At 38.3% G+C, this 144,179-nt stretch overlaps 3 protein-coding genes and 1 long non-coding RNA gene across 4 annotated transcripts in view; 2 read left to right on the top strand and 2 right to left on the bottom strand.

Moving 5' to 3' along the window:
- The window catches only part of LOC123316954 (putative nuclease HARBI1), a 1,136-nt gene extending 1,058 nt beyond the window's left edge, over nucleotides 1-78 (top strand). Inside the window, exon 2 of the mRNA XM_044903278.1 lies at nucleotides 1-78. This exon is cut by the window's left edge and continues 751 nt beyond it. Coding sequence (XP_044759213.1) covers nucleotides 1-78 — 78 coding nt within the window.
- A 111-nt stretch (nucleotides 79-189) lies between these two features.
- On the bottom strand, nucleotides 190-1,132 carry LOC123317917. The gene is made up of 3 exons (XR_006538217.1): nucleotides 734-1,132; nucleotides 452-677; nucleotides 190-398 (listed from the first exon to the last, which is right to left on the bottom strand). It is a non-coding gene; the product is annotated as an uncharacterized LOC123317917 (long non-coding RNA).
- Nucleotides 1,133-1,179: 47 nt separating this feature from the next.
- Nucleotides 1,180-1,602, bottom strand: LOC123316952 (myb/SANT-like DNA-binding domain-containing protein 4). Its single transcript, XM_044903274.1, has 2 exons — nucleotides 1,388-1,602; nucleotides 1,180-1,332 (listed from the first exon to the last, which is right to left on the bottom strand). Exons 1-2 carry the CDS (start codon nucleotides 1,529-1,531, stop codon nucleotides 1,180-1,182), a joined length of 297 nt encoding a protein of 98 aa, XP_044759209.1. The 5' UTR covers nucleotides 1,532-1,602.
- Nucleotides 1,603-32,748: 31,146 nt separating this feature from the next.
- LOC123317101 (protein yellow) lies at nucleotides 32,749-131,713 on the top strand. Its single transcript, XM_044903474.1, has 5 exons — nucleotides 32,749-32,916; nucleotides 73,944-74,114; nucleotides 83,521-83,961; nucleotides 111,771-112,047; nucleotides 130,938-131,713. Exons 2-5 carry the CDS (start codon nucleotides 73,997-73,999, stop codon nucleotides 131,608-131,610), a joined length of 1,509 nt encoding a protein of 502 aa, XP_044759409.1. The 5' UTR covers nucleotides 32,749-32,916; nucleotides 73,944-73,996; the 3' UTR covers nucleotides 131,611-131,713.
- The last annotated feature ends 12,466 nt before the right edge of the window (nucleotides 131,714-144,179 follow it).

The following is a 144,179-nucleotide window of genomic DNA, read 5'->3' as shown; positions in this document are numbered from 1 at the left end:
GAAGAGGAGTTGGAAGATAATCCACAGCTTTTTGCAAATGCAGTTAATGGGGAATATGTGAGAAATTTACTCATTTGACAGCATTTTGCTAGATTATAATATTAAAATAAATAATAAATGTTGAATAAAAATAAACTGTTCAAAGATTAGCTTTATTTAATTCTTTTTTTTTTTATTTCAATATCCAAATCTAATGCAATTAACTTGCGCCGATGTTCTTCTTTTGCCCTTTCCTCTGCCTCGATGAGAAGTTCCAACTTTTTATTGTAATATTTTTCCCGAGCACTCTCCTCATTCCTGTTAGGGTTAATCTTACCTTTCTTTAATTTTGATCAGGTTTTCGCTCTCAAATTTTTCGGTGTATATGAAGTCCAGTTTCTTCCTTCTGGCTCATTCAACTTGTAGAAAAAAATTTGTTAGGTATGCATAAAATCAAGAATATTCAGCTTACCACTATATCGGGAGAAGGGGATTTATAGGTGGCATTACTTGTGTTTTCTGTTATTTGTTCATCCTGAAAATATCATGCATATTTGTTACTTCAATATTACATACTTACAACTCATTATCCCTCATAGACGTGGTGATATATATTTTCAGGCCCATGTTATCCTTACATGTGAGGAAGCATGCTTAATGCATACATCGCTTAGAATTTTGATTTCCTCTGTATGGTTCTGAAATAACATGTGAATATATAAAGCAGGAATTATTGAAGTTATGTACAAATTACTATGTCTTTTGAATCCAGCAATTGATTCTCCTCCTTATCTGAAATTGGTATCTGAAATGTAAATTATATAGAAATTAAAATTTTGAACTGAGTGCCACTCTAATGCCCAACGGATTCTTCCATATTGATCAAAAATGGCCTCAAATGATTGAGTTGGACTCATTGATGAAGAATTTGTGGTCAAATTTAATCCTGTCCATAACATATGTACCTATACAAGTAATGAAAATAAAAACATTTGTGTAAGATTTTGAAAGTTATGATGATCTGAAATTCTGCGAACAAAGCAAGTAATGGCATTACAAATAAGTAATGTCATTATTAAGGGATGCTTTACCCATATTGGATCGCATATTGCTGCGTCACTGTCTGTTAGGGCTGGAAAGCCCACAACAGTTTTGAAATTAATTATATCTAATATAATTTCCGTTATAGGGTCTACAACTTTAACAGAAGGGCCTCCACCAGTCCCATATAAATAGCTCTTTTGCTGAGCCACCTGTTTTCAAATTGTCGAATTTGGCCTTCAACTGCTGTAAACTTCTGTAGTGGAAATTTTTAGCATTGAAGCCATCTTCGACTTTCTTCCATGCTTCTTCCTGAAAGAAAAATTATTGCTCAAATTCGATTTTATATAGGATATTTAATTCTTACTTTTTCAACGTTCGAAGTTTTATTTATTGTCTTGCATTCGATTATATTTTTGTACTTGAGCACTTCATTTGCCAGCAAGAGTTCCTCTTCTTTAGAAAAATTTGAAGAGCGAACTCTTTTACCATTTTGATTTATTTCCATCATCTTCAATTTTTCAAAATAGGAGAATAGTTATAACTGAGACACTTATAACGTAAACACAAACAATGTCGGAAGGAAAATAGAGGTTAAATATGGCGCTACTAAGATGTCTAAAACTCTGGTGTATTTACTGATTCGATATTGTTTTTAATTTCGTGGGGATATCGGACCAGTTTCGTTTTTCCCACTGTAGGTAGCGCTGTTTAGTAAATACTCCTTTGAACCCTTATTCGGTAGTGTTGAAATGTTGACAAATTTGTTTTTACAACGAAAATTGAACTGTAAATCACAAATATTCCTTAACAGCTGACAAAATGGGCCAGTTCATATTTTGCACTCGTTGATCGATATTCGATATCAACGCAAAACAAAATAAAACGAGAGAGTATCTTGGACTTCCTTTGATAGAACAAGGATAAAACGAAGCAATTGACATGGTGGCGCCGCCACGAAACTGATCCCATATCCCCGATTTTCTGAAATGTTGATGCTTGCAAAAAGTGACAAGTGCACACACCAGTGTTTTAGACATCTTAGGCGCTACTCTCAATTTTAGGTCAAATGAATCACATTCAGTAATACCAACATACAACATTTTGCCTAAAGACAGCTTTAAGTTTCATTATGAAATTGACTAGTTTTTTAAAGTAGACTTTAGCTTAAAGAGTACTTCAACTAAAGAGCACTTTAGTGGTTTATTATGAAACCGGCCATTAACCCCGAAAATTTCATGAGTTAACTAAGAGTTACCTGGACATAGAATTTTTGTCGCGTAGGCTGTTCTGCATAGATAACATATTTTGAGTTCTGTCAGAGACAATTCGGCATTTCTTCGAGATTACTGGTTAGGAAGAACTAGAAGAACTAGACTGAATCTTATTTATAGTTATTATGCAAATATGTTGAATTACAGTGATGAAATTTGAATTTTTGAAATAGGTCAAAGCATTTCAATTCAAACTCAAATAATCAATAAAAATAGGCTTTTGAAGAAGAGGAAGATACCTCATAGATAGATATAAATTATTTAAGGAACTTAAAGTTATAAATGCAAAACTCGATTTTGTTTGAATTTTTCAATAAAGTAATAATTTCTATTGGTCCAGCACAGTTGCACAGTTTCTCCTTATTTCGCACAAGAAAAAACGAACGCTTCAGCTTCACTTAAATCAAAATCCAGATGAAAAATAACCTGTAGGCAATTATGAAACTCAAATCGGCTCAGAACATCAAACATTCGTTCGGTACTCATACGTTTGATTCGTTTTCTGTAATATTCATAACAATTTCTATATTCTAAAGTTATTGTTTCACAGAAATACGAAATGTCAGTAATAAATAAGCCAAAAGTAGATCTATTGTACACGAAAAACATTACCGACCCTCAGAAAAAAATTTTAACCGATGGTCAAATAACCATCACTCATTTTTTTTTGTGAAACGAGCAGCTTTTAAAACCTTGGGTTAACTCACAGGTAGTGGTTAACAAACCACCACTGGTTATCAATGATTGTGAAACCGGACCTAAAAGAACTATTTTATCGATAGCACATAGAGTATTTGACCCCATTGGTTTTACTTGTTCCGTAACTGTTTACCCCAAATTGTTGTTACAGCTCACATGGAAAAAGAAAATTGGTTGGGATGATGAGTTGGATGGATCAATCAAGAGTGAATTTCTGAAGTGGTTCGAAGGAATATCATATTTGTCTTCAATAAGAATCCCTCGATACTTTTCAGCTTACAAGAATAGCAGATGGTTGAAACTAGAAATTCATACATTTTGTGATGCATCTCAATCTTCTTATGCTGCAGTTTCCTTTTTGCGAATTCAGACGGAATCGGGCGTTTTTGTTCAGTTGCTTCAAGCTAAGTCCAAAGTTGCTCCTTTGAAAAAGATATCTATACCGCGTTTAGAACTCATTGCGGCTACGATTGGATCGCGTCTAGTTAGAAATTTATATGAATCGAATGTTTTCCATGATGCTGAATATTATTTTTGGACAGATTCTTCTACAGTATTGGGTTGGACCAACAGTGGGCTATATTCGTTCGAAACAGAGTCGATGAAATTCTGAAAGTTTCTTCAAAGGAACAATGGAGATTTGTTCCAGGGTCTATGAATCCTGCTGACCTACCTTCCAGAGGATGCACAGCTAAAAAATTGTTAGATTCTGCATGGTGGGAGGGACCTGAATGGTTGAGATATTCAGCAAGTTATTGGCCAACAGATAGTTTCTACTATGACGAGGATTTAGTAGCACGAGAGAAGAAAAAGTTTACCATTTCTTGCGTTGTTAATAGCAATACTGATGAGTGGTATAATAAATATTTTTCAGTATTCCACAAAACAGTCTACATGTTGGGGTGGATTAGACGATTCCTTCATAATTGTTAGTACCCTAACGATAAACATTGTGGATCTTTGTTAGTTGAAGAGAAAAAGGATGCAGAATAAGGTATTTTTAGATTGATTCAGCACGATTCATTTAGTAGGTTGAATGATTCTATTAAGAGTTTGTTTCCTTTCAAGGAAGAATCGGGTGTTTTGAGAATAAGAAGAAGTCGGTAAATCTTGAAGATAGTTTTGACTATCCAATTGTTCTTCCCAAGCATCCCTTAGTAGTGAGATTGATACGTGAAGAACATGAAAGAGCTTGCCACGTAGGTGTTCAAGGATTGTTGGGTCGGCTGAGAGATTATTGGTGGACCTAAAACGGTGAGATCGGTTATTTCCAAATGTATGATATGTAAAAGGTTTATGAGTAAAAGATTGGTGATCGGAATTGATCTAACTGGACCTGTCCATTTGAGAGACGGCCGGAAAGCTTGGATTGCTGTTTTCACCTGTGCCGTATATCGAGCAATTCACCTGGAATTGTTAACATCTCTTTCGACCGAAATATTCATACAATCTCTTCGTCGTTTTATTGCTAGAAGGGGTCGTCCAAAAATTATTTATTCTGACAATGGGACTAATATGTTCAAGAGTTTGGATTGGTCCATTGTGACAATATTTTGATCTTTGAAGAGGATCATATGGAAGTTCAATCCTCCAGCTGCTCCTTGGTGGGGTGGATTTTGGGAAAGGTTGATTCGTATATCGAAAAATTTATTACGTAGAACTCTAGGAAAGGCTTCTTTGAACTTCGGAGAAATGTTTACAGTATTGTGTGATTGTGAAGCAGTAATTAATAGTAGACCTATAACTTTTTTGTCTGATTCTGTTGACGATTTATGTCTTTAGGCTCCAGCTATGTTCATTCAAGATATAAAGGAAATTGGTGTTAACGATTGCGATGTTGTCGAGTGTAGCAAATTGACCAGACGTGCAAAATACAGGCAAAAGTTAGGTGAACAACTGAGGAAAAGATTTCGAATCGAGTATCTTGGTCAATTGAAACATCGTTTCAAAACAGAAACCGTGAGACAGTTGAAAGTTGGAGAGGTTGTATTGGTTGGCAATGATAATTCCAAAAGAGGAGATTGGCCATTAGCTTGTGTTACGGAATTATTTCCTGATAGAGATGGTTCGGCAAGATTGGTACATTTACGTACAGGTGCAGGAGAAATTCTTAGGTCAGTTCAAAGAATTTTTCCATTAGAATTAGACTCGTATGAGAAAGAAACAGAAATATCCAATACCAAAGATAAAGATCATGAAACTCAGGTATCAGAAAAAGTAGATAACATTTTGAGTCGAATATTCAGAACTCGAAAAGCTTGTCAAAGAGTCAAAAAATGTTCGGGTTAACTTTGTCATTTGCAGTTTTTAATTGTTCAAACGAATGTTGCTATTTCATGAAAGTTTATAAAATAACAAGGTGGGAGAATGTTCCGTTTTCTAATGCGAGATCAAAGTATCAAGAGTTCAGTTGCTATAGATATAATAAAAAAAAAGATTGATGACAAGATTTGTCTAGAGGAGTACAAAAATTGTAGAGCTACGAATAATAAACGTTCTGCTTATAAAATTGAAATAGTCTTTATTACTTGAAACTGTACATCTACTTTGGAGAGGGTGGACTTCTTTCTTCTTTTTCTCCTGGACTTTTTGAGGAATCGTGCTCTGCTGAGCCCTTCTTTTTGATTACACTACAATGCAGAGATTGTAGGGGCGTCTTATTTCGAAAATCTCCTTTCTCTGAGTTTTGACCAGGTATAAGGGTATAAGCTTTTTGGTTTTATTGGATGTTATTCTGGACACCTCGGCGTCATGGATTCCTTGGACCTTTAGATCATTTTTGATTATATCTAGGTAAGCATCTATTGGGAAATGCTCTTCCCCCATCTGGTAGGTGAAGTACTCCTTACCAATCTGGTCGAAATATTTCGTAATAATGAAGAATAATAACGCCAACACGGCAATGAATAAAATAATAAGGATAAATTCAGATGCATACCACCCGACTATATGAATATCGACAAGTGTTACGATCTGAATTGAGCTAGCCAATTTGCCATCGTCAAGGCCCCAAATGGAGTACGCTCCACCGAAGAAAAGCAGATGCTGACCATGGTTTCGGCCTCATTTGGCCTCATCAGAGCAACATAGCATTTTTCCACGGTGGAGAACGTTTGGAATTGATGGAACTTTATTCAATGTTGGCGTGTTCTACTGGGTAATATTTACCTAGAGCGCCACCCAACATGAAACGGTGTCCGATTCAATCCCCTCCAGATAGAAACCAAGACGAAGACAATAGCATATGTCCCATATTTTTCCTAATTCAGTACGCCGATTCGCTTTGCGAACGTCAGACGCATGATGAATTGAGAAGTCTGGGACGCGCTCAGATCACGGCAGAAAATGATGCCAGCGGTACAATAATGAAGAATGATAACGCCTAAACGGCAATGAATAAAATAATAAGGATAAATTCAGATGCATACCACCCGACGATATGAATATCGACGAATGTCGAACGTTCCCCACCGTGGAAAAATGCTATGTTGCTCTGATGAGGCCAAATGAGGCCGAAACCATGGTCAGCATCTGCTTTTCTTCGGTGGAGCGTACTCCATTTGGGGCCTTGACGATGGCAAATTGGCTAGCTCAATTCAGATCGTAACACTTGTCGATATTCATATCGTTCGGGTGGTATGCATCTGAATTTATCCTCAATATTTCGTAATGTTCCTGTAGTCGTCCACAGTCGAGGCTACGATCCTGATTCCGTATTTTACGACGGTTGCTTTTTTTTGTGGTGTAGCAGGGGGAAAATCTGCAAATCAGACGAACAAACCTCTCCTGAGAGGGAACAAGTGTGGGGTTTCTCACTCTCCTGAGCTCGAGACCCACTAAAAACCCTTAACTGCTTCTTGAATTTCGGTTCCGGCCATTTGCCTATAAACCGTTCATCTCTTAGTCGGTTTTTTTCTCGCACACTATAGTGCTGGGATTTATGGGTTTATCCTCTATTGGGTTAACATTTTATTGAATTTTTCAATAAGTTTCTGTTGTTATTTTGATCTCTTTTTAATTGATCTCTTGGTCTCCTTCGGTAAAATCGCATTCTCCTCTTGTCTTCCTCTGAGTCGTAGTCCACTAGTCTCCTGAGTTCTTGATTCGGATGGTTTTTCGCTGTTTCGAATAATTTCTCAGCTTTTCTGTTCATGAATTCCGTTATGGTTTCTCATTTTAGGTCCCTATAAATCTGTCTATTCCTGACAAACCAAGGTGCATCTATTGCGCATCGTAGCAGCTTGTTTTCAGTGTCCTGAATTCTTTTGATGTGGCTCTTTGCCGCGAAGCCCCAGGCAACTGATCCATAAGTCAGTTGAGGCCTAGCAACGGCTTTGAATATCTTCAATTTTGTCTGTTTCGACATGTGGCTTCTTCTTCCTATCAGAGTATAACGTTTTAATTCTCGCGGTAAATTTAGGGATTTTAACGTCACAGTTCGAGCGCATTCAATATTGCGCCGTATGCGTTGAATTTTTTGTTGATTCTCCTTTCCATACGTTTCTTAAACCGGAATCAATCTGAATTTGGTGACTGAGAGAGAAGTATTGTAGCGAACCGTCAAGGGATTTTAAATTTCTACTCTCATAATTAATCAAGCTGTTTTTCGTTGTATAACTTGATTAAAACTCTTTAAAAGAGATTTTTTCAGTCATCCAAATATATCAAACCCCGCTAAGATCAAGGGTAAGTTAATGTTCTTTAGAAAGGGGAGTCGACAAGAATTTCTATTGTTATAGGGTTTATTTTTTGTATGCTTATCACTGCATCATTGTAAAACGCCGGTTGGATATTATTGGCTCACAGTGGATGGATAAATACTCCCAACTAATTGGAGTGGATAAGTACCCCAAGTGGGATAATTTTGTATATACACTTTGTAAATTGTGCAGAATCTAATTGCTACAAAAACGTTTCAATTTAAGATTTGGCCTTAGAGATGAGTTAGAGGTTAGGAAGTTTAACATAGGAGTAAGTGATAAATAAATTTAGCAGATAGGTTGTAAATATTAAATTTAGTAATATAGGGTTAGTCAATTTTTCTATTTCAATTCAATTCCCTTCTTGGTTCACATCTTCAAAATAAAAGAAAGAAGCCCACTATCGTTTGGTAATTTCATAAATTTTTAGGTGATCAGGCATTTAAATTACCTGGCGCCCCTTCATTTCATTTCAGATTATATTTAAATGGAGGGTGAAGAACCTACCCCCTTGTGAGCTAGCTGGTCACACTTTTGTCAACGGGCAATATTTTTTTCTCTTCTCATTCTTAATATACCCGTTACAAGAGGGTAGAGTCTATTCTTCGCTGCTTTCGTTTTGTCGATTGCTTGTTTGATATGACTTTTTCAAGTAAGTCCTTTGTCAAGCGTTATTCCTAAATATTAAGCTTCATTTTTCCAGTCGATTTCATCGCCGTCAACTTCTAGATTCGTTGTGGGTCGCAGTCTTCTTTTCTGTAATAATATTGCTTGGCTCTTTTGTCCATTGAGCTTGATTATCCACTTAAAGCACCAGTCATTTGTTTCGTCAATCGTTTCTTGTAGAACTCGTTCTATTATTTCTGGGTTTCGGTGTCGAGTTGCTATGTCTGTGTCGTCAGCATATAACGTAAGCATGGTTGTTGGATTCTTCGAAATATCGTGAATGTATATGTTATATAGAAGTGGCCCAAGCACTGACCCTTGGGTTACTCCAGCCTCTAAATCTCTTGTTGTGGAGCATTCTCCTTCCACTTTCACGTAAAATCTTCTATTTTTGAGATAATTCCAGATCAACTTGCATATTTTGATCGAATATCCAGCACTTCTCATCTTATATATTAATCCTTCATGCCATACTATGTCGAAAGCTCTTGCGACGTCTAGTAAAACAAGGCCTGTGGCTTGTTCATTTTGGAATTCCTCTGTAATGTGCTCTGTGAGCCTTAATAATTGTTGCTCTGTTGAATGCTCTCTGCTGAATCCAAACTGTTCTGGTGGTATCAGTTTCAGATTTTCGGTTTCCTCATTTAGCCTCGTGGCGATAATCCTTTCTACTACTTTTCCTAACGCCGACAGTAGACTTATCGGTCTGTAGTTTTGTGGGAACTTCTTCTCTTTGAATGGTTTATTGAATACTATGACTTCCGCTGTTTTCCATTTTTCTGGGTAGTGTTCTGTCCTCATGATTCCATTCGCGATATTTGTTAGAGCGGCTATACCTTTTCTAGGTAATTTCTTTAACCTAACATTCGTTATTTTATCGCTTACGGGAGCTTTCCTCTTCTTCAAACTTCTAATTATATCCCTGATTTCATTTGGCGATGTTGGCTTGTCTATTTCAGCAGCCGCTGGTAATTCATCTATCTCTTCGTCATTTTCTTCAACCAGTTCTTCCAAATCTTCATTATCGTCGTCTATCCTGTAATTCATTCTCGATTCTCCCTCGATCGAGTCCGCCAATGCATCTGCCTAATCAGTATTAGTATACGACGGTTAGTATACGACGGTTGCTCTGTTTTAGCTGAATTTCTTCATGTAGAGAGTTTTTGAGATCTCTACCCAATCGGCTGTAACCATCCTCGGGATGGGTGGAATTTTATCTTTTTTAGGCAACTCCGTAGCTTTTTTTGCGGTCTCTTGGTCTGAAGATGAACTTTCTTCACGCGCGCGTTTTGTGGGCGGCGCGTTCTGGGTTTTGGCAACTTGAGTTGCAAAATTTTTCTTCATTCCTGGTTCTGGAGCTACAACCTGTTTGGAGGTATTTTTGGGGACCGCTACCGGCTTTGCAATTTCTGCAAATGTGGGGGATTTCTGTGCCGCAATTTGATTTGTAATTTCAGCAAAACTAGGGGATTGAAGGGCTTTGTTTTTATTGATTTCCTCTCTCAAGAAGCGTATTTCCCCGACCAACTGAGCCACGGTTTCAGTTAGTTTATTTATTGAGTCTTCAACTGCCCATTCTCTTCTTTGAGCTTTACAAGCTCCTCTGCTTCTCCATCGCTGAATTTTTCGGTGTCCGTAGCTTCCATGTAGGAGCTCTCATTGTCTGAGACCTCCGACGTTGCTTTTTGTGCGTATTGAACTATATGAGGTATTTCTGAATAATAATGAAATATTGGAAATCCTCACTACTATGTTACTATTAAGGTTTGTGGCTAAGTTAAATATTTTCTATACTATCAGAAAAATAAATCGACTCACTAGTGATATCCGTGGAACCATCGATCAATGATCTGGACTCAAGACACTGAATACACTGAATTTGAACGAATTTCCGCTCTATAACACATACACTTATAGAACTTACAAAGAACTTTGGAAGTTTCATAGACGGAATCAAAAATTCCGTAGCTTCGCTAGTGTACACTTTCACTTCGACTTTCTCTTCCACTTTCACTTTTATAGCACTCTGAAAAGCGTCTGAACTGGTCGAGGTCTCACTCGAAACTAACACCTCAACTATGGTTAAACGATCATTGATATTGCACGATACACTCTCGACCTAGGCTCCATCCTAGAAAGTCTGCTCTGAATATCGACAAGTGTTACGATCTGAATTGAGCTAGCCAATTTGCCATCGTCAAGGCCCCAAATGGAGTACGCTCCACCGAAGAAAAGCAGATGCTGACCATGGTTTCGGCCCCATTTGGCCTCATCAGAGCAACATAGCATTTTTCCACGGTGGAGAACGTTTGGAATTGATGGAACTTTATTCAATGTTGGCGTGTTCTACTGGGTAATATTTACCTAGAGCGCCACCCAACATGAAACGGTGTCCGATTCAATCCCCTCCAGATAGAAACCAAGACGAAGACAATAGCATATGTCCCATATTTTTCCTAATTCAGTACGCCGATTCGCTTTGCGTACGTCAGACGCATGATGAATTGAGAAGTCTGGGACGCGCTCAGATCACGGCAGAAAATGATGCCAGCGGTACAATAATGAAGAATGATAACGCCTAAACGGCAATGAATAAAATAATAAGGATAAATTCAGATGCATACCACCCGACGATATGAATATCGACGAATGTCGAACGTTCCCCACCGTGGAAAAATGCTATGTTGCTCTGATGAGGCCAAATGAGGCCGAAACCATGGTCAGCATCTGCTTTTCTTCGGTGGAGCGTACTCCATTTGGGGCCTTGACGATGGCAAATTGGCTAGCTCAATTCAGATCGTAACACTTGTCGATATTCATATCGTTCGGGTGGTATGCATCTGAATTTATCCTCAATATTTCGTAATGTTCCTGTAGTCGTCCACAGTCGAGGCTACGATCCTGATTCCGTATTTTACGACGGTTGCTTTTTTTTGTGGTGTAGCAGGGGGAAAATCTGCAAATCAGACGAACAAACCTCTCCTGAGGGGAACAAGTGTGGGGTTTCTCACTCTCGAGAAAATGCTACCATAGAACTTCTCGGATTCTCGGATGCTTCTCAACTTACCATGGCAGCAGTCCTCTATCTCGTCGTCCGCTCACCGTTCATAGGATCCAAAGTCACATTGCTCTGCTCGAAAACCAAAGTAACGCCTTTGAAACACCTCACAATCCCGCCACTTGAACTCTCAGCATCTCTCATCCTGGCCAGGTTAACTAATTATGCTCATCGTGTTTTAGATACACAGATACACTCAACGACTTTGTGGACGGAATCAACAGTCTCCCTCTCGTGGATCACATCTCACCCATCACGCTGGAAGGACTTTGTTCGAAACAGGGTAGAGCTCATCCAAGACCTAACTCCAACGCAATGGATATACGTTTCCGGCAAGGAAAATCCAGCGGACTGTGCTTCCCGTTGTCTCTCGTCATCTCAAATACTGAACAGCACTCTATGGTGGACGGGACCACCATGGATTTCCAAGTCACCAGATTCCTGGCCCAATCGTCAGCCGGCAACGACAATTGACCCCGAATCTGAAGCAAGACCCACCAAGAACCTCCTCACGGCCGAAACTCAAGACTACTCGTGGGATCTTATATACAGGTATTCTCATCTCAATAAACTGTTAAGAATCACTTCTCTTTGTTTAAGAGTCCTCGCCCGACACAGACAATCCTCAAGTCTGAACTTGTCATCCCCGCTCACCTCAACTGAAAAATCAAGGATCTATTGGATCAAGGCAACTCAAAAAGTGTATTTTCCTCAAGAACTCAAGGCTCTTCAAAATGGTACTGCTCAGTCATACTAACATGTGTTCAGTAGACTCACTGCGTTCATCGATCATGAAGGTGTTATTGGTGTAGGCGGACGAATCATCAACGCTCTCTTAGACCTAGATAGCAAGCATTCTGCAATAATTCCTCGAGCTTCTCAATTGACTTCTCTAATTATGGATTCAGCTCACAAACGAACACTGCAAGGAGGTACAAAACTCGCACTGTCCACCATCCGACAACAATATTGGATCATTGGAAGAAGAGCCCCAGTGAAATCCTACATCCTGAACTGTGTTATATGTGCAAGGAAATGAGATATAAGAGCTCAACAACTCATGGACAATTAACAGAACAACGTGTCAGACCATATTGTCACTTTATCATCACTGACGAGCGATTACCTCCATGTAAGTGGCCATTAGGGCGAGTAATGGCAATGCACCCAGGGTTAGACGACCTTGTTCGAGTCGTTACCCTCAAGACCTCCACGTCCACTCTAACCCGACCAATCTCGAAGAAAGCAATTTTACTAGTCAACTCTTCAGACGAAGCAACCAAGGAAGAATTTCAACTTCTCTAGTCATCTCGATAACTAACGCTGTTAGTTATGGCCGGCGGAATGTTAAAAAATGAGCGAAGTCCCCTCCGACCTCTCTCTACTCGACGCTCCTGACCAGCTCCGGTGGCCACGTATGGTACCCGGATTGTGCGTTGCGCTGGTTGAACGACGCAGCGGCCCCAGTATTTTTCAGAAGCGAAAAACTATACATCACACATTTTCTTGAAGATTCTCTCTGTTAACACCGTAGAATTCACTTCTCGCTGTAATCATTTCGAGTTGTAGCACCTCGCTTTAGTTCACCTCTTCCAGTGTAATTTCATTTTCAAGTCTTCTCGCTCAATCCTGGTGGTAAATTGTTTTTCTCATAAAGTAAAGTACACTCAGACTTCTCAAAGTTATTAATTTCACCATTTTCATGATAATTTCATTCTGATGGAATGAGTCCATGAGCAAGATATTTCAGAATCTTGAACCAGATTCATAATCCTTACTAGCACCGCTCAACTGACACGTCCACTCAAGACAAATCGATCAATTGCCTTCTCAGAAATATATATTCTATTATATTTCATAATTTATATAGATTTTCAGAATTCTCTAGATCTTCTCACATGAAAATGAGTTTATAGCACCAGGATTGAAACTTCTCAAGTCCTTCTCAATATTAATGAATACTGATTTATTGTCTGCTCATGGTATTCCTTTTTATTAGAATCAGTTTACTTTTTTTCAAGACAACTCTTATGATCACATCTATGTACATATAACTAATTACTGTTGTTGAGTTTCAGATGAATGCATCCTCATATTCTCCAGGGTGGACCCTAGATTTAGTAGTTTTCCTCAGAACATGATGTGAACACCTCAACTATGGTTAAACGATCACTGATATTGCACGATACACTCTCGACCTAGGCTCCACCCTGGAAAGTCTGCTCGAGTACTCGTGTACACTCATTTGGTATGATCCACTCTTTATAATTTGTACTCTCATTGAATCTTTTCCATATTCATTCATCGACCTCAACATACATGTTAGTTTTCTCAGCCTTCAGCACATCTCAAACATCAACGATTAGTGATTTTTTATAACTCAGTACTCTCTTGTCCTTCTCTTAATTTATCAATCGTTTCTTCTGTTTTTCTGATGAACGTTCTAATCGTGCTTGCTTGAAAGCAGTTCGTCTCTGTAAATGTTGAATTCAATGATAAATTTTTGCACTCTTCAAGACCAACTCAATGTATATGAATTATAATACATGTATGTTCTTCTCAGATTAATTATGATTGTTCTTTTCATTTACTTAATTATTATTGAGCTTCTCATTCAATTAGAATTTATTGCCTCTTTCATATTATTTTCAATATTCTAGTGCTTCTCAAATTCATTAATTTTGTGCTTCTCATTTATCTTGTGCGACTCTTGTTCTGCTCATCATCATTTTTCGTTGATGATCAGACTTAGACATTGCAGTTTCACCTCTGGCCTATTTCTCTATGCTCTCGCGTCTTCTCCTTAAAATACAGTATTCTAACCTTCGCTAACCTAACCTAACCTAACCTTTTTTTTTTTCGCCCACGAGGTAGGGGGAAACCGATACCGGCTTCTCCGCAGCGGGCTGTGCAATACTGCATACTGCGGATTCGTGTGGGGCTCTCACCCACCAAAACCCCCTCCTCAACAACAAAGTCGAGGTCTCAGGGACACTGACCTGTACGACTAAGTTGTTGCGCACTAGGGCAAGAACCGTTTCCACCAAGGCGATTGGTATTTACGGTATCTTCCCTGCGTGGAATGCCACTCCCTCCTTACCCCTCTTGGACGTCTGGGAGGAGAGGAGGAGTTAGGACCCCGTCTCACGGATCTCACAGTCAAATGACTGGCTTGAAACGTTCCGTAGTATCCCCCTGACTCTGATTACGGAACTCGAGCTGTCCGGGGTAGATCCTCGGAAGGTCTTGACCCGACTCACCTATAGAATCTTTTTTTTTTTTTTTTTGGTGTAGCAAAGGTGTGTAGTTCCTCATTTGGATGTTGTTTGGCTTTGTCGAATATCCTTTCCGTCTTTCTCTTCATAAATTCTGTAACTGGTTCCCATTCCAAGTCCTTATAGATTTGTTTGTTCCTAACAAACCAGGGTACGTCCATCGCCATTCTAAGGAGTTTATTCTCAGTGGCCTGTATTTTCTTGATGTGGGTCTTGGCTGCGAAGCCCCATGCCGCCGATCCATATGTGAGTTGTGGTCGCGCAATTGTTTTAATCATCGTCAACTTGATGTTCTTATTCATATGACTTCTTCTGCCTATGAGTGGATAAAGTTTACTCATTGCGGATTTTGTTTTATCAACTGCACATTTGATGTGGTTTTTCCATGTAAGTCCTCTGTCAAGCGTCACTCCTAGGTATGTTGCTTCATTTTTCCATTCAACCTCTTCTCCATCAACTTCCAGGTTTTCTTCCATCCTCAATCTTCTCTTTTGCAGTAATATTGCTTGAGTCTTTCTTCCATTGATTGGTATTTTTCATTTGATGCACCATTTGAGTAATTCATCTATGGCTTCCTGCAGTCTCCGGTGTATGATCTCTGGGCGTCGATGTCTGAACGCTATTCCTGTGTCATCTGCGTACAAGGTGAGCATATTTCTAGCATTCTTCGGGATATCATAGACGTATATTACGTAAAGCAGAGGTCCAAGTACCGATCCTTGAGGCACTCCCGCTTCCAATTGTCTGGTTTGAGAGGTTGCTCCATCTATTTTCACATGAAAGTTTCTATTCCTCAGATAGTTCCTCATAATCTTGCATAGCTTGGTCGAATATCCTGCTTTTTTCATCTTGTAGATTAGGCCTTCGTGCCATACTGTATCAAAAGCTCTCTCGATATCCATCAGAACTAATCCTGTGGCCTGTTTGGTCTGCATTCCTTCGGTGACGTATTCTATGAGCCGTAGTAATTGGAGTTCAGTCGAATGTTCTCGTCGAAATCCAAATTGTTCGGGTGGAATTATCTTCAACATTTCTGTTTCCTCATTCAGCCTTTTAGCGATAACCCTCTCGACGATTTTTCCTAGTGCTGATAGTAGGCTGATTGGTCTATAATTTTGAGGAAATTTCCGTTCCTTTCCAGGCTTGTTGAAAACTATCATTTCTGCAGTTTTCCATCTCTTTGGGTAGTATTCGGTCCTCATCACTCCGTTTGTTATATTCGTCAAGGCTGCTATTCCTTTTCTAGTCAATTTCTTCAACATATAATTCGTTATTCTATCTTCTCCCGGCGCTTTCCTGTTTTTCAATTTCATTATGATCTCTTTGATTTCTGTTGGTGAAGCCGGTTTTGGAATGATTTCGGTTTCCGGTGGTTCCATCATCAGTTCTTCGTTTGCCTCCACTTCTTCTTCTAGATCTTCATTGTCATCATCATTTCTGTAATTTATTCTGGCTTCTCTCTCAATTGAGTCGGCAAGTGCTTCGGCTTTTTCAAGTCTCGTATATACCATTCCGTTTGCTCCATGCAGTGGAGGTATAACTGTCTGTTCTCGTCGTAAGCGTTTTTGCATTTTCCAAGCCGAGTGATCTATTGTATTCAGTTCCCTTAATCTCTGGTGCCATCTGTTATTACGCAGTTCTGTTGAAGCATTTTTCAATATCTGACTATGCTTATTCAGTTTCTTCTTGTCTTCTTCTCTTTTTGTTGTTCTGTAGATTTTCCTGAGTCTTCTGTTCTTTTTTATAAGTTCCTTTATATCCCTTGGCGTATCTCCATGTGAATGTTTCGGAATTGGTTTCCTTATTCTCTTGGTGCTTTCTTCATAGGCTTCCTTTATTTGATTTTCCAATTTTTCAACTGCTTCATCTAATTCATCCCGGGTGTTTATTTGGGGAATTTCCGTGATTTTCTCCTGAAGTAAATTCTTATATTTCTCCCAGTCTGTGCGATCCTTGGTTTGTGTCTCTTCTTCGTTTCTTGGGCCATGTCCCACTATGAGTTCTATGGGATTGTGGTCTGAAGTTCCGTCTTCTATTGTATCAATGCTGATTTCTTCAGTGATGTCTTTCATTACGACAATGTCCAGTATACGGGTAGTCCATTTACTCTTGGTATGTAGGTTGATATATCAGGTCCTATTACAACTGCATCAAGTTTTTCAGCATGAATCTTCAGTCTTCTCCCGTTGGTATTTTCCACTCTACTATTCCATTCCTGCGATTTGCAGTTAAGATCACCAATTATGATTTTCGGGTGTCTTCCTTCTAGTAGCATTTTTAGATCCTCTTCCAGCATGTCCTTATTCGGTGATTTATAAGTCAAAATAATCTTCACTTGTCCTCGATTGGTATTCACAATAATCGATATTGCTTCTACTTCTTGACCATTGAATATTTGGTCGAAATGGTGATCCATATTCCTTCTAGCCAGTATAGCAACGCCACCTGTGCTGTTAGGTCTATCATTTCTGTAGATATCGTAATTGGGAAATGCTATCCGAACGTTGGGGTTAAGTCTTGTTTCTTGGAGAGCTATGACATCCGGTCTCTTCTCGTCAATCAGTTCTTCGAATTCTGATCTGCGGGCTCTCAATCCTTCGACGTTCCAAGAAACGATTATGAGATTGTTCTTTATCGTCGTATCAGCCATTAAATATTCTTAATAATTTTCTGCATTTTCTTCTCAATCTCTTTCTCCAGATTCTGCATCATCGTGCTGAGAAGGTTTTTCGTGAACTTATCCAGTTCCTCAGTGATTCCAGAAATTCCTTTTCTGGTTTCGGTTTTTTTGACGGTTTTTGCCTTTTTCGTCTTTTTCTCTGGTTTCTTCGTCTCTTTGGCTGCTTTGGTTGCAGTTTCCTGGGGTTTCTTCACTTCCGAAGAGTTTTGGGCTGGCTTCGGAGTATTTTGTGTTGGCCTCGAGCTGGTTTGGTTTGATCTTGGCGATCTCTTGGCCTTTTTAGTGACCAATTTCCATTCGCTACATCCCTTGTAGCTGGCTGGATGTCCTTGCTCTCCACAGAGAACACAAGAGGCATTTCGCTCCTCGTTCTCCCTGGTAAGCGTACACTCCTTGGAGCTGTGATTACCGGAGCATTTCACGCACCTCCATGGAAAAGTGCACTTACTTTGGGCATGTCCATATCGCTGACAGCGATAACATTGTCCAGGCCCGGTCGTCCTTCTCTAAGGTTCAACAACACAGTTCATGTTGTAGAGCCTTCTCACCTCGAAGATACCCTTATTCTGGGTTTTAACCAGCAATAAGGGCATCGGCTTTTTTGTTATATTTGAGATCATCCTTATGACCTCAGCATCGACGATCCCTTGATCCTTGAGGTCGTCAAGGATCGTCGGGATATCTGCATCCAGCGGTAGGTATCTCACTACCGCGTAAATTTTCTTTTCCTCCTCTCGTTGGAGAGTGTAAAACTCTCTGTTGATTTTGTGGAGGAATTCAGTCATCCTTCGATGATCTTGTGGGGTTTGTGGGACGACCCTAATTCCGTCCTTCACAATAGTCGCTCTGCTGTAATTAATGCCGTTTCGCATTAACGCGTTGGAAATTGACGTATATTCGGACGTACCCCTCAGGGTAACTGGGGGGATTTTCTCTTTTCTCTCCACTGGAGTGGTTTTCTCTTGGGCTGGGGTTTCCAAGACTCTTTTTTTGTTTGAGTCTCCATTGGACGAGGAACTATCCTTCCTCACTCTTTTGGCGGGTGGAGAAATTTCGTTTTGAGGGGTTTTGACCACCTCCATCTTCTGTTTTTGAACCGGTAAGGTAACTTGTTGGACATTTTTCAAAATAATATTCTTTTTGAGTGCTTTGGAGTAAGGACTTTCCTTATTTCCCTCCTGCAACTCGAGCCTCTCTCTGAGATTTTTAATCTCAGCAACTAAGCTAGATACGCATCTATCTAGCTCATTCACCCTCGCTTTCAAACTTGCGTTCTCCTCTCTCAAAATATCGTGTTCGGACACGACATTAGCGATTTCTGGCGCGTCTTCTTCCATTACGGAATCGCAGTCCGAATGGTCAGACATTTTAAAATCTAATTAATAATTACTTTGCTGCTACTCAAAGAAATTGGAAATAAAATTTTTTCAAGACATAAAAGAAAAATGTATCTCATGCATAAAAACAAAACGACTCATCAAAAATTCTCTACGCTATGAGAAAAATCAGAAGGAAAAATACGAAAAATAAGCTCACCTGATGTTTTCTGCAGTACCAACGAGAAAAAAAAACTCTCTGGACACTTAGGATGAACACCAACTTTGAAAATTTTAACGAATTAAAATTCCGATATTAAATATAGAACCTACACAAACTTCACCGACGGAATCAAATATTCCGTAGCTTTGTTAGTGGGCACTTTCACCTCCGCTTTCACTTTTACGGCACTGTGACTTTCTCGTCCGCTTTCTCTTTTATAGCACTAGGAGCACTGTAGCACGTCTTCTCCTGTCAAGCGAATGACTCGGAATAGAATCGCAATTCTGTGACCTATTTATAGTGAGCCGTTGGCCCTGGTCCCTCGGAGATTGCGAACAGAGGTTGCGGTATCTGTCAGACAATAACGGTACTCCTTGGGTCTCCTCCGGATCCGGAGATGCTGGGGGCCAAGCGAGTCATAGTTTCTCCGACGTATCACCACGAACTATGTCCACCCGGTGGTAACCTAATCTAACCTAACCTAACATTAGCGATTTCTGATGGAATAAAGCCCTCGCAATCAATTTTCAATTGATTGCTCTCTATACTGTGTAACCATTGTGTTAATATCGAATTTATTGAACTCCACAACGTCTAAGTCTGACATCAAGTCTCATTTGAACTGCTCTGGACGATCTCTTGTTTTTAGTTGAATATATATATATATATATTCTTTTGATATAGAGCATTACAATCTTGAAAAGCAAACAATAATTATAGCATGTGTATGAGTTACAGTTTTAGCAGTTTTACCATACAAATTGGTGTATGATACAGGAGCTTAGGGAAAAACCTCAGTAAAAAAACCCTTTCTCCCCGTGAGTGTAGTTGAATAATGTCTCTCTAAGTCTACAGATGTTAATATTAGTTTGCTTTTACTGTATTAGCTTCATGCAGGTGGCATATTCAGTTCATGATTGTGAACGATATTCAATAAATGTTTTTATACCATCTCCAACTCAATTATCTTTTCATACAGTCCACTACTCTTTAATTACAAAATCATAACAACCTCGATTTTGAACAGCCCTCTATCAAACTGGGGTGAATTAATAGGTGTTTCTTTCAATATGCAGTTAAAAGATGACGCTAACATGGCGTAGAAAGACTTCTCAAAACGGTGTGTAACTTGGACGCGAAAAGCGCAGCTGAAGCAGCCTTACCGGTTTTCGCACTGCGGTGTAGAAAGGAAACGGAACTCCTACTTCACTATACTACTTCCAAATCATCCAAATGACTAGTACAAACAGAACCACGGCCCTCAGTCCGGGGCACCCCTTAGGTGGGGAGAGGGTGCTAAGAATCCCCCCGTCAAACATGATCAAACACCAAATATATAACAAAACAACACGAATTGCCACGTGGAGTGTGCGCAGTTCATACATGACCGGAAAACTTGCCAACGTCGATGCAGAGATGAATAGACTTCAAATCAGAATATTAGCGAAGTCCGATGGCCCGGCTCAGTAAAACAAAAAACCAAACATGGTGTCATATATTATTCTGGAAGTAATGATCCTGAACACCGTTACGGGGTGGCCATCATGATCACGTCCGGATTGGAGAAATCTGTTGTGGATTTCATCCCGTTGGGAGAACGAGTCATGCTACTAAAGCTAAAAACCTCTCACCATGTTCTGAATATCATACAGGCATATGCACCAACCAATGATAAAACTGATGACATGGTTGAAGACTTTTACGCCGAACTCTAAGAAGCCTTGAAATTAACAAAAAATGGTGAGATAACAATAATTCTTGGAGATTTTAATGCAAAGATTGGATCAGGAAATGATGATGGAGATTATGTCGGAGAGTATGGTCTGGGGGAATGGAATTAGAGAGGCGATCGACTTGCACAGTTTTGCTCAGAACAACGACTAAGCATTGCCAACACTTTTTTCAAGCTCCACAAAAGACGTTTGTATACTTGGCGTTCACCTGCTGATCGAGACGGACATATTGTAAGAAATCAAATAGATTACATTCTCGTAAGACACGAATATAAAAAGTTTATCAAATCAGTCAAAACATACCCTGGCCTGGAGCAGACATCAACAGCGACCACAACCCAGTTGTGATGGACATTAAAATACGCCGCTTTGTTAAATCTAAACTGTCCCCACGACAGAAACGTATTGATATAAGGAAACTCGAGAATCTTGCAGAAAGAACACAAATCGGTCAAAAACTCGAGAACAAGTTGAAAGAAGTTGAGAGATCTATAAACAACGAAACAGATGAAGACATTGAGTCTTCATGGGAAACTCTGAAGAAAGCGTTAACTACGACCCAGGAGACCGATATTGGATTTACAAATAACATCAAAAAACAGAGGTGGATGACTGATGAAATCCTCACACTTATGAATTAACGAAGAGAACAAAAACACAAATATACAGATAAATAGGATGAAATTAACAGGCTCATCCGTGCGAAATGCAGACAAGCCAAAGAATCATGGCTGGCGAACAAATGCACGGAAATAGAAAAACTTCAGAAGAAGCCCGATCTCTTTAACTTACACAAGAATATCAAAGAGCTTACAGGCAGGCAGCAGGGAGTTCATAGTGAAATATTAAGAGGATCCAACAATGAAATTCTTATAGGAGTAGATGAGAAATTAAAAAAGTGGAAAGAATATACCGAAAATCTCTTTAATGACATGAGACCAGACTCACCCCAAGATATATACGAAATCAACGAAAGGGCTCCTGAAATTACAAAAGAAGAGGTCAAAAATTAAACTACAAAAGAACAGAAGAGCAGTTGGTCCTGGCAACGTGCATGCGGAAACCTTTAAACTTGCAGCTGCCGAGGACGGGGTTGGTCTAAATCTCATTACTACTGTATTTAACCGAATGTACAGAGTCGGAAAAATACCCACAGACTGGCTCCAGTCCTTTCACCTTTGTTACCTTGCCAAAGAAGAACAAGGCATCACAATGTGACGAATACCGCAAGATCGGTTTGATGTCCCACGCCTTGGAGATATTCTTGCGGATCATTCATACACGTAAATATAAAAAGTGTGAGTCCGTAATTGATCGCTCGCAATTTGGCTTTAGGAATGGAACGGGTACCCGAGAAGCTCTTTTCTCCTTGAATGTGCTGACTCAGAGATGTAGGGACATGAATTTCGATGTATTCGCATGCTTCATTGATTATAAAAAAGCTCTTGATTGTGTGTCACATCATAACATGATCAACATCCTAAAATCAACCGGGATCGATGCTCAAGATCTAAAGATCATTACTGAACTTTATTGGCACCAAACAGCAACAGTCAAGATCGAAGGGTCCACATCGGTAGAGATAGCAATAAGAAGAGGCGTGCGACAAGGATGTGTACTATCCCCACTATTGTTTAATCTCTACTCTGAGGCTATATTCATCGAGGCTCTCGAAAATTCAACTGCAGTTATAAAGATCAATGGAATCAATAGAGGGTCTTTCACGAGGAACCTCACCCATATTTATACGGAAAACTACTGAACGTATTTTCATGAAATTCAGCACTTATAAGTATTTCACGATGCTGATGAAATCTAAAATATTTTCAAGGCATGAGCCATGGGCGCCCGCAGAAATTTTTCTCAGGGGGGGCAAAATATCATCTACGATTAGTTTTACTGAAAGAAAAATTTCTCTAACGGTGTCTATCAGAATCTCAGGGGGGGCCGTGGCCCCCCCTGCCCCCCCCTCAGCAGGCGCCCATGGCATGAGCACCTCCGGTTTTTCCGGAAATGACGTCAACTTCCGTTTTTCAAATTAGAACACCATTTTTTTATTGCAGAAATAGATTCCTTAGAAAATTTCAAGTTATTTTGATGTAACATTTTTCAGTTTTGGTTAGAAAATTCTCTCTGAGCGGGAAAATTCGAAAAAAAATCGAAAATAGAGCTCCGCTGAAACAAGAATAACTTCGAGGTTTTTGGATGGAAAATTTTCATTTTTGGGATTTTTTAAGATGTAAGATTGATGTATCCACTTTAAAAATCGAAATCGCGATTCATGATACAGGGGGTGAAAAAATAGCTTTCAAAGTTAGGGATGACAAGAAGGGGTGAAAAATCTACAGCATGGTTCAAATAACAGTTCCTGAAAATTTCATCTTTTTCGCGTGAAGGGAAAAGAAATAGCTGAAAATTCAAGACGAAAAACAGTTTTTTGTGAATAACTCAGAAAATATCCACTTTAGGGCAAGGGTGTGATGCATACACTCACATTATTTTTTAACGTAGATTCAATACCTGCCATGAAAAAATAGGGTTCTAATTTGAAAAAATTGATTTTTCACGATTTTGTCATCCCTAACTTTGAAAGCGATTTTTTCACCCCCTGTATCATGAATCGAATTTTCCCGCTCAGAGAGAATTTTCCAACCAAAACTGAAAAATGTTACATCAAAATAACTTGAAATTTTCTAAGGAATCTATTTCTGCAATAAAAAAATAGTGTTCTAATTTGAAAAACGGAAGTTGACGTCATTTCCGGAAAACCGGAGGTGCTCATGCCTCGAAAATATTTTATATTTCATCAGCATCGTGAAAAACTTATAAGTGCTGAAATTTATGAAAATACGTTTAGTAGTTTCCCGTATAAATATGGGTGAGGTTCCTCGTGAAAGACTCTGTATAAGTAACCGTCGTGATAGCCAGCAGTATAACAGAACTTCAATCCCTTATGTACTTTATTGTGGAGTATAGTGAGAAATTTGGGCTTTATATGAATACATCCAAGACCAAACTGCTGGTATTCTCAAAATCACCAAGACCCGTTACTCTAGTGATCAACGGAGAGAACATTACACAAGTGCCATCTATAAAATACTTAGGTATACTTCATTCAAATTTATTTTAGCAGTCGGTTGGCCATGAAATAATTTTCTCAAGTTTTTGTAACTAGAACGAAGTTAGGTTGGCACTCATGAAATGTCGTTCATGTCATAACGCCGTTGCCACAACTAATATCAATTTTTATTACGAAAATGCCGAAAGTGATTGAAAAAAGAGACAGGGTATCAGGAAGTGCTATTTAGAATCCAGGTCCGCTCATTCGAATAGTTATACCCTGATATTCTAAAATCCACAATACGTCAGACGGTAGCGAACATATTCAATGTAAGAGAATTTATATAATGTTTCATCTGAATCTAAACGACTTATATTTTAGCTGGATATTTCCACAATCATAAAGATTGTGAATGAAGAGGATGACAAAGAATTTCCTTCTATTAGGAGACGAGGAGACCCAAAAAAGTGGTGGCATTTGAGAATTTTATGTTTGAGTGAATTAATGCGGAGAATAAGTTCCCTAAAATGGTTTTTTTATATTTTTCATTTGACTTGTCCTATACAATGTAAATGTCTTAAGGTACTAATAAATACCTAAATATTATTATAACATCAATGTATTAAGATGAATAGCCACAAATACGCGCAAGTTGACCTGTTACTTGTTTATTCATGTGAAATTTTGGTTCAAAGGTGAAGTTCATCTTAACTTGAAACTTCCTTCAATTCCTTTTACTTATATTGATGCAAGATGATTTTTGTGGAAGAATTTAACATTCTTGTAATTATCTGTTAATTCCTTCGGGAGATACCCATTCCCAACCACTGCATCATATGCATTTCATCTTCGGGTTAATATTTTTGAAATCTACAAATGATATAAGCCAAAGAAGATAACGAACATTAACTCTCTTCAAGCTAGTGCATATTATGATATTATACTGATCTCTTGTATTTTGCATGCAAATAACTGGATTTGGTATGCCTTCAATCAGTTTGCATAAACTTCAATTATGTTCGTCACATATTTTCCGAAGTGATTCGACATTGTGATAAAATACGTAATAACAGAAACTTTTACGTAGAACGGGCAACATAGCGTTGATTTAAAACCCAAAAATGTTTTGACAAGCTTCATAACCCCACATTTTAGTACTCTACAGAGTGAAATGTGTCAAATTTGCATGGCCAACCGACTGCTAAAATGAAAGTGAATGCAGTATACACTCATCAACCAGCAATACGACCGAAAGACCGAAATAAGATTAGAAGAATTGCGCAATCACGGAAAATTCTGAATAACATGAGGACACTTCTGGCAAGCCGGGACCTCAGTCTGGATCTCCGGATAAGATTTCTTCGCTGCTACATCTTCCCTGTCCTTCTATACGGATGTGAGAGATGGACCATTGATGCAACCACAGAAAAGAGAATCGATGCGTTCGAAATGTACGCCTACAAGCGAATGCTGCGAGTTTCTTAGACGGCACATAAGACAAACATAGAGGTTATGCAGCAAATGGGTAAACACAAAGAACTCCTCACGACAACCAAGGAGAGAAAGCTGCAGTACCTAGGACATATCATGAGAGGCGAACGATATGAGATTTTCCGCCTGATAATAGAAGGAAAGATCCAAGGAAAACGGTCAATCGGCCGTTGACAAAATTCATGGCTGAGGAACTTACGTAGATGGTTCGGTCAGACATCCATAGAAATTTTCAGAGCTGCGGTTTCCCGCACAACAATAGCCATTTGGATCGCCAACCTTCGTAGGGAGACGGCGTCCTAAAAAAAAGAAGATGACGCTGGAATAAAGTAGATTTCCTTCAACTTCATTCGCAGGACAAGGAGAGAAGTGTGTTCCGTCATTTGAAATTTTAAAGATAAATCTTTTTGAATTCGAATGTTTGAAAATATTCAATATATCCTAGTTTAGGCAGTGAGTTATTATTCCTTTATATTTGTCAAGTTTTTTTCATCCCCTTCAAGTAATGAAGAACATTTTCAGTTAACTGTTTTATGTTTGCCTATTGAATTATGCATTTTCAAATGGAATTGTCAACATTCGATACATTGAAGTTGTAACGAATGATACCTACTACCAATTTTACTCACTTATGAAATGACTCAATTTTAATATTTTTCAACTATCGATCAATAAGGTATCGGAACAAGTCAATATCAAAAGGGTGTCTGCAGGTACAACAGTATCACATACTAGCAGGAACACTGTTGAAAGGGAAAATATCAAACTATTTGTCCGGATATCCGACTGGAAAAAAAATTTCACTCCCGTGCTAGAGAAGGCGTAATTCTACGTGAAAGTTACGATTGTGGCGACTGTGAAATAGCTTATCATGAAAAACTTTCATATACCTACTAAAATGGTTCAAATTTGAGGACTGGACTCCTGGTATAATCGAAAAAATAAACCTTCAAAGGCATATTTTATTACTTGTTGATCCATGCAATCAATAAAATGATACAATAAAGAAAGCACTAATTGGATTTTTACTTTGAAATTATGCGAATGAAAGAATACAACTGTGATAATTTATTCGTATCATATAAATACTAAAATACTGATATTTCATCTGAACCAAATACCAGTACATTGGTGTTTGTCATATATCTATTATACCAATATCGATAACACGCGTTCTAGACTACGACAAAAAGTTAAGCCAAATCGTTGGGAGGAATCCACTTGTACGCATGCGCGAATTAGAAGTTCGAAAATGACAATCAAGATATTGGTTAGTTTGTTTTCATATTTGACGTTGAATGAATTCAAATGATGATTTATTTCAAATTCTTGTACACATTTTGAGAAGAATTTTATTCGACGCGAAAGTTAATGAATATTGTATTCATCGAGAATTTATCCGTTTTTTTCAACTTTCAGATAAATCAACGAAAAGAGATCAAACCAAATGAGTGCATCAAAACTATTCACTCAATATTATTATGATTTGTGAAATAATAAGTGCCGAATAGGAATGGTATTGTCTAAAGTCAGTAAACTCAAGAGTGACATAATAACAATTTCGTTTAATATTACTGTTTCATACCAGTTTCAATATTGCGTGTTTGTGTCAACATCATACTTATCTCACCTCCTGAATTTCCCCTCTTGTAAATCTACTCAATACTCAATAAAAAATATTCTTTGGTCAACATTTAATGTAATATGTAGTTATATTTTATATATGAAAGTACAGAGTGCTCATTAAAAGAGCCATGCTTCAATAGAAGCAATACAATAATCAATTTGGCAATAAGAATATTTCCAGAAGATGAGAAACTTGTAGATACTAGTAACTACAGTTGAGCTTTATATATATAGATGTCGATTTAGATATTTCACTATTTCAGTGCTGAAAAAACAATCATATAAATTGAACTAGATCTATTACCTCAACTCCCAAGTGAATTTCAAGACAATAACAGACTTATCTAGATACAATGCAGACAATATACGATAGTGAACAACCTAGAAAAATGTATTCACAGTCCTACAATTTTGTTGATTCAACATCACTTTTGTTAGTCTCCGCACTCCTCAGGTTTTCTGTGGAGTACACATAAAATTTCACTTTTGTTATGAATCCAAGCGTCTAGTGTTGCAAAATGATGAAGTTTCAAGAATTTTGAATTCTAGTTATTAGAGATCAACGAAGAAATACAAATTATACTACGTAATGCAAACCTGAGTTTGAACCTGATTCAAACCAATATCAACATATTGATAGGTTAAGGTCGAAAATATTCGAATGGTTGTGAAGTAAAATCATTTCATTCCTGTCAATTCATAAAACCATGTATCAGAAAGAGACAGAACTAATCAGGTATTTCTATTCGTAATATTTCTGCACATGCGCATAAGTCGATTCCGGCCACGGGCTGGCTTCAATTTTCGAGGTCCCATTATCGATATAGAATATAATAGATATATGGTGTTTGTATTACACATTTGATACGAATAATTTGTCGAGTAGTTTTCTTTCGTTCATATGGACAATTCCAATTTCCTGCAATGTATGGAGAATAGACTGAAAACACAGAAATTATACTCGTTCTTTTCGTTTGACAACACAGAGCTTTTTTTTCAAAATCACATCTACTCAAAGTTCACCCCTGTCCACCAGAGGTCGCGGTGAACAATGTTTCAATCATAGATTAGAGTTATGTAGATTGGAAACTTCCATACTAAGATAAGAGACGAAACCGTTTTTTGCGCCCTCTCTTAACCTAGGGTGATTCAATAGGTGTTTCTCAATATACAGTTAATAGATGACGCTGGAAAAAAGTAGATTTCCTTCAACCATAGATGCCTTCAACTTCATTCACAGGACAAGGAGAGAAGTGTGTTCTGTCATTTGAAATTTTGAAGATTAATTTTTTTGAATTCGAATGTTTGAAAATATTTAATATATCCTAGTTTAGGCAGTGAGTTATTATTCCTGTACCTATATTTGTCAAGCTTTTTTCATCCCCTTCAGGTAATGAAGAACATTTTTAGTTAACTGTTTTATGTTCACCTGTTGAATTATGCATTTTCAAATGGACTTGTTAACATTCGATACATTGAAGTTGTAACGAACGATACTACCAATTTTACTCACTTATGAAATGACTCAATTTTAATATTTTTAACTATTGATCAATAAGGTATTGGAACAAGTGAATATCAACAGGGTGTCTGTAGGAACAACAGTATCACATATACTAGCAGGAAAAGGAAAATATCAAACTATATTTCCGTATATTCGATTAGAAAAAAAAATTTCATTCCCGTACTGGAGAAGGCGTAACTCTACGTGGAAGTTATGATTGTGGCGACTGTGAAATAGCTTATCATGAAAAACTTTCATATACCTACTAAAATGGTTCAAATTTAAGACTGGACTCCTGGTATAAACGAAAAAATAAACCTTTATAAAGTATATTTTATTACTTGTTGATCCATGCAATCAATAAAATAATACAATAAAGAAAGCCATATTATCCTTATTTTTTCCCTTTGCATTAAACGGTTTTTTACTTTGAAACTTATGCGAATGAAAAAATACTACTGCGGTGATTTATTCGTATCATAAAAATACTAAACTACTGATATTTCACCTGAAGTAAATACCAGTACATTGGTGTTAATATTATTTGATACGAATAAATTGTCAAGTAGTTGCGTTCACATGGACAACTCGAATTTCCTGCAATGTATAGAGAATAGACTGAAAACACAGAAATTATACTCGTTTTTTTATTTGACAACACACAGCTTTTTTTTTTCAAAACCAAATCTACTCAAGCTTCACCCCAGTCCACCAGAGGTCGCGGTGAACAATGTTTTAAAATATTGTGAGAGTTTCCTATCTACACCACCTCAATCTATGGTTTCAATACAATACTCTATCGAGACAGTGGCGACATCAATTGTGGTCTCGTTTTTCATCGTTTTAGCAAGAATATGGCGGATTTGGTCACGTGACGTGACGTGAGCCAATCCGCATTCGGAATTAGAGATCATAGCATTAAAATCTGTGCTTCTAAGCCGCCATATTCTTGCTAAATTTCCAATTGTCGCCACTGTGTTTGATAGAGTCACTGTATGTTTCAAAATATTGTGAGAGTTTCCCATATATCTATTATATTCTATATCGATTATGGGACCTCGAAAATTGAAGCCAGCCCGTGGCCGGAATCGACTTATGCGCATGTGCAGAAATATTAAGAATAAAAATACCTGATTAATTCTGTCTCTTTCTGATACATGGTTTTATGAATTGACAGGAATGAAATTTTACTTCACAACCATTCGAATATTTTCGACCTTAACCTATGAATCAGGTTCAAACTCAGGTTTGCATTACGTAGTATAATTTGTATTTCTTCGTTGATTTCTAATAACTAGAAGTCAAAATTCTTGAAACTTCATCATTTTGCAACACTAGACGCTCGGATTCATAACAAAAGTGAAATATAATGTGTAATCCACAGAAAACCTGCGGAGTGCGGAGACTAACAAAAGTGATGTTGAATCAACAAAATTGTAGGACTGTGAATACATCTTTCTAGGTTGTTCACTATCGTATATTGTCTGCATTGTATCTAGATAAGTCTGTTATTGCCTTGAAATTCAATTGGGAGTTGAGGTAATAATTCTAGTTCAATTTATATGATTGTTTTTTCAGCACTGAAATAGTGAAATATCTAAATCGACATCTATATATATAAAGCTCAACTGTAGTTACTAGTATCTACAAGTTTCTCATCTTCTGGCAATATTCTTATTGCCAAATTGATTATTGTATTGCTTCTATTGAAGCATGGCTCTTTTAATGAGCACTCTGTACTTTTATATATAAAATATAACTACATATTACATTGAACACAATATTGAAACTGGTATGAAACAGTAATATTAAACGAAATTGTTATTATGTCACTCTTGAGTTTACTGAGAATAGACAATACCATTCCTATTCGGCACTTATTATTTCACAAATCATAATAATATTGAGTGAATAGTTTTGATGCACTCATTTGGTTTGATCTCTTTTCGTTGATTTATCTGAAAGTTGAAAAAAACGGATAAATTCTCGATGAATTCAATATTCATTAACTTTCGCGTCGAATAAAATTCTTCTCAAAATGTGTACAAGAATTTGAAATAAATCATCATTTGAATTCATTCAACGTCAAATATGAAAACAAACTAACCAATATCTTGATTGTCATTTTCGAACTTCTAATTCGCGCATGCGTACAAGTGGATTCCTTCCAACGATTTGGCTTAACTTTTTGTCGTAGTCTAGAACGCGTGTTATCGATATTGGTATAATAGATTTAATATGGAGTTTCCTATATACACCACCTCAATCTATGGTGCTCACGTAAAAATGATAAATGTCGCTTCTTCAATCATTTCTCGATGTATATCTTTGAGTCAACAGAGCCTTGGCTAACGAAAAATTTGCTCCATTTCACACAAATGCAAATTGCTTGCCAAACCAGGAATTTTTCAGGAAACTTAGCTTGTTTCTTCACGCGAAGTTGTTCGTCAACATTCGCACGAGAGTCTGCAGTATAAAATTCCTGACCAGGAAGCTGCGAGAAATCGGCCAAGACGTAGGTTTCGCGCAACAGGAAACATTTTGTGAGAAATCTTTTCTTAATTTTTTTGCTCTTGATTTTGCTCTTGATTTTGCTTCTTGATTTTCCACAGCGTTTCTGTCTGACATATTCTGTACTTTGTATGTTCTTAGCCCACTACTCGACTTGATTTTCTGAACGGTTGACCCACAATTTGGGCCACTTTCAGTCCGTAGAGGTTAGGATTCTTCTGATAGAGAGTGATGGCTTTCTTCACTCTTTTCGGGCTACGAAACCCCTTTTTCCTTGCGGTCGATTGTAAGGTCTTCTTAAAGCGTTTAACTCTTGAAACCATTTCTGGACGAACGCGAGCCTCTTTCGATTTTTTGAAGCTCCAATTTTGATTAGTGTGAAAAAGTTTTATTATAAATTCTCGTGTTTCCTCCCCTTCGCTTGACATTTCGCGGCAGAATCAAACTGAATTTATGAAGTAAATGTTCCACTTGTTTCTGACGTTCATTACAAAGTTCTTTATGATCAGCATGTTTGATTATTTCCATTAGTTCAAAAGAAATAAGGGTTTTTGTGATTGCGAATTTATTCTCGTTCAGTACTTGTTCAAATTGAATTTTGCCTTAATTTAAATAAATAAAAGGAACTCTATTGATATTATGTAAGAGCATCACGTTCGAACGACTGCATCAAATCGGATGATACTTTATTAGTTGTGTTCAGTATTTTCGGGGTCAGGTGTCTTTCATTTTTCCTCTGACAAATAGAGCAATCATAGAGTATATTTCATGAGTTTTTTGACAATTGCGAGGAGATCTATGTCCAGGTTTCGCGGAATTGAGAGACAAGGAAAAAAAAATTCCGTGAAGAAGAAATCAAGAATGACATCAATTTTTTTTTTCATTAGTTACGCCACTCATGTGAAGCCAAGTAGGGAAGCTAGATGATAATACAGTCCCTGGCCATATTATCAGACGCATTGATTCCATGCAAAATCTCAATTGAACACGCTTTGAAATTTGTTATTAGGTTATTGGTTTTTGAATATTGAATTATCAAAATGGAATGTATATGTTATATATACTTCATCTGTAAATGGTTTTCACATATAATATATCATATTCAATAAAAAATATTGATTTATTGATGATTAAATATGAAATTCTAATATTTTGCTGAGTCACCCTGTGTAGCTAAGAGAGCTTCATACTATCAATGTAGAATTGTTCGGTTTGCTGCATTCGAGGATGATGATTTCATATGTGGATTATCGAAATAACGTCCGAACCTGCAGAATGCAAGACGTCCACTGGAAGACATAGTACTGATTCATACTTTAGTACTAATACTACAACATCAAAAATAAATGCCAAATAGAACAATTCAATGAGAGTCGTAGATAAAACTGACATTCTGTGGAAATGAAATTCAAATATTCTGCTTTTTCCTCGGGCAATACCAGTAAATATAAAAAAATCCACAGTGCGTCTAATAAACTAGCCAGGGACTGCAGTTTTTCAGACTTTGCCTTCTATTCACTACGTTCAAATAATTGTTTTTTCGTATAATAGGATTCATCCTTTTTTGTTCAGATATACATATATAGAAACATAAAATTTAGCATTGGTTCAGTTTCAGCCTTCTACGCTAGATATTGAAATGTTGAATAATTCGAGGCATTTCTCTTTCACTTCTTATCTGAAAACCATCAAGCACTGAATTAAATCATACGGATTAATTCTGACGAGGTCAGTAACGAAACTCCTTTGCATTAGAGGATCGTTCATACCAGTTTTATACACACATCACTTGACTGACATGAAAAAAAAAACAGGTTCCAATTCTGCAATAATTTCAAAATAGAATGTTTTACAAAGAGGAGGAGAAGGGAGCTGGACGAGACGAGGTGAAATTACAAATATATGAAAATGATCCATTTCAATACTGTTCATTATCCTAAACGCGCTTTCACGTGAAAGATATAAACCAACAAGAACCGATTTCTTCGATTGATCGCGAGATATTAGTGCTCCAGTGGTTTCGTGATTTATCGATTAACGTTCCAAGTTGAATGTGATCAATATTGTGTGAATTGAGTGGTGCGTAAATTCCTTATTATTTCGTATATCATATGCATGTAATGATGTTACCTATTTTTGTTTCAATAGAAAGCGAAATTATTACACGGTCATAATTTTATGAGGCCCCATAGATTGTCAACAAATTGGTTTTGAGGATAAGACAGAGTTTCCAAAAAAAAATCCGACTCCTTCAGCATTCTTTCGATCTATACAGGGTGTCCTACCGGGAGTGCTTATAAAAATTTCACGTAGGGTAAAATCCATAGATTAATAAAACAGGAGATAGAGCATCTCGACAAAAACGCGTTCACAAAATACTGCCATAAATATGAATTTGGATATCTTGGTTGGGGGAACTGGACAGGGGCGGATTCAGAACTAGTCACACTGTGAATATTTCAGGTAGTCGGCAATAATTTTATATCGAATGGAAATATGTTTCAATGCAAAGATTTCGAGTATTTTTCTTATGACAACTAATCAAAGGGATGTAGAACTGATATGTAATACCAAAACAACTTATGTAAAAAAATTTATTTTGAATAAAATGTTATCATACACAAAAAGTCAATATGACCCAAACCTACATACAGATTATTTGAAATTTTATTCACTAAGCATAAACTGAAAACCAAAAATTACTTTCATGAAAAAAATTCCCTTTAGAATGGTTAATTCTCAAACCAATAGAAGTGGAAGCAGCTGAAGTTTATGGAATTTGTATAATGAGAATCTAAAAGAGTTTGTTCATTCAAGAAATCCTCAAGTCTTCTGTACAGATTTTGCGGAATGAAACAGTAATGTAATACTGTAAACATGAACCAATGATTGTTAAATAGGAAATTATTTCTTATTGTATACAGTAACTCATAAAAGAATCCCTCAATTCAAGATGAAGCATCAATATTTTTTTTTACGGGCAGTTTTAAATTGAATTAAGTTATATTGCATATAAACTAAAGAGCAGTGTTTTTCAGCAACTCAAATACCTAGTTCAACAACCTGCTTCCCCCTTCAAATTTTTATACCACCTCGAAAGTGCTTTTTGGTGTTGAAGTGCATAATAATCAAGAGTTATTTTACGAAACTGTGAGCTCTAACTAAATAATAATGTAACTTTTAAGCAAAGCTTTCCAAGCTTTCATCTCGAATTTTTCTTTCCAATGAATTAGGAACTGCTTGTAGTTCAGCAACTTTTTTCTTGAAGTACTGACGACTCACTCGTAATCTTAAATCGGTTTTTTGACGTCCATTAGCTGTTTTTTAATTTCTGTTCTCCGCTTGTCTCCTGCAACAATTTTTCAACTGAAGTTTTACTTCGAAATATGAGGTATCCTGATAACAGACATTTTCATTTAATAAATCATAAAAATAATGGGAATATCCGAGCTCTAATTGAATAGTCATTATATATTATAATCATAATTACAGTAGTAGCATAATTTTTACATTGAAATACATTTTAGAAATAAAGGAAACTTTTTTGATTTTCACAAAAAGTTCCAAACATGACCTCAGCTCATTTTTATGGATTTTCATTCCTAAGACGAGTTCTATCTGCCATAGCAATTTATAAGGAATTTTGTATACCTCCCTGGGTAGGTATGTACCTCACTTGTTTTATCCTTGAACTACAAGAAGCTTTCATTTCTGCAAATCCTGAACTGGCATTCGTGTTTCTTGATATTGTTCCCATCCATTCTTCCATTTTCCTCAAAAACTCCAGTACTGATAACAGGTTTGGCTCGTTCTACTGTTCATCTCGAAACCAGGAAGAATGTTTATACTAAAAAGCATGATATAATAAGAAAAAATCTACTATAAATTTCAAGTTCAGAAGTAGTCAGAAATCACTTGCAAAATTCCAAAGACAGTGATAATCAGACAATAAAGCGAGTTAAATAAGTGGTAAACTACCTATCTTACCTCACTCGGGATGGCATCTTTTTTCAAATTTACGGTAAAAGTCGATTACTCTCATTATACTAAAGTCTGGAGTATAAATTACAAGAGTGTAAATTGTTTTCAAAGACCCAGTGCAACTCTCCACTGCCGTCGTCTGGTTTCATTTCTGGGAAATCTAAAATTGAAATCAATTATTTGATTGTATAAACTCAACATTTCAATCCCATCATTAGATGGGATTCAAACTTAATTCGACCCTGGCGTGCCCTAACTCCCTCCCCTGATTTCATAAAGTCGTGAACTCAAACAAGAATAAAATATCAAAAACTTACCAGAATAAATAAATCGCTTTCCTCTTTCGTGTATAAATTGCACTTTTATTTCAAACACACGTTTTTACGGCACATCGCTGCTTATTTTCCAAAATATTACGACGTGAATGATTGAAATAATATTTTGACAATTACAAATACACACGCCGTCTTAGAAATTTTAGAAGCGATCTGGAGGGGAAAACAAGCGAAAATTCATTTCATTGGTGGTTTTTTGGAGTGGGAATAATTTGAAAAATGAACAGTCTGGAAAATAGCTTGTGATCCATCTATTTAATCTATGGTAAAATCACCGCTTATGGAGAACAAAATTTGGTGCTGAAAATTTCCACGTTAGGATTTCGGATAATGACCATTTTTCTCATTTTAGATAAAGGGTTTATTTCGGTAACTTACCATCTTCTTCTTCATAGAATCGAATGAAAATATAGAAAGTATAGGTTTTAATTCGAAAACCTTGTGTTTTGATTGATTTGTCCAATTGATCTTCTCATAACATTCTGTTTATTTTAGGTCCAAACAGCAACGAGTTTTATAATAACGGGAAAATTTAAAATGGTGCAGATTTTTCTGGAAAAAAATTATTTCGGTTTAGGTATATTTCCATATATTGAATCTTTCGGAAGAATATAAATATTTCACTGGATTTTACGCAAAAAAGGCCTATACATATAATGCTTCTGTGATCGACCTTCAGCGTCAATAGCAAGATATGATTTATTTTAGATTCCGCCATTCTTTCAATTTTCGCTTATTACTCGAAAATAAAAGAAGAAAGTACTATTATTATTTTCTCTGAAGAAACAACCGAGGTGTCAGCTTGTCGCTTTTTCTTATAGATGAAAAGTTGTAAAATCAAAAACCCCCATACATAATTTCGAACAGATACAATATGTATTTCTCCGTAGACCCCTAAGAGAATGAGCACTTCCGCTGGGACTCAGATAACAAACGGTAGATCCCACAACTCAGTTTATTTCTGGGTCAGGCCCGGATCTAGGGGGGGAGGGGGGGGGCAAGCGGGGCGCTTGCCCCAGGCGTCAGCTTAAGAGGGCGCCAAAATCAACCAGAGGTTGAAATTTTTCTTTTAGTTTGTTGGAAAAAATTAATTTCCTAATGCTAAAATCGAAACTGTAAAATTGAAACATGATAAACCATCACTATGCCAAAAATCTTCAAAATCAATGAGGGATCAATTAACTGTATCTATATGTATTATTCAGTCATCTAGGAATGACCGCCGCACTTGGGTGAACAAGGTTAAAAGATAGGATATGTCTACAATGTGTCGCAAGCATAGAGCCAGTAATTTCTTTGCCTGGGGAATTACCGACTCATCCCCATTTCATCTGGAACTAAGGGCCAAAATTTCCGATTTTTTATGGACCATAACTCAAAGCCTAATCTTTTCAGCGAAATTCTGTTCGCATATTCGCAATCAACGCCCTCGATTTAGTAAATAAATCAATATTGGTGGAAATCGCAGAGATCGAAAATTTTCCATAAGGTATGAATTTTTTGAAAAATATTTTTGTCTCGGATCGAAACAAAATTCGTACTTTACACTAATACGAGGGCGTAGAACACGAATATGCGAACAGATATTTTTTTAAAATGAAGTTTTCAAGTTATGGTCGATGGAAAATCGGAAATTTTGGACCTTCGCGGAAAAACTTATACAATCTAAACTGTTAGCGGTAGATGAATAAAGTGTGGTTTTTTTCTATTCGCGAAGAACCAATCTATCACAAAAGAATCAGCATATGACTAGTGCTTTTCGTCTGGCTGCTACACCTCCTCAATGTTGGCCAATTTCTTCTGATTTATTTCTCAAAATACTGATCCTACAAAAAATAAAATTGCATATTCGTGATCTATGACCTCGAATAAATGAGTAAAATGACCCAGGTCGATATATGTGGCTGAAAAAATTCATTTTCGTTCGGAATAATTTCGTTTTTGAAGCGCGTGTAAAACGATAGGTGAGCGAGGGTTGCAAACGACATTCTTATGAAAACAAACTTTTTATTTTTCGAACGATTTCAACCCGAGTCATTGTTTCTACTAATTCGTGGCCGAAGATTACGAATAAGCAATTAGATTTTTCCTTAGATGAGTACTTTGGAAAAAAATAACTTTTAATGGAACAATGGGAAAAAAATAAGAGTGTTAGATTTTAGGAAAAATCTAATTGCATATTCGTAATCAACGACCTCGAATTAGTGAAAAAAATAACTCGGGTTTAAATCGCGATGACGAATATGCAATTATATGTTCCTAAGAACCTTAGAGGGGGGGGGCGCCATCATGAATTTTTGCCCCGGTCAGAAAAACTCGTAGATCCGGGCCTGTTCTGGCTGAAAACAGAAGTATTTTGATTGAATTTGGTGCATGAAAGTTTGGTGGAAACGCCCATTCTCACATTCAAGCCTCCACAAAAAAATAACGATTTTTTTATAAATATTTGATTGTATATAATCAGTGCCTTGAAATCAATCGGAGGATTAGGAATATGTAGGAAAAAACCAACCTACAATTTCCTCAATGAGCGACGTTTCGAAACTTTATTGTTGCTCTAGCTAGCCGAAGATGATGTTTCTTCATTGTCAAACCGAACCGGTACGACGATGACAGAGTGAGTGTGTCGCTGTCCACCTACATTGTTCACCGTGCAGTGTATGTTTGACAATGTCATTGTCGCTCATTGAGGAAACTGACTGTTTTTTTCCTTCATATTTCTGATCCTACGATTTCATGGCAGTGATTAATTATCTTACTGCTATATCAATTGTATATCATTCTCATTTGAATGAGTTCTGGCCTTTACCCTCCTGCAGATAATATTTTGTTAGCAAAACCTGTATAAAAAACTCATTGGAGTGAAAATCATTTATTGCTGTTTCTAGTTTGAAAATTCTCTCCATGAATTTATTTGTTAGTGTCGTCTGTTATTCCTTCACTCTTTATGGTCGAAATGCCCTCAGTATTTCTTGTTGAAAACGAATGTAACTGCATGTACTTCTGATCCGTAGTTTGAATGTCGTGAAAAATCAGGAATTCCTTTAGATGAAGTAAAGTCACGAGAATTTTCGCGCTTGTAAAAATCCATATCCAGACCAATTAATAATCCTGATACTGAACTCGTCTAACTCTGATGCTTGGATCGTATGAAAATAGTTATTTTCCTATCAAGTGCGGAAAGTGATACTGCCTGGACAATGAACTATCGTTCGAAGTCCGGACATGTCAGGATAGGAGCAGACATAAGCTTCTCCTTACTCTTGAAGGCAAGATCACAGTTTTCTAAATAGAGCAAGTGGCTCACAAGACTCGGAAAGGTTTGGTATAAATCTTCTGTACCAAGCAGCGGTACCCAGAAACTAATGGAGGGCAGAGATTCTAGTTTGAACAGGAACATTTAGAATAGCCTCAATCTTTTTAGGGTCAGGGCGTATTTCATGACGATACAGACCACGTATTTCAGCTGGGGATGGCAAAAGAAACATTTTCTCTCGCGAACCTTCGGCAGCAAGACTTGGTGGTAAGCAGTCTTGCTTTACTATCACTAGAGTTTTTCATTCATTAATACAAGCAGTTTTTTTGATCGGTTTCTGACTACATGAGAAAGATTTTAAACATTCTTTCAACCCATCAAGGTTCAACTCAAAAACGTTTCAACTGCTGCAATTCCTGAACTTAGCTAAATAATTTTGTCTGTCCATCATTTACCAAATACATCTATCCTTTACGATTCCATGATTATCAGATTCCCATTAGGAGCCGGGTTGGCTTGCAATATTATTGTAGAATTATCGGTGAACTGTTCTTGCTTTCTAAGCCCTCCCTATAATTCTCACTTGAGGATGTCTTACGTGTTCTTGTTAATTGGACAAAACAATGACCTAAACATATCATGACTTGAGCCTGATCAAGAATAGAAAAAAATATTGTCTGATTAAGTAAAATGCGAAACTTGGCGGTTTGTATCAAATTTGAAAGAATTATTGTGAATGTAGGAAATACATCATATACAGATACTTAATGAAAATAATTTGCTAGTAAAATAATCGAACTACTTTCACCTTATCAGCTTCACGAACGACGATTAGAAGGCAATGCACAATTATGAAATACTTGTTTTTCTGCTCTCTTCAGATAACTTGATCGCTTTAATGAATTTTGCTATATAGGAGGTTTCATTGACATGAAGGAAATGAAAAATTACCCAAGTATAAATAGCCAAAATTCTGTTTTCTGGCGAAGAAATTGTGGAAAGTTGAGAGACCCACAACGTTTTTTTTTATGTTAGGTAAACGATTGCATTCCACGACAGGTATATTGTTATGAAAAAAAACAACAGCAGTGTCGTGAAAAAAGGTATACATGATTAAAAAAAAACGATGAGATAATCATTTTATTCATTGAGGGTTACATTTCGAAAGTTGCTTCAATTGTAATAAATTTGATGTGGTCCAAATTGGAATTCAGTGAAAAATAGACAAATAACTGAAAAACCATTTAGCCACAGACTAATCAAGCAGTTCGAAAGTGCTCTTTTCCCTTATTTCAGAAGTTTTCCTTGATGATTCAACTTTAATTTTTTTTCCAGGTAGGAAATCGACTATAATGAAAACAGAAATGTTTTAATTTGAAAATTTTCAGTTTTGATGGATTTGCTGATTTTCTTGATCTTCGTTGATTTTTTTGTAAGAAATTCCCTATGTAGAATTATTCAAAAATTGTGAATTCCAGTTGTCAACATGTTTCTCATAAGAATTTCAATTACTCATAAATTTTGAAGTTTCAACTCAAAATACGGCACACTACTGAAGTTGCAGAGGTCTAAAAATATTCGAGGGAGAAGGCTCATTGTCGAGAATCTCACCATACAAATTTTCAGCATAAAATTAAGATCATTCCTCCAAAAACATCTGATAATCCATAGTGGTGAATCCATGTGCATAGTATAAACCCTATGAGTATTTCGATTTGACTCAACCTGTATATCAATAATTCAATACTTTTTTTTTCAAGTGAAATGTAATTACAATTTTATTCAATTCTGCTTTTATTATGACTGATTTGGCTGAAGGACTCAGGTCGATAGCCTTAAATACATTTTATCATTATTATTAATTATGATTGACTACAGGTGTATAAAAAATAATGAAACAAATTGATTTTGTGTATGCCGGATTTCCTTCTTTCATATTCAAATCTCTAGAATCGATAGGAATAATGGCGTATTTGAGTATCTTCAGATGACCACCTGCGAACTTTCCAATGACAATGACACTTGTCGGCTTTCCTTCTATTGAATGAAAACTGCCTCAATGTTGACACATCTGATTTACGACAAAATTCTGCTCGATTTGTAGATGTCTCTCTCAATGGTGTCCAAAGGAGCCAATTGGTTTTCATAGATGGCTTGATGTGTGAAATGAAGAAAATCGTGAATAACTCAAAAATTACTAATCATAATGACATGGAACTCATTCGAACGCAACAAGTTGGGCCCAATACTAATGGTCAAAAAAAATTTCAAGCATTTTCCCTAACTTCACGCTTCATCAAAAACAATAGTTTTACCAGGGGTGTTTATTAGGAACCAAATTTTAACGAAGCATTCTGGTAGAGTTCCTGATTCTATTCAAAATATTTTTTGTTTAAAATTTCTACCTTGTCTGAGAGCCGAGATATGGGGTGTATGGAACATTTTGGGACTCTGTATATCAGATATGTTTCAATAAGAAAACCTCACGGTTTCGGAAATAAAGCAAACTTGATCCTACTCAACTTTGGAATGTTTTCCACCAACGTTTTTGGGAAATTTTTGAGTTGTGTTTTCCTAAAGTTGCTATTCGACTGGTTTCTCCTGGTGTTTTTAGACAAACTCCCGAAATTAAAAAACTGAAAGATACCCCAGACAAACTTTATGTTATATCATTCTGTAAACCAGAATTCAGGGATGTCTATAGGTCCACTAAAAGGAGATATGATCTCTTTTGACCACAACGAAGAGAGAATATTTCAACGAGATTATTGTGAATTCTGAAAATAAATCCAAAGCTTCGTGGAGGATTATCTATTCTCTAACCCAGAATTAAGGACATAACGAGGTATCTCTTGGTCAAAGCGATCACTCAGCTCTGGCAAATCGGTTCAATACATTTTTTGCAAATATTCCAGTTAAATTAACTGAAGGTTTAACCAGATTTATTATCGCTAATTCTCAGAGCAAACTTGATAATTCTTTTTTCATGTTTGATATTACGCAGGACGAAGTTGTACAAGTTGTGAAATCTTTGAAAACCAATACATCATGGGGCCATGATGAGATACCAATGAAAGTGATAAAAGCATCGATAGACTATATCATTGAACCATTAACTTTTATAATCAATCGTTCTTTCACGGAGGGTATTTTTCCGGATAATCTGAAGATTACTAATAGTCAAACCCCTATATAAAAAAGGTAGCAAAAATGATCTTAACAACTATAGGCCCATAACCATCCTCTGTTCTTTTTCTAAAGTTTCTGAAAAGATATTAAGTAATAGAACGTCCAATTTTTTTCGTAAATTCAATGTTATTTCTAAATGTCAACATGGAAGTACTTGATAATTGTGGTATCAGAGATAGTCAACTCAAACTCATGGAGAGCTATTTGAAATCCAGAAAACAACGGGTAATTCTGGAGGCTGATGGTGATGGATGAAATTGAAACAATTTCAGGACTCCCTCAGGGTAGTATTGTTGGTCCTCTATTGTTCATAATTTATGTTAATTCTCTACCTAAGGCGATCAAAAGTGAATGTGAATCTCTAATTGAGGGGATGATGAGGAGTATACTCATCATCTCTTCATCTCGGACTGAAGTAAAATCACCAACCGTTTTGACTAAAAGCATTGAATCATTTCTCTTTCGGTTAAGTCTACAATGCCGTCCCGGGACACTACCTCTATGAGATTATTTGCAGATGATACAAATATTTTGACCCGATCGTCATGTATTCCATACGCTGTTGATGTTTGCAATATTGTGGTTAACTCGATAAAAACTTGGTTATGTAATTATAATCTTGTCCTAAACATTGAGAAGACTAAATGTATGATTTTTCATAGTGATAATTCCAAATTAGACTATCCTGAAACTGTGGATATTCTTGATAGCTGTGTTGTGGTTGAAGATAATGTGAAATTTTTGGGTATAGTTCTTGACAGTCAATTAAAGTGGGGAACTCATACCGAACAACTTAAGAGCAAATTAAGCTCTGCTTACACATTATTTATGTTAAGAGGTCAAGTGAATTTCGATGTGCTCAAGCTTGTCTATTTTGCAAATTTTCATTCCATACTTTCATATGGAATAATTTTTTGGGGTAGTTCTTCAAATGTGGAAAATATATTTCGTTGTTCAAAAAAGGGCATTACGTACTATGTTACGTTTGAGTTATAGAGAATCATGTAGAGGAAATTTTGAAAAAAATTATATACTCACTGTTTATAGATTATATGTATATAGGCTCTTACTTTTTTTTTAAAAAAGAAGTCATTACTTTGAGGATTACAAAATGTTAATAACACCAGAAGAATGTTTCCTTATAATGTACCTATTCATAGGACAATACTTAGAGGGAGAGAACTGTTGAATGTATGGCAATATCTATGTAAAATGCTCTACCAAAAACTATTAGAATGATCACTTGCGATAAGGATTTTAAGAAATCTTCATATTGTCTTATTTTGAAATCAGAGCTATACAGTTTATCTGAGTTTATTTTGTACTGTAGGAGACAGGTCTGTTAATATTTTGTCTGTTTGATTCCTGTTCAATATGTTTTTTGACTTATTTCATTTTTAAATCTTGTTTGGTGTAATTTCTTGGAACTAATAAACATATTATAATTATTATTATTATAAAGACACATTTCAATGAAATTGTGAGCAAAGATTATAGAGTAGAAAGATAGGAAACGAAGCGACTAGAGTGATGTGAGCGCCATCTGTGTTTCAAATGTGTTTTTAAGGCCCTAAGACTGGTTAAAATTTAAATTCGAGGGACATATGAAATTTTGCGAGATGTCAGAGTCAGATGGCCATTTTGATCAAACCGGTTTTGAATGTTTTGATTCTCGTATCCATAGACAACCTCGTATCGCCTTTTGTTTTTCGAGCCCGTTCTAGTTGCTGATTATTGAAATTGTTGACTAATTTCTTGGCGAAAACCTCAGAATATCGTTCGAAAATTATTGTATGGTGAAGAACTGTGAATCAAATAAAACGAATTTTACTAAGGAAAATGGGAATGTAAGTATTAACTGGTAACATGTGACTCGGTCATTCATTGATTTTTGTTTTCAGTGCTACGAAGTGGATAAAATTTTCAGGGCGCAAAGGCCTGCAAACACTACTGACTACACCATGTGCAATGAACATTTTACTGCAAGTCGATTGAGAACTGTTTATCCACGTGAATTTTTGTATGCAGGAAGCATCCCTTACATGAAGGGCTCATTTACTTTAGGGGAAATTATGACTTTTACACGTCCATTCAAAGATTCTCAATTGCCTCCAATATATTCAGAAATGCAAAAGTTTTATGGATTTCGATTTGGGAATCGGGTGACTGTCAAATTGTTGTTTGGAAAGTCAAAGTTTTATGAAACCTTCTGTGAGTGTTCATTCGTCAATCAATTTGTATATTGTGTCATAAAGAGACCATACCATGAAGAAATCATGAAAAAGCATGAAGAAATTATACTGACGGGCTTGAACACAAGGCTTGTATACCTCTGTAAGGTTTTTTTCAATTGTGGTCTGAAAATTTTGTAAATAATATGTAAGTAACGGAAATATGTATCCTATGACGGTAAATTGAATATTCGTTCATATCAATTTCTGATATAAATTGTAAAAATTCAACTCAGTTTATTGATTCGAAACTTTTTCACAGAAAAAACACCTTTCACGTAACTATAGCAGATAATCATGTACTCTTGTATCCTAGTCAAAGCTCTATTCGTTGTCCATAATTTCAAATTTTTGTAAATTTTTTATAGATTGCAAATAAAAATTTATCACATCCAACAGCGTATTTCATTGATACCAATCGATTTCAAACAATGTTCAGATGAAAACTAACATCCCGGTCACAAAACAAAACCATCCTTTCGTTTTGTCGCTCAGGATGTTTGTTTTCTGTTCTCAACAAGGTCAATATTGAAATTGAATACAAGGAATAGAATTCGAATTTCGCGCCCCTCAATTATAAAAGAAAAAACTGTTATTAAACAGTTTTTCTGTATTGATAAAACGTTTTCAGCGCCATCTCATTGTCAAATGTGTTCTCACTGGCCAAAATGTAGTCGGTTTTTAGTACTAGCGATATGAGGGCGTTTCCTATCTTTCTACTCTATAATCTTTGATTGTGAGTTTTCAGACTGCCTCGCTTATTTTCTCAAACATAATTCCTTATATGTATATACGAATGTGACAAACACCTCCAATCCAGGAATCACCAAGAATCCAGGAACTGTATTTTCCGAGATATGATAGGTTGAAGAAAGAAAACAAGAAGGAAATTAACCTAACTACAGGTTGAGAGGTCAGGGGAGGTGCACACCAAAATTTTAAGGAAATCAAAATCAGAATAATTTCAAATGATTAGAGTCAGCAATCAAAAATTTCTTTACCTCTAATTTATTCTTCCGGAAACTCAGTTTTCTCGTATTGATGGGTAGCATATTGAATAGTTTCGGTCCGAAATAAAATAAAGATCTCTGAGATATATTTTTCCTAAAAAATGGAATTTGCATGGACTGATTCATTGTGGATCTAGTGGTCTTAGATGTAGTAGTATACGTAAATTTATTGATATTGAAGAACATCCAAATAAGACTATGGTAAGCATATATTGTTCTGAATTTGAAAATATTAGTCTCCTTGTATAGGGTTTCTGTGGAAAATAGCCTGCTTTTTTATAAATTATTTTTATTAACGTGTTTTGTGTAGTTTCAAGAACATTTATCACATTATTATAAGCTCCGCCCCATGCTACTTAACAATATCTTAAAAGTGATTCAGCAAGTGCACAGTAGAGTAATTTCAAACATCTAAAGGTGAGTATTTCTCTAAGTACATAAAATTCATTCATGAGAGCTCTTAATCTGGAGGTAACATAACATATATGTTCAGTCCATTCTATATGCTGATCAACAATTACACCTAGATATTTTTGAGATGTTACTTTTGTAATAGTTGGACAGTTACACTGTACGTTATCACTACCCAGTCAACCAGAAATGTAACAGTAAGTCGCAGGGAGTACCCAAAAATATAGCATTGAAGCGCTTCTTTGAGAATTTTCATGGATGTACTTAAGATTTCACATTGTGGACATTAACGTCCGCATATTGTTAAGTTTGCGAATTCCTCAACTTTAGATCCCTAGTGGTTGCATGTAACATCATATCGTGATGTTCCGATGAAGTGAACATACAACTATGCGACTTCTCTCTGTTGATATTTTTGAAATATTGAATCTGTGATATTTTTAGAACATGAAATGAGGTGTTGTGAATAAATTTCGATGAACTCTACACAGCGACTTCTCTAAGAAAAACTTTCAGTAACTGTCTGAAATGTTCTATTTATCAACACGTGGTCTCGAGGTTAACTCATAACCTAAATCCCGCTATGCAAAACGTGGTGTGAGTATTCGTGTTTCGTGCTGTGATTGCGTTGTGTTGAGAGAATGAACAAACAAAATCTTTATGAATGAATTTTGAGAATAATTTTTTTAACCGAGCTGTTCTATTATTGAATTTCGTTTTAGTTAAGTGTAACTTGACGTTGATTGATTAATTAACGTGCAGTAAAAGGTGAGTAGTTATATGACCTATTGAAATAATGACTATATCATGATCACTTCTTGGCCCTCTTATCCTCCCCATTTTTGCACCTTTGTAACGTTCAACTTTCAACATACCTCATATGAATTTAGGTGAATGTCATAAATAACATTCACAACCCTCAAAATCAAACTTGGAATTGATTTGAATCATCAAGAGAACTTCAAATTATTATTTTAGATACTGTGCTGGAAAAAATCACCTTTTACTGTTGTTAGATTTTTCATGACACTCAATTTATTACTACCAATACAGCTCTGATTTTTTCTTCTTCAGCTGGACCATGCCGTTCCTGAAGTGGAATGAAGATTTATAACAAGATATATGTTCTTTATTTTATATATTTGGATTTGTATAAATCATATTAATCTTGAATAAAAAGATATCAGTAATTCATATAGTTGTTCAATTTCCCTTTTGAGAATGAGAGCAGAATGCGAAATATATGTAGGTAAGAGTAAACACAGGGTACAAAGGAGGCGTTCAGAGCTGAAGAGGCCCAAGCTACAATTTTTCTGAAATTGAGTTTACGAGTATATAAAATTTTGATTCATTTTTAGGCATTCAATTTCAGAAAAATTGTAGCTTGGGTCACTTTTGCTCGGAACGCCTCGAATATAGAGTGCAAATTGATTGCCACGATGGTAATTATCAAATTGAACATGAATATAACTTCAATGGAGGATACACTTTGGTAGTTTATTCTGTCAAAATAATCGTTCCAAAAACCTCTAAAATGAGAAGTCGCAATGTTGCCGTCTATGGTGCTTTTTTTACACCTACTATGTGATGTACTGGGTAATTACCCGCGATATGCGATGTTGCGGACATTAAGCACTCTCCAGTAAGTACTGGTGACCTTTTTTTAAATCAACATTGTGAAGTCGCATTTCCACGGTGGTAATTCCCAACAACTTCCCTGTGACTGAAACTGGTTGACTGGGTACAGCCTGGACCATGCTCTTTAATGGTAATGTTGGGGGGTTGGTCAACGATATTCGGAGAAAAAGTTATAAATTTTGTTTTTTTTATGTTTAAGCTCAATGAGTTATTATTCAACCACTTTTGAATCTTTGATAGGTTTAATTCTGCGACATGGTATGCCTCTTCCCAATCTTTACCAAAAAACTCTTCTCTTCTCTTCATAAATTCGGTGATGGTTTCCCACTTCAAATCTCGATATATCTGTTTGTTCCTGACAAACCAAGGCGCATCTATGGCACATCGTAGTAGCTTGTTTTCTGTTGCCTGAATTCTTTGTATATGGCTCTTTGCCGCGAATCCCCAAGCACCTGATCCATAAGTCAGTTGCGGTCTAGCAACGGCTTTGATTATTTTCAATTTTGTCTCATTTGACATGTGGCTCTTTCTACCTATCAGCGGGTAGAGCATATTCATCGCTGCCTTGGTTTTGTCAACGGCTTTTTTGATATGGCTTCTCCATGTTAGACCTTTGTCTAGGGTGATACCTAAATATTTCGCTTCGTTTTTCCATTCGATTTCTTCTCCATCTACCTCTAGATTTGTTGTAGTTCTTAGTCTCCTCTTCTGCAGTAATATCGCTTGGCTCTTTTGTCCGTTGAGCTTTATTTTCCATTTAATACACCAGTCATTTATTTCATCTATAGCTTCTTGTAATATTCCGTCTATGATTTCTGGCTTGCGATGTCGCATTGCGATTCCTGTGTCGTCGGCATATAGTGTCAGCATAGTCCTTGGAGATTTTGGTATATCGTGAATATATATGTTATACAGTAACGGCCCAAGTACTGACCCTTGAGGCACCCCTGCTTCCATATATCTGGTTGTGGAGTTTTCTCCTTCCACTTTCACGTAGAATCTTCTGTTCCTCAAATAATTCCTAATCAACTTGCACAGTTTCATTGAATATCCAGCATATCTCATTTTGTAAATCAATCCTTCATGCCATACTCTGTCGAATGCTCTGGCGACATCTAGTAGTACAAGACCGGTTGCTTCTTTATTTTGGAATCCTTCTGTTATGTATTCTGTGAGTCTCAGAAAGTGCTGTTCAGTTGAGTGGTCTCTTCTGAATCCGAATTGCTCTGCTGGAATGAGATTCAGATTTTCAGTTTCTTCTGTAAGCCTCCTAGCGATTACCCTTTCTACTACTTTTCCTAGGGCCTACAATAAACTTATCGGCCTGTAGTTTTGGGGGAATTTTTTATCTTTGCCTGGTTTGTTGAACACTATGACTTCTGCAGTTTTCCACTTTTCCGGATAGTGTTCAGTCCTCATTATACCGTTTGCAATATTTGTGAGAGCAGCTATACCTTTTCTAGGTAATTTCTTCAACATAGCATTCGTTATTTTATCACTTCCGGGAGCTTTTCTATTTTTCAAGCTTCTGATTATCTCTTTTATTTCAAATGGAGAAGTTGGTTTTTCTATTTTGTCGTCTACTGGTGGTTCGTCCATTTCTTCTTCGTTGTTCTCTACAAGATCTTCCAGCTCGTCATTGTCGTCATCAGGTCTGTAATTTATTCTCGATTCTCTTTCTATCGAGTCCGCCAGTGCTTCTGCTTTATCGATATTCGTATATATCAAAACGTCGAGATGTCGGCGAGTAAAGAAGTCGATGTGAATCTCTCTGTGCCAGTTATCCCTCAATGTGGATGCTGCAAGAGATCTATCGCAAAGAATAGTGCAAAGTGTCTTATCTGCCTAAAGTCTTTTCATCCCGGTTGCGGATCTAAAATGAAAAAGTGCTGCAATGCGGAAATATCCGGTCTAGTTCCTTCTGATAAAATCAGTGTCAGTTCATCACCTATTTGCGAGACCGCAGTGAAAGACATAAGTGGCGAATCCAAACAGCATGATCTTCTCCTCAGAATTATTTTTGAGCTGGAGTCGAAAAATAACATCCTTATGGAAAATAATTCAAATCAAAATTCAATCCCTTGAATATCAAATTATAAACAAGGAGCAAGAAATAGACAAACTGAAAAAAAATCTTATCGGCGCGTCTGATAACGATAAGCAACATACTTCGGATAATGTGGGTGTGAGGAATTCCGGGAATTTCCCTCTGACCAGTCTGACCGGTTCTTATGCAGCGGCAACTGCAACGGATGCTCCTCGGCCATCCACCTTGATCAGTGACGGGTCTGTCGCGGGATCTTCAACTGCCGCTCCTTTAACAAAGAAGTCCAAGCCCTTGAAAAAGTTCACCCTGAAGGAAGTAAATCGGGCGATCGAATCAGCGCAATTGGTGACTAATGTAAATGAAGCCGATGAATCTACAGCGGACAGTAACCCATGGAATGTCGTTGGGAATAAAAGGAAACAAAAACGCAAACCTAGAAAAGCACTTGTTATTGGAACAAATTCGGGCGCTGAAGGCGTGGAAGGTCTAGAAAAGTTCAGGGCTCTCCACGTTTCGAATCTCAGGCCCGATACAACTATAGAAAATCTGCAGAATTTTCTCAGGGACAAGTTTTCCACTGTCATATGTGAGAAACTTACATCCCGATACCCAGATTCTTACGCGTCATTCAAAGTACTGATTCCTAGTTCAGAATATGACAAAGCACTTGATGGTTCCAACTGGCCTAATAAGGTCAGCGTGCATCATTTTTTTCACAGAAGAAAATTGAATCAGGAACGAATAAATTAATTCCTACTGCTAATCCTAAAGGTCTGAGAATCATGCAGCTGAACACTCAGTGCATTTTGAACAAACTAGACATTTTAGAGCTGTTATTGCTGGACACAAATATTGATGTGTTGAGTGTGTCAGAACATTGGTGTGGTGCGGCCAGTATTGACTCCGCGGTGATACCGGGGTATGTGCGAGCTGATTCCTTTTGTCGCGTAGTCAGAGAACACGGCGGATCCGTATTATATGTGAGGAATGACTTGAGGTTGAGAAAATTGAAGGTTTCTAGATTCTCCGAGGAAATGCATGTGGAGATCTGTGGTGCTGTAATTTCAGTTGAAGGCTCTCGCTTGGGCATTATTAGTGTGTATCGACCCTGTGATGGAAACATCGGACTGTTCTTCTCTGGATTGTTTAATGCATTGCAGTCATGTATCGATACTGTTGATTTTATTCTCCTGTGTGGAGATTTTAACATAGATTTCCTCAAAACTGAATGTAAAAATTCAAAAATGTTGGATGACCTTCTAGATTGCTTCAAGCTGAAGGTTACGTCGAGGTATGCCACTAGGGAGTTCACTAACATCAATGGCCATACTAGTATATCAAAAGTAGATTATATCATTACAAATGTAGATCCACGGGATTATAAAGTTGTTGTTTTTGAACCATATATTAGTGACCATAAAAGCATTTTAGTAGAATTGAATTTCCGACCAGAACAAAGGAAAACATTCGGAACACATTCATTCAGAAATTTGAGCCAAGTTAATGTTAATAATCTTATAGCTTCTTTATCTGGGCACTGTTTTGATGAATTTTATTCTCACAATGACGTTGACATGTGTTTTGAATCTTTCTTGGGTGTTCTGCAGCATTTTCTTGAGCGGTACTGTCCTATGAATAAATTGGCTCCGGATCGATCGGTGGGGAGGTGGAGGACGCCTGAGATTGTTCAAAGTAAATATAATCTGTCTAATCTCCATTGGCTTCATAAGAATCTAGGTACACCAGTCACTTTTCAAAACTATAAAGTTGCCAAACATCAGCATAGGCAATTGATAAAGGCCTCTAAGTTGAAGTTTTATAGTTCGATAATCGATCGCTCCGAAAATAGAAATAAAACAGTGTGGAACATTGTAAATGGCTTGACTGGTAGGACAAATAGCCAAAACGACATATGTATTGACTTTAGTGGTGTTATGTGTGATGAACCAAATCAGCTGACTGAAATCTTTGCGGAACACTTTTCCTCTATCACAAATTCTAAATTGAGATCTTGTTATGGCGCTAATCTATCACAATCCTGTACTTTAGCAGCAATGGTTGATAAAAATTTCTTTTTCTATCCTGTAATAAAAGCAGAAGTTGAGGAAACCATCAGATCCCTAAAAAATAAAAAAAGCGTTGGTGTCGATTCTGTATCCACAAAAATACTGAAGGCAATGAATCAGGTAATAAGTGAGCATTTAGCGCATCTTATCAATATTTCTATAACATCGGCTAAGTTTCCAGAAATCCTTAAAAAATCCATAGTCATCCCCATATTCAAAAGAGGCGATCCAGAGGAAATAATGAATTACCGCCCGATATCAATACTCAGCGTATTTTCCAAGGTATTCGAGAAAATTGTATTGAACAGAATGATGTGTTATCTCAATAAATTCAATCTTATAGATTCTGCACAGCACGGATTCAGAAGTGGTCATTCGACACAGTCTGCAGCAGTCAATTTTTTCGAATCAGTATATGAATGCTTAGACAAGAGCTTATTTGTGGCAGGTCTATTTTTTGACCTTTCTTCGGCTTTCGATTCACTCTCTTTCGAATTCATTCTTGAAAAGTGCTACAATTTGGGTTTCAGGGGTGTATTTCTGGATTGGTTGCGCAGTTTTCTCGATGGGAGGACTATGGCGGTAAAAATAGGCGAAAATTTTTCTGGACCCCGTCACATTAGCCTTGGAGTCCCGCAGGGTTCTGTGTTGGGACCACTTCTGTTTTTGCTTTTTATAAATGACTTGCCCGAGTACTTAGCCTGCTTATTGCTAACTATATTTGCCGATGATACTTCCGTGGTTCTTTCTGCCAACAGTTTCGAAGAACTTCTGAGGCTATGTGAACATGTTGTTCGTGAATTTGTGAACTGGTGTCGCTCAAACCGCCTAATGGTTAATGTATAAAAAACGGTATGCATTAACTTTTGTTTGAAGAATAATGAATTAACAACCTTTAGAATAAATTGCGGGGATAACTCAATATTGACATCTGAGACAACTAAGTTTCTTGGTCTCTATGTAGATAAAAATTTGAGGTGGACGGCCCACATCGACGTACTATGTAAGAAACTGAACAGCTCTTTCTTTGCGATCAACAGAATCAAAAATGTTTTGCCTTTGGACTGTCTTTTGAATGTATATTATAGCCTTGTATATAGCCACTTATCTTATAACATCTTGCTATGGGGAAGTTGCTCTGATATTTCCAGAGTGTTCATAGCACAAAAGCGTATTATTCGTTCCATATTCCACCTCCATCCACTGAACTCTTGTAGGCCAGTTTTTGTTGAGAACAAAATTTTGACGTTGCCCTGTATATATATTTTTAAATGTTTGCTCTATGCTAAAGAAAATGAAAATAAATGGTTAAAATTGTCAGATCATCATAAGTATGAGACGAGGAACTCTAAGACGTTTTCATTTCCGAAGCATAGAACACACAGATTTGAATGCAGTCCTTCATATACAAGCATGAAATTGTACAATCATCTACCAGCCTCTGTGAAAAAGTTAAGTTCTAAACTGTTCAAGAATGTAATTAAGAACCTTCTTGTAAAAAAAGGTTTTTACTCTGTAGATGAATATTTGTACGACTCCTTAGTTTCTTAAGTTTTTAGCCTGACATGTCCTATACACTGTGTATCTAGTGTCTTAATGGATCAAATAAATTTATTATTTATTATTATTATTATGCCATTCCTCTTTCTCCGTGGAGAGGTGGTATTTTAGTCTTTTCTCTTCTCAGACATTTTTGCATTTTCCATGCAGAATGATCGATAGTATTTAGTTCTTGAACTCTTTTGTTCCATCTATATGTTCTCATGTCCTTCAGGGCATTTTTTAGAACTTGGCTATGTCGGTTTAGATTTCTTTTATTTATATCTGTTTTGTTGAGCCTGTATGTTTTTCTCAGTCTCCGATTTTCCCTGATGAGATCTTTGATTTCTCTGGGTGTATCACCCTGTGGATGTATCGGGGCTGGTCTCGTTATTTTCTTTGTGCTCTTTTTGTAGGCATCTAGTATATTCTTTTCTAGTTTATCAACTGCTCTTTCTAGGTCTTCCGGTGTGTTGATTGTTGGTATTTCTGTTACCTCCGATTGTATCAGATGGCTATATTTCGTCCAATCGGTGTATTCTCTTGTTTGCATTAGTTCTCTTCTTGGCCCTTCTCCTATTGTTAATTCGATGGAGTTGTGGTTAGAGGTTCCGTCCCACAAGGTCTCTATCGAGAATTCTCTAGTGATAATTTTCATAATTTGCGATATCAATTATATCTGGTAATCCATTTCCGAATGCTAGGTTCTTCAGGTCCAATAACGATAGCTTCATGTTTTTCAGCGAGATCTTTCAGTTTTCTGCCATTTCTGTTTTCCATCCTGCTGTTCCATTCTGGAGATTTGCAATTAAAATCTCCGATGCAGATTTTCGGGTTTGTTCCATCTAGTAAGTTGTTGATTTCTTCTTCCAATAAGTTATTTGGGGGTCTTTTATATGCCGATGTGACTTCGACTCTTTGTCGATTTATTTCAGCAACAATCGTCACTGTTTCTATTTGTGACTCGTCAGATCTTCCTTTAAAATAGTGTTTCAGATCTCGTCTCACCAGTAAGGCAACACCTCCCCCATTGTTTGCGATTCTGTCACATCTATATATCTCATAATTCATGATATTCAATATTTGGTTGTATTCTTGTTTCCTGTAAGGCTATAATATCAGGTTTTCTCTTTAATATTATTTCTTCTATCTCGGGTTTTCGAGTTCTGACTCCGTTTATGTTCCAGGAGACTATTTCAAGGGAATTTTTCCTAGTTGTATGTTCCATTATTTCAGTTTACTGAACATTCCTTGGAGTTTTTTCTCCATCTCTCTTTCAATTTTCAACATGATTTTGTTGAAAATTTTTTCAGTAAAAGTGTCTAAATCGTCGGCGGATTCAGAGACTTTTCTGTTTTCTTTTGTTTTGTTGATCGTAGGTTTAGCTTGGGGCATTTTCGGTTGCTCCTTCTTCTGTACTGGTTTGGATACTTCTTTTTTCTTGTCGTCTACTTTGGAGGGGGTGGGCTTCTTTTTCTCCTGGACTTTTTGAGGAATCGTGCTCTGCTGAGCCGATTTCTGGCCTGTTTTCCTCTTCCTTGTAACTAATTTGAATTCGCTGCATCCTTTGTAGCTTGCTGGATGGCCTTCTTCGCCGCACAGAACGCATGTGGCATTTCTCTCCTCACCTTTTCTGGTAAGTTCGCAATCTTTTGTGCAATGATTGCCCAAACATTTGACGCATCTGTATGGAAAAGAGCACTTGTTTTGGGCATGTCCGTACCTCTGACATCTGAAGCATTGGCTTGGATTTTCTGCCCTTCTTTTTGATTCCACTACAATGCAGAGATTGTAGAGGCGTCTTATTTCGAAAATCTCTTTTCTCTGAGTTTTTACCAGGTATAAAGGTATAAACTCTTTGGTTTTATTGGATGTCATTCTGGACACCTCGGCGTCGTGAATTCCTTGGACTTTCAGATTATTTTTTATTATATCTAGGTCAGCATCTATTGGGAAATGTCTTATAGTTATAGTTATAGTGAGAAGGGGTTACAGTTCACTGCGACCTTAAGGTCTATTGTGCCCCCTAACAGAGCTGTTTTCATCGCGCCCTTTACAGCTCGCCTTCCAGATCCAGAGATCTGATGAAATCCAATATCTGGGACGGCTTCAACGAGAATAATTCCCCACTCCTACAAGTTTCTCGTCCAAAGCACTCTTTCCTTTGGCTTGCAATGGCAAAGCATTCCGTAACCAGGTGAATAGGAATTTCCTCCTCCTCCCCACAGAATCTACACTCGTCAGTGTCCGACAAACCCATTCTCAACAGATGCTTCTTTAGGCGACAATGTCCTGTGAGAAAGCCAGTGAGTAGGTGTAGTTGGTTCTTACTGAGATCCAGATATTTTTTGGATCCAGCAGTTTCAAAGTTCCGAAGGAACTTTTTGGAGTGATCCATTCCTGGGAGATTCCGCCAGAGTTTTTCCCTTTCGGCTTTCTCCTTCTCCATAAACTCCTTCTTGTAGGTGCATTTTCCTATACCACAGAAGGGTTCTGGGCCAGTGAGTGGCGTTTGTGCGCTCTCTCTGGCAAGTTTATTGGCCTTCTCGTTTCCTACGATTCCCGAGTGACCGGGAACCCAGATTAAAGAGACCTTATTCTTCTTGCCTACATCATTGAGTTTATTCCGGCACTCCCAAATCAGCTTTGAGTCGATGACATAGGAGCTCAGTGCCTTTACGGCAGCTTGACTATCTGTATGAATAGCTATATCACACTTCTGATAGTTTCTTTCTAGATTTACATCTAGGCATCTTTCGATTGCCAGTATTTCCGTTTGAAGGACGCTTGTACAGGAGCCTAACGATAGTGCACACTTGGTGCTTGCCTCATAAATCCCAGCGCCAGCTCCTGTAGCGGTTTTAGAACCATCTGTATACCATTTTAATGTATTTTCTTTAAGATTATAGGCGGTGTACTCCCGTTCCCAATCTCTTCTTTTACTTAGCATTGTACTGAAATTTTTCTCAATGCTTACTTTCTTGATCATTAAGTCACTAGGAAGGTTTGCAGATGAGATGTAGTCGTTCAGGGAGAACCAAACTCTCTGACTCTTGATTCTCTCGTTACTTGTTCCTTCCTTATATAATCTGAGGATGGCCTCATGAGCTACCCTATCAATCACTAGATGTAGAGGTGTGAGGTCTGTGATGATCTCAAGCGCCCTAGTTGGACACGTCCTCATGGCTCCTGTGATGCACACACAGGCAAGCCTTTGTACTCTGTCGAGCATTCTCCTCGTACTTACCTGACCTGCCTTAGCAAACCAGGCTACTGCCCCATATGTGATTATGGGTCTTACAATCATGACGTACATCCATCGCAGTATTTTTGGGTTACAACCCCAATTCCTGCCGCATAGACGTCTGCACGCCATCAGAGCCCTTGTAGCTTTGCCAGTAGCATTATCAACATGCTTATTCCACAGAAGTTTGCTATCCAGGGTTATTCCTAGATATTTGACTTCAGACCCCCACTCCAAGATATTACCGTTTAATGTTAACGTCTTCATGGCTGGAAGGTTCCTCTTCCGCGTGAACGGAACTACTGTGGTCTTGGTTGGGTTAACGTTCAGCCCCACAGACAAGCACCACTGCTCAATAATTCTAAGGCCCTTCTGCATTAGGTCGCAGAGAATGCCTTCGAATTTTCCTCTAATTATCAGGACTATGTCATCAGCATAGCCTACACATTCGAAGCCTAGCTCCGTTAGCCTGTGTAGAAGTTCATCTACTACTAGACTCCATAAGAGGGGAGATATTACCCCTCCCTGAGGTGTTCCACGAGTAGCTTTGACAAAGACGGTTTCATCGCCCATAGATGTCTCAGCTATTCTCGTCGTTAGCACCTCATACATCCATTTTAAAATGGTATCATTAACTCCTCGCCTCAGTGCATCCCTGACGTGTGTTGTGTTGTCAAAGGCCCCAGATACATCCATGGCGATTTCTTTGTTGTTCAGAGTTCTCTGGATGACTTCAGTCAACTGATACAGGGCGGTTTCCGTGTAAGCATGCTGACAATTGTGAAGTGGTATTTTCTCCAGATACTCCGTTCTTATGTAGTTATCCACTACTTTCCCCATCGTTTTTAGAAGAAACGATGTTAAGCAAATGGGTCTAAAGGATCGAGGGTCAGTCCCGTCCTTTTTCTCTACTTTTGGAATGAAGGTAACTCTTGCCCTTCTCCATCTTCTAGGTATTTGACCCAATGCCAAGCTGCTCCTTGTGATATTTAATAGATGAGGGAGGATCTCCTCCACTCCTTTCTGCAGGAGTATCGGAAACACCCCATCTACTCCTGGGGATTTATACGGCTGAAAGGTGGTTATGGCCCATTCAAGTCGTTGCCTTGTGAATATTTTCTTAGCAATGTCCCAGTCCTCCTTGCGGGAGTTCTTGGTGTACTTCATTGCCGTTGGATTCTCAAGGTCCTAAATTGCAAGGGGATACGTCCCCGTAGCATGTCCGACGAGCGACGCGGTAGCTCGTACTACGGGGGGGCGGAGCCCGCGGGATGGTGCTCCTGGCGACAGGGGTCCACCCGTCCGCCCCATTGGGTCTGGACTCGTAGGGGCAGTGGTTGAAAGCCTGCATGCTGGGCTAGAGAAGGACCGTCTTTCTCGTCGTGTGAGTTGCGTCTCCAACTCGGGAACTAGCCTGGCATAGCTAGTAGAGGCTTGGATAGGGCCTCCCCCTGCCAGTGGGGGCGTAGGACTTGAGATCTGAAGCCGTACTGGCAGCATAGCGACTTCGGTAATAACAACTTAGCCGCATGCGCGTTGATTTGGCGTATCCAAATCCCTCGCCCAAGGGGGCCGTGGCCATAAACCTTCGGGTCGGTGGGTCACGTAAAGCACTTTGTTGTTGTTGTACTTCATTGCCAGTGGGGGCGTAGGACTTGAGATCTGAAGCCGTACTGGCAGCATAGCGACTTCGGTAATAACAACTTAGCCGCATGCGCGTTGATTTGGCGTATCCAAATCCCTCGCCCAAGGGGGCCGTGGCCATAAACCTTCGGGTCGGTGGGTCACGTAAAGCACTTTGTTGTTGTTGTTGTTGTACTTCATTGCTGTTTCAGTATTATCTATTGGTTCACTACCTGGGAAGTGTGTTTTGAGAAGAAGACTGGCTCGTTCCTTCTCTCCTTCAGTGTAAGAACCATCTGGCTTCTTAAGCGACATAATGGGGTTAGTTCCCCCTTTTGCCATGACCTTCTGAAGTCTGGCTGCTGTGGGAGTGGAAGTGATACTTTCACAAAAGGCTTGAAAATTAAGTCTTTTGGCCTTCCTGATCTTCTTGTTGTACTGAGTGAGTTTCTCAGTATACCCTTGCCAGTTACTGTCTCGTTTGGCTCTGTTGAAGAGCCGACGGACTTCCTTTCGAAGGTTTGACAGGTTGTCATTCCACCAAGGAGCTTCTTTACTTGATCGAGCCTTGGTCAATGGGCAGCTAGAGTGAAACGCCTCCATCATTGCCTCACTTACCTGCTCTACATGTTGCTCAAAATCGTAATGACGGTGTTTTTCCCGCCCTATTCCGATTTGTTCTAAATTATTCTTCAGATTGCTTCTGTAAAGAAACCAATCTGTTTTTCTGGGATTCCGAATCAAGGGGGGCGAGGTTATTTCTCCCTCCACCTTGAACTCGATAATTCTATGATCAGAGAGTGAAGGTTCGTTCATCACTCTCCAGGAAGTGACATTTTTCCTGGCAGCGACATTAACAATTGTCACGTCCAGGACCTCTTCTCTCGCTCTCGTGACAAAAGTTGGTGTAGTCCCCACATTTAATGTCTCGAAATTGTTAGCTAAGAGATATTCAAGCAAGCACTCACCTCTAGCGTTGTTGTTCGTGCTTCCCCAAGTTGTGTTGTGTGCGTTGGCATCACATCCAATTATAATTGGCAACTTCCTGCTGTTGCAGTATCGTACTAGCCGCTGTACTTCCTCTGGCGGTGTAATTGGCCCATCTCCAGCAAAGTATGCAGATGCTATGACAATGTCCCGGTCAATGCCCCCAACGTTGAGGTGTACCATGATTGGAATCAGGTCCCGAGACATGTATTCTGAAACACAAATATACTTAATGTTGCTTCTTATGAGCACACAGGCACGTGGAGATACCTGCCTCTGGTCATAAATCAGTTTTGAATCTTTGCATGCCAATCCTGAGATTTGGCCTTCTTTGTTTATCTAGGGTTCCTGGATCAGAGCAATGCCTAATTGCAACCTCGCAAATAACCTTGCAACCACTGCTGAAGAACCCTTCGCGTGATGCAGGTTCACTTGCACTACTTTCGAGAAGATGCAGTGGTTGTTTTGGGGTGAGGGACGTTGGTTACCCCGTCCCTTTACGTCCCCTCCTCCATCTTCTCCTGTTCTTCCTCCGATTCCTTAAGGTGTTCTTCCCTTTCGGAATCCGAGAAGGCACTCCCGGATAGCTGACAGCTGCGCCCAGCCGCCAGGGCGGCAGAGGGAATCTCCGTCGCCATAGGCGCCCCGGCAGAGCCAACAGCTTGCCCCAGACTTGAGTCTGCCCCTTCTCCCTGCACCTCGGGCTCCCGGGATGTGGAGGGCATCTCCACATCCACCGAACCCTCCACGGGGACATTCTTACTCTTCAACCCTGAGGCTGGGATGCGCCCAAACCGGAAGTTTAGGCAACATCCCCCTGCCTTCAGGGTTTTCTCTGTTTGGGGATCAATCCCAATCGTGAGGACTGTTCCCTTGCCCTCCTTCCTGGAGTTCAGAATTCTCCGTGCCCCAGTATTGAGGTTGGAGTTCTGAACTTCCACGAGTCTGAGGATCTTCTCAGGCTCCATTTCTTGGCTTCTTGGAAAGAATACCGTAATGTTGGTGGGTTTGGGGATGTCGTCTCCCCTTAGCACCACCAACTCGGGTCCCTTCCAAGATTTCAGCTGCGGAACTGATTTTATGATCCATTCCGCAGATCCCTGGGATCCACAATCGACCAGCATCATTCCATTCCTGAAATGAACGCCAGTAAAGTGGATCCCCCTTTCCTGGCTCTGGCACATCTCCTCCACCAGGATATCTTCCAGGGAGGAAAGTTGCTCTGCCTCCAGGGTGGCCTTAGGGTAGTCCTTGGGCATGATTCCAACCCTGGAGGTTTTTTCAGCTTTGACAGCTGCTGCATAGCCAGTGAGTTGCCCGGTCTTGGCCACAGCTGTCTTCTGCCTCTTTGGTAGAGGCCGCGTCGGAGGTGTTATAAGCTCCGGACCTCTTTTTTTATGTTTTCCCGTAGGTGTAACCTTCGGGGTTGGGTGCGAAAGAGCCTGCTTCCTAGCCTCCTCAGGTGCAAGGCCCTGATGGAGGTGTCGCAGGTACCTTCGCACCCCTGCACCACTGAGTCCTCTCCCCAGTGGGTCATCTCTGCCACCCTGTTCTCCCAACTTGGGCAACTCAAATGGCAGCCGATTTTTATTTGGTCTTTTGACCTTCCCCTTTTCAAGGTGCCCGGATGAGGAGGTGGAGGGATTCTCCACCTCTTTTCCAGTGGTTTTTTTGTTGTCCGTCTTTTTATCCATAATAGGTCCCACGAGAAGCTAGGGTCAGAACGGTCCACCCCTGCAGGGCCCCGCTTGCAGAGGTAAGGGGTTAATACAATGGAGTTCCCCCGGTGCTCCAAGGTTGAAACCAGTTGGGACTAGTCTTCTATCTAGCCACGCATCCTTCGACCTGGTTCCCCGTCTTGGATTTAGAATTTTTGATGAGGTTGTTTCCTCTTGGTCCAGGTGTTTAAGCCAAGACCCCACCCACTCCATTTGCCCGCGAGACATGACCACAGACAGCCAAGAAGCGTTGGTGTAACAGGATGGTCCCGAGGTTAGCTCGAGATCCCATCTGGCATCGTATTCCTGGTGCAATCCCTTGGCCACGACACTACAGCCGGGACAGGAGAAGTTGGTCCGCGGCAAGGTATTTAAAAGGCTGCCAGTTGAGGTTTTAGGCACAACGAGCCGATTTTATTTCCCTGCTGGCCTCCTCCTCATATGAAATCATCGTTAGAGGCCGTCCTCCTATCCGCCACCTGGAGACGCGCCGGGCTGGTGCTTCACCCCTCACACTATACGAGCATACACATTCGTACACTCGTACGTGCAACCCGGGAGATGTCTTATAACAGCGTATATCTTTTTCTCTTCCTCCATCTGGTACGTGAAGTACTCCTTACCAATCTGGTCAAAATATTTCGTTATGTTCCTGTAGTCGTCCACAGTCGAGGCTACGATCCTGATCCCGTCTTTTACGACGGTTGCTCTGTTGTAGCTGAATTTCTTCAAGTAGAGAGCTTTTGAGATCTCTACCCAATCGGCTGTACCCATCGTCGTGATGGGTGGAATTTTATCTTTTTTAGGTAACTCCGTTGCTTTTTTAGCGGTCTCTTCGTCTGAAGATGAACTTTCTTTACGCGCGCGTTTTGTGGGCGGCACGTTCTGGGTTTTAGCAACTTGAGTTGCAAAATTTCTCTTCTTTTCCGGTTTTGGAGCTACTTCCTGTTTGGAGGAATTCTTGGGGACCACTACCGGCTTTGCAATTTCTGCAAATGTGGGGGATTTCTGTGCCGTAATCTGTTTTGCAATTTCAGCAAAACTAGGGAATTGAGGCGCTTTATTCTTGTTAACTTCCTCTCTCAAGAGGCCCCGACCAACTGAGACACGGTTTCAGTCAGTTTATTTATTTGAGCCTTCAACTGCCCATTCTCTTCTTTGAGCCTTACAAGCTCCTCTGCATCTCCATCGCTGAATTCTTCGGTGTCCGTAGCTTCCATGTAGGAGCTCTCATTGTCTGAGACCTCCGACATGGCTTTTTGTCCGTTTTGAACTATATGATGTATTTCGGAATAAAAATGAATATTGGAAATCCTTACTACTATGATACTATTAAGCTATGTGGCTAAATTAATATTTTCTATACTATCAGAAAAATAAATCGACTCACCAGTGATATCCGTGGAACCAGCGATCTTGGGATCTGGACTCGACACTGATTTCACTGAATTTGAACGAATTTCCGCTCTATAACACATACACTTATAGAACTTACAAAAAACTTCGGAAGTTTCGTAGACGGAATCATAAATTCCGCAGCTTCGCCAGTGTACACTTTCACCTCCGCTTTCACTTTTACGGCACTGTGACACTTCGACTTTCTCGTCCGCTTTCTCTTTTATAGCACTAGGAGCACTGTAGCACGTCTTCTCTTGTCAAGCGAATGACTCGGAATGTTACCGGTTCCAGAAATATTGAATGTTCAGTAGGTGAATCATTCAAAAATTCTTGCTCCACCTCACATTTATCAATTTTATCCTCCATATTTTTCCCAACCTTCGTGAAATACTCATTGAAAAGATCTGCTTTTTCTTCATTATCCGAAATAACTTCTGCACAGTCATTCAGTATATTTATTTTTTGAATATTTTGTTTTCGTGCTTTTATTTCAGTGATGTCATTTATTATTTTCAACAGTTTTCTGTAATTCCCACCACTTTCACCAATTTTGTTGCGATAGTTATCATTTTTAGTCTTCCGGATCAAGGAGTTTAATTTATTGCGGTAAGATTTATATTCGAATTCAAGCTCCTTGGTATGTACACAAAGTAATTTTTTTTAAGTTTATTCCTATTATTAATTGAAGAAATGAGACCCTGAGTTATCCACGGTTCAATCTTTAATTGTTTTTTATTTTTTATTATACTTTCTTCCTTACATTCGTCGATATATTCATTCAATATATGCATGAAGTTATTATACGAAACCTGAACGTCAACATTATAAACATCTTCCAAGTTACCGCAGTGAGAAGCTGTCTCAATCTATCATATCTTATTTTTTTACTTTTGAATTCTTGAGATGTGCTGGTACTCTTTCGATTCAGAAGAGATAACGAGACAAAAGGTGTAAAGTGGTCGGTAATATCTGTTTGGAACACAATTGGTTCGATGGAAAGGTTGTTGTTTAGCTCCCTACTTTTTCTCAAAAATATATGATCAATAGTAGATTTCGTATTTTTAGTCACCCTAGTAGGCTTATTAATATACGAACTGAAACCGTTTGAGTTCATTATATTCAAATAATCATTAGTTTCGACAGATTCTTTACTCATCCGATTTATATTTATATCACCAAGAAACATTTCTAGTTGATGTTTATCGAGCCCTTCAAAATAATTTTCTGAATCATTTAAGTATACCCGTGTACTAGTGGCAGGACTTCTGTAAGAAGCCGTTATTCCAATATTTTCATTTCTATTGAAATTCTCTAATGTAAACTCAATTCTTAAAAATTTATTTTCACCTATCGATACATTTTGTACTTCAGTTGTAAAGTCATTTTTTACATACACTACAACACCGTCACATTTGTTAATCCTGGATTCGTTATAATAAGCTGTATAATTTGGAATTGTAAAGTCGCTTACCACCTCAATATTACCTGTTTCCGACAAAACAATCACAACGACCCTACCTTTCATTGCCTATAATTGAACCAATAATTCATAAAAAAATTTTCTCAGACTTCTTATGTTGAAATGTATTATATCAATATTTTTGGTTTGTGCACCTGCCTCATCACCCCCATAATCCTGCAGACATGACAAAATTTTAGTCTCGACCTGCTGATCAAGTGAATCCAAAAACTCAATCATAATTCAGAACAAGTAGAAACCACAATCAAAGATCCTCATAAAAAAAGAAAAGATTATATTTTCATGACCTATATCCTGTTTATCAAACCGACAAGAAAATCAAAAATCTTCATAGAAAAGAAATATTTATATTATCATAATCTATATATGGTTTCGAAGGTATTCATTCGGTTACCGATTCCTTTTTGAGTTGGGTTACTAATTTCAAAATTATTTAATGAGTAATATAAAATGCAACACACCCCTCTCCTTTTTTCTTTCTTTTTTGTTTTCAGATTATTCTTCGTCAACCATCATAGTACAAAGAATGGGAGGAAGTTTTTGGATTTTGGCATATAAAGAAGATGTCCTTCAATTTCAATTATTTTCAGCTTATTCTTTACACAAATACATCATCATTACACTTATACGGGCAAAGAGAGAGTTTTTTCTGAGGTTTTTATCTCTGTTTTTTTCATGTATCATACGAAGATATATATATATATATCCTCTGCTTACACTGAGATCTGGAACGTGGAACAGGTTTTTAGGATCTGTTTCTTGTTCCATTTTTTTACACCAGCTTCATTGTTATTTTCAGATTGTAAAAGTTTGTAACACTCTTTTTCAAAAGAATATATATATATCATTGAAAATTCACAAACAGTTTCGAGAAATCACCCGTAGATTTCAGTATGTGAATTTTTCCCCATATCCGTCCATGTATTCTTCAGCCCAGCCTTCTCTATTGTGCTATTTAGGAGAGATACTCTAGACTTTGTTAGGTCCTCTCTGATTACAACCCCTGTTCCTTTGAGCGTTTTCTTTCGACCATACAAAATATTCTTCATCTCAAGTGATTTAAGCTTAAAGAAAACAGCTCTAACTTTGCCTTCCTCCCTTCTTTCAACTCTGTAGCACAAATCGATGTCATTTGTTGTGATATCAACTGCCATAACGGTGGTGAAAAGTTTCGAAATTTCTCAACGTGTATCTTCTTTTGGGCTTTCCTGTAAGTTGAAGATTCTCAGATTAGTTATTCGTGAAGCCTGATCCAGAAAATCCAGTCTATCATTCAGAGACTTTACTTCTGAATTAGCATTCAAAAGTGAATTTTCCTGAAATTTCATTCTCTCCATTGAATCCAATTTCATATTTTTAATTTCAGCACGGAGGTTTGTTATTGTATTTTCCATGTGCGATAATTTTTTGTCGATTCCTCAATTGAGTAAAAAATGCTTGAGTACCCTAGGCTGTTTGCAACAAACCCAACACACGCCCGCTTTTACCCCAAATGTTTCGGGTAAATACGGACAGAAAGGGTTTTATATTTCTTGAAAAAACCATTATGTTCTTAATCCCGTGAAATTATAAATGATAATTCTATAGTTGATTAACCAAAGATTAATGAACTAATAGAATCAGACTGATAAGTCTGATTGTAGGTGTAATACTTCATTTTCTTTCAGCGTCCGCAATGTCCTCATTGTCCCCTATGTGGTTAATTACATGTTGAAAAGAATATATTCTCTTAATCTGACAATTTAAGCGTGTCGAAAATGTGTGGGAGGGCGCCAAAGTTGAAAAAAAAACCTCACGTGTACATTCTCGAACGCGGTGGAGCTTTTTCTCATTTTGGAGCTAATGATTCAAGAACAACGGAAAGAATATAATCTGACAGTTTTAGCAAGCCGAAACAATAAAAATTGGCCATAAAGGTCACAAAAATCAGTTTTCTTGAATTATCTCCTCCCATAGGCTTCGACTCTTTTTCGCATTCATTATAAAAGTTGTAGAGCATAACATTTTCTACAAATTTTGTCTTGAGCAATTTTTTCTACGTTCAAACGTTTTTGAGATATATGGCGATTAATATACGAGGTGTTTAACGATACATGCTGAAGCGAAAATTCACTCGTTGGAAAATAGTACATTCTAAGGTTCAGTCAGAGACTAATTTCGAAATTGTCATCATAGGAATACCTTGTCATTTTGACAATTGGATGAATGTAGATTAGACTGGAATGTTACATTGACCTTGCCCTTTCGCATGTGTGGCTAAGCTCCTCGCCCTTATCGCCCTCTAACTCGAGAACGGTAAAATTGTTTCAGAAAAAGTTGTGTAGAATTTTATTACCTACAACTTTCATAATGAATACAAAAACGATTGGAGGTACAGGCAGGGGAATATTCGAGAAAAAAGCATGTTTATCATCTTCGAAGTGTTAGATTAAGAAACCCCCCTGTGATCAGAGTCAGATTAATGGGTCTACACGTCTACAATCTATATGAAAATCTGAGACGCTCGAGTATGTACAAGTAACGATTTTATTTACATTTTCAAAGGACTGCTGTGACCTTGCGTGACGTCCAAATTGTCAGTCCCTTGAAAAGTAGCCTCCTTTGGGTATAATTAACATATCCTCCAAAAATCTGACACGCTATAAAAATTTTTTGTAAGAAGTTCTTTAACTGTCGTTAAACCCAGATGATGACATCTTACTCGATCCGCTCCGCATTCGGTGGCTCGCCATACATTGAAAAAGCCTTTGTTTCGGTTTTTGAAGTTGAATCCGCTTAGGCTGACCGGCCACCGAATGAGAAGTTGAGCTAAGCTGCGCTTAGCGGAGTCAACTTCGAAAACCGAAGCAAAGGTTTTCAATGGATGGACGGCCACCGAATGCGAAGCCTTGCGAACTGAATCGATTGACGCAGCTTGTCACCGCTTTGATTCGTCAGGTTTTCAGTTTTCCCAACTTCGCATTCGGAGGCCGGTCAGCCTACATATATTAAAAATCAATCTTATCTCTTGGGCAACAAAACCACTGTAGACCAGTGTTTTTATTCAAATCATCATCATACGAAACGAATTCAATAAGGGCGAGCTTGCTTACAATACAACTAGCTCGTCAAACCGGCTCAAAAGAATTGAATTTCAATTTGAACTAAACGGTCAAAATTTTTAATCACTCAACTGGCAATATTTTGTCCAATATATGGTTAAGAAGTTGTAACTTGCAACTGAGAAGATATGGCAAAGGAGGCACGAAAAATTGTTGCCCATTGGCGTAGCTCTAATGAAATTAGTCATTTTTTAAGATATTACCCAGAAGGGTAATATTAGAAAATCGGCTCCGAAGTGAACTGCACCTCCTTTGCTATATCTTCTTGTTTTTCACTAAAATATCTTATTACGCATCTTTCCATTGATTCCAAATTCTATCGACTTTTATGAAAAGCAGTCGGTTGGTGATGTAATTATTTTCTTAAGTTTTTGTGACTAGAACTAAGTTGCATTAGGTGACTTGAAAAAATTGTGTGCTGAAGTTGACAAAGTGCTATAATCCTTATGTACCCTATTTCATCCCGTTTTAAAGACAATTGTTGGAGGGCTTGAACAAGAAGAAGACCGTATTGACCATTGCGAAAAAATTTTTGATTAAGTCAGACGAATTTTATCAGTGAGATTTTGACTGGTATTCTAGTTTTTCAAACTAATTATTTCTCAGTTAATGGGTATAGAAATGAGTCATTTCATGAAATCGTTTGAGATACCTACTTGATGATAAGAAAAACTCGAAAATCCTAAGTTTTCTTTTCATTCCCTCGTAGAAATCTAACGGACCAATATCCGCGGACTTTCGAGCCAAGCCACAGTGACGCGGCGTCTATAGCGTCACTGCAGCAGCATCACTGTCGCGGCGTTTTTATTGTGAGTTATATAGGTTATCCTCAACTCTAATTATAATGATAATAATAATAAATGTAACTGATGCTGAAAATGGTGGAAGGATTCTCGGGAGACATCAAAATGAAGTTTGGACTAGAAAAATGTCGTCTGCTTAACATAAGGAGAGGAAAAATAGAAGATGGTACGTTCAAACTCGAGGAAAGTGCAGAAATTGAAGCATTAAAGGAAGGAGATACATACAAGTATCTAGGCATAAAACAGGCAAGAAAAATCTATCAGACCCAGATGAAGAAAGAATTAACGGAGAAGTTCACCCGAAGATTGAGGAGGATAATGAGAACTGGTCTTAACAGCCAGAATCTGATAAAAGCGATTAACACCTACGCTTGCTCGGCGCTGAGCTATTAATTTGGTATTATCTCTTGGACGACCACCGATTTAGCAGCTTCACAGAGGAAAATAAGGACGATGCTGACTAAACACAATAAACATTACCCCAAAAGCTCAATAGAACGGACCGCGCTGCCACGACATCTAGAGATAGAGGAATTGTTGATTTGTCCAACCGTATGTCCCAGGAAATTGAAGGACTTCGAAAATATTTCCTGAGCAAGGCTGCTTCGTCAGAACTCCATCGAGTAGTTTGTGTTGCTGATACTTCTACAACGTTAAAGCTATAACAGGACCACTTGAAAACAGTCGAACACTCTGCAGAAAGTAAAATGCAGAAACTGATTGGTGCGTGGGAGGCACCAGAACGAGGTCAACCATGATTACGTCGACATATCTGCGTCGAACTACTGGTTGACTTCCGGAAGGTTGTTTCCTGAGACAGAGGGCTTCATGCTCTCCATCCAGGATCAGGTGATTCTAACAAGAAATTACATGAAGTACATCGCCAAGGATGCCTTAGTGGCGGACGATAGCTGTTGTTATGGCTGTGCGACACATGAAACTATCCAGCACATCACCGAGGGATGTCAGAAGTTCGCGGGCATGGAGTACAAAAATGGACATGATGTTGTTGCCAAGATTCTTCACCAAGAATTGGCACTAAAACACCAACTTTTAACTTCGAAAAAGGTTCCTTATTACAATTACCATCCGGATGCTGTGCTGGAAAACGAACATCACAAGCTCTACTGGGATCGCACGGTTCTAACAGACCGAAGAATAACCCACAATAGACCAGACCTCATATTGCTCAATAAGGATGAGGACAGAGCACTATTCATCGACGTGGCAATTCCAAATAATACCAATCTTCTAGATAGGCACACTGAAAAAATTTCAAAATACAGAGATCTCGAAGAACAGACCAGAAGACAGTGGAAGCTGAAAGATATCAAGACCAACCCTATTGTCATTTCATCTACAAGCCTGATACCGAAGAAACTATTTGAGAACTTGAGGAAACTTGAGTGGGACGAAAATATCTATAGAGTCATGCAGAAGGCGGTACTGCTCGGAACGGCGAGAACTGTACGCAAGTACATGGGGAATGCAGAGGAACACCGTCTGCTCCGACAGGTTGGAGCGGGTGGAGCAGGAATCCAACCTACAGCAGGGAGGCGAGGAGCGACCCGGACCCGACCACCACCAAGAGCCCGAAAACCTGGAAAGGGCTCCAACTGAGCTTAATCCTTTTGATATCTGAGATATCTGGGATAAGTGAATTTTTCTCTGGAGAGGAGTGTGAAAGCCGCAAGGCTAAAGTCATAATAATAATGTCTGGCCTGCCTGGCAGCTATCTAGTAGTAGATGGCCTGCCGGGTAGCCATCGTAACGACGTAGACGGTGCAGCCAGCCACGCCTGCTGTCCGCAGTCCCATTCCTTCATCCTCTCTATTTCACATCCTTTATGGGGGTGCTCTTTCTGCTCCCATTTCTCTACCCCTCAACCAAACCGAGAAAGGGGAGCACAAACCCATGGAAATGGTGATAATTATTATTATTATCATTATAATAAGAGTTGAGGATAACCTATATAACTCACAAGTATCTACCGGAGCTCCATGCGTCCCATCTGTTTTCGAAGCTGTTGACACTAGGGGCGGGGCGTTGACGACACTGTGGGGCAACATATTCCATACCCGAAATACCCTGTTGCTCAAGAAATTTTCTCTGCTTCTGGTGAAAAAAATCGTTCCCTACTCAGCTTGTATCCGTGTCCCCTTAGATTACCTCTGTTTAATGAAAAAATGTATCGAAGAAGAACGAGAAGTCGATGATCTTTCACTTGCATACTTTCTGAGTGCAGAAAGGACCTCCATCTACTAGTTCCCTGTTTTCCAGTAGAAATAACGAGGGTTATTTCAAACTCTTAAAGACTTCAGTCTTCAGTCAAGATTGTATTATTGTATGGAAGTCAATGGAGGACAGTTTCAACATTTGATAAATACGCAGATTCAATTTTTTTTAGTGTAAGCATGATGAAACAATTAAATTTTTTTGAAGTGTGATTATTTAAGATTTTTAAAGTTTTAAAAATGGACTTGTACATTGTGAGAATAGCAAACATATTCAATGTGGCTCATTTGAGCTAAAAAATTGATTTTTGGCGAAAACGGTTCATCAAAATTACGTTTTTCATACACCGTTATAGAGAGGCTTCCAAGACCTTCCAAATGAAGTATCAGTCAACCCCTTTCCCCTCTTCAATTTTGAGGGGTTGAAATGACAAATCTTAGGGGGTTGCTCGTTCAAGCCTCAAATATAGGTCTTATGTGATGAGTGCCCTGCATTTTACATAGATCAAACTCAAGTTAGACTTGAGGAGCATGAAAGATCTATTCTGCAGAATAAATCAATAACTGGTTCCTATAATCATTTTGTTACTCTCAACCACTTCATAGATTTCAATAATGTGAAAATTCTACATGAAGGTGATAAAGGTAAACGTTTAGTTCTTTCAGAAATCCTAGAAATATTTTCAGCCCAAAAGCAAAATCTCCTAATTCTAAACGATCCATTAGATTCTCCGATTTTAACATGTGCTATTCGATTTTTATATGCATGTGTTCTTTCTGTATTTATTATTTATGTATTCAGTTTTGAAAATGGAATAAAACCGAAACACCCGTGTCAACAAATAATTTAATTAAAAATTTTGAAAGTTAGTCAAGTGTTCTCTTCTCTTCTTTTATTTTTCAATTCATAATGTTTCATCAAGAGTTATGTGAGGAATCAATTTCGATCTTCTGAATAAGTCTATGAAATTGAAGCATTTCAAACATTTGTGAATTATAATAGAAATAATTATAAAAGCAATTCATTCTGCAATGATTGTTCATCAAATTCTGATACTTTATGTTTGGCATACTTCAATTTTCTAACAAAATTGCTCAATTCTAATGGTTCCAGTTTTACTGCTTCAAGTGCGAGATTTTTCTTCAAGTTTTTTCAACAATCATCTCCATTAATATCTGTGAAAGGTAAACTTTTCATCATCACTTATGCCAATTTGACCTTGAAATTCTAGAATTACTGTTTCTGTAAATGCTTCACATTTTCGATTTGATTCAAATAATCCTATTTTAGAGATTCGTTCAACTCTCGTGGATTTATCGTCGCACACAATTGATAGTTTTGTTGGATAAGATAAACTATAAATTGATTAGTTCTCAATTTATGCCAAATTTTTAGTTCTGCAATGCAATTATGGATTTTGCAAGTTTTCGAAATTGCATAAACTCTTTCATTGAATAATATTATTTCACATCAATTATTGTTTTCTGTCTTCCTCATAGTATATATATGTCTGCACAAATAATTATTTGGAAGTGCATAAACTCTTTCATTGAATTAATTATTTCACATCAATTATTGTTTTGTGTCTTCCTTATAGTGTATAAATGTCTGCACAAATAATTATTTGGAAATGTTTTCAAATTATATTAATTGATTTTTTCTCTCGAAATTACAAGATAAGGTGTACTTGGTTCAATATATGAAAATAACATAAGATATTCATGATGAGGCACTGGTGCTGATAATATTTCATGAATTTCATATTTTCCTTTAATAACAACATTAATTCTAGTGAGTGAATTATTGAAATTGGTTATAGTATCGGAAATAATATTGACTTGCTGTTGCATTAAAACGTCGGTTTGTTTTTTATTATGAATTAACGAGTTTATCGAATCAGAATAAAATTGTGCATAGTTACTGTCGGGGTTTCCAAATAACATTTAATTCCCGTGCCCACGGCATTCGTTAATCCTCTTCGTTTCCTTATAGCTGGAACATTGATTTAATGAGTAATTATTATAATGACTGATTTTTGAATAGTTTCTGAATTTTTTGAATATATTTTATTCAATTAAAATATTCATTAGCTAATTGATCATTAGTTGCGGTCTGACACGTACTTAGCGTTAGAATCAAAATCTTTAATTACTTTTACTTTCTCCTCTATATGTGTAAGATTAATATAGGATAAAAGAGTGAAATGTTCATCAGATATTTTTGCTAAGCCTAAGTTATGAAATATGACTCCTGAGGATGATGAAATTGGAGTTACTTTATATTCGGTTGCTAGGCTCTGGGTCATCAATAAAAGGGTAGTTAATGGTAATATCTTGATAATTTCCACTTAGGGAATTTTTGTCTTCTGAAATTAAATTAAAGGGTTTCAGTTGATTGAGGTGTTTTTAATTTGTTTCTATCGATTTCAACAGTGGCGTTTCCATTATCATGAATTTGTAAGTACGATTATGTGTTGTGTTTTGTCATAATAAGTTTTTTCGATTTTTCGTTTGACTTTATTATGTTTTCTTTTGCCGAATCTCTGACAATTTTCAATTTTTTATCAATTGAATTCGCTAAATCTGAATAATGAAGTTTTTCAGAAGGTTTTCGATTAGAGTTAGGTATTCTTGATTTTTCTCCAAATACTCTTGTGCTTTAATGTATGTTCGTGTCATAGGAATATGCGGCTAAGTTAAGAAATTCATTCCAATTATCTTGATCTTTGTTCACTTAACATCTCAAATAATCTTTGAAAGTTAAATGAGTTCTCTCGAGTGATCCATTTGTTAGTGGGTGATATGAGGTGGTTAATTTATGTTTTATTCCTAGGATTCTATTCAATTATTTTTTGTCTTGGAATGAATTCAACTCTTGATCGAATAATATTTTATCTGGGAAGCCAAAATTACTTCCTACACAGAATTTTAAAAAGTGAATTGCTACGTTTTCTGCATCATAATCAGACATTGTATATAATCGAATATATTTCGTTAAATCATCTTGAAGAGCGAGGATGAATCTGTTGCAGTTTTCAGTAACTGGTAGAGGACCAACTATGTCCATTGCAATTTGTTCACAAAATTTTGATGAGGTTGTCGGTATTTGCATTGGGCTTTTATTTTTATAAAATCGGTTTTGGTAATTGACGCGTTTGTGAATTTCTGATATAATTTTTAATATCTTCTTACATATTATCCCAATAAAAATTGTCCTTAATTTTATGATACGTCCTTTCAAATCCTTGATGTCCTGACAATGGTGAAACATGATAGTCGAATAATATTTGTTTGATCATAATTTTGTCTGTTATCGGCATAGAAGGCTATTAAAAGTACATTTTCTGATCCAGTTATTGTTCTCCTTTCATTACCAAAATATGGATTATATTGTAGCGGCGTAGTTGTACCCATGGTAGAAGAATACTTCATCTCACCATGGTGGTACCAGAGGTAGCCAAACGATGGCATCATTGCTCTCGACGGTTGCGATCACAGGGTAGCATACACGTCTATTGCGGTGTAGCATACGCCAAACGATGGCGCCACCGGCGACGCACTATACTCTATATACTCGACGTAACCGGCGTTTATAGGAGGCATGTACTGCGCTGCTTCGGCGATTGTCGTAGGTTGCAAGTTACCCTTTGATTATTTCCTTGGCGATCCCTTTCTGGTAATCCCTTGTTGAATTGTGGTGGTCCTTGATAAGTCGAGGTGATCCCTATCCGGCTATCCCTTGTTGTCCCATTGTGGGCTGATTATTTTTTGTCCCCCTTGGGGTTGTTTTGTTTTGTTGTCCTTCTGGGGGTTGTTTGGTCCCTCTGGGTGATCAAATTTCTTTCTCATGAATCCCACTTCTGCTGCGAACTTTTGGGTTTTTAGAAAGGTTCTTCTGACACCAGTTGGCTTTTTAGAGAAGACAACAACACTCGTCGAATGGTTGTTGGAATTGGAACTATGCACTACATTTAACTCGTTTGATTTCTTCACTTATTATGGTTACAGGTCACCTTTACATTTAACTGTTACTTATTTAGTTAAAACAGAACTACTAGGTATACGTATGAATCACAATAGGCGATACGTGTGGTATGATTACTTAAGCGGAACTGCTTCGCGGTTTGAGGAATTATCTTTCATATTATTATCTCAATACTGTTTATCCAGCAAAGTTATAGTCTAAGATCCCACTGCAGAATTACTACTTTCATTACGTACAGAGTCAAACACACATTTTCACATACGTTTATGGATAGGAGAGTACACTGATAACACCGCAGCCTGTCAAAAATGGCCGCAAATAATTTTAATTAAATTAATGGTAATCAGTATTCCAAGAGAAATTTCGTTTACTCTGTTTTGAAATAAAATATCATCCACATCATAAAAATGCATGTAAAGAATACTAAAATCCATAGCTGCCGTTGCACACTCGGCCGCAACTACCTCGCAGCCAGGAGTAAGAAGGTAACATTTCGATGTATTTCTACGTTCATGACGTACACGGATGTTTTTGATATCAAATTAAAGTTAATTTTTTTCGAATATAATGATATATGGATGCCTGTGAAAAAATGGCCGCAAGTTAGGTCTGGCCGAGTTATTTAGAGCCGCAATTCTTTTACCCAAGGTTCCTTGACTAATTATCTACGCTACTGATCAAAGCCACGGCGAAGCTTGTCGGGTTTTAGCAAGTATGATATTGTTTTTTAAACATTTTGTACTCCCACTGAGCATTTTTCTGAATCCTAGTGAAGATGAATTTTTCCGAAAGGTATCATTCGAGATATTTTAATTTAGTTTTTTTTTCAGGTGTGAATGATTATTATTTAGAAGTTCATGTTACATAATACAATCCACTGATAATGGCTGTGAATAACTGGTTTCAATCTTGGGGTCCGCCAGCTGGGCACTTTGCACCTGATTACTCAGTCAACTACTCCCGTCCTGCCATTTTTGAAGGAATACCAAAATATTCGAAAGGTAGGTCTAATTTTTTCATGAGAAATATTTTCAAGTTTCTGAATGAATATTGAAACACGTAACTGAGAAATATCTTGGGTTTATCTAACAAGGCAGGAAACTTGAATTTACTTGTTTCTCATTAAAAAAAATAAGGAGAAATGGATGGAATTCAATATTAGCTTGTTATGATACAGTCTGTTCCTTAATTTGAGGTACAAACGGAGCAGGGGGATTCCTTGAATAGTTTTTAGGAAAAAAATTGCCTCGAACATGGATTCACAAACGCTTAGTTTTCGAGAGACAAGGTGTTACGAATTTGAATTTTTGAAATTTTTTTCTCATAGTATCTCTGCTTCGCAAGATATTCAATTGAAATTTGGCATAGATATTAAAATTGAGAGTTTACACCACGTGACATGCCAATTCAGATAGCAAATCCACAGGGTGATATACTTTCCGGAACACTTCCCCTGTTTTTCTCCAGACCTCTTCCTGGTGAACTACTGTTAATTTAAAAAAATGCAGAAAGAGTTTTCTTCTGTTATATCGTATCTGCTTCCGATTTGAGAACAAAGTTGGAATTTAGTAATACGGCCAGTCGATTCAAGATCCCAGATACGGATGCCACAAAATATCTAGGTATTTGCATAGACCAATATAATAATAGATAAAGTCAGAGAAGCTGCACATATCTAGCTTCAATACCAATAATACAGTCGAATAAAAGAATTGGGAAGTATAAAAAATTCGAAGAGAAATAAAAACCTGGTTGACTGCAAAATATCGTTCGTTGATTCATAGAATGATCAACTTTTCATGAGAAGTGGCAAATTACTGTTTTTTTTTTCCATTATTTACAGGTGTGAAAAAATAAATCATTTCAAAACCACAAAAAAGAGGCTAAGAAACGAACATTTCTTTGTGAAAAATGCGTAATTCTCCTTCTTTCAATTATCCGATCCATTTGATTTATATTGTAGTGGACTAGGGCTGGCCGAACCATACCTATGTCCTTTTTTCCTTTTTCTGTTTCGGTGCTTCGGCCAAAAATGCCGGTTGAGCAGGATTTTAACCGATGCATTATTGTATCGTCCGGGGCACCACAGAATAAGCAGGTGATTAAACATCATGCTGTTTACTGGCCAAATTTCATTTGTACATTTGTAGAGGTCTGATATTCACTCTGTGTTTGTTTCTGTTTCGTTTAGGACCGATGTTTTTTTTTTCAGTTCATATAAGGGTATTTTTGTTCGATCGTGTTCTCCTTCTTTTGACAACTCAAGAATCTCTCGTATATCTCTTTGCACTTTATTGGATTTTCAGTTCTTAAATATTCATCTTTGTGTCTTTCATAGATCATCCGTAAAATCTTGAAGATACTATATTTCTTCACTCCTTCCTCAATAATTTCTTTCAATAGTGTGCTAGAGCTTTGATTTCAATACTGTAAAGCTGACCCTTTATCTTCGGTCAATTGCAACTGGGCTCTACTCACCCATAAAAATTGCCTTTCCATATGTAAGTAGGTACCTGTGGGTTTCACAATTGTCCGTCCATATTTATGCGTGAACGGTATTCCTTGTACTGCGTACCAAGTTTTTGACAAAACATAAAGATCAATGAACCAGGTTCTTTCAATTGAGTCCTGGTTTCTCAAATAATTCTGCAAAAGCGTTGTTTCAATGTTTTCAAATTTTTTTGCCAATTCATTTCAACCATTTTGTTTATTTCTTTCTCAAGCCATATTCCCAGTAGGTATTTTCATTTCATCTGCTGTTTGAAATATGCAGTTTCAGTTGTTTTTCCAATTATGTACGAGGATTTTAGTTTTTTTTCGTTCTTCAAATCCGAGACTTCATCAAACCATAAGAGTAGAAGTAAGAAGCAATCGGCAACAGAGTGGAGGTCCCAAAAATATAACTGGGGAATAAGATTCAATAACAAACATAATTACATCAATACAAGGAGAGTACACATTTCATGAGGACTCTCCGTGATATCTTCATCGATGAATGATTCTTTTTGTGATTGATTCATTGATCTTTGTGTTTTATTTGACTTTTGTAATATGTACTCTGTTATCATAGACATAGAGACATGACTGAGCAATGTCATTATATATTTTATAGAAAAAGAGAAATGATCGTCGGGCATTCACCTGTCCCTTTTTTGTTCACATAGAGGTGAGTGTGGAACAATCAGAATTCTAGAAAAAGACAACGGCATGCCCGACGTGCCTTTTTCTCTGTCACTTTTTTCGACCGTATTTCATGCATAGATAGAAAGGGAAGGCGCCGTCCATGTCTCTATGTCTATGTCTGTTATATACATATTATTACAATATGGGTGACGAGAGTGACGGCTTATCCGAGACGAGCTCTCAAAAACAAAGTTATAACGGTGTAATTATCGCGAATAAAAATGAAAAAAGCTTTTCATGCTGTTCAAAAAAGTGTGGGGTGGTCATTTGTGCATTTTGTCAAAAAATTATGTACAAATTCTGTGACAAAAGAATCGAACACATCGAATTTATTGATGGGTTTCATATAAACTGTTGTCGGTCCCACGAAAATACTGGGATATTACTTCAAATGTCAGGAGAAGAATGAATGGATACTCCAGGCTCCATTGAAAGAGAATTGTTGGAAACTCAAATTCCATTTCTCGAATGAAAAAAACGAAATTCTCAAGTTAAATAATGCACTACTTCTCCAACGATTGCAAGATGTCGAACGAAGGAACGTATAGCAAAAAAGTGTGAACAAACATCAAGAATAAGTTGATGACAATTCCGGGCAGGTAAACATACCAGATCGACACATTACAGGATTGTTTATTGGAGGCTGTAACTGGTGATCTTGAGTATCAGATGCCGGCGCAAAGCACCAACCTACAACGTACTGTAACTAAAAATCTTGTCAACAATAATAGTAGAATAAATATTTCCAAGTCAACAAACAAAGCATTATCACAAAATAATGATCAAGCTGTGCAAACAAGCCATCGAATGGTGAAAATCAAAGTAATCATAATCCTGAAGAACCAGATAAAACTTTATGGACCAAGGTTGTCAGGAAAAAACTGAAGAAACAAACACCTAAGCCTAACCTCGTATGCATAGGATCGAGATAAGTAAACCCCGATTCAAAGATTAAGGGAGCACTAGAAGGAACTGGTTATATATTGGAAAGATTTATGGGCCCCATGTGACTGAAAATGATGTGAAGGACTACCTCAATAATTCCACAAATACTGACCATTTCGAAGTGAGAAAACTTCCCACCAAGGGCAATAATTCAGTGTTTAGTGTAGGTTCGGAGAAGGTGGAATTATTGAGGAATTATTTCAGTCACATGGAGCCCGTAAATCTTCCCAATATATAACCATTTTCTTCTTAGTGCTCCATTAATCTTTGAATCGGGGTTTACTTTTCTCGATCCCATACAAAATAAGGTATTTTTTCAATTTTCAAACCCAGAACTGAGGCCGAGCGGTGTAGTCTTGAGATGTACAGATTATTGGGTGTAGTTATTGAGAAAAATCTTGGCTGGAGGTTGCACTGCGAATCAGTAACAAAAAGGCTTCACACAATCATTTATACGTTGAAAGCTAGTAGAAACAGAATCGATATGGAAACATTGAAGATAGTATATTTTGCAAATTTTCAATCAATATTCTGAGGAGGAAGCACCAAAGCTGAACGTGTGTTTATCACCCAGAAACTAGCTATAAGAATAATATTTGAGCTGAAATATAGGGAATCGTGTAGAGGTGTATTCAGGAGACATAATATATTAACAGTGCCTGGTCTATATGTGTATAGAATTTTGTTATTTTTATTCAAGAAGAATTCCTATTTTGAGAACTATAGGAATGTAAATGCTACCAGGAGAATCATTGAGTATTTGCTACCTATTCACAAACTGTCAAGCACAGTACGTAATAGCTTCTATATGAGTATGAAATTGTTTAATCACTCACCAAAAAAATTAGAGATATGAAGGAAATTAAACTCTTCAAGAAAGAATTATGTTTAATTTTAGTTCAATGTGAACAATATTCTTTAATCGAGTACTTGTAGTTTTGTAGCAGATGGGTAATATCGTATTATTCCAATGTACCTAATTAATAGAGAATTGTGACGTGTTTCCATTTTGTCACTTATATATAATTCTGGAAATAGATGCCTATTATTATTATTATGACTTTAGCCTTGCGGCTTTCACACTTCACTCTAGAGGAAAATTCACCTATCCTAGATATGTCAGATATCAAAAGGATTAAGCTTTGCTGGAGCCCTTTGCCGCCGGTTGGATTAATGCTCCACCCGCACTTCCTGTCGGAGCAGACAGTGTTCCTCTGAATTTCCTATGTACTTGCGTACAGTTCTCGCCGTTCCCAGCAGTACCGCCTTCTGCATGACTCTATAGATTGTTTCGTCCAACTGAAGTTTCTTCAAGTTCTCTAGTAGTTTCTTCGGTACCTATCAGACCTATACATGATATGACAATAGGGATAATCTTGATATCTTTCAGCTTCCACTGTCTCCTGGTTTGTTCCTCGAGATCTCTGTACTTTGAAATTTTTTCAGTGTGCCTATCTAGAAGATTGTTATTATTTGAAATCGCCACATCGATGAATAGTGCTTTGTCCTCATCTTTATTGTGCAATATGAGGTCTGGTCTATTGTGGGTTATTTTTCCGTCTGTGAGAACCGTGCGATCCCAGTAGAGCTTGTGATGTTCATTTTCCAATACAGCATCCGGATGGTAATTGTAATAAGGAACCTTTTTCGAACTTAGAAGTTGGTGTTTTAGTGCCAATTCTTGGTGAGGAACCTTGGCAACGGCATCATGTCTATTTTTGTACACCGTGCACGCGAACTTCTGACATCCCCAGGTGATGCGCTGGATAGTTTCATGCAAAGAGTATCAACAAGAGGATTCACTCTATCATTTTGGCCGGTTGCGTTTCAATGCCCTTGATGTTCCCTGGCTTAGTGGAGGGACGAAAACGAAAGCAGATGTTCGTTCTGTTCGCAAGTCCCAATCTGATTGGTCGCCCAGATTCTCGTTTGACTGTAGTGAATCTGAGCGCAGATTGCTGACGCGTAGCGTCTCCCCACTTCAAGGTTGAAATTCCATGCATTCGTTCTTCCCTTGTAAATCGGCAAAGTGAAACCTCTTGTGTTACTCTTTGGTTTCATGTGTCGCACAGCCATAACGACAGCTATCATCCGCCACTGAGGCATCCTTGGCGATATATTTAATGTAGTTCCTTGTTGGAATCACCTGATCCTGGATGGCGAGCATGAAGCCCTTTATCTCAGGAAACAACCTTTCGGAAGTCAACCAGTAGTTCGACGCAGATATGTCGACGTAATCATGGTTGACCTCGTTCTGGTGCCTTCCATGCAAAGGTTTGCCAATCAGTTTCTTCATTTTACTTTCTGCAGAGTGTTCGACTGTTTTCAAGTGGTCCTGTTGTAGCTTTAACGTTGTAGAAGTATCAGCAACACAAACTACTCGATGGAGTTCTGACGGAGCAGCCTTGCTCAGGAAATATTTTCGAAGTCCTTCAATTTCCTGGGACATACGGTTGGACAAATCAACAATTCCTCTATCTCTAGATGTCGTGGCAGCTCGGTCCGTTCTATTGAGCTTTTGGGGTAATGTTTATTGTGTTTAGTCAGCATCGTCCTTATTTTCCTCTGTAAGGCTGCTAAATCGGTGGTGGTCCAAGAGATGATACCGAATAAGTAGATCAGCGCCGAGCAAGCGTAGGTATTAATAGCTTTTATCAGATTCTTGCTGTTAAGGCCAGTTCTCATTTCTTTCTCAATCTTCGGGTGAACTCCAGCGTTAGTAAATGGTAAAGGAAATAAGCGCTCCTAAAATATCTGTACGAGGCAAAAACTCACCCTGTATATAAATTTGCACCCTGGCCAAATCAACAAACTTATGGATTTTATGGAGAGTTGGAGCTGAATGTATAAAAAACAAAACGTTGAAAACGTTTCGAAACAAGAAGTGAGACATTATTCTAAAAACACTAATATGAAAAAAGGAAAAAGCATCATTCTCTCTCGACGTCTGTATATTCTAGTCAAACGCTATATCATGTTGAAGTAAAATTGACGAGAATGGAAGAAACTTGGATAGTAATGGTAAAACTGACGATTGAATCTTCGTCGTAATTCAGAAGAAAGTAAATATAGCTGATAGATGATGAATGTTGAAAAAAGAATGTTTGAAACACGTGATTAGATTATTTGTAGCCTTAAAGATAGATGCAGCGCTTTCGAATCATGTTTCCAAATCAAATCAGAACATGGAACAATAATCGTGATTATTCTTCATTTCAACCGATTCTCGCTGTTTTCCATTATGAACACACTCATGGTCTGCAAATTGCAAATTGTATGGATATATTTCCTGCCTCTTTTACTTTGCAGATTTTTCAATCTTTTCTACAGCTCTTACTCGCATAAACCAGTAATTTACCTACTTTAGGATTTTGAAGAAGCATGCTTTCTGTCATGATATAATTTTTCCGAAAAATTGTATCGTAAATTTTTACACTTCTTTCTTGGTACTTTTCCCTTGGCATCAACTAATACTTTCCACATTCAGTTGGTCCAGGATTCCAAGAAAATGGGCTAGTTTTTTGCCCATACATAGTTTCCGAAAAACATCAAAAGTCATTTTTCCATTTTTATAGAAGATTTTCTTTCGAGTACTTACTCAGCATTTATCTCACATTTTACTTTTTTCTCAGGATTTTTCCAGTGCTACTATAGATTTTTCATTTTTTTTCAGCATTCGACAGCATTTCGCTAGCATTCACCATTTCGGAAATATCGATGAAAAATGCTGGGTTTTCCGAGCTGCACATTAGTTGGCCAGGAAAATTCAATTCACCAATTTTTCAAAACCTATATGAGATTTTTCAGTTTTTCGATCATCCTTCGCAAGTATTCCGTTAGCATTTACTATTTTTGAGATATAGATGAAAAATGCTGGGTTTTCCGGGCTGCACATAAGTTGGCCCGGTAAATTTGATTTACAAATTTTTCACTATCGAATATTTATCAGAACTCGCCAAAACTTTGCTAGCATTTTCATAGGAAAAATTTTCTTTTTGAAATGCCACAATTTCCGGGCTAACTTGATGGACCTAATTTTGGGACATGTAAAGATCGTCAAGTAGGGATATGTCAGCGCCTATCCTGAATGCTAAACTGCCAACACCAGCACGACTAGCAAGTTTCTCCACTGAAAAATGTCTGCCAGTAAACTTTTCCTCGAGGTGATTCCTAACCTGCAATTCCTGCAACTTCTCGCCTACTCTTCCAACATAAAGGTACCAAGCTTTGGTGCACCTGTAAAAGTTGACAAATCACCGTTCGTTTCTGTTATTAAAGTACATATCTCTTTCCCTAGTAATCTTCGGATTTTTTTTAATTTCATTTCTTTTGTCATAAGTGAATTCACCGTGTTGTTCTGTTTTACTATAACAGTCTTCTTCCCTGGTAATTTACCACTATTTTTTAGTGAGGTAGATTTCTCTACTAGATCAAGACCTTCCCCTTTAGGTGGGTTGGTCTGCTCACAAATTTTTGTTTACCTTCGATTGTGTACTTTTTCAAATTTATTATTTTGTCTTTGTTTTTCCACTCATTGATCAAATCATTTTTTCCTTCAATTATAGTGTTCGAATATTTTCTTTTTTTTTCATTTATTTATTTAATAAACGGTACGAAACCTTCTCACAAAAAACTGAAGCGAAATGATGAAATCATCTATCATATAATATTACCTTTGACTGTGCAAAAGTCTCACAAATGATCAATCATACAAAAATAAAAGAAAAGATAATAATAAAAATATTTTATGTCAGATTCGTTGCTGTATTTGTTAATTGTGGTTGTACTGACTGAATTTGTCTCTAGAATTTCATAGTCGCATCTCAACGAATCATTACCATTGTTTATAGATGTTTGATTTCTACTCATCGATTGTTCGGAGGAGGCTTCATTCAAATCTGCTATGCCGGTTTTCAGTTTGCGAATTCCAAGATCATCTCCTCACAATGAAAATTTTTCGAGGTTATGTTTTGGCAACAAATAATTTCTATGTCAGCTCCTACATACATCCCACAAAATCAGTACACAGTTAGGATGGTAATAACCGTTGCATTTTCACCACTTGTTCAAGTGGTGAAAGTTTTGCCCCTAATAGGCAAAAGGATCTATATGTCGAATGGAACAAAATTGAAAATAATCAAAGCCGTTGCTAGGCCTCAACTGAAGTATGGATCATATGCGTGGGGATTCGCAGTAAAAAGCCATTATAGAAAAAAGCTGCTAGGAAGTGCAATGGATGCACCTTGGTTGGTCAGGAATAGACAGATTTATCGGTATTGAAATTGAGTGACCATCACTGCATTTATTGATTACAAAGCACAAGAATTATTCGAATTAACTCAAAATCATTCGAATCAAGAACTCACTAGTAGACTACGACCCAGAGGAAGACAGAGGAGGAATAAGCATGTACAAAAGAAGACAGATAGATCAAAATGAGAACGAAAACTCAATGAAACAATTTCATTGAATGATATCTGAGCGAGAAATGAGCACATGAACCCCAACACGTTAGTGCATGAAATAAACCTATTAAGGGAACAACGGTTTATAGGCAAATGCCCGGAATCAGCAGGAGGTTTAGGTTTTAGTGGGTCTAGAGCTCAGGAGAGTGGCAAACATCACACTTCCCCCTCAGGAGAGATGAGGTTCTGCAAATATAAAAAAAGCGTCTATTCATTTGAACGTCTGATAGTGAACAACGCCAGTCACGTTGTATGTATTGTATTGTATGAGGGTGTATTATCCTCATACAATATATCCTTATTTGAAACCGCTAATTTCATATACGCTGGCAAGGAAATATTTCAATATTCCTACTGATGATTGGTAGGATCTTGAAGGGTACCAAGTAGGTATCAGAGTATCAGAGTATCAGAGAATTAGATACGATTTTCCCGAATCTAATTGAAAAATTCCGAGATTCTGCACGTATCATTCAAAAGAATCTACGTCTCAATAATTTCCCTATTATTGAAATACTCAGTGAATGCGGAAAATTTGATATTTTCCAACTCAGTCACTTGTTTAAAAAAAGTTTTCAAGTGGATATTTTCTTTTCGTTCCGGTGCATTTTGGTATGTTATTTGATTTGGGACATATAAAATTATTTCGTATCGGCTGCTTGTATTCCTTATTGTTTAAAAATAAAATTAAAAAATGGCGACAAATTCTGCAACAACATTATTCTCAACTCTTATTCCAATTGGTCTTTTTGATATTTGTCAGGGTTCAATATTTGCCTGCCTAAGATAATTCAGATTTTTTCGTTTTTTCCAGGTCATGGAAACACCCCAGCTAATATTTTGCCTTTCTTGTTACGAATGGGGCTTCTTCAGGCACCACCAGAATCACAAGTTTCGACATCAAAAACAGTGGAATCCGAGAAAAATAGAAGACCCGGAAATTCAGACCACAGTCGGTATGACAGCAACAAAATTTATTCAGAGAGTACTGGACCCTTCATGACAAAATACGCATGGAAACAACTGGACTTTAAGTATACTTCAGATTTCGATAGAGATGCAGCTATAAGATCCGGAGAGTTCATACCTGAAAACAATTTACCTCTTGGAATAGAACTTTGGAAAGATAGACTTTTCGTTACTATGCCTAAGTGGAAAAATGGAGTTCCTGCAACACTCGCGGTTCTTCCAAGAGAACCTAAAGAGCCATCTCCCCAGCTTGTACCGTACCCAAACTGGGATTGGCATAAAACGGGTCAGTGCGCTTTGATAATTTACTGCAGTAATTTTTTGTACTCAATGCAAATTTTTATACATTGATACCTTCGGGCAATCTTAATTAGGTATCTTCTAATACGGTTGCTATAGAGTATGGAGTGAGTTAATACCTCGAAATGAAGAAGACGATATTCATGAAAATTAGCATGCAATTATGTACACTGACGATTTTCTTACTACACTATACTACTACTTACTACTACACTATTCACTTTCATTTTAGCACTCGGTTGACCATAAAAATTTGACACATTCCACACTGTATAGGGTACTCCAATGATAAGTCAAAATCAGCTGACTATTCATTGCCGTGGGGCACACAAGCTTTTCCCTCCATTGATTCAAATGCTGTTTTTGGAAAAAATTTGTTTTCGACATTAAATCTCCTTATCATAGACAGTTAATTCAATCGAAATTTCAAACGGGGGGTATTTTTTAAACTTTATCACCTATCACCTCTACTTCTACACAACAAAACCAGGAAGATTCTCATTAGCTGCGGCAATATGAAAATCAAAAACTTCAATAAAATGTTTTGTGTGCCCCACGGTAACGAACGGTCAGCTGATTTTGACAAATCATTACAGTACCCTATAGTACGAAAATGTGAGGTTATGACGCTTTCGACAAAACATTTTTGGGTTTTAAATCAGCGTTATGGTGTCCGTTCTATATAAAGGTCTTAGTAATTACGTATTTACTTCGAAAAATAAATTACTATAATTCGAAAATATGGTGATTGACACATAACTAACGTTCATACAAACTGGTTGAAGGGATTCCCTATCTAATTATTTGCATGGAAAGTAAAAGAGATTAGTCTTTAAATATATTTATTTTCGCAATGGGTGAAAATTAATTTAGTGACACATAATAATGATGAATTCTCCAACAAAAATCATCAATGGATATCAAATAGTGAATGGGAGTTCTATAGGGCAAGAGGAAAAATTTCACACAGAATATTTATTGATCCTTTAAGACATCACAATGTATAAGGACAGGTCGAATGAAAACTAGAATACTAGCAACTCAACAGTGTTCGGGAAATTATCATAAATCTGGCCTGATACACCTGGGAAATTTGATATGTAGATGTTGCAGTATTGTACAATTTGAATTGAACCGTAATAATCTAAGCCCACTAAACCCAACTTATCCGAGCCACTCATGATCTCTGGCAGAAAACCATCTTATACAGGATGTTTTACAAGCTATCTCTTACTGGAGTAAAAATTCACGAACGACTCCGACCCATCTGGAGCCAGTTTGGCAACTAAATAATTTTTTTCATTTTATCACTTTTATGTCATATCGGTGCCCTGTGAAATCTAACTCGGGTTTTTCTGTAGAAGGGTGGTCTATTTTGAGTAACCCCGCAACAGTACAAGGAAAAATTAAATTAATCTATCAAAAATATTTATTTTCTAGAATACAAAAAGAAAACAGAAAGCTAAAATGATTGATGAAAAAAGCTGAAAACAGCTTTTTTGCTTGCCCAGGCAAATCGGTACTTGGCAAGTTGTACAAAGCCAATCTGAGCGCACTGCCTTAGCTTTGGTACTGCACAAGGCATATCTTCTAGATGCTAAGCTGCAGGCAGTCTGACAATTTCAGGTATGAAGGGTTTCGATTTCTTCTTCTGGATCTGAACTTGATTACTGGATGCCTTTCGTTAAGACACTAAAGTTGAGGCAACCAAGCCATTTCGATTTCCCTTCTGAAGTTTTTGGCGGACATCTCTGGCTCGTTTGTTTCCATTTTTTTATAAATACAGCAAGAATTCATTATACAATGGTCGAGAAATTAAAAAAGATACGGTGCTACCATTTATCACTTTGGCGATCTATTTTGTAACTGGCATTCATGTTGGAATTATAATCAGTACCTAAGTGCTTTCGGACAGGGAATTTTTACGATAGTTCCATTTCTTTCCCTTCGATTCACTTCTGTGCAACATTCTGGATCATGATAATTGGACAAAATGTACACATCTTTTGTCTTTCCATTTGAAAGCTGACAACTTGGTGTCACTAATATGCCAATCAAAATCACCTCGCTTCAGTTCTTTATCTGATTTGAAACATGGTTAAAATTTCCGATTTACATTTACAGAACAGCTTTCAACTGATCTTTGTTTTCTTCGCACGCTTTACCTTCCAAATAAAGGAATCGAATCACTGAACGATATTGCTCTTTATCCATTTTTCAAAATATCACGAAGTTGTTCACTATGAAATGTCGGTAAATCAAAACCACTCGATGAATTGGTGCGAAATTTTGATGTCGTTTGAAGGATGGAACTAAAAGATAGTGTACAGATTTTTTTACCTACAGTTCCCCCTGTTAACAAACACGGGTACTCATCAATCCATCCTCGTATACCAGTGGTTATTTAGTAGAAAATTGAAAAAACTGGGAAGAAATTAAAAAACTTCTGACACTTTATTGACAATTCGTTAATTTATTAACTAAATATTTTCGTTGTCTTCTAGTTCGAAAGAGTATTATTGATTGCCAAAATTGTGGGTCCGTGAAGTTAGCGAAAAGTTGAAAGCACTAATTCTGAAACTATGTTAAATATTTAGTGCTTAATTAGTGCCTATTAGTGCCGTATGAATCTTTGACAGCACCATTGTAGTTTTTGAGAACTTGATAATTCAAGTTCTTGGTGCTGACTTCACGCTCAGCACCAACATTTTCAAATTATCATGAAATTATTATACTAATATTTAGTTCTTAATTAGTGCCTATTAGTGCTTTTGGAACCAATGGAAAAAAATGAACGGTTTTCATAATATCACAAATTATTTCCTTTGGTGCTGACTTCACGCCCAGCACCAACATATTGGAATTTCGTGAAAATTTTTGTTGCAATAATTAGTGCTTAATTAGTGCATATTAGTGCTTTTAAAACGGATGCGATATCATTTTTGGTTTCACAGTAATTGCCTGATGCTTTTCGAACTAGCGTGAAGTTAGCGAAAAGTTGGAAGCACTAATTCTGAAATTATGTCAAATATTTAGTGCTTCATTAGTGCAAATTAGTGCCGTATAAATCTTTGACAGCACCCTTGTAGTTTTTGAGTTTCACGAAAAAATCTGTTTTGATACCGCGTAGCCATCTATGGAGAGGTATGCGAGTCATTCTCTGCAATAGATTCGTCGTCACTGAGTCATTTTATTATCACCTAAAGCGGCTCACACATATACGACTCGGGGCGCCAATCTTGATATCGAAGAATAATTGTACTATTGATTTAAGGGGACACAAAACTATTTTCTGAATTATTCAAATAATGTTTATATGAAGTAAAGGTTCTTTTTCTCAGATACTGCCTAAACTCTTTTTTCTTTTGTAATAATAATAATACTTTTTGGGTCATCGAGATGAAAGAAGAATATAGAGTGTATTATATGCTTAGAAAGAATATCAGAAGAACTGTATTATTTTTCAATATGGAAGTACGAAAATTATAACAAAAAAATGTATAGTGCTATGAAAATAGACATATCATCCCCTATAATGGGGATAACAGTAAAATATATTTTTATGTATATCTAACCAGACATATGAAAATAAAAATGTCTTGATACGTAGGTACATAACGAAACATAATAGCAATATTTTGACAAAAAAATTCTCAAACATAAACGATGCAACAACAAACTCGAAAAAACGCAAAATTTTCAATATGTAATAAAACAAAAAATTGATGACGAGAAGGCAGAATCATATATCCATTTGAAAAGCAGTTTACAAAAATTTCAGCTTCATTCGAATAATGAATTTGTGTAATTTCATGCTACATATCAATCTTTTAATAGGTATACCTATATATATTCTTCCCAGTGACCATTGACTCTAATATTTTCTCTAAAATTAGCTGTCTCGTAATCTATGAGTTTCATTATGAATGATTAAGATAATTTCGATTCCATTAAGATAAATAAATAAATCTTTCTATCACAGTCGATAAATGAAGAGTATGTATATTTCTGGACTTTCGATTAATGTGATAATCGTGAGCTGAGTTTCCTCTTCATTTTCTCGTTTGCTTAATATGATCAAGTGTCCTTGAATATTGAATGTTAAAGATCACGCAAATCAGTTTGTTTTTTCTACCGTACCCATCTCGAACACTTCTCTGCAGTTGATATTGATATTGAAGTAAGATATCATTACCAACGGAAGAACAAGAAAATGAAGAAAATATTGAATTCCCGGAAAGACTATCTATTTCACCTCTCACCATCTCTTATATTCGGAAGTGAGTAAAATGTTGCGTACTGATCTTAAAATGAGAATATCAAACAGAAACTCTTGTTGATGCTTAGGTACGGTTTTTTCGCATGGTCGCATGGGCAGATAAAACTTTGCACAATGCTTATTATTTAACGTTTGTAGATCGACATTGTTCGATATAAGATTACAGAACTCAAGAAAATCCAGTTTGACCTGGTGGTCATAATATAATACGATCTTAGACAGACTAGACAAATTCGATACGAATATTTTGTTGAGTCTGTGGAAGACTTTAGATTCAATAGATTGGCATTTGCGTCAGATATCGGCTCTACAACGAAAAAGGGCAACTACAAAGAAAAAGGGACGAGTAAGAGGTTTTTCGTTGTTTTTAGCTATTTCTAGATTTTTCGTATATCTTCCCCACTCAACATCTTTACCTGAGGTCACCTCAGACCTCCCTTAGGCGTCCCCCCACCAAAAAATGTTTATTTTCGTCTATGTATGGATCTAAGGAATTAAATAATGTGCTTTACTACCCTGACCTTTCTCAGAGAATATGTTCCCTTTTTTATATGTTTTATTCAAGAAACTGAAATTCATGAAAATATTATTCTTTAACAGATTTCCAAATCTGCCGATTTTGCGCAGTCGTTTCTACCGAGTTCGGAAGTTTGACAACGCTGTTCTCAACATTACGATTGGGTAGAGCCGAGATCCGACGCAAATGCCAATCTATTGAATCTAAAGTCTTCCACAGACTTAACAAAATATTCGTATCGAATTTGTCTAGTCTGTCTAAGATCGTATTATATTATGACCACCAGGTCAATCTGGATTTTCTTGAGTTCTGTAATCTTATATCGAACAATGTCGATCTACAAACGTTAAAATAATAAGCTTTGTGAAAAGTTTTATCTGCCCATGCGACCATGCGAAAAAACCATACCTAAGCATTAACAGGAGTTTCTGTTTGATATTCTCATTTTAAGATAAGTACGCAACATTTTACTCACTTCCGAATATAAGAGATGGTGAGAGGTGAAATAGATAGTCTTTCCGGGAATTCAATATTTTCTTCATTTTCTTGTTCTTCAGTTGGTAATGATATATTACTTCAATATCAATATCAACTGCAGAGAAGTGTTCGAGATAGGTACGGAAAAGTAGAAAAAACAAACTGATTTGCGTGATCTTTAACCTTCAATATTCAAGGACACTTGATCATATGAAGCAAACGAGAAAATGAAGAGGAAACTCAGCTCACGATTATCACATTAATCGAAACTCCAAAAATATACATACTCTTCATTTATCGACTGGGATAGAAAGATTTATTTATTTATCTTTATGGAATCGAAATTATCTTAATCATTCATAATGAAACTCATAGTTTACGAGACAGCTAATTTTAGAGAAAATATAAGGGTCAATGGTCAATGGGAAGAATATATATAGGTATACCTATTAAAAGATTGATATGTAGCATGAAATTACACAAATTCATTATTCGAATGAAGCTGAAATTTTTGTAAACTGCTTTTCAAATGGATATATGATTCTGCCTTCTCGTCATCAATTTTTTGTTGTATTACATATTGAAAATTTTGCGTTTTTTCGAGTTTGTTGTTGCATCGTTTATGTTTGAGAATTTTTTTGTCAAAATATTGCTATTATGTTCCGTTATGTACCTACGTATTGAGACATTTTTATTTTCATATGTCTGGTTAGATATACATAAAAATATATTTTACTACTATCCCCAATATAGGGGATAATATGTCTATTTTCATAGCACTATACATTTTCTTGTTAGAATTTTCGTACTTCCATATTGAAAAATGATACAGTTCTTCTGATATTCTTTCTGAGCATATAATACACTCTATATTCTTTTTTCATCTCGTTGACCCAAAAAGTATTATTATTATTACAAAAGAAGAAAGAGTTTAGGCAGTATCTGAGAAAAAGAACCTTTACTTCATATAAACATTATTTGAATAATTCAGAAAATAGTTTTGTGTCCCCTTAAATCAATAGTACAATTATTCTTCGATATCAAGATTGGCGCTCCAAGTCGTATATGTGTGAGCCGCTTTAGGTGATAATAAAATGACGCACTGACGACGAATCTATTGCAGAGAATGACTCGCATACCTCTCCATAGATGGCTACGCGGTAACAAAACAGATTTTTTCGTGTAACTCAAAAACTACAAAGGTGCTGTCAAAGATCCATACGCCAATAATTTGCACTAATGAAGCACTAAATATTTGACATAATTTCAGAATTAGTGCTTCCAACTTTTCGCTAACTTCACGCTAGTTCGAAAAGCATCAGGCAATTACTGTAAAACTAAAAATGATATCGCATCCGTTTTAAAAGCACTAATATGCACTAATTAAGCACTAATTATTGCAACAAAAATTTTCACGAAATTTCAATATGTTGGTGCTGGGTGTGAAGTCAGCACCAAAGGAAATAATCTGTGATATTTTGAAAACCGTTCATTTTTTTCCATTGGTTCCAAAAGCACTAATAGGCACTAATTAAGCACTAAATATTAGTATAATAATTTCATGGTAATTTGAAAATGTTGGTGCTGAGCGTGAAGTCAGCACCAAGAACTTGAATTATCAATTTCTCAAAAACTACAATGGTGCTGTCAAAGATTCATACGGCACTAATAGGCACTAATTAAGCACTAAATATTTAACATAGTTTCAGAATTAGTGCTTTCAACTTTTCGCTAACTTCACGGACCCCAAAATTGTTTGTTATCTGAATTTTCACTCAAATTAATTTTGTTTTTAATCAACCAATCTTGCATTTCAGTTTTCTTGCTGGAAAATGTGGGCGGCTTATCTAATCGCACTGAATTATAATACGGAGCATTTTCTTCTACAACTACACATTTTCCATGAATCTCAACTAAAGCTGGAGGCAGTTGAAATTTTGAAATATAATATTTCATTGGTCATTGTATTTAAGAGGAGTTTATACCACGGAACTTTCCCGCCATCCGTATGCGTAAAGGGGGAAAGACTACCAGAATGTGGGGTGTTGCCAGCACACTTGAACGATAAATAAAAGTTACGAATATTTCAATAGTTTCCATTTTCGTCGAAAAGATGGAAACACTTAACTAACGTCTTCCTTCTAATTTCACCAGAATACGAATTGTAGCCAATGGCGAGAAATTTTTTCATCTGGAAATTCAAAGAAGAGATAATTTCACCTCGCAAAGTTAATAACATGAATGAATATTTCATCTTCAATGAAAACAATATTTAATTTTTTTTTCGTCTGTCGAATGAAAAAATTTCTGACTTCCCGAGATTACAAACTGATTCAATTGAATAATGTTGAAAACTCTTATGATATAGAAAGAGATTTCTATGTCATTGAAATATAAATTATTGGGTTCTGACGTAAGATATTCCTCTTTTTTAACTGACAACTAAAACGGTGTAGGCTGCAACAACAACAATGTAGTTTTTTTCAAAATACAAAGATAGATATTATACATAGCTTAGCGATCGCGTAGCGGTAGCGTAGCTTTGGTGTGAACGACCGATTTTGCTGATCACCACGATTCAATCGTCACGGTAGCGTCGTACCGGTCTTCGAGCAGCCTTAAAGTAAAAGTGATCTTTTCTCATCCAATCGACGATAATAATTCTGACATTGGAGAGCTTTGAGAATGAAAAAAATGAATTGAGAATTATTGATCCAAGGGATTCAATAGCTATGAAATACTCAACAAAATGGTCCGAAGATGGATTGCATACCTCGATTAACGTCAAAAAACAAAAAATCTTTTTGGATTTATTTTCAGACCATGTAATGAGAGGTTCATTTATATAAGTATAAACGCATTATAATGACGTACAAGGTATCCCAAATTGCTTGATTTTGACTGTTTCTGGCACTTCTAGACTAGATAGGTGAAAACGTTGAAAGGATTCCTGGGCCTGATTTTCGTGAAAAGTCTATTAGTGAAAACCTCTTGCGTTTTACGATATCTTCATTTGCCTTGAAGATATAACGAAATTTTCATATTTTGTCGATTTCGAAAATAACTGAAAACGGTAAAAGCTTTCTACGGGCACTTCTCACTGGGAATACGATACCATAATCCACTTCTTTTTAATCTCCCGTACTAAGGGTGAAAAACAAACAACTTTATTTTTAATAGGAATGCATTTTTTTTTTTTGGTTTCATATCACCAAAAAAAAATTGGCTTCTCAAAAGTATATATGTCGATATATAACTCACATGTACAAGACATAATCAGCATATAAAAAAATAATCACTAACTGTTGGGTTTCTCATACATTATTCCTTGAATAAAGTGGACATAGGTTTAAGGTTTCTGGGACCTAAATATATAAAGAAAATTTGGATACGCTGGCTCATTTGAATATTTTAGAGAATTTTGTTGAGGAGTATATTGACAATATTCCTCTCAGTGAATCAAGTTTGCTTTATAATCAGAAGGATGGCGCAACTGCCCATAATTTGCAACGAACTAAAATCAAATTGAATAGTTTATTCGAGGATCAGTGGACGGGAACGCATGGTCATATTGGCTGGCCAGCAAGATCAACCGACCTCAATCCTTTCGATTTCTTCGTGTGAGGATATGTTAAAAATAAAATTCTTAAGACTCCAGTCATAAATAAGGCCGATTTAGAGCAGAGAGTCAGGAACAATTAGCGACATTTCTCCAGTTATGCTTTTGAATGCAGTGTATTCTGTTAGAAAAAGAAGTAGAATTTGTTTCCAGAATAATGGAACTAAATATGAGTACTTTCTAAAAATTATATTAAAATTTATATCACTGAAGTGAAGGACTAAAAAAAAAATCTTTGACTTTGTCACTATAAGAAAAAGTGTTTGTAGAATGTAACATTTGTTTTTCGATATCATTGAAACTTTACGAAATAGAAAAACCAATTCGAAGACCCAAAAAATTTGTTTCCACCTATAACTTGGAAACAGAAGAAGATAGGGGGATGTGGTGTTGGCCATTATCCATCTTTTGAAAATCGAGGAAAACCTCGACACCCTTGGTGTCGATCCTTGAAGAGTGGGAGCAGAACAAATGAGAGAAAGTAGGCTTGTCCACGGGTTTCGCATGAACACTGTATTCTTGAACAGAATGATAGTAGAATAGCGCTTCCTGGGAAGCAGTTAATACATCCCCTACGGCCGGTTTCAAATTCAAACCTGAAGAGGAAGCTTTAAGCTTGAAGTGACTTCAAATTTGATCATGAATCTGGAACTGATTCTATGATATTATGTACATGGTTGCTGAATTATGTTTTGATTGTGTGATTGATAGTGCGAGGGGTGTAAGGGGAAAGGATGCGTTTTATAGCCTCTCCTCTCAAATGCCAACCTCACCTACTCGCGGTGCACCCTGTTCTTACGAACGAGGCTCTGGCGACCGAACATGAGCGGTATAACTCTGTTTCCCACAATTACGTAGCCTAAACATTGGCTTGAGCAGGAAATGGCTCTCTGCGTTGCTCAAGTTACGTCTCAGACCTTGTCGTCTCAGGATACCTGTGCCACAAGATAATCTAGTCGTAGCCGCAACCAAAGTTGCACTGACAGCGTTACCAGTGCAGCTTTTGAACACCTTCTAACGCAGCTCCTACAAAAAGATGGATCAGTCGAACAGGACAAAATTCGTATCCGGAGGTAAAATACCCTCCCATTCGGATCTCCGGGGGAGGGTGCCTGAGCGAGTGAATCATCGAACAAACACCAATGAAAAGCACATAGCTTTTGCAGCATGGAACGTCAGAACCTTGCTAGACAACCCCAAGGCCGACCGACCAGAGAGGCGTACTGCCCTAATCGATAAGGAACTGCAACGAACATCCATTGCAATAGTTGCTTTAAGCGAAACACGCTTTTCGGACGAAGGTAGCTTGGTAGAACAAGCGTATACTTTTTTCTGGAAAGGCTTGCCGGAAGGCGAAATCAGACAACATGGCGTAGGCTTTGCCATTAGAAACGACCTGGCCGCCAAACTTACCGAAAATCCAGTTGGTATCTCAGAACGTCTAATGACCCTACGTTTTCCTGCAGCGAATAACACGTTTGTGAACATCATTGCAGTATACGCACCCACTTTGAACTCCTCTGACAACTTGAAGGACACTTTTTACGAAACACTCGTTGCTACATTGGGTAAAATCCCAAAACGGGAACGAATTATTCTCCTTGGAGACTTCAACGCTAGAGTGGGCAGAGGTCAAGACTCAGAACTATGGCCGGGAATAATAGGGAAACACGGCACAGACAGCATCAATTCGAATGGAGAACGTCTGCTGGCTCTTTGTGCAGAACACAATCTGTGTATAACGAACACCTATTTTATTACGAGAGCCAATTCAAGGGGGACCTGGCGCCACCCGCGCTCAGGGCATTGGCATACCCTCGACTATGTGATCGTGAGAAGGAAAGATCTGAAAGAGGTGTTGGTCACTAAACCCAGAGCAGATCTGGAGTGCTGGACTGATCATAGGCTGGTAATCTCGAGAATGAAAATCTCAATGCGCCCAAAATACCAACGCAAGCCGAAGTATCTAAGAGAGCGCCTTCAAATATCCAAACTACAAAACCCTTCTACAAAGGACAGATTCACAGCTGCCGTCAAAGATAACCTAACACCACCGGATTATAACGACGACATTGAGACTCATTGGCTCCGTTTCAAGTCATCCCTTACAAATACAGCGAAAGAAATACTGGGCACAGAACGCTCCCGAAAATCCCCAGACTGGTTTGCCGACAGCGAAACTCATATCGCACCCCTTTTGGACGCAAAACACAAAGCGATGAAAACCGCAATTAACAAGCCTGGCGATGTTGCAGCCCAAATAGGTTTCATAAACATAAAACGCGAGGTCCGTCAAGAAATAAGAAAAATCAAGGACAGCTGGTGGAAAGAAAAAGCTAGGGAAATACAAGCTTACGCCGATAACCATGACTACAGGCGTTTTTTCGAAGCTATTAAAACTGTTTACGGTCCAAGCAGAAAAGCTAGCTTTCCTATAAGAGATGCTCATGGAGCTATTCTAACTGATGATAGAAAAATTCTCGAAAGATGGAAGGAGCATTACTCACAGGTCTTGAATCAAAATAACGACTCGGATTTATCCATTTTAGACCTGCTTCCCGCGTATAGTCCGATGACATTGCTTGATGACGAAATTTCAATGTCGGAAATCATAAGCGCGATTAAAAATATGAAAAATGATAAGTCACCTGGTCTAGACGGCATTCCGGCGGAGATATTCAAAGCCATGGATGAGGACATTGTCAATAGTCTCCTAATACTATTCCGCAAGATCTGGGAACAGGGAGATGTGCCACAAGACTTCAGAGACGCTTTAGTTATCAACCTCTATAAGAACAAAGGCGATACGTCGAATTGCAACAATTACAGGGGCATATCGTTGCTTAATGTGGCCAGTAAAATTCTCTCGAAGATTATGGCTAATCGTCTGGTTCCACTCTTAGAGAAGCTTTTACCTGAATCCCAGTGCGGCTTTCGACCAAATCGAGGTACGGTGGACCTAATTTTTACACTGCGACAGCTACAAGAAAAGGCCCGTGAACAACAATCAAGGATATATACAGCCTTCATCGATTTAAGCAAGGCATTCGACTCGGTGAATCGGAGAGCGCTCTGGAAAATCATGGCACGTCTAGGAGTACCCGAAAAATTCCTGGCAGTGTGTAAAAGCCTTCATACCAACAACACCGCTAGAATACAGCATAATGGCTCTACAACCGACCATTTCTCAACCAACTCTGGAATAAAACAAGGCTGCGTATTAGCGCCTTTACTGTTCAATATTTTCGCCATAGCTGTATCGATAATTGCTGACATGAGCATGCCCGTAAGAGGTGTTGGGATAAGATTCAGATTTGATGGAGGCCTGTTTAACCTGAAGCGCCTCAGAGCAAAAACCCGTACTAAGTTTATCACGGAACTTCAATATGCAGACGACTGTTCACTCATCGCTAGCAGCTCAGAGGATCTACAGATAATGATGGACACCTATAAACATATATACGAAGCTTTAGGCCTTAGACTCAATATTGACAAGACCAAAATCCTGGTAAGTCCGCCAGAAAGCCTTCAAACAGATATCAGCCTGGACAATGAAACTCTAGAACAGGTCGAGCAGTTCAAATACTTGGGAAGCTTCATAAATACTAGGGCTAACCTTGACACGGAAATACACAACCGTATCAATTCGGCATCACGGGCATTCTGGAAGCTGAAGGACAGAGTGTTCCAGAATCACGACCTCAATCTGAAGACCAAGACAGCTGTTTACAGAGCAGTGGTCCTCCCAACGCTTCTTTACGGAAGCGAAAGCTGGACTCCCTACAGGCGACATATTAAACAGCTTGAACAGACGCAGCAACGTCATCTAAGACAGATAATGCACATCAGATGGTTCCACAAAGTTTCGAATGCAGAAGTCTTGCAGCGCGCGAGTTGTACAACAATTGAGACTCAAGTAACGAGGGCCCGACTCAGATGGAGCGGCCACATTCTGAGGATGCAAGACACAAGACTCCCCAAAATAGCTCTATACGGCGAACTCACTGAGGGAGCCCGGAAACCAGGAGGCCAGTATAAGCGGTTTAAGGATACACTACATCAATCCCTAAAATCAGTTAATGCTAATCATAACTGGGAACAACTAGCGTTAGACAGGTCACAGTGGAGGTCTTTGGTCCACAGTTATAATGGAGAATCGAGAAGGATACAGCGGCGGCCAGATCTGGTTGGAGACTATCCATGCCCTGAGTGTGGAAGGATCTGCAGGTCACGGTTGGGTCTCTTTAGTCACAGGAGGGCACACAATCGCAACTAGCACTAAGAAGTTACAAGTCTGTTCCAATTTTTTTTTTTTTTTTTTTTTTTCTTCTTCTTTTTGTAGATTTATTTCCGGTAACGGGATACAGCAATGAATGAATGAATGATAGTGCGAGTTATTTTGCTTCGAGTATTTGCGACAGGTCAAGATCACCCTTTATACCATTTTCTTTTTCCAATCATGAATATGGCCAATGCTATCTTAACTTATGGGACCAGATAAATGAGGATATTGTCAATATACGACATACGACATACAAAACCAAAAACATTTGTAATTTCACTTCAGTTTTTTTTTCTTCCCGTGTATAACCTCCCTATAAATATTTTCGGTCTTTCAGAAATATAGTCGGTTGAAAACTGTTATTGAGAATTCGTTATCGGAAACTATCTCCGTTTAGAATTAAAATCATCTATCATTCTATCCTTATTTTCTTCATACACAAACGAAGCACAAATAGCTGAAGTATGAATGATTTGAATTAAACGAGTTTGACGTTAGCTTCAACGTAATTAATGGTCGTTTCTGATTGGTCAGAGCATTTTGCAACATTGTTCGGCAGGGAGCGCACATTCGGATATTTCCCTGACAGTCAAGAATACAGATTTCTCCTTTTGAAACTAGGGAGTAGAAACAAATCGGGGAGCACCCCCTAGGAAGCGTTCTATTCCATCGCCGTCAAGAATCGACACCCTGAGGGAAACTTCGGAGGGAACCAGCTACTGAATGGTTCGATTAGTCTTTCGCCTCTTCACTCAGTGCCGACGATCTATTTGCATCTCCATCACGGTTTCCCATGACTTCGTTCTGCCTATGCATAGCTCAGATTACAGAGAAATGTAATCTGTGCGAGGTATAGTTTTCTAGACATACGAGGATAACAAAATTTCAACGTCAAAATATTTTATTACTCAACATATTTTCCTCTTAATTGGAAACATTTATTATAGCGAACCTGCAACGTCTCTAGACGTTTCGAAAAAAATTTTTCTTCTTGCTCTGCAAACCAGACCTCCACAGCTTCTATTACCTCCTCGTCGGAAGAAGACTGACGACCTTTTAAACTTTTAAACCTTTTTTCAGGTGAAGAAAGAGATGATAGTAGGATGGAGCCAAATCTGGTGAATAAGGGGGGTGTTCTAGTAATTCAAACGCAAAAACAAAACACCTTTGGCTGGCTTTCTGCGTCTTTTCTGTTTAAATTTTTTTCCGTTGAGTGGTCAGTAATGTCGAATAGTAATCTCTGGTTATTGTTCTACCCTTATCCAAAAAATCAATTATGATTACTACATGGCAATACCGAAAAACTGAAGCAAGAAAATTTTCAGCAGATATTTGGACACGAAACTCCTTAGGTCTTGGAGAACCAGAGTGACGCCATTCCATCGATTTTTGCTTTGTTTCTGAATAGTAGTCTCATCTAAAGTAACAATTCGGTTTAAGAAGTCTACATCGTTTTCAAATCGAGCACAGATCGAACGCGATGCTTCTACCCTTCCACGCTTTTGGTTAACATTCAAACATTTGGGGATCCATTTTGCAGCAATTTTTCTCATGTCCAAATTAGGGTGAACAATATGATGAACGCGTTCGTATGAAATATTCAGTGCTTCAGATATCAGTTTCAGCCCAATTCGACGGCCTGATGAAATCATGACATTCATGACATCATGAACTGCATTGATATTTTCGGGGACTGACACAGAAACTGGCCTTCTCGATCGGTCATCATCTTCAATGAAAAATTTACTTCTTTTGAAGCTTTCATTCCAATTTTTTACTGTCGCATACGAAGGACATTGATCACCAAGGGTATTAAGCATATCTTCGTAAATCTGCTTACCTCTTAACCCTTTTAAATACAGGTACTTGATGATGGCTCGATACTCCAATTTTTCGATTTTCACAATTTCGGTGGATATCTTCTTTCTTTTAATTTATTACGTAACTCTGGTTTACTTTGTTTACTTTTTTGACCTCAAACTTAACACTGACACTTCTAATGAGTTATTGTTCCTCGTAGACCATCTTTCGGGTCCCACCGAGTACGCTCTTGGTGTACCTCATCTCGCAGTGAGAACGAGACGCATTACCTTTTAAGTACACTCAGGAACAATAATAACTGATGCGATACTTTTTTCAAGATATCTCTGAATCTATAATCATTTTCAAAACAATTGGCAGTCTATTAATATGTAATTATATAGTATTATTTCATAAACATACCTGCATTCAAGTTATGGCGCTCGAAAACAGAAGGAAAACTAAATAATGTGACCCAGTATCATTAATGAACTTCACAAATCGCAGATACAAGGTACTGCTTGCAACATCACCTGAGAGCAGGTAGAAGGTACTACCTTCAAGGTAGATTCCTCTCTTTTACCGACCTTACGTAAATTGTAGATACAAGTTCCTGCACTGATGCCGACGATATAGCATAGCAGTGATGAAGAGAAACTTCGACGAACTAAAGTGACCCGCCATAGACCGAAATATTTGGAAGTCAACGACAATTATGATTCATCAAAGTATTCGGACTATCGAAAAGATATAATATAATAATAATATAGCATTTGAACGCTCAGATGAGCTGGAAGGTATAATCAAAAACTTGTACATAGGGTGGTTCCAAACTGCTCCGAACTGTGGAGAATACTTATGTATCTTGCCATGTGTACACAAACATTAGGTGTTCCTGAGATATTCATCGAATGCCAAAATTTGAACTTCTCAGTAACGATAGGATTCGATTTCATTTTGAATCTTCGTAATTTTCCTGTTCAACTAATGTTCTGATCAAGGATTATAGAGTAGAAAGATAGGAAACGAAACGACAAAAGATGTGAGCGCCATCTGTGTTTCAAATGTATTTTCAAGGCCCTAAGACTGGTGTAAATATCAATTCGAGGGACATTCACAGCGTATGAAAATTTCTGAGATTTTAGATGGCCATTTTGAACAAAGAGGTTTCGAATGTTTTGATTCTCGTACCGCCTTTTGTTTATCGAGCTCGTTCTAGTTGCTGATTATTCAAATTTTTGTCTAATTTCTTTGTGAAAATCTCAGAATATTGTTCAAAAATTATCGTATGGTGAAGAACTGTGGATCAAATAAAACGAATTTTACTAAGGAAAATGGGAATATGAGTATTAAAACTGGTAACTTGTGACTCGGTCATTTTTTATTTTCAGTGCCATGAAGTGGATAAAATTTCAGGGCGTGAAGGCCTGCAAACACTACTGACTACACCACGTGCAATAAATATTTTACTTCAATTCAATTGAGAACTGTTAATCCACGTAAATTGTTTTATGCAAGAAGCATTCCTTGCCTTAGGGGCCTATTTAGGGAAAATTCTCAATCGCCTTCAATATATTCAGAAATGCAAAAGTTTTATTGATTTCGACTTGGGAATCGGGTGACTGTCAAATGGTCGTTTGGAAAGTCAAAGTTTTATGAAACCTTCTGTTAGTGTTTTGTTGATTCATTAATCAATTCGTATATTGTGTCATAAAGAGACCATACCATGAAGAAATTATACTGACGGGCTTGAATACAGGTCTTGCCTTAGAACATAAATACATGGAATGGACATTGACGTACTATGAATGTATTTGTTGTGGTACAAACATTCGAAGCTTCTTTGTCTAGAGCGACACTAAGGCAGTGGCGTAAAATGAATAAATTTATATAGCTCCTACCTTTTTGTACGGAAAACTGATGTGACAATGATGTCAGATTCAAATATCTCAATTGTGATTGGCGATACTAAGCAACTATCTCACTTCAGTCTTCGGACAACAACAAATGTTTATTTTCCTTTCCTTATATCTATGTTCCAAGAAAGAGACCATACCATGAAGAAATTATGTCTTGTATAATCCCTCTGTAAGGTTATCATCAATAATTGTTGTTCTGGAAATTTTGTCGATAATATGTAAGTAACGGAAATGTGTAGCCTTGTAACGAGAGGGTAGTTTTCTAGCCTACCCCCTCATTTTAGAATCATTATTTTAGTTTTCATTTTTAAATAATTTTATTTTGAATTAATTTTCCGAGAAATCTTTTCGAATTTCCAATTCAGGATTCCGACATCGTTCGGAATTGTAAACATACCGCACCGTTTTTATTCCGTTTTTATTTCCTAAAAACGATGTCGCACCGTATAAAACATCCTGAATTGGAAGATAACCGAGTTTTTTTGTTCGCTAGCACAGATAAGTCGAAATTAAAACGTCTTCATCGACGCAAATTTACCGAATTTCGACTGCCGGGCACATCTGATTTCCGCACCCCCCCTGTGGGTATAAAATCAGATGTTCCCCCGCAGGCCACTTCACTTACGATTTTCACTTATGATTAACTTGCTGCCGTTTTGCGATTTTCCCGTGAATAGTTTTGACTACCGAGTATTTTCGAGAATTCACCAATTTTGTTTTAGTTTTCTTTTCGGGGAAATTTTAGCAGAAGTTTTTTTAAGTTATTTTTCTTTTTTTTCTCTACTGTTCTTTCTTTCCTCTTGTGAGTGCAAGTGGCCAAGCCAAAAGTAAGACGACACGCCGTTATTTTCTTTTATATTGGAACTTCAGCCTCCCTTCATCCCTTCCTACCCCGGTTTCAGTTCCACCCCTACTGTTAAAGCACCCCGCTGGCGTGGATACTCAGGGGGTGCGGAGACACTTTGGAGTGGCAGAAAACCTTCCCCTATCCCTTCCTACCCCGGGTTAAGTTCCACCCCTATTGCTAAAGTACCCCGCTGGCGTGGATACTCAGGGGGTGCGGAGGCACTTTGGAGTGGCTAACCCTCTTTCCTTCCCCGTTGTTTCGACGCTCACTTCAGTTGCTATCGAAGAACCCCGCTGGCGTGGATACTCAGGGGGCGAAGAGCGCAACTAGGGGTGAGCTGTTGTGAATCTGTGCCGTCTTTCATCCCCGCACCTGGCTGAAGACCCGATATCTGTCCGTCAAGTGTACGTCTCAGGTTCTGGCTGGCGAACAAATCCGTTAACCCCCGTATAACGATTGAGATCGGATCCCGTGCTATTCCGTCCGTCTTGTCCGTCTTTCGAATCACTGTAAAATTTAGTAGTAGTGCTATTTGTGTTCCCCTTTTCGACGAATAAAAGTTGTATACGATGATTCTGCCTATCATTGTGCGTCGCTAACACCCTAGACACCAGGGAGCCCTGTCTCCGGCTAGCAGCTGCCAGGGTAGGTTTGCTATTCTCCCTTAAAGAATAGCTGGCGCTCGAGTCCGCCGAGGAAAACCCCGTTACAAAAATTGGGTATTATTTACAATAATAGGTGTGATTTACCTATCGGTTCAATAGGGAATCACCTATTACCTATTGATAACCTATCTACCTGTTTGCTATTTACTTTTGACCTGTACTGTTGAAACTTACCGATTATTTCTGATTTTTCTGAAAACTGAAAGTCAATTATTGTGATTTATTTTCTGGCTATTGAACTTGAAAGACTGTTTGGAATTTAACCTGTGCGTTTTGGTGCTATTCGAATTTCAGGAAATTTTTCGGACTATATGAAGTGACTTGCGATTGTGTGCGGCATTTCTCGAATATTTTCGGACTTTAGTGGGACTGATTGAAATTTTTTTCGAGTAACGTTGGACTTTGAAGATTTTTGAAATTTTTTTGTGATACATCGGGACTTAGATTGTTTTGGTGCGCCGGGACTTAGACTTTTTTTTTTTTTTTCTGATACACCGGGACTTAGACTTAACTTTTGTTCGGGTTGCACTGATACCCACTTCGAACTTAAGTGAATACGATTAACTTACAGGGTTGGACTTAGAACTTAAACGGATTGTGAAAGACATACCGAGTGTGAAATATTGGTGCGTTCTGAATCGGACTTAGTTAAATATAATATGTCGAACATGGATGTGAACCGGTTACTCAGTGATGAACTTACATTCGAATTACAACTGAGGGGACAATCGATACCCGGTACTGTGATGACTAAACGGAGTCTGCTACGACAAGTGCTTCAGTCTAATGAACCTGTACTACCCACAACATCATTGAATCCCGCCTCCGAGATTGAGATCTGTCAAAATAAACTAACCGATTTGGTGGAATCCCTTCAGAACTTCAATCATAGTAATGCGGCTAACGAATTTTCCCGAATTTACACCAGATTAATACACATTCAAGGCAGGCTGAACTTTATTGTCACCACAGACACAACACAGTTACAATTGATTGAGCAAATGAAGGCGACTACAGATAAGGCGTTGGAGACACTGGAGGAGCTGCGTAGGAAGAGTAATCCTGAACAGCCGCAGACATCCAACCGAGATCACAGGTCTCTTTTGGATGAGGAGGTGCCCAGTTCACCTGGGATGTCACCGATCCAACCGGAGAGGTTATCAAAGGTTGAGACATCACTTATCGACTTAGGAGATGGTGTCGATCCTCCTGCTGTAGTTAATGTCTCACGTACCGGTACACCTGTAAGAAATCCAACATTAGAACGGGTCATGAATGAGACAAGGCAGACATGTAGAGCATTACTGCAACAATTACCAGCGATACCTCTCACACAGTCACAGGACTGTGGGACAACAACACCTGAGGGTCCGACACAAAGTAGATGGGTTAATTCCACACGAAGGGTGTCTTTTCCACACTTACCTGCACCGTGGATGAATTCTGACCGGCCAATTATCACAACACCTGCCAGATCGGAACCGGAGTCTCGATCAACAGTACCAACTGTCCCGGTACACAAATGGAACATCTCCTTTGATGGCACTGGTAGTGTGACCGAATTTCTTGAAGAAGTGGAGAGACTGGCTGAATCTCGTAAAGTGTCCCTGGAACAAGTTTTCGAATCAGTGTATGAATTACTACGAAAGGATGCTAGGGATTGGTTCATTCCCCGGAGAGGTACTTTCGAGGACTGGGAGGATTTTAGCAACCAACTGAAAGAAGCATTTCTCCCAGTTAACTACGAGGAGAATCTGTTGGAGGAAATAAAAAGGCGAACACAAGGACCTGAAGAAAAGTTGCTTCTATATGTTACCCGGATGCAGAACTTATTCCAGAAACTCACCTATGCAAAACCATCCGAGGTGGAGCAGATCCGACTTATTCGACAGAGGTTGATCCCGCCCTTACAGCAAGCCTTGGCCTTCCAGGAGACCAAGACTTATGATGAACTTCTCCGTAAGGGAAAAGTTTTTGAACTGGTCCAGTGGCAGATGAGCCAGTACACCCGGCCACCCTCCAAACCAGGTTTTGTGGAGGAACCTCACCTGACATACAGTCCCCGTCAACTGAACCGATATCAAGCAAGCTTTTCTATGGATACCGGAGAACAGGTTCGCCAAACAACTGATCACAGGGAACCAGTCCCGCCGACATCAGCCAACCAGACACGACTTTCTCCGCCGAGGGAAAGCCGTCCAGAGCCACCCAAGTCCAGAGAGTCAATAGCCCAGCGACAGGAATCTCACCGTCCGACTTCTGGAGACAGGTCCGAAGGTCGATCCAGACCTGCAACACCGCCACCCCGCCGTCAAGCCGAAAATAGCCCCGCTGACCGGACTGAACCACCATCAGGGAGGAGAGTGTCCTTCCAGACACAATGTTTCCGATGTGGTGGATATGGCCACATGCGTCGAGAATGTCGCAGGCCACCGAAAATCTTCTGTTCTCGATGCCAGAGGGAAAACATTCTCTCACGAGACTGTCCATGTTCGGGAAACTGAAGGGGAGATTGGAGGCGGAGTCGACCACATCTCCCGGAATCTTGACTCCACTGGCACCGACTACCTGTAATGATAACCGTCCGTTAGTAGAGGTCAGAATAGCCGGCAAACACTTCCGAGCACTGATAGATACCGGAGCGACCAGGAGTTTCTGCAGTCAGGCTGTATCCGATCAGTGTGAAAATAAAGGAATCACAGGACAAACAATGCACAACAGTTTCGCAGTAATAGCGAACGGACAAACCACCGTCACACCGAAACTGTACACCACCACCGTGCAAATTTCCGATTACACACTGCCTGATGTGAAATTCTTACTGGTACCAAACTTACCGGTTGACATTATTCTGGGGATGGATGTTCTGTCGACTTTCAAGTTTTCCGTAAATCTCAGTACCGCCGAGTGCTTTCTGGAAGGCCGTCTGATCTCGAAACCGATGACTCCCGTCGAAACCACCGCAGAAGTTCACACCGCCGAAGAACACCTGTTGGAGTTGACGGAGTCTCAGAAACAGGAGCTGGAGGAATTTCTGAAAGAAGAATTAAAGAAGTTTGAAGAGCTATATGGTACAACCGACCTGATTGAACATAAGATCAAACTGAAACCGGGCACCGAACCGATCAAACAACGATACCGACCCCTAAACCCGAAAATGCAGGAGATCTTCAATCAGGAAGTAGACCGTATGCTGACTGAGGGAGTGATTGAACCCTCCAAGTCACCGTAGAGTTCACCGGTAGTATTGGTCAGGAAGAAAGACGGAAAATACCGTTTTTGCATCGACTTCCGTGCCGTCAACCAAGTGTCTGTAAAAGATGCATACCCATTACCGTACATTTCTGGGATTCTGGATAAACTGCGTAAGGCCAAATACATCTCCACACTGGATCTGAAACAAGGATACTGGCAGATACCGTTAGCAAAGGAGAGCCGTCCGATTACTGCCTTCACAGTTCCTGGAAGGGAACTGTTTCAGTTCACCGTAATGCCGTTTGGCCTTCACGCTAGTCCAGCCACATTTCAGAGATTCTTAGACACCGTTATTGGCCCAGAAATGGAACCGGAGGCGTTCGCTTACCTGGACGACATAGTTGTCCTGGGGGAAACTTTCGAGGAGCACCTGGAGAACTTAAGAGAAGTATTCCGGCGGTTGAGAGAAGCCAATCTTCGTCTCAACCCCGAAAAGTGTGACTTTGTGCGAAAATCTCTAAAATACCTAGGACATGTCGTTACTTTCGAAGGAATCCGTACCGACCCGGATAAAATTTCCTCTATCGTAGCATTCCCAGCGCCGAAAACTATCCGTGAATTGCGCCGTTTTCTGGGAGTTGCTAGCTGGTACCGCCGTTTTATAGAGAACTTTTCCGATGTCGTTGCACCGTTGACTCACCTGTTAAAGAAGAAACCACGTTGGAAGTGGGGTGAGGAACAACAAAAAGCGTTCGACCTCCTGAAACAAAAGCTGACCGAATCACCGATACTGGCCTGTCCGGATTTCAATCAACCGTTCGTCCTGCAAACAGACGCCAGTGACGTAGGCCTTGGAGGAGCCCTGACTCAAGTTCTCGACGGAGAGGAAAGGGTGATCGCCTATGTCAGCCGTACCTTGAACACCGCCGAAAGAAATTACTCCGTGTCCGAAAAGGAATGTCTCGCCATTGTTTTCTCGATAGAGAAACTGCGACCATACCTGGAAGGATTTCATTTCACCGTAATTTCCGACCACATGAGTCTGAAATGGCTGAATTCCATCAAGTCACCGTCCGGAAGAATTGCTTGATGGGCCGTTTTCCTTCAGCAATTCGACTTTGAAGTCCAATACCGGAAAGGTGCCCTGAACAAAGTCGCCGACAGTCTGTCCCGAAACCCGTTACCGTCTGTAGATTCCGTCGTCGAAGTTCGCTGCAATTGGTACAACAAAAAGCTCCAAGAGGTACAAAGAGACCCAGAGGATTTCCCTGACTACGCCGTTGAGGATTGGAAACTGTATCGTCACTTCTGGGACTCTTCCGACTTTACTGAAGTTGGATCCGGACAACCATGGAAGCTCTGTGTACCCACCGAACAACGACTGGAGGTCCTGAAAGAAAATCACGATTCGGAATTAGCTGGTCACCTGGGAATCTCCAAAACCATCTCTCGGATAGCCCGGAATTATTACAGGCCAGGGATGTTCAGAGATGTCGCAAAATACGTAAGAAACTGCCCATCCTGTCAAAGGTACAAAGTACCACAACAGAAGACGCCTGGAAAAATGCACCCACATAGAATGACTGATGCACCGTTCCAAGAGGTCTGTACAGATGTGGTTGGGTCACTTCCCCGTTCCAAGAAGGGAAATTCTTACGTAGTGATGATGCAGGACCGTTTCACGAAATGGGTTGAATGCCGTCCGTTGCGGAAAGCCACCGCCAAAACCTTTTACTCAGCCCTGTATGAACAGGTTATACTCCGATATGGATGTCCGAAACTGGTGATATCTGACAACGGGGTACAGTATGACAGTAGACTGTTCAAAAACAGTCTCCGAGAGCTGAACATTGCTCACCGTTTCACCCCTCCGTATACACCACAGTGCAACGCCGTAGAACGAGCCAATCGTACGTTGAAAACTATGATAGGTCAGTTTTGTGAAGCCGACCACCGTACTTGGGATGAGAAGTTAGGTGAACTAACTTTCGCCCTGAACACCGCAAAACAAGAATCTACAGGATTCACACCGGCATTCCTGAACTATGGAAGGGAACTAACAGTTCCAAAGGCAATCTACTCGTCAAACACCCAAGACGATGACACGGAGGAGACAAACAGAAGCCCGGAAGAAAATAGAGTAAATCTTACTCACCGTACAGAACAAATCCGTCATCTTCAGGAGGCCTATGAGTTTGTCAATACCAGGTTGTACCGTGCATTTGAGCAACAAGCTCACCATTACAACCTCCGTCGAAGAGAAGTTCGTTTCCATGTCGGTGATAGAGTTCTGCGCCGTGCTAATTCGTTGTCATCCGCCGTTGATAGCTTTGCAGCCAAGTTGGCTCCGAAATTCTCTGGTCCGTATACCGTTGTGAAAGTAATTTCACCCGTTGTTTATGACCTGAAAGATGACAGTGGTAAGAAAATCACCAATATTCATGTGAAGGATTTAAAACCGTTCCATCCGTCTGATCATTAGTAAGTACACTGTATAGCAACCGAAATAAAAACCAACCATACCGTTATATTATAACATGCACCGATAATAAATGGGATACATCCGTCTGTCTGACTCTATTTCACTCCTCTATTACCGTTAAAAATAATATTTATCACCGAAAATAGGTTAGGTAACCGATAGATCTAACCTGGCCCTGCCAGGGTCGGAAATTCAGGTGTCTGTTCCGTACAATTTTGTTTTGTGCAGTTTTTATTACCACCAGACTGTCTGACTGTCATCCAGTGGGTGAGTGATATCCCACACACCTACAACAGAAAATTCCGTTAATTCAATGGAGAAACAGGAACCGTTACAGTTAATTCAATTTTTCTGTATTGATTGTGGGACCGATAATAACAAGTGAGATACACCCGTCACGTCTGTCTCTATTTCACCCCTGTGTCACTGTTAAATACACTAACCGAATAGAAAATAGCAATAGAAGGCTGACACCGCTTACACCGATATTACAAACTGGCCTGAACGGTAAGTGAAATAGATCAGTATATTTGTATCTCCTTATTAAAATTACCGACCGTACTTACCGTTTCTTCCGAAATTCCACCGTACACCCTGTTATCCCTCTGCTCCAGGATATCAGTATACTAAATGCTTTTCTCTCATTTTTATGCAACCTACAACTGCTGCTGACTCCAACACCATCGGAGAATTCCACCACCGTCACAGGGGGAGCCAACGACGCTGTCTGGTATTCCAAACTACCCTGGTTCGATGATATTGGTAACTGTTAACCCCCATGACATGTGCCCGGAGCCGGCTTTGCGAAGTCCACCCTAAAATGGTTCAGAAATAACACAACGAATGACAAATCGAAATGGTACTCACTTTGAAGATTCCGTCCTGCACTGTTTCCACTATTTTCCGGCATTTCTTTCACCGATGGAAACAGAAATCGGAATTTGGAACCACCCGGCGAAATTTGACAATTGGACTTTGGAGGTTAGCTGATAGAACACAGAACTTCGACATTGAAGCACACCGAGCAGACCATAGAGTGGGAGTAACCGAGATAGCATTAGCCGAGTATACGCCACCTGGAGTAGATTAGGTGAACCTGTTTAATGTAAATCCGATCTCAATCGTCTTGCCGCGAATAGTCAAACCGTTAACCGGACTTAGTAGATTTCACCGTGAAAAATTTAATCCCCTATTTCACCGTGGATTCAATTTTTCAACCGAAACCTGGGGGGATGTAACGAGAGGGTAGTTTTCTAGCCTACCCCCTCATTTTAGAATCATTATTTTAGTTTTCATTTTTAAATAATTTTATTTTGAATTAATTTTCCGAGAAATCTTTTCGAATTTCCAATTCAGGATTCCGACATCGTTCGGAATTGTAAACATACCGCACCGTTTTTATTCCGTTTTTATTTCCTAAAAACGATGTCGCACCGTATAAAACATCCTGAATTGGAAGATAACCGATTTTTTTTGTTCGCTAGCACAGATAAGTCGAAATTAAAACGTCTTCATCGACGCAAATTTACCGAATTTCGACTGCCGGGCACATCTGATTTCCGCACCCCCCCTGTGGGTATAAAATCAGATGTTCCCCCGCAGGCCACTTCACTTACGATTTTCACTTATGATTAACTTGCTGCCGTTTTGCGATTTTCCCGTGAATAGTTTTGACTACCGAGTATTTTCGAGAATTCACCAATTTTGTTTTAGTTTTCTTTTCGGGGAAATTTTAGCAGAAGTTTTTTTAAGTTATTTTTCTTTTTTTTCTCTACTGTTCTTTCTTTCCTCTTGTGAGTGCAAGTGGCCAAGCCAAAAGTAAGACGACACGCCGTTATTTTCTTTTATATTGGAACTTCAGCCTCCCTTCATCCCTTCCTACCCCGGTTTCAGTTCCACCCCTACTGTTAAAGCACCCCGCTGGCGTGGATACTCAGGGGGTGCGGAGACACTTTGGAGTGGCAGAAAACCTTCCCCTATCCCTTCCTACCCCGGGTTAAGTTCCACCCCTATTGCTAAAGCACCCCGCTGGCGTGGATACTCAGGGGGTGCGGAGGCACTCTGGAGTGGCTAACCCTCTTTCCTTCCCCGTTGTTTCGACGCTCACTTCAGTTGCTATCAAAGAACCCCGCTGGCGTGGATACTCAGGGGGCGAAGAGCGCAACTAGGGGTGAGCTGTTGTGAATCTGTGCCGTCTTTCATCCCCGCACCTGGCTGAAGACCCGATATCTGTCCGTCAAGTGTACGTCTCAGGTTCTGGCTGGCGAACAAATCCGTTAACCCCCGTATAACGATTGAGATCGGATCCCGTGCTATTCCGTCCGTCTTGTCCGTCTTTCGAATCACTGTAAAATTTAGTAGTAGTGCTATTTGTGTTCCCCTTTTCGACGAATAAAAGTTGTATACGATGATTCTGCCTATCATTGTGCGTCGCTAACACCCTAGACACCAGGGAGCCCTGTCTCCGGCTAGCAGCTGCCAGGGTAGGTTTGCTATTCTCCCTTAAAGAATAGCTGGCGCTCGAGTCCGCCGAGGAAAACCCCGTTACAGCCTATTACGGTAAATTAAATGTTGGTTCATATTAATTTCTGATATAAATTGTACAAATTCAACAAAGTTTATTAATGCAAAACGTTTTGCACAGAAAAAACACCTTTGACGTACCTATAGCAGATATCCATGTACTGTTGTGTCCTAGCTCTATCCGTTGTCCATAATTTCAAATTTTTGTAAATTTCTTATAAATTGTAAACAAGAATTTATCACATCCAACAGCGTATTTCATTGATACCGATTGATTCCAAAAAATATTCAGATGAAAACTAACATCCTGGTCACAAAACAAAACTATCCTTCTGTTTCGCCATCAGGATGTTTGTTTTTTGGTTTCAACAAGGTCAATATTGAAATTCAATACAAGGAATAGAATTCGAATTTCGCGCCTCCCAATTATAAAACAGAAAACTTTCCTTAAAATGTTTTTCTGTTTTGACAATACGTTTTCAGCGCCATCTCATTGTCAAATGTGTTTTCACTGGCCAAAATGTAGTCGGTTTCAAATACTAGCGATATGAGGGCATTTCCCATCTTTCTACTCTAAAAACTTTGGTTCTGATTATATTCAAGAATTCGGAGAAATCACATCTTTCACACAGAAACTAATCAAATGGGTAATATCTCCTTTCAGGTAAAATCGCTCATTTATTTCTACCAACATTAGAAAATATAAATCGAGCCGAGGGTTACGAAACCCTTCATAAAAAAATTATTGAAAGACGCAAGATATAAGTTAACTATCGAGTGGTGGTAATTCAACCGAAATCCTTCCATCAATTGTAAAACCGTTTTTGATAAAAATAGTTGTTATGTTATCTGGACCTGGTTAACTATTTTTGCTGGAATTTATAGCATCTATAAGCTCTTATTTCGTGATAAGTAGACCGATTGGGCTACATAACTCATCAGGAGTATCTTCATCATCATCTGCTTCTTTTTGTTACTTGTATTTGGACGAATTCTTAACTATAACTAGAGCTCGATGACTGAGCTTGAACATGGTTCACTAAGCAATTTGCAATATTTTTATCGGTTATTATCCAACCTCCGGGTTCTTTAAGGGAAGCATACTTCTGAGGTTTTCTTTCTAACTTTTATATTCTTTATTTCATAGAGTGTTTGATGAGTTAGGTATTACATAAGATATCATATTACAGAATCCTGTGAGGGACTCACATCTATATTCCGGATACAAGCTGATGATTGTGGAAGACTCTGGGTTCTGGATTCTGGACAAATTGAAGTTACTATCAAGCCCAAGCAAGTTTGCCCTCCAGCTATTTATGTTTTCGATCTCAGCACCGACGATCTCCTATTCAAATATGAACTACCAGAGGAATTTATCAAGCAAGACAGTCTATATTCCAATATAGTAGTGGACAATAAGGATGGAGATTGTTCTAATGTACACGCTTACCTAACAGATGTTTGGAGGTTTGTTGGTTTTATTTTTGCTAATCGGTTTCGAACAATCGATATGAAAATGAGATTTCCCAGTTATTATTGCATATCAGGGGCCCAATTCTCAAATGTCTATTGGGTCATTCTCGCATGCGACTTCACTAAATTTTCGAATGAAATAGAAATTTGGTATTCTCAAATGTCGCGTTAGACAAATTTCGGTAGACAAAAAGACGAGTGGGTAGAAGCAATTCGACATTCGATATCACTCGATAATTCTCTGTCAATGTTTGTCATTTTACTCCAATATTGCATAAGGTCCTTTCGTTTACATAAAAAGTGTAGCACTTTTCTACCCTCGATTTTACTATTCGTTTGCTGATTGAATTTACACCTGTGTAGTTTCTCTTCATCTTCTTTTGACGTAGTCAAAGTATAGATAAACTACACTTCCTCTATACTGGTGTAAATCAAATCGAGTGTATAAAAGTGCCACACTTTTTATGCAAACGAAAGGACAGATATAGTTCTTGCAAATATTGTGTATAAATTAACGACGAAGAATGAACTTGATGTTAATGCAGTGTTTTTTTACTTGAAGATTGTCCAGTGCTTTTAACCATTCTTTGCGATTGATTCATTCAAAACTCCTGCACTCACAGTACCTCAAGAATAATAACGACCAATAAGCACTCCAGAGGATCTGGAATGTGCGGTTGATAAACTGGAAGAGATTATATTGAAAGCTTACGAAAAAAGCACGAGAAGAGTGAAGAGACCAGCACCAAGTCATCCGCATGGCGATACGCCATAATAAAAGATCTTATACGAGAAAATCGAAGAATCAGAAGAATATATCGGATGAATAAAAATGATCTGAATAGAAGAAACCTCAACCGACAGAGCCAAGTTCTGAAAAATGCCCTGATAGATCTAAGAACAAGCAGATGGCACAAAAGGGTACAAGAACTGAATACAATCGATCATTCTGGATGGAGAATGCAAAAATGCCTACGAGGAGAAAAGACTAAAATTCCACCCCTACACGGAGTAAGGCATAAACCAATACTGATAAGGCAGATGCATTGGGGGACTCGATCGAACGAGAATCGAGAATAAATTACAGGATAGACGACGATAATGAAGATTTGGAAGAACTGGTTGAAGAAAATGATGAAGAAATGGATGAATTACCAGCGACTACTGAAATAGACAAGCCAACATCGCCAAATGAAATCGGGGAAATAATTAGAAGTTTGAAGAAGAGAAGAGCTCACGGAAGCGATAAAATAACGAATGTTATGTTAAAGAAATTACCTAGAAAAGGTAGGTATAGCCGCTGTAACAAATATCGCGAATGGAATTATGAGGACAGAACACTACCCAGAAAAATGGAAAACAGCGGAAGTCATAGTATTCAATAAACCATTCAAAGAGAAGAAGTTCCCACGAAACTACAGACCAATAAGTCTACTGTCGGCGTTAGGAAAAGAAGTACGAATTATCGCCACGAGGCTAAATGAGGAAACCGAAAATCTGAAACAAATACCATCAGAACAGTTCGGATTCAGAAGAGAGCATTCAACAGAACAACAATTATTAAGGCTCACAGAGTACATTACAGAGGGATTCCAAAATAAACAAGCTACAGGTCTTGTTTTACCAGATGTCGCCAGAGCATTCGACAGAGTATGGCATGAAGGATTAATATATAAGATGAGATGTGCTGGATATTCGATCAAAATATGCAAGTTGATCAGGAATTATCTCAAAAATAGAAGATTTTACGTGAAAGTGGGAGGAGAATGCTCCTCGACAAGAGATAAAGAGGCTGGAGTACCCCAAGGATCAGTACTTGGGCCAATTCTGTACAACATATACATCCACGATATTCCGAAAAATCCAAGAACCATGCTGACGACACAGGCATATCAACTCGACACCGCAACCCAGAAGTAATAGAACGAGTTCTACAAGAGACGATTGACGAAACAAATGACTGGTGCATGAAGTGGAAAATCAAGCTCAATGGACAAAAGAGCCAAGTAATATTACTACAGAAGAGAAGACTGCGACCCACTATGAAACTGGAAGTTGACGGCGAAGAAATCGACTGGAAAAATTAAGCCAAATATTTAGGAACAACGCTTGACAAAGGATTTACTTGGAAAAGTCATATCAAACAAGCAATCGACAAAACGAAAGCAGCGATGAATAGACTCTATCCTCTGATAGGAAAAGGAAGCAACATGTCGAACCAGACAAAATTGAAGATAATCAAAGCCGTTGCTAGGCCTCAACTGACTTACGGATCAGTTGCCTGGGGTTTCGCGGCAAAGAGCCATATCAAAAGAATTCAGGCCACTGAAAACAAGCTGCTACGATGTGCAATAGATGCACCTTGGTTTGTCAGGAATAGACAGATTCATAGGGACCTAAAATGGGAAACCATAACGGAATTCATGAACAGAAAAGCAAAGAAACTATTCGAAACAGCGAAAAACCATCCGAATCAAGAACTCAGGAGACTAGTGGACTACGACCCAGAGGAAGACAAAAAGAGAATGCGAATTCACCGGAGGGGACCAAAAGATCAATGAAAAAGAGATTTAAATAACAACTGGAACTTATTCAAAAATTCGATAAAGTGTTAATCCAATAGAGAATAAACACATAAATCCCAGCACGATAGTGTGCGAAAAGAAAACCGACTAAGAGATGAACGGTTCATAGGCAAATGCCCGGAACCAAAATTCAAGAAGCAGTTAATGCCCGTTTGCACCGTTTCGCTGGTAAGCATGGTTAAACTAATCGATGTTTAATATTTAAACGTTGCTAAGCGGTCGACGGTTTGCACCGTGGATTCATAATCGTTGTTCACTTTAATCATCGATAGGTTTGGCAACACCACTCACAGCATAAAAAATTCAAAATTTCAGCCAAGCACATCATAGGAGATGAATTAAAAAAAAAAGAAGTCAAGGTTTTGTGACTAAACTTCTGTTGTCAAGGTGGAAAATTTGAACATTTTTTTGAAGTTTCGGTGTTGTGTTTTGAATTTGAAGTGCGAACATGGGTAGCCTCAACACATTTGAAGAGTGTCAACCCAGCAGATACTTATTTGGAAAACATTGCAGAATGTTTTCTTACAAACATCTACATTTTCAATTTTATATTTAAATGTAGCCAGTCTCCGAGAGGACGAATCTGTTATTTCCGGTCTTCTTAGAATAGGTTCTTGCAGAGAAATACATCTCAAGAGGACCAAAGACTGTTCGTCATATGAGATGTCATAAAACTTTGTGAATGTATCACGAACTTGTTGTATTCGCAAGTTACCGCAGTCCTTTTTGCAAGATTCGCTGAGAGTTTTAGGCTGTTAAAGAAAAATCATATCAAAACAAAGAAATGAAATTAGAATTATAAGTGAATAAAAAACAGATCATTATAGGAGAGATTTTCTTATACCTCAATAAAAATTTTCTGAAATGTTATGGATGCAATAGACCCGTTCATATTTCATGTTCCGATTTGACTGCTGCTGAACTCAAATGTTTAGAGCTGCGCCCCAGCAGGAAGCGTGGGCTCAAGTATATTTGTATCGAATGTGAGCAGGGACTTCATCAGATCCCGGAAATTCTTAAGCTGATTAGTGAACTGAAAGAAGAGATACAAGAGTTGAAGTAGACCAGAAATTGCTGTAAGGGTCTGATTCCTTCTTCTGCTGGGGTTGAGCCCTTGCATCAGATGGTAAACGATGAGCAGATCATCAATGAGATGTTCGAAAGATCCAAGAGATCCTGCAACCTGATTATCTATGGTTGTGTTGAAACTGGTGGTTCGAAGCAGGATCAGGTTCGGCAAGATATGACGTTGATTCGGGAGGTACTGGCGGACTGTGGAATATCTGATGGAGCTGTTAAGGGGGTAAGACTTGGGAAGTTTGATCCCACGAAGCAGAATAGGTCCCGACCCATCAGGTTGCGACTATCGTCATCCGATGATGTACTGATCGTCTCAAGGAAATTCAGAAAAATTAAATCTCGTGGTAAATTTGCTCAGTTGTCTGTTTCTCCAGTCAGGTCACCCCACCAAGTATCTTTCTTCCAATGTGTGAAAGCAGAGCTGGATCGCCGTGTAGCTGAAGGTGAGACTAATTTGAAATTGAAGTACCTTAATGGTGTTCCCACCATTATTGTGTCCAGATCGGAAAACTAGATCGTACCAATAGGACTATCCCAAGTTCTAATTTGTCAGTGAGAAGTGTCTCGTTGTATTATCAGAATACTAGAGGTCTCAATACTAAACTGCCATTGATTTTTTGTTCATTGTGTTATTATAATTTTGGTGTTATTTGTTTAGGTGAAACTTGGCTTAGCGACTCTGTCTTGGATTTCACCGCCAGGTTATAACATTGTTCGCTGTGATAGAGAGTTTTTGTCTGTTGGTAGATCTCGTGGTGGTGGTGTTTTGATCGTGTTATCTGACCACATTGGATTCAGGATTTTGGACAATGAAATCTTGAAGAACCTGGTACCTTTGATAGATGTTGTGTTGTGCAGCTGCTTGGAGCCCTTCCGATTAATTATTTATTTGTTTGGTCTATATTCCACCTGAAATATCTGCCTCGGAGCTTGATATATTCACATCATCCTTTATGGGATCTTCTTTCGATGAAACAGTTGTATTGTTGGGAGATTTTAATGTTCCGAATTTTAGTTACGGATCGTCTAGCTGCGGGAAAGCAATACAATTACGTGACTTCTGTAGTCTTCTCGGTCTCAGACAAGATAATGAAATATATAACAGAGATAACTGAGTTTTATGGAGCACATAAATAACGTATCATCAAAAGCTTTAAGAATGCTAGGCTTCATTAAAAGACATATGCAGGACTTTAATGTCTCTTCTATTAAGACAATGTACATAGCTCATGTGAGAAGCATTGTTGAATAATCATGTGTTATATGGTCACGTCACTATGCAGTGCATATACAAGCCGTTGAAAGGGTCCAGAATAAATTTTTGAAATGGATAGGATACAAATGGGGATTAACCACGGATACTCTTCGTTATGAGGACATTCGAGATGAATTATCCCTTATATCCCTTGAACCGAGACGTCATAACTTTGAGATAATGCTGGTTTACAATTTTTTGCACAATTACATCGATTGCCCATATCTACTACAGAGGATAAATTTAAACGTTCCTCAGAGAAGTCTCAGAACTTGCGAACTATTTAACATAAAGTTTTGCCGAACCAATTATTTGATGAATAATCCTCTTGAAAGAGCATTGCGGGCTGCTGGTTCGGTGGAGATAGATCTTTTTCATGTCTCAATTTTTCAACTGAAGAATTATTTTAGGAATCTTGAGAGTTTTCACTGATTTTTGTTCATTTCTTCTGTTTGATATTGTTGTAGGTTCATTGTTAATGTGTAAAATGGCTAGTCCGTATATAATTAAATAAATAAATAAGTAAATAAATAACAAGTTGTTGGATCTGGTTTTCAGCAGTGGAGTGGTTGATATCTCTGTTACACGCTCGAATGTGCCTTTTGTCCCGGAAGATCCATACCATCCTGCGTTGGAGTTGGTTCTCAAAGAATCGCTTCAGGCAAGACCAGTTAACTTTCCAATTGCATGCAGTCGATCTTCTAACTTCAGGAGAGCCAACTTCCTGAAATTACTATCCAGTATCGAGAGTTTTGATTGGAATCGGATGAACAGCCTCAACCATGTCGATGTCGCTTTGGATTTCTTTTATGACAATCTATTCGAATTGTTTAGGAAATTTGTACCCAGTAGAACATATTCGAGCCGAAGACATCGATTTCCTGTGTGGTTTAACAATACCATTAAGCGAAATATTCGTTTGAAAAGCTTCTATAGATCAAAGTGGATAGCTACTAGTGATGTTAGATACCAACAGGATTATGTACGACTGCGTTCATTGGTAAAGTCGGAAATATCTTCAGCATACCGGGAATACTTAGTGATCTTCAGGAAAAAATGAAACAGGATCCCAAAATCTTTTGGAGTTTTATCCATCAGTGACGGAAAAATACTAGAATACCGGGTATTATATACAGTAATGGTGTTCCTCATGAGAGCCCTCAAGAAATTGTTAAATTTTGCTCGCCACTTCGCTGATACTGATACTGGGGCTGCTACTGACGATGATGAGGGTTCTGTGGATCTTGGTCGGCTTCCACCGGTCCTGGTACCTACGGTGTCAAAGGAAGAAGCAAGATTGATGTCAAAATTTTCTAATGAGTTAACAGCTGGAGATGACAGTAATCCATCATTCTTTATAAGAGATTATGGCTCTGCTCTCACCAAACCTTTGTCGATAATGATAAACTTCAGTTTAAAATCATGTTGCTTTCCTAATACATGGAAGAGAGCTCGCGTTGTCCCAGTTTTCAAAAAGGAGGATAGTTCTCAGGTACAGAATTATAGACCCATTTCTGTCTTATCAAAGTTTGCAGAAGTCTATGAGGAGGTGCTCTATAGGGATATCTATTACAGTGGTTCTCCATATTTGTCCTCGCGGCAACACTGGTTTATTCGGGGGAAATCTACTGTCACCAACTTTTCAACAGTTTCCCAGAACATTGCCGAGTGCTTCGATGATGGTGGTCAGGTCGACGAAAAGTCAGTATAAACATACTGACTTTTCGAAGGCATTTGACACTGTCGACCACAATATTCTTCTGAGAAGGCTCTCGTCTTTTGGATTATCTCCGGCATATGTGAGGCTGATCAGATCTTACCTAATGGAACGAAAATATTATGTGTACTATAATGGCTTCAGATCCTCTGTTTATACTCTTTTTAGTGGCGTGCCCTAGGGTTCCAATTTGGGACCCTTACTGTTCATTATTTTCATCAATGATCTCCTAACCAGACTCAGGTGTCCGGCATTATCATTTGCAGATGACCTCAAGTTATACATCAGGATACGTGATATGGCTGGTGCGGTCTTGCTCCAGTCCTCTTTGGAGTTCGTCTATCTTTGGTGCATGGTTAACGGATTAAAGTTAAACATGGACAAGTGCTTTAAGATTACGTTCACGAGGCAGATAAATCCATTGATTTATGAATATCATATTGCCGATAGCTTTATCGTTTCAAGAGAGCGAATGCGAGATAATGGTGTGTTGTTTGACTCTACCTTCAGCTTCGTTCCGCATGTGGAACAATTATGCGCTTCAGCTAGTCGAGCTTTAGGCTTTGTTTTGAGATGCAGTAGAGAATTTGATGATTTGTCATCTTGAAGGAACTTATATTTTATGCTTGTTATTAGCAAATTGGATTACGCACATTTAATATGGTTCCCAATCTATGAGTGTCACATCTCCCGCCTGGAGGGTATATATCGTACATTTCTGAAATATGTGGCATAGAGACGAACTGGCAGATATCCTGAAAGAGGTGCAGATCTTTCTCATGTGATGGGCGAGGTGAGGGTCAAATCTTTAGTTTAGACATGAAGAACGGTGTGCCAGATTTGCACGGAAGGTATTCACAGGCGAAGTTGATTCATCTTATCTTCTGTCAAAAATGGCACTGAATGTTCCTAGACTGACAGCAAGGTCAAGAACTACATTCTATTTGCCAGCAGCTCATACGAACCTGTTCGAGCTTGCACCAGTAAATCGTATATGTAGATGTGTTGATGAGCTTGCACTTGATTTATTTCGCTGAGTTCAAGGATCATTTTTGTTTTATTGTTTATTTTTGAGATTGTTTTTGATTAATTTGATGTGATTTTCTTTTTTTATTTAGGTTTATATGCTGAATACATTGAAGATTATGCTTTTTACCTTGTAATTGGGATCTTCCTGTTGGGTAAATAAAGATATATTATTATTATGACTTTCGCTTTGCGGATTTCACACTCCTCTTCAGAGGTAAATTCACTTATCCCAGATATCTCAGATATCAAAAGGATCAAGCTCTGTTGGAGCCCTTTCCAGGTTTTCGGGCTCGTGGTGGTGGTCGGGTCCGGGTCGCTCCTCGCCTCCCTGCTGTAGGTTGGATTCCTGCTCCACCCGCACTTTCTGTCGGAGCAGACGGTGTTCCTCTGCATTCCCCATGTACTTGCGTACAGTTCTCGCCGTTTCGAGCAGTACCGCCTTCTGTATGAATCTATAGATATTTTCGTCCAACGGAAGTTTCCTCAAGTTCTCTAGTAGTTTCTTCGGTATCAGGCCTGTAGATGAAATGTTCCTCGGAATCTCTGTATTTTGAAATTTTTTCAGTGTGCCTATCTAAAAGATTGTTATTATTTGGAATTGCCACTTCAATGAATAGTGCTCTGTCCTCATCCTTATTGAGCAATATGAGGTCTGGTCTATGGTGGGTTATTTTCCGGTCTGTGAGAACCGTGCGAACCCAGAAGAGCTTGTGATGTTCATTTTCCAACATAGCATCCGGATGCTAATTGTAATAGGGAACCTTTTTAGAACTTAGAAGTTGGTGTTTTAGTGCCAATTCTTGGTGAATCTTGGCAACAGCATCATGTCTATTTTTGTACTCCGTGCCCGCGAATTTCTGACATCCCCCGGTGATGTGCTGGATAGTTTCATGTGTCGTACAGCCATAACGACAGCTATCGTCCGCCACTGAGGCATCCTTGGCAATATATTTCATGTAATTTCTTGTTGGAATCACCTGATCCTGGATGGCGAGCATGAAGCCCTCTGTCTCAGGAAACAACCTTACGGAAATCAACCAGTAGGTCGACGCAGATATGTCGACGTAATCATGGTTGACCTCGTTCTGGTGCCTTCCATGCAAAGGTTTGCCAATCAGTTTCTGCATTTTACTTTCGGCAGAGTGTTCGACGGTTTCCAAGTGATCCTGTTGTAGCTTTAACGGTATTGAACTATCAGCAACACAAACTACTCGATGGAGTTCTGACGAAGCAGTCTTGCTCAGGAAATATTTTACCAGAATATTTTCGAACTACTCTGAACCAGACTATTCTGGGTTATTTCTGTTGTATTTTTTTGAGAAATTCATATAGGTAATTCAAAGGAAAGAAAACAAATTGTAAGAGACGAGGGTCTTTTTGAGTACGTCTGTGTATAAATGGCAGAAACTTTGAGACTCGATTCCTCGATGAAAATAACTAAGAGTACACATCATATAATATTTTTTCGAAATCGCCACCCTTCTACAACACTACAGAAGGTGTTGACGATTTAACTCTGTACTTAATGTGAAGCACTATTTAGTTGTTTTTCGCATATTTTTTTCAACCCCTCATCTCCATTAATGATGTTCTTATTCCCCACGTGATTTTTCTGCAATAAGTTTTTTGTAAGGAAGATATTTCAAAAATTCAGTTGCCAGGAACGTTATTCTTGTAACAGTATATTTGGAATGGCGATTACGGCCTTCTCGACAATTGAAGTAATAAAGTTTCTACTTTTATGACACTTTATGGCCCCCCTGTTCAAAAAGGTCCGGTATCGATCGAGCAGATTGGAATATCTTGATGTTGCCTTATTTGACTGTTCTTGTTAGAGGTGAAGAATAATTTTGTTTTAACTGCTTGATGTCTTATATGAAGTGATTCAATATTCAAGGTTATATGATTGTTTAGTAATCCGTTGGAATATACGATTGTTCCCATTCTCTTCGGACAAACTTCCAACTCAAAAATTCTATATAGAAAGACAGCTTTAGTATATGTACTTTTGAACATTGAGTGTATTAATTGGATACTCAAAGCTTCGAATGAAATTATCTTATGATCCTGAAATCGATATCAATTGGAATTTCTGATGAACAATCTGAAAAAAAGTATAATTGTGATTTCGGATTTTGTTAGTGAATAAAAAGTGGAATTTTTGTCACGAAAATAACCGGAGTAAGATTTTTTGTCTTGAATTAATTGTACAAAACACAGTGTTGAACATACGGGGTGTTAAACAATTCGATAGGTCCAAAAATTTTAGGGGCATATTTCCTGAATAATTTTAGTTAAAAAATTTCATATTGAAATAGGCACGCAAAAGCTTAGTAACGGACGATTTCCAAATCTTGAGCGGGTATCAAAAAACCTTGAATTTCTCTTCAGTTATGCGATTTCCAGTCAACATTCTCCTTACCGAAGAACTAACAACAGGGAATCAATCATTGAATGAACGAAAATAGGTCATAATTGCTCATAACTGAATTATAGATTCAAAATAAATCGATATCGAATTTTCAATAAAGAAGTGTTTATTCCTCGTTCAAGCTTTGTTAGACCAGGCACAAAAATGTTTCAGTCTTTTCGGTCCCAAAAATTCTGACCACTTTGAAAGCACTTGGGCTGAAGAAAACAGATTTCTTCTAGAATAAAATGCCCCAAAATTTCTCGACTGACTCAGCATCATATACTTTTTTTAAAATCCAATAGGCACCGCCACTTTACGGCGGTAAAGTTCGGCTTCAATCTGATGAACTAGGTTGTTCCTCTAGGGGGGTTAATACTCTTCATTTCGCATTGCGAGCTTCCCTACTAGACTTTGAGATAATATCTTCAAGGGCCGTGTGCATCGATTTATTTAAGGTCAGATTAATGTTAATACTCAATTATTTCTCTGAAATCTGTAGCAATTACCTTAGCAATCACCGAATTGACGTTAATACTGTCTTAAATAAGTCGGTGCAATCGGGTTTTAATGGGTCAAAAATTATTTTCCACTTCACAAAATAGATTTCATGAATTTATTTGCAACGGTTTTCTGCATTGTCTTCACAACTTACAACTACTGTAGACACACACCCACGCCTAGATGGGGCGACCGACATAGGTACCAAAAGTAAGGTTTCTAGGGTTCGGTTCTTAAACTACTCCATATGACTCACATTCCCTATCCGGGAAGGTTTAAATATCAGGAACGAAAATCGAGATGGCAAGAAAGTGTGGAACACTCCGACTAACTTAGCATCTTGAAACTGAGAACTAAAGAAGTATACCCTGCATTCCTTGAGGAACACTAGAACACGAGATTAGCATCTCGTTGGAAACTAAGATAAGTGTTTCTTCGTATTACCAGCATCTATCGTTTAAAACTAAGAAGCACTTTCGAAACATCGCAGTACCGGCAGCTAGTTACCTGTGACGTCGATGTGAATCCAGTGCGCCGCTCTTGAGTAGTGCCGTACTCCTGAACCCCCACCGCGCCCAGTGTCGCCTACCTATGTCCACGTTTTACCTGCATTAAGTGCGTCCCCGTCCCCGCTCATCGGCAAGTGCAGCTGCCGCTTACTGAATTAAGTGCGTATAACAAAAGTCCCCTTAACAGAACAATTGAGAGGATTTTTATTTGTTGTTGTTTGTTGAAAGTTATCGTTGGATATTCGCAACATACTGACTTTATTCGATTTCATACAACTACATATGGCGCAATGCCATCAACAAGAGTGGGATATTTTTGATATAATTCTATGATTACTAACACCCCCACTTATCCATATATCTATTAACACGCGTTCTAGACTACGACAAAAAATGAAGCCAAATCGTTGGGAGGAATCCACTTGTACGCATGCGCGAATTAGAAGTTCGAAAATGACAATCAAAATATTGGTTAGGTTGTTTTCATAATTGAAGTTGAATGATTGAATGAATTCGAATGATGATTTATTTCAAATTGTTGTACAAATTTTGAGAAGAATTTTATGTGAGGCGAAAGTTAATGAATATTAAATTCATCGAGTATGTATCCGTTTTTTTTAACTCTCAGATGAATTAACGAAAAGAGATCAAACCAAATAAGTGCATAAAAACTATTCAACCAATATCATTATGATTTGTGAAATACTAATCAAGTGCCGAAAAGGAATGGTATTGTCCATACTCAGTAAACTCAAGAGTGACATAATAACAAGTGCGTTTTATATTACTGTTTCATACATGTTTCAATTATTGCGTGTACGTGTATATATCACACTTCATCTCACCTCCTGAATTTCTCCTCTTGTAAATCTACTCAATACTCAATAAAAAATATTTTTGGGTCAACATTTAATGTAATATGTAGTTATATTATATATAAAAGTAAAGAGTGCTCATTAAAAGAGCCATGCTTCAATAGAATCAATACAATAATCAATTTGGCAATGAGAATATTCAGAAGATGAGAAACTGATACATATTAGTAACTACAGTTGAGCTTTATAGATATAGATGTATCAGAAAGAGACAGAGCTAATCAGGTATTTTTATTCTTAATATTTCTGCACAAGCGCAGAAGTCGATTCCGGCCACGGGCTGGCTTCAATTTTCGAAGTCCCATTATCGATATAGAATATAATAGATATATTATGCACTTATCAAAATAAACAAAATATCATGCATTCAGAATACCCAGCATATTCATAAACTCAAAATGTTTTAAATGAGGCAAACCCTTTGTCAGGATGTCAGCAGGCATTTCTGCAGTTGGAATATATTTAATTTTTATTATTCCATCATCAGTGACATTTTTAATAGAATGATAACGCACATCTATATGTTTTGACCTGTTATGACACTGTTGACTAGATGCTTATTTTATGGCGCTTTGATTGTCACAGTGCAAATTAATTACATTGAAATTTCCTGTTATCTCATGAATTAAATTTCTCAGATAAACAGCCTCTCTAGAAGCTTCTGACATAGCTGCATATTCAGATTCATTGACAGACTAACTGACCTTTGTTTGCGACTTTGCCAGGAAATTGCAGACCCTGACATTACAAAACAGAATCCTGTATAGGACTGCCTGTCTAAGGTATCAGATGCCCAACCACTATCTACAAAACCTTGTAAATTCAGAGAATCATTAGAATACTTCAAACAATAGTTTTTAGTGAATTTCAAGTATCTCAATACTCGTTTCGCATAATTATAACAACTCATATTATAACAATAATAATAAAGCATATGGATGCATACTGCTATCTTCGCTCTGAGAGTTAGGAAATTGAATTGGGTTGGTTCCCGTTTCTCTGTCAGATGTCGGTACGATGTATTTATACACCATACCCGCTACTGATATGGAATAAAAGGAGCCGGCAATTCATAGCATTTCGTTGACAATTGAGTTTTGTTGCTCTGACGAGGTCAAATAAGACCGAAACCATGGTCAGCATCTACTCTTGTCGACGAAATGAAAATTCTGGTAATACTTCGAGCGATGGTAGTTTGTTAGTTCGATTTAGATCGTAGCATTCGTTGATTTAATTATCTGCGGATGTTATGCATCTGAATTAATTCGTTTATTATAACAAGTATTGAATTGGCTGAGATAGCTCACAGCATAGGTTATATCTGGCCTTGTTAAGACTGCCAGATACATCAAACTACCAATGAGTTTTTGATAAGGAACATTAGGTAAACATTCTGTACATTTTTCAATATTCAATCTTGGTTCAATAGGAGTGCTTTGAGGTTTACAATCAGACATCTGATCAGAATTTTTCAATTAATTGTTCGATGTACTGCGTTTGATCAATGGTTATAACATTTTTCTCTTCGTTTACACTCATTCCTAGATACTGCCGAACAGGACCCAAATCCTTCAATTTGAACTGTGATGATAATATATTTTTTCTACAAGCGTGCGCGTTCAAGATTTTTCCCGCACGCACTCCAAGTTGCAAAGAGTCACTTTCCCAAAGAGTGCGGGAAAAACGCCTGCTATTTCTTTCCCGCACGCATTTGCGTGGACAGAACGTCAACGATGAGAAACCCTTAGTAACGACATGCGGAATAACGTCTGTCATTTTATATGAATTAATCAAATGAGATATGATCTGTCGCAAAATGGATACATTTATTTATTTCAAGCGCTTGTAGAAAAAATATTGTTCCTTACTCTTGCGGAAAATGTCTTGCCCGCACTCAATTGCTTACCCGAACTCTGCTTCGCATCGTTCGGGCAACGGCAGTTTCGTGCGGGCAAATATCACTTTCCGCACTTGATAGGAAAATAACTATTTTCTACAAGCGTGCGCGTTCAACCCTTTTCCCGCACGCATTCCAAGTTGCAAAGAGTCACTTTCCCGAAAGGTGCGGGAAAAACGCCTGCTATTTCTTTCCCGCACGCATTTGCGTGCGGGAATGGATTAGCAGGGGTTTTTCCCGCACGCAAATATTATAGATTAAATTAAATTCTATCATGTTTCTATGCACAGAACGTCAACGATGAGAAACTCATAGTAATGACATGCAGAATTACGTCTGTCATTATATATGAATTAATCAAATGAGATATGAACTGTTTCGTGAAATGGATACATTTATATATTTCAAGCGCTTGTAGAAAAAATATTGTTCCTAACTCTTGCGGAAAGTGTCTTGCCCGCACTCAACTGCTTACCCGAACTCTGCTTCGCATCGTTCGGGCAACGGCAGTTTCGTGCGGCCAAGTATCACTTTCCGCACTTGATAGGAAAATAACTATTTCAATTTTTCAGTTTCTTTATCATTGTTTGAAAAAATCAAGAAATCGTCTACATATAAACCAATGATTATCCTCACATTATCCTTAGTCCTTGTAAACAAGCATGGTTCATATTGACTATTGTTAAAACCTAATTCAAAAAGACATTTCTTTACTTTCTCATACCATGCCAGAGACGACTGCTTTATTCCATAAATAGCACGTTTCAATTTCAAGACATTTTCCCCACCCTTGTTTGCAAAACCTTCAGGTATTGACATGTATATATTCTCTTTCAGAAAACCATTTAGAAAAGCAGTAGTAACATCTAAATGTATCTCTTCACAAACCTTTTAGGGCTTTCACTCCCAATCTCTGAAACAAAATCAATTAAAAATGAAATCAACGATTTGCTCCTGCGTGAATTCTTGCACTAATTTGTCAGGAGCAAATTAACTAGAAAAAATTGTTGCCTGACAATGAACTCAAAATAAATAACGTTGAAACTATAATTCTTCGTAACGTTTCGGAGCAGGAGCAAATCGTTGATTTCATTTTTAATTGATTTTGTTTCAGAGATTGGGAGTGAAAGCCCTAAAAGGTTTGTGAAGAGATGCAAAATCCTCCCAAAATAAATTTCAATCGACATCTAAATGTGTTATGCTCATTTTCATTTTAACACTTAGAGCAAATAATAGTCTTAGAGTGGAATGACGAATTACAGGCGAAAAGGTACGATTATGTAATCTACACCTGGCTTTTGCGTAAAGCCTTTTGCCACAAGTCTCGCCCGATATCGCACATTATTGTCCGTGTCGAACTTTTTCACAAACACCCAGCGGCACTTCAATATAGTTACATCACCAGGGTTTTTCACCAGTTCCCACGCATCATTATCTTCGAATGACTGCAGTTCATCAGCCATGGCACGCCTCCACTGCTCCTTCTCAGGCCCCTCCATAGCCTTCGAGATTGAGATCTCCTCAGATGCTGTAACAGCACTGGATAACCACAAGTTGTTATAGCCGAAACGCTCAGGTTGTTTTCTTTGACGTTTCGTTTTAACACAAGGCTCTGGCTCTGGAACTGATGTTGTCTGGACCTCTTGCACCTGCAACCCACCTGGTGGAGATTCATGAAGTGTGTCTTCACCGTCACCATATACTGAAGAATCTGAAGAGCTGTCATTTTGACCTTCTACCTCTGGAACATAGGATGCCCCCACTGAATCGCTGCTCTTCTCCTCCATGCTTCTCTCTGGTGTTTTTCCACTATGGTGTGCTGTCTTGTCATCTGGTATCCATATAGCTTCTTCACTAGTTGTTATATCACTTGTCTCGCCTTCCATCACGATGACATCTCTGCTGGTAATGATGGTGTTCTTGGTGGCATTATACAATCTATATCCCTTCACATCCTCTTCTTATCCAACTAAGATGTGCTGAGTGGCTTTCTTATCCCACTTGTGGCGTTTCTCCTTGGGAACATGTACCATCACCTTGCTTCCAAATAATCTGATGTGACTAAGGTCGGGTTTTGAGCCATGCCACATGGTCAAAGTCTTTGGTACTCCTGATACAATGGACCTATTTTTCAAATAAACAGCTGTATTTGCCGTTTCTGCCCAAAATCTTTTGCCCAAATTTGCATCATACAGAAGGCATTTGCCCTTTTCAACCACTGTGCGATTAGCTCTCTCACAGACACCATTTTGTTCAGGTGTATAACTGTTAGTTTTTTGGTGAATAATTCCACATAAGTTCAAAAAATTTTCAAATTCTTTACTACAGTATTCCAATCCATTATCAGTGTGAAAGATCTTGATTTTCTTCCCTTGTTGGTTTTCTATCATAGATTTAAACTCTTTGAATCTGCTCAAGGCTTCACTTTTCTGTTTGAGAAAATAGATAAAAGTCATTCTGCTATAATCATCTACAAATAGCATGAAATATCTATTTCCATTAAGGGATTTCACCTCCATAGGTCCACACAAATCACTGTGTATACGATGGCATGTTTCTGTACTTCGTTCACCAACATGAGAGAAAGGCAACCTCATCTCAAAATGTACAAGTAGTACATTTTGCTTTTGTAACTTCGAACGAACCATCATATGACAAGCCATCTACGATTCCATTTTTCATTTTGTTCATATCTGTACAATCGATATGAGCTAGTCTTCTGTGCCATAATAGTCCGGTTACTGCAGGGGCTGCCAACATGTAACTCTGCGAATCTAACCTCAATTTGTAAACACCATCAGTTAAATCAGCTAACTAAAACATTATTTCTGTTATAAATATAACAATGTTTTTCTTTAAATACGACGTTGTTGCCGTTCCTGATGAGCTCGCTAACTGATAACAAGTTCGTTGTCAAACCAGGTACGCATAGAACTTTTCGACCGTTATTCGAAATTTCAAATCTGAAACGATTTCTACATCTCCGGAGCAATCAAGCGACACCTTTGATTCGTTAGCAACGACGATTTCCGGTAAACACGGCGAAAGATGAATGTTTCAATCCAATGTTTACAGTCATATGCGCACTTGCACCACTGTCAACGTACCATTCCGTGTTGTTGAACTTTCCGTTAATGAAAACAACGTTGAAAACACATTTATTGGCGTTCCTCCTCAACAATGGGCACTGGTCCGATAATGTCCGCTGCCTTTACATTTATAACAAACGATTTCTTTTGTTGTTGAATCTGTGACTGTCATTGTCTTCTTGTTTGACGTAGATGTACCTGGAACTATCACTTTCTTCGGCCTAGTGTTGCCAACATTGTTTTCGTTCCTTGCAACGAAAGTACCGCCAACTTCAGAGTTATTGGTGATTTCCATGACAAGTAATTTTGATTTGATGACGTCAGCAGTTATCGGAATTCCCGAATGTTCTATCGCCATTATCATTGGAGATGAACGATCAGACAAACCTGCTAACAACAATGATCCCACCCATTCGTCGGATATTGTAAATCCTGTGCCATTCAACCTTTGAGCTGTTTCGATGATCTGTGTGACATAGGTAGCCATAGAGTCACAACTATCTAATCTTATAGAAATCAAATGCCGAAGTAGGGTTATCTTCCTCGAAAAGCCGGAGTCATCAAACATGGTCTTTAACTTGATCCATAATGCCTTCGAACTTTCGGTGTTTTTAATATGCACGTACAAAGCTGGATCAATTGTTAGTATTAACTTTGCCTTGGTTTTGGCATCTTTCGCTGGCTTGACTTCGAAACCGTCCGGCGGCTTGATGTACTTGTGCATTCCATCCAAGACCAGTAAATTTTCAGCCGCAAAATACCACTCATCGTAATTCTCCCTGCCTTTTAATTTCGGCACACTAGCGATATCGTTCGAGTTCATGTTTCCGCGAATCAACGAGCACAATTTATCTATTTCAGAAAATAATTGATAAACTCGAGGGGCCCATAACCTATCAAAACTCGTTGGATATTCGCAACATACTGACTTTATTCGATTTCATACAACTACATATGGCGCAATGCCATCAATAAGAGTGGGATATTTTTGATATAATTCTATGATTACTAACTATTTTCGATTATAAATAAAATTTGTAGGAAAACCGACTCTTATTGTCAAAACCCCCTACAACGTAAATTAATTCTTCTTTTGTTTTATATCTGATTCTTTGTTTTTTTTATAAGGAATTTTTTAGGAGTTTATTATCTTATTGTGTGTTTCGTGTTCATTTTTCTTCATTATATTCTGAGTCTCATAACTATATTTACCTCGACTCTTTTCTGTAAATAAATAAATCATTTTTCGAGCAAGTAACCATAAAACAGCATTGCTCCTTGGTCCTCCAAAGAAAAACTGGCTGCTTCAGCGTGCGTCGTCTGCTGACCGGTCTCTCCGCGTATTCAAGAAGCTTTGAAATCACTGTGCTCTTAAATTTACTAAGAATTACGAATATTATATTTTTATGGTCAGAAAATCAGTAAACTACACTTCCTTCCCTCCTTCCTCTTCAACCTGTATTCGTGAACTCCTGGACATAGGCCTCTTTCACCCGTTCCATACCTTCCTATCCCGTGCCACGTTTATTCACCTCTTACCAGCCAGCATCCTAATATCATACATCCACCGTTTTTGGGGGCGCCTAGTGCCCAACAGATTGTGAATTACGCTCAACTTAATCTTATTTTATTGTATATAAAGCCCTGAAAAAGGTCCTAACCAGGACCGAATCGTTGACATAATGGAATGAATAGTAGATAATCCTTGTGTTTGCTAATTTCCCAAAACCCCTTATCATCTGATGAGGGATTAGCCTTATACATCGGCAATCAAAGAAAGTGAAGCTATTATTCCTTTTCAATACAAGTCATAAGAATTACTGTTTTTTTTATTATATTGAATTGAACTTGTTTATGTCATATGAAATCACTCGACTTAATTAGCCATTTTTAAGAATATTTTTCGTTTACATTCATCCGCATTGTTTTTACTTCAGGTATGGACTAGTGGTATACAGTTTGAAAAGTGGCAGGAGTTGGCGAATTTATGACCACTTATTCTACCCAGATCCGCTAGCCGCTGCCTATAAGGTTCACGATCTAGAATTTGAGTGGACAGATGGAATTTTTGGTTTAGCTTTGTCGCCATGGAACAAAGTGCAAAAAGACAGGATTCTTTACTATCATCCTATGTCCAGTTTCAGAGAATTTTACGTTAAAACTTCTGTTGTCTGCAATGAAACAGGTTGGGAGAAAACGAAGAACGCATTTAGAGTTATGGGACAAAGTAGGGGTAAATCAGGACAAGTATCTGCCTCTGCAATGGATAGGAATGGAATTATGTTTTACAATTTAGTGACCAGAGATGCCATAGGATGTTGGGATTCTAGAAAACCATATAAAAGAAGCAATCTAGGCGTCGTCGCACAAAACAGTGAAAGATTAATATTTCCCAATGACTTGAAGATTGATAAAGAGAAAAATCAGAACGTGTGGATAATATCTAATAGATTGCCATTTTATTTGTACAAGTCATTAGATAAAAATGATATTAATTTCAGGATAATGTCAGCTGAAATTGCAAATGCTATAAAAGGAACAATTTGTGAACCCGAGTTGGCATATCCAGATTCCTTCATTCATTTTTCTGGAGACGAAGATTGTTACTGAGGTCGTTATAAAGTTGTCGTTTACTTTTTCTACGAGAATACTAAAAACATCCTTTGTTATGTACAATGCAGTATATATATAAACAACTCGTTCAAAAATTGAATTTTTTTTTTCATTTAAGTGAATTTTAAATTTCCTTCTCGAACTTAATAATCGAATTCATATATCAATTCAAGTGTATCGCAGTAATTGAGCATATTTTTTCAATAATCACGTCGACGTCATATATGTTTTTCGGGGAATCTGGAGCTTTTGCGATTTCAAATCCCTTCTGTTGGGATTCGGTAATTTGTCAAAAATGTTAAAACAGTTAACCAATGTCATATTGAATGATTGTAGAGGGAGACTCACGGCATCGTTTGTGGGATAAAAGATTATCACGATGTAGTTGCTATTGACTAGTTGGATACAGATGGTGGAATGAAATTATCGGGTTTTGTAGTCAAAAATGGTTATAAAATCTGGGGGCGCGACATCTTGTTGATTTATGTGTGATGAGTACATGTACCGTCCTCTACTGTAACCTTTGATGTTGCTCATGATTTTGGAATTGATGATCATATCTCTAGCGAGATAATGTTGATCAGCCCTGATAGAGACGATATTTTCCGATATCTTGGCTATGATTCAATAAAAAAAAAACGTGGATTGTAACCATTATTTACCCGATAACTATTTTTTCCCATCAACTGATAATCAGTTGATGCAGGGATACATAACCATAAGGTCTCTTGAAATGTATACGTGAATCGAGGAATTTTTAAAGTGAATACTTCTTGCGGAGTGTTCGGGCAATGGCGATTCAAATCGGCGTTCCGGCGAATGAAATGAAATGGTGGTGGACGTCGACAGCATAGCAGCACCGGAGGAGGGTATGTAGAGGGATCTGAATCTTGCACTATTGCTTCGGCTCAGGGCTGCTATTCTCGAACGTTTGCAATATATGCGATCGTGCTCATCGAAAAACGTTGTGAATGATATTTAATGTTAAAAACATTCACAACGTTTTTCGATGCGCATATATTGCGAATGCTCGAGAATACCAGCCCAGGAGTTAAGCACAGATTGCGAAGACTGGATGGGGCACCTCCAAACCTTTACAAAAATGAATGTTTTGAGTGATAGTCGTGACGGAAATGTGGCGCTACATCTGCAGTTAATTCATTTATCGGCCTCTAGGAAGCTCTATCATTTGACGATTCCATTTTCATTGCGCAGACTGAGTTTTTGGTTGATGAAGAGTCACAAGTCTTTAATTGAACAACCCTATAATTACGATCATTCTAATTAGTAGGTATGATATGGTTGAAATTCTAAATCACTCCACAGTTTGCTACAAATCCTTCGAAATTGAGGTCGAGTAGTACCTTCTGATACATTTCAGAGTTTTTCCCAATGTTCTATCAGAAAAGCAACCCAACATACTCCATTAATTAATTAATTATTAACTGTGATAAATCGAGTTTAAGTTGGTAATTGAAAGAGCTGTGCCGAGCACTGACATAGTGCTTCGAGCACTTAGCATCGAGCACTGACAAAAAGTGCTCCCGAGTCTCGAGCACTAAGCACCGATTTTTCACAAAAGGCTCGCGATTACTAATCACTTTGAGGAAGTGATTCGATTTTGCGAGCACTAAGCACTTTTCTGAAAAACTGTTGGAAATACGATTTTTTTGTTTTAAAATCTGTAATCGAAATAACACCACTTCTATTTCTTCGAAACGATAAGTTTTTCGTTCTACTCTACAGCAGGTTCACTATTTCATAAGTATAGGAAAAAAATTGTTTCACGAATGGAAATATGAATTCTACGTAGGCGTAGAAGAGGTCCACATAATATTTCCAAAATATTTTTCGCCTAATTCCGACTTTGATGTAGGAATTTTATGTAGTTCCGAAATAAAATTGTGCTCTATGACGGCATGAAATGTTTTTGAAACAAAGGTTACTTTTTCAACGAATAATCATATTTATATAAAACTGGAAGTTCACATATTAAGGATGAATTGGTGATTATGTATTTTTAAAATATTACATGTGGCGCTTCTACGCCTTCGAAGAATTGCATAGCCAAGTTGTCGATGAAGCATAAAGTTAGCGAAAACGTTTAAAATTTTAATTTCTTAAGGATCAGGAACCCATTCGTTTTTTGGAGTGAGTTTCGTATAGTAATTTTTGAGTTATTCCCGATTTTTTTTTTATTTTATAAATCTTGCCATCTATGAAAACCTTTGAGTACTCCGGCATAGATTTCAAACAGGAGAAGTGGAATTAATGTCTGGAAAAATATAATCAATAAATAAGTTAACGGCATGCAGACAATTATTGAATTCTGAAAAAGTACACCTCCGGGCAGGATTCGAACCTGCGACCTCAAAAATAGAAGATTTTACGTGAAAGTGGGAGAAGAATGCTCCTCAACAAGAGATATAGAGGCTGGAGTACCCCAAGGATCAGTACTTGGGCCACTTCTGTACAACATATACATCCACGATATTCCGAAAAATCCAAGAACCATGCTAACGTTATATGCTGACGACACAGGCATAGCAACTCGACACCGCAACCCAGAAGTAATGGAACGAGTTCTACATGAGACGATTGACGAAACAAATGACTGGTGCATAAAGTGGAAAATCAGGCTCAATGGACAAAAGAGCCAAGCAATATTACTACAGAAGAGAAGACTGCGACCCACAACGAAACTGGATGTTGACGGCGAAGAAATCGACTGGAAAAATGAAGCCAAATATAAAGGAATAACGCTTGACAAAGGACTTACCTGGAAAATTTATATCAAACAAGCAATCGACAAAACGAAAGCAGCGATGAATAGACTCTATCCTCTGATAGGAAGAAGAAGCCACATGTCGAAAGAGACAGAATTGAAGATAATCAAAGCCGTTGCTAGGCCTCAACTGACTTATGGATCAGTTGCCTGGGGTTTCGCGGCAAAGAGCCATATCAAAAAAATTTAGGCCACTGAAAGCAAGCTGCTACGATGTGCAATAGATGCACCTTGGTTTGTCAGGAATAGACAGATTTATAAGGACCTGAAATAAGAAACCATTACGGAATTCATGAACAGAAAAGCAGAGAAATTATTCGAAACAGCGAAAAACCATCCGAATCAAGAACTCAGGAGACTAGTGGACTACGACCCAGAGGAAGACAAAAGGGGAATGCGAATTTACCGAAGGAGAACAAGAGATCAATTAAAAAGAGATTAAAATAACAACAGAAACTTATTGAAAAATTCAATAAAATGTTAATCCAATAGAGGATAAACCCATAAATCCCAGCACCGGAACCAAAATTCAAGAAGCAGTTGAGGGTTTTTAGTGGGTCTCGAGCTCAGGAGAGTGAGAAACCCCACACTGTTCCCCCTCAGGAGAGGGTGGTTCGTCTGTATTGCAGATTCTCCCCCTGCTACACCAAAAAAAAAAACGTACCTGCGACCTTCTTGATTACTGGTCAGGTGCTCTTCCCAACCGAGCTACCATTACTCATACTATGGATAATGGGTATAAAGGATCTTGATGATCACTAAAAGTGAATGTTGTTCCCTTACCACCTAACAATCTCTAACCCTTGCGAAACTGGAAACGTTGGCATTTAGAGTACCTATTTGCGTACGTAGAGGAGTAAATGGCTAGATCAGAATTTTTCCTCTCCCAAAGTGGGTTCTTTGGTCGTCATTAAGGATGCCAACGTCCCAACCGGTAAATGGGTCTTAGCTCGGCTTGTCGAGTTGCATCCCGGTCGTGACGGGGTTACAAGAGTTGCCACCATTTTTCACAGTTCAGATCGACACGTCGAAGCGAGTAGACGTGTTGAGTGATTTTTCGATTCCACGAGTTTTGTGAATGAGATTTGTTGTATTCTGTTGTATACAATCCACATCAAATGATCTTTGGTTGTGCAAATCACATCAGGTGATAATTTTTTCTATATAATAATTGGTGATTTTCGTTATTTTCTCTCTCATTGATATTTATCACCTTTGTAAAAAAAAACTAAAAACGTTTAGCCATGTCGGAGACCTCAGATAATGAGGGTTCCTACATGGAAGCTTCCGAAGAAGTCAATGACTTCAGCGAGAATAAGTTTGAAGGACAGACTACTTTACGAGAGGATAACGAGCAAATGAAAACTCAAATCGCGAAACTGAATGAAATAGTCCGCCAATTGATTAATGAACTCCGCATAGCGAAAGAAGAAATAAATAAGCTTCCAGCGCCGAAACCCCCTACATTTGCCGAAATTGCGAGTTCGGCAGCGAGGAAAAATGTCACTTCTGACATTAAGAGGAATCAAGCAACGCTGATTGCTAAACGCGCGCGTAAAGACAGTTCCCTGTCAGACGAGGATAATACCCAAAAAGCACTTGAAGTGCCTAGAAAAGACAGAATCCCACCCATCACGATGATGGGCACCTCAGATTGGGTAGAGATTTCTAAAGCACTCTACTCCAAGAAACTCAATTATAGCCGCGCAACCGTAGTTAAAGAGGGTATTAGAATCATCGCGTCAACCGTAGATGATTATAGAACAATTACCAAATTTTTCCACATCGTGGTAAAGAATTTTTTACCTACCAAATAGAGAAGAGAAGAAGATATATGCCGTCATCAGGCATTTACCAATCGACGCTGATCTTGCGTTGATTATGGACGACCTGATATTCCAGGGAATATCAGACGCTGAGGTGTCCAGAATGACATCGTACAAGACAAAGAACCCCATACCTCTCTACCTGGTTGAAGCCCAGAAAAAGGAAATCTTCGAAGAGAAGCGACTCTACAATCTCTGTATTGTGGTTGAACACAAAAAGAGGTCAGGCCTCTTTTTGTCCAAGTCCAAGCCAGTGCTTTAGGTACCAACATGCACAGAACCAATGCTCCTTCCCGTGGAGATGCGTGAAGTGCTCAGGAAGCCATAGCAGCAATGACTGCACACTCACCAGAAAAGGTGAAGAGAGAAATCCCACATGCGTCTTATGTGCAGAAGAGGACCATCCAGCTAGCTGCAAATAATAATATTCCGTCCGCCTCAGTGGCGGACAATAGCTGTCGTTATGGCTGTGCGACACTTGAAACTATCCAGCACATCACCGGAGGATGTCAGAAGTTCGCGGGCACGGGGTACAAAAATAGACATGATGCTGTTGCCAAGATTCTTCACCAAGAATTGGCACTAAAACACCAACTTCTAACTTCGAAAAAGGTTCCTTATTACAATTACCATCCGGATGCTGTGCTGGAAAACGAACATCACAAGCTCTACTGGGATCGCACGGTTCTCACAGACTGGAAAATAACCCACAATAGACCAGACCTCATATTGCTCAATAAGGATGAGGACAGAGCACTATTCATCGACTTGGCAATTCCAAATAATAACAATCTTCTAGATAGGCACACTGAAAAAATTTCAAAATACAGAGATCTCAAGGAACAGACCAGAAGACAGTGGATGCTGAAAGATATCAAGACCATCCCTATTGTCATTTCATCTACAGGCCTGATACCGAAGAAACTACTAGAGAACTTGAGGAAACTTAAGTTGGACGAAAATATCTATAGAGTCATGCAGAAGGCGGTACTGCTCGGAACGGCGAGAACTGTACGCAAGTACATGGGGAATGCAGAGGAACACCGTCTGCTCCGACAGGAAGTGCGGGTGGAGCAAGAATCCAACCCACATCAGGGAGGCGAGGAGCGACCCGGACCCGACCACCACCACGAGCCCGAAAACCTGGAAAGGGCTCCAACAGAGCTTAATCCTTTTGATATCTGAGATATCTGGGATAAGTGAATTTTCCTCTGGAGAGGAGTGTGAAAGCTGCAAGGCTAAAGTCATATTTACTTGCACCATCAAAACATGAAAATTTCATGGAAAGTCAAGAAATAACATAAATAGGCATATATACACATATGATATTAACTGATTGTATATGACAAATACTAATAGAATCAGACAAACAATGTGTTTTAACATTTAAAAATCATGGTCCATAAATTCTTGCACTGAATAAAAACAATTTTGCATCAGCAACCCTTTCAATGACATCAGAAATTTCTTTCCTCTTTGTTTTTTCAGAGAATTCGGCAACTTATTGTATAGTTTGGCACACATGTAATTTGTACTTGTCTGGGTTCTTCCGAGACGATGATGTCGAATGAGTAGATGTTCTCTATGTCTTGTTCCGTAACAATGAAAATTTCCAAGAGTTTTGAACTCTGAACTATTCTCGACCACATATTTCATACAAGCGAGAATGTAAGCAGATGGTAAAGTGAGTATACCCTCTTGTCTGAATAAAGGCCTACAACTTGTTCTGGTCGAGACTCCACACAGAGCACGAAGAGCTTCTTTCTGTCTTAAAAAAATGTTATGTGCATCAGAAGAACATCCCCATAGAAGTATACCATAGCTTGCCACAGACTGAAAGTTGGCAAAGTACGTTATCCTGCAGACATCAGTTGGGAAGATAGCTCTCCTTCGCCTTATCGTGTATATGGCCGTAGATAGCTTTCTTGACAATTCAGACAGATATGGCTTCCATGTAAGATTGCTGTCGAAGATAATCCCGAGTAGCCTCACATGTTCCCCACCGCGGCCTCCAAATCTCAGAATCTGGGTCTTGCTAACATTTAAATTTAGACCATTTGCAGCGAACCATCCCTGTGCAGCCAGCAAAGATAAAGAAGAAGCACACGTCAGTGCCTCCACAGAAACTGGTGTCATCAGCGAAGCGGAGAGTCGCACTGACCGGTACATTCTCAGGAAAATCATTGGTATATTGAATAAATAACAGGAGCCCCAAAATTGAGCCTTGAGGAACTCCCCGCTCTGTAGAGTATAGAGATTTTTCACCTTTCCAGTCAACAATGTTCCTCCTCTCATGAAGGAACGACTCGAATATAGAGATAGCGTGCCACGTATCCCATAACACTCCATCTTGTTCAACAGTATGTCAACCACTACACTGTCAAATGCCTACGAGAGATCACAACTCAACACTCCGCACTGATCCTTATCAATATACTCTAGCAAGGTACTCAATGCGGTAATGGTCGATCTTCCAGAGGTAAAGCTATGTTGATCTCCACCCAGAATATGTTTCCCCTTCAAAAATGCCATCAGCCTTCTCCTGAGCAGCTCCTCTAGGATTTTAGGGAAGACAGGCAGAATGGAAATAGGCCTATAGTTGTCCGCGTTATTGGCATCTCCTTTTTTAAGAACTGGCACGACTTAATGGAAATATCCTCTTTAAATATCTCGCGTGATTTTTCCTTTGAGATCCCTCACAATATCTTCGAGTTCCGAAACATCTGTTGGAATATTGAACATTGAGTGGTGTGCAAAATTGTTCTCTGACATGTACTTATGAAACAAAGTGAAAAAGTCGGCAATTGATCCTTGTAAGGCATTGTCTTTACTATTTCAGAAAAATATTTGGCCACTTCAGCAGAGGACAAAGGATGTAGCGAGTTCAAGCTGGTGACCAGAAAGAAGAATTCCCGAAAACCAGCTGAACAGAAAAAGCCGGTAACAAATACAAAAACTACTGTTCAAATAATTCAGGAAGTAGCGAAGGCCAAACCTACAGAACAGGAAAAAAAGGGGGAGACTCCTAAACCGGTTCAGAAAAAAGAAGAACAGAAGAAGCCTTCAATGAAACAGGCTGTGAACAGTCAACAGGAGAAGAAAAATATATCTGAAGCAGCCGATGATTTAGGTATCTTCACGGAGAAAATTTTCAACGAGGTAATGTTGAAAATTGAGAGGGAAATGGAGAAAAAAACTCCAAGCATTAATTCAGTAAACTGAATCAATGGACCTTACTGATATTAGGAAGAAATCCCTCAAGATAATCTCGTGGAACATAAACGGCATCAACACTCGGAAAGCCGAGATAGAAGAAATAATATAAGAGAGACAACCTGATATTATAGCCCTACAGGAAACGAAAACAGACGACTGAATTTAATGAATTATGAAACATATAGATGTGACAAAATTACAAACACCGGAGGAGGAGTAGCATTATTGGTGAGAACAGATCTGAAACACTACTTCAAAAGTAGATCCGACGAAACACGAGGAGAAACAGAAACAGTGTAGGTTGTAGCCGAATTAAATCGTCAAAGAGTCGAAATTACCTCGGCATACAAGCCACCACAAAACAATTTATTGGAAGAAGAGATAAACAACATGTTGAAAGGAACAAACCCGAAAATCTGCATCGGAGATTTCAACTGTCAATCCCCATTATGAGACAGCAGAACAGAGAATAGAAATAGCAAAAAACTCAAGGATTTCGCCGAGAAACAAAATGCCATAGTGATTGGACTAAAGTTACCGACATATCTTGCTTTTGGTATAGGAATACCAGATGTAACAGATATCGCGATATTGAAAAATATAACTCAATAATTCTCGATTGAAACTTTGGAAGATGGAACCTCAAACCACAATTCCGTGGAATTGACCAAGAGAAAAACTGATGGAAATAAGAGAATATACCAATTGGGCCAAATACAGCCATTTAATACAATCGGAAATAACAGAAATTCTAACAATAAGCACTCCAGAGGATCTGGAATGTGCGGTTGATAAACTGGAAGAGACTATATTGAAAGTTTACAAAAAAGCACGAGAAGAGTGAAGAGAACAGCACCAAGTCATCCGCATGGCGATACGCCTAAAGAAGTAAAAGAACTTATTCGAGAAAATCGAAGACTCCGAAGAATATATCGGATGAATAAAAATGATCTGAATAGAAGGAACCTCAACCGCCACAGCCAAGTTCTGAAAAATGCCCTGAAAGATCTAAAAACAAGTAGATGGAACAAAAGGGTTCAAGAACTGAATACAATTGATCACTTTGCGTGGAGAATGCAAAAAAGCCTACGAGGAGAAAAGACTAAAATTACACCCCCACACGGATAAAGGGGAATGGCGTATACCAATAGTGATAAGGCAGATGCATTGGCGGACTCGATCGAACGAGAATCGAGAATAAATTACAGGATAGACGACGATAATGAAGATCTGAAAGAACTGGCTGAAGAAAATGATGAAGAAATGGATGAATTACCAGCGGCTGCTGAAATAGACAAACCAACATCGCCAAATTAAATCAGGGAAATAATTAGAAGTTTGAAAAAGAGGAAAGCTCCCGGAATCGATAAAATAACCAATGTTATGTTAAAGAAATTACCTAGAATAGTATATAACATTACTAGCAAGATTTTTACTGGCGAATGGAGGATATAACTGACGAGCCGTCAGTTATATCCAAGCAGGGGTTGAAGCTGCAGCCATCATCGGTTATTATCTGACAGTTGATTCAAGTAGACCAATAAAACATCTTCAGTTACCCCAATCACACTATTTTTGTTTTGCCACATTTTGAAGTCGTCGTATTCTCGCTCGTACCTTGAAGCTGATTTTGCAGGTAATAAACTTGAAGCTACATTGCTGGCTGCCTCAATAATTTCTTTTGGAACATTCATTTCCGCTTTCGCCAAAACAAATGTAAAGAAAAATAAACAGACATGTTCATGGCAACGCTTCCATAGCTTACGACATGTGCGACAAATTATTGAGATTTTTTTGGAATTTATCTTAACCTTTTTACAAATGAGAAACAAATATAAAACAATACACGCAAGGTAACGGGTTTTACTGGCTCAAGGAGGTAACTGACGAGCCGCAGGCGAGTCAGTTATATCCTCCATTCGCCAGTAAAAACCCTCTTAACTTGCTAGTAATGTTATATACTATATTGTGACATTGCGGCAAACAAAAAATTTAACAACAAGAAGATTCATCATAACCGATGATGGCTGCAACTTCAAGCCCTGCATGTTATACAGAAAATATGTAAATCTTCGGCCTCCTGGAACAGAAAGCCTAAGATTTTTTTTGACATACCGACATGGAAAGTGCATTTCCCTTAATGTTGGCCAGCACACTATTGGTGGTGTTCCAAAGCAAATAGCGAAATATTTAGATTTAAAAGATCCAGAGTTATACACCGGCCACTCTTTTCGTAGAACTGGAGCCACTATAGTTGCGGATTCGGGAGGAGATATTTTAGCACTAAAGCGTGCAGGAGGGTGGAAGAGCACCGGAATTTGCGATGAGTTATGTCGATGATTCGGTCAACAATCGAAATGTCTAGCAAATTATTTGGTAGTAAGGAGAGTACAAATGTTCTGCAGTCTTCGAGTTCAGCAGTTTCTGAGTCAACAGATGGTTCATCATCATCAGTATCAACTCTTTCATCATCAAAAATCTGTGTTACTGAAAATAACAATTGTACCATGATTTTCAACATATATGACGATAAAACAAAATTTTCTAATGTAAATAATACTACTAACTTGTAAAAATTTTGTTAAGTTAACTGTCAGTTTTACAAGTTAGTGACTTGATAAAATAAACCTTCTTTATTAATATTGTGTTTTTGGAGACTGACGTTTACAAATGAGAGACAAATAAAAGGTACAGCCGCTCTAACAAATATCGCGAATGGAATTATGAGGACAGAATACTAACCAGAAGAATGGAAAACAGCGAAAGCCATAGTATGCAATAAACCATTCAAAGAGAAGAAGTTTCCACAAAACTACAGACCGGTAAGTCTACTGTCGGCGTTAGGAAAAGTAGTAGAAAGAATTATAGCCACGAGGCTAAATGAGGAAACCGAAATCCTAAAACTAATACCACCAGAACAGTTCGGATTCAGGAGAGAGCATTCAGCCGAGCAACAATTATTAAGGCTCACAGAATGCATTACAGAGGGATTCCAAAATTAACAAGCTACAGGTCTTGTTTCACTAGACGTCGCCAAAGCATTCGACAGAGTATGGCATGAAGGATTAATATACAGGCTGGGCTTTTTAAAACGAAACAGGCGAGATAACGGGCGGAATAAATTTATTTCGAAAAAATGCTCGGACACGTCGATTTTTGTTTCGAGGAACAACTATATCGCTTGAACCCTTGGTATTAGAACACCAACCCCTACATTCTGACTAAAAAAGATAGGGTGAGTGATACCTCATTTGAAAGGCCTTTTCATCCTGAATTCAGCATATTAATTTTTTTCTCATTTAATGCATTCGTTTTCGAGATATTCAATTTTGAATTTCGTACAGTACCAGTCATTCTGCTTACCATGCTATGTGAAAGCATCAATTATTTGACTAATTCATTCTGTGGTTACGATGGTAACCGTTAATTGTCAACAATAGACAACGAAATAATTATTATTGGTAATTACTTTCTTCAACAATTAAGGTGGTTGTCTCGTCTGTTTCGTTTTAAAAAGCCCACCCTGTATAAGATGCGAGTTGGTCCGGAACTATCTCAAAAATAAAAGATACGTGAAAAAAATAAGAAATACGTGAAAGTGGAAGGATAATGTGTAACGGGTTTGGTCGGAAAAAGGATTAATCTCGAGCGCCAGCTATTCTTTCAATAGGGAGAAATAGCAAACCCACCCAGGTACCTACTAGTCGGAGACAGAGTTGGGTTTATCTAAGGTGGTAGCGATAACAAGTACTTTAAAACCGAATTTATTAAAACAATCTAAATTACAGTGAACTATACAGTTATTTCCAAGTCAAGAAATATATTCAGCTGATGACCAATTTCAAAAATAAGGAAAACAGAAATGTAATAACTTGTCACGGTGATCAGAAAGTGAAATCAATTAATCAAAGAATATTCTAATCAATTATATTCAGTCAAACTATCAGGTATTAAAGAAAGCAAACAATTAATAGCAGTTACTTTGATTCCTTCTGAGACAATAACGGATGTACGGGGTTTACACAAAATTTACAGCAACCGGGTGTCTCAGAAAGATCCAAGTCTCAGTAATCGGTTAATTTAGCAATGGGTTTGATCCCGAGCACTTCCAGTGATTTTCAGTGTACAGGCCAATCAGAATTGAAACTATTCAATTAACGGGACGGGGTTGATGCAGGTGAAACACAATGCAACAATTTACAGGATAACGGGATAGTTTATCGTGGTCTCTCCGTGGCAACCTTGGGTGTACACGCCAAGCATTACCAGCAGAAAAAACTTCGAGACTTCTGCCGATTGGTTTCTGCCACCAGATAGCCAGACGAGAGAAGTCTGCGGTAAACGGGAAATCTACACGGAACACAACAGGGGTAGTACGGTATAAGTTACTGTGGTCTTTCTGTGGCAACCTTGTGTGTCACACGCCAAGCATTACCAGTAGAAAAACTTCGAGATTTCCGTCGACTGGTCTTGGTTCACCAGAGAACCAGGCGACAGAAGTCTGCGCTAAACAGGAGGATTAACAACAAGGATTAACACAATTTAACAAATAAAAGAATGCAACTTTGAATCACGAAGTATGCGGTATCAAGAAAAGACTTACAGTTTGTTCCGGTACGGTCACACCACCACTTAGCGCAAAAATGAAGAAAAGCAAAAGGAAAAGAAAAAAAACTCTAATACGAAGAAAGGCTTAAAAAGCGGAAATGAATTGAAGAATCAACTACAGAATCACTGAA

This window comes from Coccinella septempunctata, chromosome 7 (assembly GCF_907165205.1).
Source record: "Coccinella septempunctata chromosome 7, icCocSept1.1, whole genome shotgun sequence".
Taxonomy (NCBI): Eukaryota; Metazoa; Arthropoda; class Insecta; order Coleoptera; family Coccinellidae; genus Coccinella; species Coccinella septempunctata.
This window is presented reverse-complemented; position numbering and strand designations above follow the sequence as displayed.

Excerpts from the sequence above, each read along its gene's own strand:
- LOC123317101 (XM_044903474.1), top strand. The coding sequence starts at position 73,997 with ATGGCTGTGAATAACTGGTTTCAATCTTGGGGTCCGCCAGCTGGGCAC. Across the intron at positions 74,115-83,520 it reads AATACCAAAATATTCGAAAG|GTCATGGAAACACCCCAGCT; the intron begins GTAGGTCTAATT and ends CGTTTTTTCCAG. Across the intron at positions 112,048-130,937 it reads TACCTAACAGATGTTTGGAG|GTATGGACTAGTGGTATACA; the intron begins GTTTGTTGGTTT and ends TTTTTACTTCAG.
- LOC123316952 (XM_044903274.1), bottom strand. The coding sequence starts at position 1,531 with ATGATGGAAATAAATCAAAATGGTAAAAGAGTTCGCTCTTCAAATTTT. Across the intron at positions 1,333-1,387 it reads AAACTTCGAACGTTGAAAAA|GAAGAAGCATGGAAGAAAGT; the intron begins GTAAGAATTAAA and ends TTTTTCTTTCAG.